This window comes from Salvia splendens, chromosome 22 (genome assembly GCF_004379255.2).
Source record: "Salvia splendens isolate huo1 chromosome 22, SspV2, whole genome shotgun sequence".
Taxonomy (NCBI): Eukaryota; Viridiplantae; Streptophyta; class Magnoliopsida; order Lamiales; family Lamiaceae; genus Salvia; species Salvia splendens.
The window spans coordinates 23,830,832-23,945,901 of record NC_056053.1 but is presented as its reverse complement, the minus strand read 5'-3'; the positions used below and the strand labels follow the sequence as shown (position 1 = coordinate 23,945,901).

Here is a 115,070-nt window from a genome sequence, read left to right as displayed (position 1 = left end):
ACAGTTGAGCATATCAACTATACAAGATTATTACATCTAGTGATTAAGCATCTGCACTAATTCTCCTAAAAATTTCAGACAAGATTGTCTATAAAAACTCACAAAGTGATCAAATCAAGAACTGCATCAATTATTCAAAACAATGAAACAAAACCTTAGCCAACTTCATTTATGTTGCCCTTTCTTCAGCAGCACACCAATCTTCCTCAGCATATTCCCATTTTTCTTCTTAGGAGACTCCCCATCTGTCTCTTCTGAGCCTACCTTCCCACCAACTGTGTCGTAGCCCAACGATCCCGTCCTCTCGACACACTTCCCGTTGGATAGCATGGAGGCCGCTGCCTCAGCCGCCTTCCTCCACTGCTCCGACTGCACCTTCAGCCTCCTCATCTCCCCCTCCATCTCCGCGTTCGCAGCATCCACCTCGTCTTTCGTCTTCTCCCTTTTCAAGATCTCGGATTTTAGAGCCTCGTTTTCTTCATTGATGCTTTGGAGGTGTGCCTCTTTTTCCATTATGCTCGTTTGCATCGCTTCTACCTCGGATTCTGACTTTTCCTTTCCCTTTTCAATCAGTTTCGCCTTCAGTACCTCAATCTCAACACGAGACTCGTTCAGCGCCTCCACCAGCTCGGATTCTCTCTGCAGCGACTCTGACTCTACGTGCTGCACTAGCTCGTACGCGTCTCTGATCTGCAACGTGCTCTGGAGGTACTGGTCTTGGTACCTCCTCTCTGCAGCCTCAAGCGCGCCCCTTAGCTTGTCTGTTTTGCATTTCAGACCATCAGAGGCGTGTTCGTCGCCATTTTCACTACTAGCAAGATCATCCTTGAGTTTGCTGACAAGATCCTCAAGCGCGTCTGCTTTGTTCCTCGCATCCTCCACCTCAGCCAGCAATGAGACGTTTGCGTTGGCATGCTCCATCCGCAGAGCTTCCTCAGTCGTCTTCACGACTTCCAGCAGCATTAGAGCCTTGCCAGCTTCCTCAATCGCCTGACATTCCGATTTTCTGCTATCGTTCAACTCTTTCTCGAGCTTCTCGACCAACTCAAGAGCCTCTGTGAGCTCGTCTCTCAGCCTCCGAATCTCCCTAGCTTGGGAGGCTTGGGACTCGGTCACCCGATCCAGCTGGAGCTTGAGCTTCTGCGTTTCGTTCAGGGCAGAAGCCAACACAGAAGAGTCCATCGAGTGCTGCTTCTGCACAGCCTCCAGTTCCGACTGCCAGACTTTGTCTCGGTCCTGAGACACCTTACGCAGCTCCTGCACCCGAGCCTCCTCAGAGTCCGAGAGCTCCTTTAGTTGGTTCTGTGTTTCCTCGAGCTTAGACGACATGGCTGCAAGCTGCTTCTTGGCTTCGTCCGCCTCCTGCAGAGCCTTTTTCTTCAATGACTCGGACGAGCTCAGCTGCTCCTTCACCTTCTTCAGCTCATCCTGCAGCTGAGCCTCCAAATCGGACACCCTGCTCGGTGCTCTCTTTTTCTACCACACGACAAAAATAAGTTCAAACATTACATCATTAGCATAGATAAACAAATGCATATTACTACTTGCATCTTCTGCTAATCAAACTAAACATGTCCGTTTTCGATGAAATTTGGATGCTCGAATCGAAAGGTATATGCACCTCCATTGCTGGGCTTCGTGGAGACTTCCCAACAACTTTAGGACTCATATCCTTGGGTGTCTGGCTCTTTGGTGATGAAAACGAATCCAGATCTGATCCGGGAGTTTTGAGCTTCCGGGCTGCACGAGGTGTGGCAGGAGAAGGCTTTTGAGGGACGTCGAGAGAGCCCGGTCTACACTCAAACAAAACCATAAAAAATGTCTCAAACATAAGAATCAACTTCATGAACCACAAGACAAACCACAGCTGATCAAAAAACAAGCAAAATGGGATTAAAAAATGCTACACACAAAAAAAAAACGTGTTCATACATACCTCGGTTTAGTGGTCTGCATAACGTACAATCTCAGCAGGTGAAGCTAGCTAAGGCTCGCTCGACCGACTCAAGGCTCTGCAAAGATAGGCACATGGTTAAGGATCATGACTGAGAAAATGCAACCATTAGTAGTCGATTTAGAGTCGAACGGGCAAACCAAACTACTAAAGAGATAAGCAATGCTATCCCTTCAAAGGGAAACCAGAGAAACAAACTCCACTCCCACCAACCATACCCAAAGTAAAAGGGGAAAAAGTGTGAAAAATGAAAATAGTAAAAAGCAAAGAAGTGACAGAGATGAGATATAACAAAGTAGCAACATCAAAGGCCAGTGTATCACTTTCCAAATATTTTCCTTTATTTTCACTCCAGAATTTGAACTGTTTAAGGATAAGAACTGATAACAAAGCAATCCATAATTGAGTAAAGTTGCTATAAACCTTCACATTGTGAGGCCGATGTAATTTGATGCTTATTTATTGAATTGCTTTATGCTAAAGAACAAGCAATTATTAGCACTACTATTATTTTTCTAGAGTTGAGATATATCTACAAGACCACAAGAATGCATAATATCATAAATCTTTTAAGTTTTTACACCTTCAGAGAGAGAGCTCAGAGATAGTTATTGATGCCTTCAATGAAGTAGTGAGTTAGTACCAAGCATTTACTCCCATGTTTAGGTCTGCAGAAGAAAAAATTTACATCCCAAAGAAATTTAAAAATGAAATGAAAATTCATGATCCACCACATACAAACACACAGCAAAGAGTTAAAAAAAACTCATCTTGAATCATAAACATTTGATTGAGTGCTTCAACACCTAACTTCACATTGCAAAACCAACAACAAATTCCCCTCCCATTACAAAAATATAATCAAATTAAAAGTACTCCACAAAAACAGAGAGAGATAGAGATAGATTTCTGGCAAAAAGAGTGATGAAAAATTGAACTTGAATCATAAACATTTGATTGAATGCTACAACACCTAACTTCACATTGTAAAATCAACAACAAATTCCCCTCCCATTCCAAAAAAACAACCAAATTAAAAGCATTCCACAAAAACAGAGAGAGATTTCTGGCAAAAAGATTGCTCTTTTTGAAGAGAAGAAGCTCTGTGCAACAGCATAAACAAGCAAAACTGTCGGCATTGTTGAATGCAAAGGCAGCAAACTCACTCACCACTTGGAAGCTTATCGAATTCCAAGAGAAATGGCGAGGAAGAAGAGAGAAAAACCGTACAGTGTGTGGAGAGATGAAACACGGTAATGACTAATGAGTGAAGAACTCAAGAGATAGAGAGAGAGAGATGGATTCGGACAATGTGTTCAATGGCTGGTGATGCTGTTCCCGAGTCTCTTGCTCTCTCTTTTGCTCTCCTCCTTGTCTATTTTTGGAAGTGAGAAAGGTGCTGTTTGGATTCCGATTTTTGGTTTTAATTAATTCATGTAGACTAATTTAGAATTTTTTGTGTGTGTGACGGAATATTTAATTACTCGTAATACCGTAAATAGTTATACTACCTTCAATTTGATAAAAATATAGATATTTGAGATAATACGAGTTTCAATACAAAATAAAAAAGTAATAAAATAAAAAATGATTATAATAATAGGAATGTATTTAAATGCAAATAAATATGGTACAAACGGCAAACTATGATCTGAACCATTAAAAAATGTCAACAAATGACAAAATAGTAGCAACATAAAATGTTAACAATTGATGTTGTGTTGATTTGTATTGACACTGTGTTGACATTTTCTGTTGCTACTATTTTGTTATCTGTTGATATTTTTTAATGGTCCAAGTCATAGTTTGGAGTTTGTACAATATATGAGTTTACATTTTATCACTACCCTATAATAATATTAGTATAAAATGAACTTAAAATATAGATATTTGAGATAATACAAATTTTAATAAAAAATAATTATAATATTATTAGTAAAAAATGAACTTGTCCAAAAAGAAGTTCAGAAATACTATAGACATTTATTTCCATGGTTTTTTTTGGTAATTACCAATGGTATACAAGCAATATATGTATACAGGGATGTATTCAGATTTAATAAGTTAAATAGTATTCAAAATTAAAACACTTATATTCCATTGGATCTTGTGATTTAATGGTCAGATTAATGTCAAGTGTCATCTAATAATGTTACTTAGCTAAGAATGTCATATTTTAGTCTAATAATGTAGTTTGGCTAATAATGTACTCCCTCATTCCCACAATAATTGACACTCTTTTCCATTTCAGTTCGTCTCATAATAATTGTCACACTTCATTTTTACCATAAATGGTAAGTATGTCTCATATCCCACTAACTCACTGCACTCACATTTTACTATAAAACCAATATAAAAAAATGGGTCCCACCTTCCACTAACTTTTCCAACCAACTTTTTTTTACATTTCGTAAAACCCGTGCCACCACCAAGAGTGACAATTATTGTGGGACGAAAGGAGTAACATTTTAGTCTAATAATATAACTTATAACAATCATCCAATCTAAGAATCCAAGGGCTAAGATTTGTTTTAATTTTGGACAAAATTTCAGTTATCGACTATAGTACGACCCTATGAATATATGTACAAATAAAATATTTGAGATATAATATTTAAGTTTTTATCTTTTGCAGTATAAATAAAAGGGCGAATGGCTAAATAAACTATGAAGTTCGGTCAAATTATAATCGATACCATCCACAATTTTTAAAATAGTTAATTAAATCATAATTTTAATATTTTTTTAATTATCTCATAGTCTTTAATTTAGGAATAATTATGTATACTTTTGGTAATCAGAAAATATCAAACGAACAAAATATCTATCTATTTAAATGACGTCATTTAATACATTTAGTCAACTATGTCTTTAATTTATATATATATATACATGTTACATTGATAGATTCAGGAACATAGCATGATGAAATTTTATAATATGTGACAACTGAGAAAAATATCAGATTTATGATATAATTGGTCATTTTTAAAAGTTGCGGGATAGACCAGAATTTGATCAAACTTCATAATTTTTTTGGTCATTTACCCAGATAAAATATTTGAGTGTTTTATCTTTTTGCAGTATAGTACCCCCTATGTCCCGACCTAATTAAGAATTTTCTATTTTGGCACAAGATTTTAGGTAGTGGTGCTTAGTTAATTAAATTGTTAATACTAGTAAGAATAACATAAGATTGAATATAAAGTAAGAGAAAAAAAACAAAGTAAAAGAGACGTAAAGTAAGACAAATAAAAGTATAAAGAATGAGAAGGGAGGAAAAAGTATGAGAGATGAGTGAGTAAATTATTACTAAAATAGGGAACGTCTTATTTAGGTTGCAACAGAGGGAGTAGTTTTTAGGGTTGTAGTCCCTAAATTAATATTACAAAAATAAAAGGTATTCAATAATATAAAAATAAAATAACCATACTAATATAAAAGAAAAGAAGTGAAAAAAATAATAATACTCCCTCCGTCTGCCATTAAATGTCTCATTTTTCATTTTTATCCGTCCGCTATTAAATGCCTCATTTCACTTTTATTCTATTTGGTAAGTGGACCCTACATTACACTAACTCATTTTATTATAAAACCAATATATAAAATTAGGACTCGCGTTCTACTAACTTTTCTACCAACTCTCCTACATAAAGTCACACAATTTCTTAAAATCCGTGCCGGTCAAATATGAGACATTTAATCACGGACGGAGGGAGTATAAAAATAAAATAAGTGGACCATACATTCCATTAACTCATTCCACCTACATTTTATAATAAAACCAATATATAAAAGTAGGACTCACGTTCTACTAACTTTTCTACCAACTTTCCTATATAAAGTCACACAATTTCTTAAAATCCGTGCCGGTCAAATATGAGACATTTAATCACGGACGGAGGGAGTATAAAAATAAAATAACCATGCTAATATAAAAGAAAAGAAGTGAAAAATAATAATAATATAAAAATAAAATAACCATACTAATATAAAAGAAAGAAGTGAAAAAAAAATAATCAACAAAAAAATTTGGACCATTTCTCGATTTATGCGTGTCATCCTTGCGCAGGGGCCATGCTAATCTTCTCTGTATCGTTCCAATTTTATCGGAGGTCCCCAAACCCAAAGGGACGTACCATCCTCATACTCTGCTGCATATAAACTGCATAATGTATGATTGTAGTTTCGATCTGGGATAGAAATACCACTCGACTGGGCCCAAATGTTCATCTTAGGCCTGATAACTTACGATGTAGGCCCAGGATGATAGTTTTGGGCTTTATGAGTTAAGTACGCCCATTATAGTGGTTTCCTCTTTAAACAACTTCCTTTTTTAACATATTTGAATGAATTATGTAAGTAAAAAACAAATCCCAAACACTACATTTTTACATTCAAAATTTCCAATTCATAACACATTTAAAATTTGTGATATCAAGATTAATTAATCTATGATGTCAAGGGTTTGAAGTTCGAGTCGGCTGTAGGAAAGTCTTCAAATTTAATATTGCGATCACAAAAAAGAGAACATTGTTGCATATTACTTAAATCTCTGCTTCTTCGTAACTCAAACCTTCATTGGACGCCACATGTCCTATGATCCCAGATTTTCTCATTTGCTGAGATCTCATCATCTCATGAAGATCAAGAAGTGTGGTTGATTATGTGTCACTATGATGGTAGTGTGTGTGTGGATCAAGAAAGCTTTTGTTTGTGAAATGGGGAGACTCATATACAACTATAAATGTATGTTGTAGTTTATGATCGGAGATGTGAGTGGTTTACTTCACCACAATGATGTCTTGTAATGGAACAAAAATTAATGGCCCAAATCTGTTGTTTTTTTTAATGCTTGGATCTCCTTCATAGTGAATTCTTTGTTATACAAATAATTGAAAATATATCGCGGTGATATAAAAAGAACATATAATCAAAATATATTTACTAATCAATTTTAATATTATTAGTTAACTAAATATAAAGCCAACCACAATTCAACAATCCGTTGTCGTCCAGCGGTTAGGATATCTGGCTTTCACCCAGGAGACCCGGGTTCGATTCCCGGCAACGGAACTTTTTTGCTTTTCCTCATTTTTCTGAGGAAAATTTTAATAATTGGGAGAAATAGAATTTTTTTGCTTTTCCTCATTTTTCTGAGGACAATTTTAATAATCGGGAGAAGTAGAATTTAAATTACCTAATTTAGAGCTGAAAAAGTTTCACAACTAATGCATGCAAAAAATTTTTTTTTTACAATATTCGGATAAAACAAATACTCCTATTTCTTTTGTTCTCTTAAAAAAGGAGCAAGTTAAGAATAACAAAAAGTCACATAATCTAACACAGAGATTGTTGAGACTTTGCCATAAAAGTATACAAAATGTGATCAAAGCTGGAATTCATAAAACCAAATGTGAGTTTATATACGGATGAATATGTACATATATAGAGCTTATGTTTCTAAACTCAACATTTAAACTCATCCTTATGGAAACTAAATCACTATAAAAGATTACCCCATCTTGGAACTGTGGTTAATGGCGAGGCCAAAGGTCTCGGGTTCGAATTCACGGTGACCATTGTTTATTTATTGTTTAAAAAGATTACTCCATTCTTTCACAAATACAAATCACATATTCTCTTATATGCTAAACCACACCACAAAAGATACAAACTATCATAAGAACAAAACCAGAAACCACAAATCAATCAAGATTTTTAAAAAAGTAAAAGACAACCATCTGCAAAAGATGATTACTGACAACTCATTAGTCATTACACAATCATTCAAGATCAAAACATGGCAGCTCAGATCAACTCCCACCAAGAACTAACAAGAGAAGAAGACACATTCTTGGATTTAGATTTAGATTTCTCAGCAATCTAAAAGATCAAATCATTGAACATTCATAGCATCAAATTCTCAACACTAAGCAATTACCACTAAGGAAAGCTTAATATGCACCAATATCCATCTAGCTTATGCATCAACTTCATCACTCAAGCACAAAAAAATCTACTAATCATGTTGATAGTGGCAACTTAGACAACACCCATTCTGGTGAATCGGAAAGCCACAATGCCTTCTGCGTCTCTTTATGCTTAAAGTCGGGCGCTTTGGGGTTTCGCTTGTTTGCCCTATTATCCCACCATTTACTAGGATTCTCCACCAAGTCATTCCAAGAATCCTCATCCTTACCACTACCCTTCCTCTCACCACCACCATACCCTGCTCCCGGCACGAACTTCGCCTTCACAACCGGAACATCAAATTCCAACTTCCCAATTCCCGGAAGCACCCACTTAGGAGCACTGTTGACCCACAGCACATCACCGGTCTCCTTGTGCTTAAAATCGGGATATTTCTCCTTAACCAGCCCCTTCGCCTTCTGATCCCGATAATCCCACCAAAGCAGGGAGTTCTTCACAAGATCCCTCCACAAATCCAAACCCCTATCCCCATCTCTCTTCTTCTCTAGTTTCACCTCACCAGATCCCGGCATTGCTTCCGCATTCAACTCCACCTTCACAGAATTCAACCCCCAATTCGCCTCACCTGAAAATCTCTCCACTTTGGCATCTTCCACCGCCTTCTCCCACTGCTGATCAAACTTCTCATCAACCACTCCCTCCACCACATTCTTCACAAAACCCCCTTTCGCAAACCCTTCCACAAAATTGAGATTTTCCCCCAAAATATGAAGCTTTCCCCAACCATCGCTCTTCGCAAAGCGCGGCAGCAGCGGCTCCGAGCTCAGCTGCCCCGACACGAGGACGCAGTCGTTCTGCCTCACGTGGCCGGCCACAACGTGGGCCAAATCGCCCTCAAACACAACGGGGATCAACAGAGGAACATTTCCACCGCCGATTTCTTGAGAAATGGCGGTTGAAGCATAATGCTTCCCGCCGGGGAAAGTGTCGAATTGAACAGGAGCCTTCACGTATCCGATCAATTTCACAAAATTAGCAACTTTTGCTTGATACGGAATCTCTAGCGGCTTGGGCCAGACGATCACGTCTCCCGTCGGTTTCGCGATTCTGTCGGAGAAAATTGGGGACGATTTTGGAGGTTTAGGGTTGAACGGTTTGGGGGTTCTTGAGGTGGCATAGGAATTCGATTGAAGGAGGGAAGAAATGGAGGAGAGGCGGATTCGGCCAGATAATTTTGCTCTGCAATGTAAATTCATGGCTCAAAAAGAATTGGTGGCTGATTGGAACTAGGGTTTATCAAGGCTTTAGAATGGGAATTTATACAAATTTTTATTATCTTAAGAAATCATGTACTCCTCCCAATATCGATTTGACATACTATTTCCCAATTTTTGAAACCGTGGAACATTTCATTTATCCTGATTTTGATTTCGTCTTTAAACAATAAATAAAAAGATTAATCATGGTTTTAATTCTATATTTTTATATTTATTTTTATTATCATATTTTAACGTGTCTATCAAGCATAACCTAAAATTGTACTAAATCCCAACAAACACACACTTAGGGCCAATTGGTAATACATATAGATGATCAATGCTCTGCAATGTTCTGCTGCATTTAGTGCAAACATTTGTGACTCTTAAATACTCTCTCCGTCCCGGACTACTCGCACATTTCCTTTTCGACACGGAGATTAAGGAATTAGTGTATAGCAAAGTCAACAATTGCGGCCGTAGGTGATAATTTTTACTAAAAATGGAAAGAGTGCAAATAACTTGGGACGCCCAGAAAGGAAATAAGTGCAAGTAGTGCGGGACGGAGAGAGTATATTGACTAAGACAAGAATAAGTCATTTACATGATCAAAATGATCACGAGTGACGTCTAAAGGGAACACTTAGAAGAAATAAACAAAGGAGAAAGACGATGAAGAAAATGGATACGAATTGTGTTACTGAGCCCTTATTGGCTAATTCTATTTTTGAAAGCATAAGGGTATCCACTATAGGGGCGGCGCATCGGCTGCCCCCTTCCCGCCGCCGCCCCGCCGAGCTATAGTGGAGCGAGAGGCCGCCCCGAGCCAGACGCCATTTTCGGGGCTGAACGCCCATCGACGAGTTTAGTGCGAGGACGTGCAGGTCCCGAACCTCCGGGGCGATAGGCGCGCCGGCCTATAGTGGGGCGGCGGTCAGCGCGCCAGCCGCCCCCTAGAATTTATATTTTTTTTTAATTTTCGACATTTTTTGAGAGAGGAGGGGAGAAGGAAGGAGGATTTTTTTTAATACACGTTTTTTGTTATTATTAATTTAATTGGTTATAAAATTTCGGGGCTATTGGAAGTGTTCGCCTATCGTGGCGGAAACATTTTTTTTGGGCGCGGACAAAAAAACTAGGACCGTGGACAAATAAGGGAGCGGGGCTATTGGGGAAGTCCGTCTTATAGTGGATATTTTAACATTATCGGTTACTTGTTAAAACATCATCTGTTAGTACATCTCTTGATGGCTATGATGAGCCAAACAGAAAAGATGGTCAATAAGGTAAAATCATAACCAATCGAAAGTTGCTATCTTATCAAATTTTGCGAAACTATAACTCTTATATTTTGGATACTAATAAAAGTAAATAATTCTCTATTATATTGAAAATTACACCTAAAAGAAGTACATCGTTTAGCTGGAAAAGATATATTGTGAGTACATTAACGATCTTCACATTTTGTACAATTCTAATCTTAGGCATACACAAAGAATGATAACGCTACTATAAGAAGAATATTTCATTTCTTGTACCAAATCGTAGTGATATGTCTATTACTAAAAAGAACTAACAAACAAAGAATTATAAATTGCCTAACTTGTACAGGTTGCCATTTGCCAAATCACATGTCACAATAATAGTACAACAACCATAATTTATGTATAATGGTGTGAAACTTTTGATAGTTGATTTTTTTTTTCATACTAAACTGCCTTAAAAGTTAAAACTAAATTTGAAGTCAAATTTTCGTCTTATTGCATTGACTAAAATTCTAATTTCATTTTCCCACTATTCAAATTTGAAAGTTCTCTCAATATCTTCACGAGCTCTCAACTCGTACAGAATCCTTCGACTTGCACGACCCGATTCCCACAATTTCTAAAGATATCTCAGTTACTTTTCGATTTCATTTATATTTATTGATTATTTGAATATCCATTCACTTGAGCATTAAAGAACCATCCTCAACAAGTGGCACAAATGTAACATCTTCGTACCACATTGACAATGGCTGCCATCGCATGAGAAGATAAAGCCGCTATAGTCGAAAAATGGAAAGCTCAGATAACAAATTGTACGAATGCAAAGCCTCTGTAACATTCGTACAAACTACAAACTATGAAACGAGGTGAAAAACTAAATAAAGAGCTTAAAATAAGGATATTTATTTTCAAATCAAAATTGACGAAAATTGAATTGATCACTATCCATATCTTATCTCAAATTTTGCCTCTAATTTATAAACATATATACTCATTAAATAATAATCCTCCATTAAAATTAGGTAAACATACCATATCCAAATAAAGAATGTGAGTCTCCTTGTTCTCATCTCTCACTAAAAGTTTTTTGCCAAAGAACCGAAAGTACCTCATAAATAAGCAACAAACATGCCACCCCACCCCATATATATATATAAATGCATATCAAAAAATTAAATCTGCAAATAAATTTACTAACAATATAGATTACCAAATACTACCAATATAAACAGCGAGCAAAGATGAAAGCTTTATCAATGGCAATACTGAGCCCGGGGCGGCCGGAGAACTTCCCGCCGCCCTCGCGGGGGAGAAGCAGATCGTCGCGCTCCGCCCCCATTCTTTACAGGGGCGGAGAAGTGGAGAGCGGCGGCGATCAAGAGCCGTGCTCTCCGAAGGTGACCTGCATTGGCCAGGTCCGGGCGAGGAAATCTCGCCGCCGGAGACGGCGGCGGCGGCGGTGGAGTTTTTTGGCGGGAGGGAGAAGGGTTTTGCGTAGATGGGTGGTGTTTTTGAGGAGCGGTTACTGCAAGAGAGTTGATGCGGTGGCGGAAGTGGAAGGTTCTGGAAAGTTCGAGAATGTTCTTGAGGTTGCGGCGGAATCAGGAATATTCGGAGAGGAAGGTTCGGGGAATCCGAGGAATCTTGATGATGCGAATGCGAATGTTGGATATTCGGAGGGAATCGCGGTGATGGTGACGGGGTGTGGTGGGGATTCTTCTTCTCCTTGTAGAGCTTTGTCGTTAGGGGAGATATTTTTGAGAGAGGATGTCGGTGGAGATGGGGTGGCGGCGGAATCTGGAATATTCCGGGGAGAAGATTCGGGGAATCTGCGTGGTAGTGTTCGAGAATCGTGGTGGAATCTTTGATGCGGAACCAGCGGGAATTAGAGAGATGTGTGATTTAGAATGATGCAAAATATGGAGTATGTATTTATTGTGAATTTTTTAAATTTGTTTGTTTTTTCTTTATTTGTGGTGGATGATATACAAAATAATTTGCATTTTGAGCCTAAAATGTATGCACATTATTTAGAGTTTTTAAAGTCTGATTTGGTTTGTTGATGTTAGTATGATGGAGTATACATCCTAAAACATGTTGGAGTATATATACAACAATAACATCATCGATGATGTTTGGTTTTGTTATTATTTGGATAATGGTTAACTATGTTTGTCAATCATAGCTTTCAACATTTTTGAAATTGTGAAAAAATTGGATTCAATCATTTTCTTTTAATAAACGATATTTAAGTGACAAGTATCCAATTTAGTGCATCCAAATGCATGAACAAAGACTCTTGACGATTGAGACTAGTTGAGACTGACCCTTTATTTTATTTTCAGATCATAAATTGAAAACAATGTAAGAATTTTAGTTCGGACTTTCATTTTATAATGTCACATAAATATGTCTATTCAAATTATTAAATCAATTATTTGTTTCTTGAAGTTTATATGTACATCGAATATCTCCACCTAAAGATGAATGGATGAAATGAAATGAAGTGGTAATGAAGCAATTAAGTATGCTATGGCGTCATAGGAAGCCAAAAAATTTGTGTAAATACAATTTCAAATGTTGATATAGGTTTATTATATAAATCCATAGTCAAATGCAATTATAAGTAGGTTGCACGATCAACAACAAAATTGCATCATCTCCATTGAATTGGTGACATTTCGACTACCAAATATAGTAAATAAGTGTGACTTTTCCATTTATAAACCAAATAAAATTTCACGAGAGAATATCTTTTTTGATTTTCAATAAATTTAAAACCCAACATGACTATATTTATTTTTAGAGAAATAAAATTTCTATTTTATTAGTAGACTATTTCGAATACTCTGCTACTATTTTTTTTCTCAAAAAAAACTCAAAATACATATGTCCAATATTAATAAACACCAATATTTAGTAACACATGTGACTTCCAAAATTCATGGGTTGATCATAGATATATATAGGAACTACAAAACATCAATATTGATAAACTAAACCTGCGGATTGCCACACACAGCCTTTGTTCATTCATTGTGTAATAATGCTAAAAAGTAAAATGAACTAAATCAAGAAAGATATAAAAAGAAATCATTGTAAATGATTCAAATGAGAGATAGAGCTTCTCAAGCAAGCCCACCTCTCAATTTTCTTCTCTAAAATTTTGTACTACAAATTATACACACAACCCTTCTCTTTTTTTTGTGTGTATAAATTTTTTTGTAAATATAATTTGAAAATATGGCCAATTATGATCTTGTACCGATTCAAGAAGAAGTAGGATTAGAAACTGAGGTTGAAATGAAATCCTACGGCGGAGGGAAAAAGCATGAAAGGAAGCCCTCCACCGGCGCCGCCGGCAAGAGCAGCATAGCTCTACCGTCCGCGGCGCCGGTGAGTAGGGTGCAAACGGATGAATGGGAATCCGGCATCTTCTCATGTCTTGGAAAGAATGATGAGTTCTACAGCAGTGATGTTGAAGTTTGTGAGTATTTCATTTTTGCATTTACCATCATGACACGAACCCCGACCTATTGGTTGAAGAAAAAAATATCTTAGCAGTTAAGTTGCCCTTTATCGTCCAATTCTACTCTCTCTATCTCTACCAGGTGTACTTGGGTGTTGCGCGCCTTGTGTGCTTCACGGGAGCAACGTCGAGAGGCTAGGATCAAAACCGGGGGCTGCGACCTTCACTACCAACTGCTTGCCCTACACCGCGCTCTGCTTACTCGGTAACTGCTTCTTCGGCTGGAATTGTTTTGCTCCATGCTTCGCCTATCCCAATCGCACGGCCATTCGCCATAGATTCAACTTAGAAGTATGTTATTTTCCACCCTCTTCTTCTTCAACTTCCCTTACACCACCTCTCTAATTCTCCATTTTTACACACAACAGGGCAACAGTGAGGCCACGGCCAAATCCATCGGCTGCTCGGAAAACATCAGGATGCATGAGACCCAGCGCGAGCACTGTGAGGCTGCCTGCGACTTAGCTACGCACATTTCATGCCATCCCTGCGCCCTTTGCCAGGAAGCTCGCGAGCTGCGTCGCAGGCTACCTCACCCGGGGTTCACAGCCAAACCTGTGATCGTGATGCTTCCACCTGGAGAGCAATCGATGGGCCGCTGAGCCTAGAGGGTTAGATCATGAATCTAGTGTATATACATATAAGTTTTGGATTAGACAGACCTCACGATTTTTGTATAAATAGTTCAACTTCATATTTAGACTTAAGTCTTAAACAAAAATGCAATTTAGTAATGACAAAACAGCTAGGAAATTCGAACGAGAGGCCTACACGGTGCAACAGTATCTCAGCAAAGTTCACAACATAAGGTGTTTGAAAGGTCTATTCTCCAGGAGCTGATACGCCTTGCTTGAGTCGTTCTTTCTTCATCTTCTTCTTGGAGACGGGCTTCTTTTTCTTTGGTGGCAAGGTCTTTTGGGCGTAAGTGTAGAGCACGTAATTTCCAACAAGGAATGACAAGAGCAGCCCTCCGATGACAAGTAATACGATCAAACCTGGGTTGAACCCTTGAGCTGCACCATCATGGGCTGCATTTTTCTGGCAGATGAAAAATATGAGATGGACAAATCAAGATAATGCAAAATATGAACAGATTAACTGGTTATATCACACGAACAACATGTCCACCTGTTTTGTTACGAAAGCATATCCCAATGCACTTGTGGAAACATAAGAATCGTTGAAAAAACACTTCCTCCGCAGTCTAAATGTGAACAAGTAATAATAATGTATGCAAGTAGAAAACTCTTAATGTGAAAACATAGAGAAATTCACAATGCGCAAGTTCTGCTTAAGAACATAAACAAGCATACAAAGGTAATTATTGAAATCGAATCCACTCTTCTCAAACAAATATAAATGGCTTAAATATCGGTCCAGATGTCTGCATAAAGAGATCATCAACTCAAGTAGAACAAGGATTTCCCCTTCATCTTCAAAAATGGAAATCCACAGTTATGATTAAATTATGATATACAAAATGTGAAGTTGCAACACATATAGAGTCAAAAGTCTCCATAAATATGTTAAATCAACAAAATTCAATTACATTATATTATCTCCCGATTCTCCCCAAGCAAGAGCTTTAAAAATTACATTCAATCTTTATTTGATTATCAATTATACAAAACCATGAACCAGCTTCAAGCTAATCACACAAAAAAAGGATTTTTATCAATATGTGTTTCTTAATGCACACATCAAATGTTTTTCTTTATCATTCAATTAAGCTCAAAAAAGCTTTTAGATATTCTATTCAAGTACAATTACTTATGTTTGTCAAAACAACCTAATGATCAATCTCAAAACTCAAATCAAGCATAAAAAAGTTATTAATTTAACCTATATCACAAGGCATAACAACATTATCCCCTATACCAAATTAATCAATAACAATTAGCTCAAAATAAAATATAATCAGTAACAATTATTTTTTGAATAATAACTTCAAAATTATAGCTCAAGAAAAAACATCAGGATTCACTTCAAAACCGCATGCAGAAACAAATAATCAAAATCTGAAAATCCAAAATCGCAAAAAATAATAATAAAAAAAAATCAACAAAATCCAAAAACTAACCCCATACAATTCCAGCTGATTACAATGAAAAACAGAAATTCCTTCAAAACAAAGTGCATGCAATAAAAAAATGCATCAACAGCCACCAGATCGGAGTCAGCCAGACTTCATAAAACCACATATCAATAGCGGAAAATGTTACTATAAAAACTAACTGCATTTGTTTAAAAAAAGATTGATTAAAATCACAGATCTGCCAAAATCGAGTTCAAATCGAAAAGAGGAAAAAATGATAATACCACGCGATCGAACGACGGAGGAACCTTGAAATCATCTGCTCCCATTGCCGTTTTATTTATTTAATTTTTTTCCAGATTTTCCTTAGGGATTATAAGAAAGGTAGGTGGAAAGACTGATGAAGTAACAAAGACAGAATTTCGAATTAGGTGCTTTACTTTTCTTTATTTATTAATTGACCCCAGCTCGAAAAGGGGAGCCAAAGAATCAAATAGGACAAATCAAGGCCCAATTAATAGCCTCGACATATATTTGTATCAACTAAAAATAATTGTCTACATAAAAATTAAATAAATGCATGAAAATATAAGCTACTCATTTGATAATTATTTTAATATAGTACTATTTGTTTGATGTGACATTGAAGGTTTTTGAGATCGGTCGAATAAGAAAAGCCCCATTAGAAGATTTGAGCATATTAATTTTAGGATAAAAAGATATTGGGCTTTTTATTTTTATGCAGCCCAATTAATTTATGGTCGAAAAGTCTACTGGGCTTTCTCTTAATGAGCTTACTCTAAGCCCTATTGCCCGAAATTCTAAATCTTGAACCCTAAACTCGGCACCATATTTGCGGATGCAAATACCCGATGGAGGTAATTATGGCACCCACATCGCGCGTCGGGTCAGGTGTGAGTATATAAAATTAGAATTTTTTTAGTATGTGTGTTTTAAGAGTAAGTTCATTGGGCTCACTCTTCTTGTTTCACTTTTTCCCTTGAGGACGGATCCATAAAAAAAAATTTCTGATAAAAGAAGAATATCACTTTTCTTTATGTTAATTATCATTTCTTAAAGTTGGGTATTTTTCAAGTTAGATGGGCAAAGGGTCTTTTACTATATGGCAAGTGTCAATTTTTATATATTCATATAGTGCATATGTGTACATGCATATGTCTATACAGTCACGGATATAAGAAATGAAACTAGTAAGGTTTGACACATTGAAGAAAGTCGTTGCTAGTATTCGAGGGCAAAGGCAACCCAACAACAGATTGCTGGCAGCGGTCAAAGAACAAAAGGGAACTCCAATACTAATTAAATGGTTGGGGTGGAGCTACCCCAGAACCAGGGGATCGCCGACATCTCAAGCTACGGAATTAAATGGAGTTTGTAGGCTCGAGGCCGACTCAACCTCACATGAATCTGTCATTATATCTACATGCATGAAAAGTTTATATTACCTTTCTGGTAAGGTGTAATTACTCAAAGGAATTAAGTAATTGTAGTCTCTATAGCATTGTAAGAGCATCCACAACCGTGCTCTTGCCAGCGGCACGGTTGTGGGCCCGGGCGGTACTATTCATGCCTGCTCTCTGGCAAGAGCACAACACCCACAATTGTGCTCTTCCGCAAGGACGAGCACAATTAATATAAAATTTAATTAAACAATAACATTTCCACAATATTAAAATCCATTTAAAAACCATAATAAATATTACAAATTACAAATAAAATTAAAAAATACATAATTAAAATACTAAAAATTAAAAATTACATAATTAAACTCCTTAAAATTAAAAATTACATAATTAAAATCATAAAAATTAAAAATTATATAATTAAACTCCTAATAAGACTACGCATCCGGCGGGATCAACCCCAATTGTTTTTGGAGACCTTTTATCATGGTCTCGTGTGTTTCAAGTTGCGTGGGGGGTCATAGATGACCTATCGGCCATATTGAGTTGGCTTAAGAGCATCCACAGCGAGTTGTTCGGGGGTGGAGGTGGCACATAGGGAGCGGGAGCGGCTTCGGGAGTCGAGCCGCGTCGACGGTTGGCCGCCGCCTTCTTCATTCCTTGGGGGCGGCGTTGGGAACCGCTCGGTCCGGCGTCGGGGCTACCCAAGTTAGCTCCGGCGAGTTGGCTAGCCACTTCTTCCGAGCCGGAGTCGGATAGGGCTACCGACCTTGATCGTTTGGAGGAGCCGCTAGAGGAGGATGTTATGCCTCCCTTATACTTCGGGTGCGTCCGCGTCTCCTGCCAAACGTTAAGATATTTGAACGACTTACCGTTCATGGATTGGTAGGTGCTCAGCGGGGCGGTGATGATGTCGACCTCGCTTCGGCCGCTCCCGGCATTCCGGGACTCCTGGATGAAATAGCCGTTGAACTTGCTAATTTCTTCGTTGGCTCGGCCGATGCAGTTGCGCACCATACTCTCGTTGCGCTCGATCGTTCCGGGCGGCCGGTTTGCATTGTACCGGCTAGAGACGCGCCACCAAAAGTGATCGCCGGATTGGTTCGTTCCAACCACCGCATCTTCGGAGATTTCCAAGTACGCCTTGAACAATCTTTCCATCTCCGCCGGTGAGTACGGTGTGCGGACACCGGCGCGAGATGGAGGAATCGGCATTTGGGAAGGGGCGCGAGGCCTAGGCTCTGGTGTCCACCCGTAGCGCCCTTCAGAGACACCTTGGTCGTCGATTGGGTATGGACGGTAGCCACCCGGAACGGCCGAATCTTGGGTTTGAGGAGGGGCCGAATATTCCGTTTCCGGACTAGGAAACGGTTGTGAACCGAACCATTCGGGGTTCCAACCGTGGGAGCCCGAAGGGTTATCGTCTTGGCCGGACATAGTGATGTTGTAGGGTATGAGAGAATGAAGATGAAAATGGATATGAGAGAATGGAGATGAGAATGGATATTGGAGAATGATGATGAGAGTTTTGTAGTTTGATGTGAATTTTTGGGGTGAAATTGGGGGTATTTATAGATGAAAGTGTGTATTTTTGGGGTAAAAAAATGAAAAAAAAATTAAAAAGGTGTAAAAAACGGTTATAAACGGATATATTTTTTTGGGGAAGTGAAATTTTTTTTTATCGGTTTTTTTAATAAAAAACCGATTTTTTTAAAAAAAATATAAAAATGTTTAAATGCAACGGTCGAGCCGTTGACGAATGAGAGCGCGCCACGTGTGCGTCCGCTGGCACGGACGTGCTCGATACATCGAGTAGGGCCGTGCCAGCGGTGCGAGCACAGCGGCGGCTGATGGCGTCCGTGCCAGCGGCGCGGACGGCGGTGGCGATGGACGCCACCGCTGCCCATGCTCTAACAAAGTCAAACTATTATTGTCTTAAATAGTGGATATTTGTTAACGTGTAAAACAATAAACTTCCGAAGAGAAAAGGAAAAGGAAATTTTTTTTGTTTGTTATGTTTGTTGATTATGACTTGTGAAAGAACCGAGTAACAAGTGGAGCATGTGAAATAGTTAGTCAAGTTAGAATTATGCATGTTCATGACCTTTATATATATACTACTCCATATCTCTTCATGGGACAAGATTCTTCATTTAATTTGTGTGCATGTGCAATCTTATTATTTTACATTATTCAACTTTCACATCATTTTGGTTAATATGGATTTATCCAACCACAATTTATAGAGATGGCTCAGATATAGCTAAGAAGGTTATAATTGGCGTCGGAAGTCAGAGATAGTACGACGATTGTCGATGAAAATGGATAATGGAAAAAGAACTGAAGTGAACCTCAATCCCGAATAATTGGGGGCGGAGTTGCCGCACAATGGGGATGACAACAACTCCATATACAAAATTTAATACATAGAATTTTATAATTCTCATGGGCTGATGATGGGATCGATTGACCCTCCAAGTACAACATGAAAGATGATTTGTAGTATTTCAATTTGTAGTAATTCTTTGGAGGGAGCTAGGTACTAGTACTTCTTAAGGTGGATTTTTCTTATTAGGCTATTAGCAAAAGCAATTGACACAAGTATAGAGAATACTAACTTTTTATAAGAGATAGACTGGTTGGTGAAAGAAATTATTGGGTTTTTTACATAAATATAGTACTCTTAATCATTGAGTTAATATTTCTTTACAGTGGTACTACTATGTAGCAATTTGGTAGGTTAGCAATTTGAGTTAATATTTCTTGATTTCAATACTTCAATAATTAGATGGGAAATTCGAACTTCATTTTCAAGCTATTGTTTACAGTGGGGTAGATTTCTGACATCCTAAATGATGTAGGTTCGACCTATTTTTTTTATTAGTCGTACCTAAAAGCTGACAACGTGGTGGATCAGGCCGGGCCGGGCTTGCAATCTTTTCCTCAAACCTGGGCACTCCGGATAATGGGCGGGTCGTTGAAATTTGTTATCGCCTAAATGTTGAAACATGATCGGGTCAGGCTGGGATTTACGCATTTGTTTTTATAAAAAAATTGTCATATAAGAAGATATCACGAATTTTAATGCAAAATTAGTAAAATACGAATAAGAAAAAGAAGAACGGGTTAAAATAGAAGATGGAACGTGAAAATGTGATTAAAGTGTGCGGGATAAAAAGTTAATACTATAAATTGATAACAAGTTTCTATTTTTAGTATCAGACAAATTTTTATTAATGGATGAAAATTTAGCAAACGAAAGGGTTGACGGATAAGATGCCTGCGGGTACCTACTTCGAAATTCACCAACATCCCCATTTGAACTCGATTCAATTGTGTATTGGATAATCGTACCCTATCTATCATGTTTTTCTCCAAAAATATATTGTATATAAAAATACCAATATTTTATTTGTAGAAAGAATTAACTGAAATTGTTAATTTAATTAAATTAACCCAATTTGATAAATTAGATTGGAATTAAATTAATCCATAAAAAAAGGGTTAAAATTAATAAAATTATTTAAATTGGGGTAAGATTCCGTCGATTAATTTCTTATTATTTCTTTAGGAAAAGACAAACTTTATCAATACCGTGTTTGGCTGGTTAAAGAAATAGAATTGTTGGAAATTTTTGTGTTTTCCAATATAACAAAATTGTCCTAGAAACATATTCATATTTTTGTAAACGAAACAAACATGAATTCCAATATGTGTACATTTTCATTAGACACAACATTTAAATATTGATAGCAATCGCCAGCCCGCAACTGGTGGCCTCGAATTCTCAGGATATTTAAAACATTATTTTTAATAACTTATAGGCTCTGATAATTTCACAGATAGTATTATAAATATTAAAATTTATAAATTGTCAAGTTATATAGATGAATGAGCTTGTAAGTTAGTAGTATAAATACTTGCTAAAGAGAGAAAATCGAGAAAGAGAATAATTGGAAATATAATGTTGTTTTTATAAATTAATTGCTGGTAGAATTTTATACGATGAAGTTGAAGAACTTAATATGACAAAGTTTGGCAACTGATAAGTGGGAATAATATATTCTCTCACTTACTATTAATTCATTCAATATATACCATATTAGATTAGACATAAAGCATGTGGAAAAAGGCTACATAAGAGCACCCGCGTCGCGTCTCGCTGCGGGCTCTATCTCGTCTCGAAGAGACGAGACCCCATCGAGACAGCGATGCGGGCTCCCGTCTCGTCCCCAGCCCGTCCCTTGTCTCGCCGCGGAGAGGAATCTCGCGCGCCAGCTCGCCACGCGCGTGGCCACGTGGCGAGCTCTGGTTCGTCCGTGACGCCCACTCGCCAGCCCGCGAGTGGGCGTCGTTTATATCCATTTTAAATGTTTTTTTGTTTGTTTTTTTTAAAAAAATCAGGAAAATTTCAAAAAATTAAAAAAAAATCCCAAAAATTATACTAGCCGTTTATAGCCATTTTTTTTCAAATTTTTAATTTTTTGTATTTTTTTAAAGCCTCCAATCACTTCTATAAATATTTAATGGAACACATTTAGGCAAATTTTGGCAATCGGTAGACGTACATGATCGCCATTAGACAACTCTTTTTTCTGTTTCTTTGAGTTTTGAGATTTTGAATTTAGAGAGAGTGAGCGGAAATTTTTTTTATTTTTTTTAGGATTTTAATTATGTGTTTTTTTTTTGTTTTTTTAGAATTTTAAGTTGTAATTTTATTTTATTTAATGAAGTGTGTTTTTATTTAATTGAATTTGTTGGAAATAAAAATAAAAAATGAAATTGAATGAATAGTTAAGGGATGAGATGATTAAGAGATAAAGGGATGCAAGTGTTGTCTCTTAGTTAAAAGATGATGTGAAAAGTACAGTGAAGCCCATGAATAGTGAAAAAATGAGACGGTTAAGAGACATGGATGTGGATGGCCTAGAAGACACCTTTCGAGTGAAGGCATGGCAAATCCATTGGTGCAATTGAAGAAAATAGAATATTTTTTCTAGACACATCAAAAACTAGTTGAAAATTCATATATATATGTATAGACTATAGTATCTCATTTATATATATGCCTTTATTCAACCAGTTATTGTGTATCGTTTGCGCTTTACCAAAACTCTACTCATACTCTTTTATTTTGCTTTTGACTTATTAGTTTCTTCGGAAAGCAACTTCCTACCTTTCTCCATTAAGAAATGCCCCACTTCCATACAATACTATTGATTATTTTGTCGTAATTTAACGTTACATATGAATGATTGTGTAATTTTTTATACGTATATATATTTATATAGTATATGTACATATATGATTATGTGTGTGTAAATTGTTAATTAAGCATAATAATGGAGGTTTTTAAAATTTGCAATGATGGTATCATATTATTGAGCATAGTTTCACACAAGGTATGTGAACATCATGCGATAAAATTAAAATTTAAAAAAATATAAGAATATAATCGAGAATGGTGTGACAAAAGGCTAATCTAAGATAATGACAAACACCATTTTCTTTGCACTTTTATAACTAATTGCGCACCTATTTTTCTTCCCTAGCATCATTATTTGAGCACCAATTTTCATAACGGATTGATTTGTTATCCAACTTCACACGCACATATAATTTTTAGTATGTTCATTAAACACTCCAAGTCAATAAAATGATGACTAGGGAGTAGAATATTTATGCACAAACAACTAAAAATATAAATACCAACGAAAATGCAACCAATATAATGTTACGTTTCGATATAACAAACGCTTTATTCAAAAGCATTATAAAAACAAGAAAATAGAATAAAACAAAAATATAGTTTTCCACCAAACAAAGGAATTATAAGAAATTAAGGATAATATAGATAATTTGTATGTATAGCTACAAAAGCAAATACTCTATTTAAAATCACTAGAGTTAAAGAGAATATAAGCATATAAACAATAAATATTTCAGAATAATCCACCAACCTCAACCACTAGATAAGAATGACAGGTACATTTTATTCCACTTGATGGTCAAATTAAGGAATAATTTAGGTAAATTTTATTTATACCAATAAATTTGATGATCCTAGTATGTAATGCCACATCCCTAATGAAAGAGAAATACTACTAAACATACACTCCTATATACGGTATTATATAAAATAGAACGAAAACGATTTAATCAAATTATAATGAAAAACAAAATAATCAATTCTTGTTCTTCAAGAACAACTACTTATAACTATAAAGTGACATTACTCGCAATAAATATTCACAAATAATGTGCCACGCATCAATCTAATTTATAAATAATTAAACCGAGAGAGAATTAATCAAAATCTCATAATTAAAAAGACCAAAAATCGAAGATTAAATTACATGAATTGCAGCAAAATTATATGCTACCAACAAGCCAATAAATTATTGGTGCTACTTTCTTTCTCTTTTGTAAATCACAAATCAATGAATATATTCAATTAGTGACAAAATTTTAAAAATAGGACTAAACTTTACTAGCTAGACCAAGTCTAGTCCTCCGGCGCCGCCATCTCCGCCGCCGATGAAGCTACATTCCGATGAGGTGGTGGAGATTGTGATCATCCCATTCAAATCCGACACACTATCTTGCAATGTCAACAACAATTGTGATGTAGTAAAGCTCATTGTTGGCCTAGTTCTACTAGCCACAATGGGGACCTCAACATCCCCTAGTAGCATCTGCACCACGCCCCTCGCACTCGGCCTGAACATCGGGTCCGGGTGCGAGCAGGCGAGCCCCACCCGCAGCACTCGCCCCATCGCCTCTTCGTCGTACTCCCTCCCGAGGCGCGGGTCGGCCGCGTCCATCAGCCGTCCATCCCGATGCAAGCTCCACACCCACTCCACTAAATTCCCGCCCCTCTCATAGAAAAATTCCTTCTCGATCGGCCTCCGCCCCGTCACCACCTCTAACACCACCGCGCCGTAGCTGAAAACGTCGGTTTTGTCGGTCGCCCGGCCGGTTATCAGGTACTCGGGCGCGAGATACCCCATTGTTCCGGCCGCGGTCGTGGCGTCTGGGGACTTGTCGTGCTCGATTTGCCTGGCTAGCCCGAAATCGCCTAACCTAGCATTGAAAGCATCGTCGAGCATAATGTTGCTACTCTTTACGTCGCGATGGATCACTTGATTCTCGCATTCTTGGTGCAAGTACGCGAGGGCCGACGCAACTCCGGTCAAAATTTTGCGACGGTTTATCCACGTCAGCACGAACGTGGACTCGAATAAGGCTTTATCCAAACTCCCGTTGGACATTAAGTCATAGACTAGTAAAATTTCACCCTTCTCGTGGCACCACCCTTGTAGCCTAACTAAGTTCCTATGCCTAAGAGTTCCGATTATCGATAACTCGGACAAGAACTCTGTCGTCCCCTGCCCGGTGTGGCTGCACCGCTTCACCGCGACAGCGCCGCCCGTCTCGGGCAAAATCCCCTTATAAACCGTGCCGAATGCGCCGTTACCGATAATCCGATCCGAATCAAAACCTTTTGTAGCTAATTTAAGATCCCTATAGCTGAATTCCTTAGGCATTTTAATCACATCCGAAGCAAAATATTCCCTTTTCTCCCCTTTCTTGAATTTCTTCTTATAGATCCATATGAACCCGATGGCGCAAAATCCCAGGACGAACGCCCCCGCCGTCGCGACCCCGGCCACCGCGCCGGGGCACATTGACCCGTGGCATTTGCCGCCTCCTCTCGCCGCCTCCCGCGCAGCTGTCACATTGTGCGCCTCGGGCGCTGGGGACGGCGGCGGCGGGGTGAAAGTTTCCGGCATCAACGGAAACTCTGGCGGCGCCAACGACGGCGGTGATTCCTCCGGCGACGGCGGCGGCGGCGAGTCGTGACTCGGCTCGTCGTCGTCGAACGAGGATTGGAAGCTCCACCACTCGATCGTGTGGGCCTCGGTGCTCCCCTGAGTCGACCCCGAGAATCCGACGTACACCGAGTCACCTGGGATCGACTCGGCGAGATCCAATTCGGCAGTCATCACGGCCACCGTCGGCTTCCGATTCGACAGCGAGACGTAGACGCTGATCGACCGAGTCGACCCGGTGTAATCCACCCACGAGTTGATCGAATCGCCGCTCCTCAACTCGACGCCGACTGATTCGAGATCGACCGACTGAGTCGACACGACCGAGCCGACATCCAACCCGACGTGGTTGCCGTTGATGTCCCCCAATCCGGCGTCCATCGCAGTGTCGAACTCGACCGCGACGGCGCCGGAGGGTTCGCCGGCGGCGGTGATGAAGCCGAGGAATTCGCCGGCGTCGCCGAGGGAGGCGCCGTCGGGGGAGACGACGAAGGCGAGGCCGGCACCGACGGAGGAGGGGTTGAGGTTGCGGACGGAGAAGGAGAAGAAGGTGGAGAAGCTGGCGGTGAGGTTGGAGGAGCGGCGACGGAAGGGGATGGGGTCGGAGTAGAGGAGGCGGCCGACGCCGGAGCTAGGGACGCCGAGGTCGCGGGTGAGGCGGACGGTGGCGTTGGTCCAGTGGGCCTCGCCGAGGAGCTTCACTTTGGAGAATGTGAGAGTACCGAAGTCGAATTCGATCGCTGCCGCCGCGGAGAGGAGGATGAGGATGACGGAAGCGAATTGGAATTCGATGGGAAGTGACGTCATGACTAGAAATTGGAAGGGTGCATTGTATTTTTGGGATTATTGATTTGAGATGAAGAGAGGAGAAGGATTAAATCTAGTTTGAGAGAGAGAGAAAGAGAGAGTGAGGATAGCAGAAGCTGACTGAAGGTGAAGGCCACGTGTCTAAATTTCTTACACTGTTTATGTGGAAAGATGGAGACAGCGCACCCAATTTTTTGTTTAATTTAATACTCCATCCGTCCCACATAATTTGACCAAGTTTTCCATTTTTGGCAGTCCCACATAATTTGACTCATTTCACTTTTACCATTTTTGGTAGTGGACCTCACATTCCACTAACTCATTCCTACTCACATTTAATTATAAAACTAATATATAAAAGTGGGACTCACATTCCACTAACTTCTTCAACTCACTTTTCATTACATTTCTTAAAACATGTGCCCGGTCAAAGTGTCCCAAATTATGTTGGACGGAGGGAGTAACATGTAAATGCTGTGTCAGATTATGCTAAACCAGGTTTGAATATTGGCTGATGCTAAAGGGTCATAATGTGGCCGGCCATAAAGAGTTAATTTAGTTCATTTACATGTATAAAAAAATTAGAATTACCGATATAAACTTATATGTGTGTGAATGGACTTGTGAGTTGATACTTATCTTTGAATTCCATTACGTAAAACACATTAATATCACTAATTACTGTATACGTTGAGCAACAATCAAGAAATGACAGTAGTAATAAGTTGAGCAAAAACTACGAAAGAGCAACACTAACATGTTGAGCAACATATAATGAATATGATATAAAAGTAAAATCAAGTAGTATTAAACCAAAAATTTAAAAAAAATCAATTTTTTTTGTTATTTAATTAATTTATGGCTGACCATAATGTGGTCGCATAACTTTATTCTTGAATATTTGGTGGGATTAAAATCTTGTGACCTGATTAGTAGATGGAATGAAATTTCATGTTTGATGTATTGAATGTGTAAAGATATTTGAATATATTAAAAATATAATTTAAAATAATAAAGTATTCCCTTCCGAAGAAGATGATAATTTTTTTTCCAGCACGATATTTATTTTATTTTGCATGAGGTGGAAAAATAGAGTAAGGGAGATGGTTATAGATTAATGTGTTTCTATTTTTACTATTCAGTCATCTTAGTTGGAACTTGGAAGAAATCAAAAAGGAAAGTGAGTATATTCAAAGTGATAAAGAGAGTACTTTTTATGTCCCATCTATTTTTTGTCCTACGTCCAGATGATACATTTCTTGATCAGTATGTAAATTCAGTAGTTAATAGTTAACATGCTTAATTGAAGAGTGAAAAAGTGAAGATATGTACTATTAAAAATAGAATAAGAGAAATGAATATTATTTTAATTGGAAAAAATGATTTAAGTGTATTAATTATTGAAGAAGAATTGTTTTGTTATTTTTTTTAAATAGAAATGTGTCATGGCTTACAAGGAGGGAGTAATGAAAAGGAAAAAAATTAGTTAAATATATTAATGACAATTTACTTTCTTCAAAGATAGAAATATGATATCTTCTATGACATTAGAAAATGAAAACTGAGATTTTTTGGGAGTAATGGTGCTTTAGCATAATTTTTTTATTCTTTTTTTTCTGCTAGAAATATGATATCTTCTATGAGACTAGAAAATGAAAACTGAGATATTTTTGAGACTAATAGAGTTTTAGCATAAATTTTTTATTCTCTTTTTTTGCTGATACTAGTTGTTTTACTCTTTCACTAGTTAATTTATGAAATTTGAAGAAAATAGATGAAAAATGTTAGTAGAATGTGAACCTCAGTATTATACTATTAAATATATAAATAAATATGAGTGAAATTTACTGATAAAATATAAAATTCATTTAATCAAATATACTTAAAGTGAAATAGTATTCCATTCGCCCAACTTAGTTGAGTTGTATTTCTTTTTGGGATGTCCCAACTGAGTTGAGTCATTTACTTTTTTAACAAAAAATAAAACATACAATCACTCTTACTTTATTTCACCATCTACTTTACTCTCTCTTTATCTTTCCTACTTTATTTCTCCTAAAAGATTTGTCTCAACTTAGTTGCGACGAAGGGAGTAGTATATAAATGGATATCACTAATAATAAAATGAGACATACAATAACAAACAAATGAAATATACTACTTCTATCTATTAAATAAAATATTACTTCATATTTTTCTTTTTTATCTTATTAAGATGTTATATTTTTTTTCTCTTATTTATAGTACTTTCTTTAATTAATAGTATAAAAATACTACTCCCTCCGTCCCAGTTTAGGAGTGCAATTTTGTTGAAGTGTGTAATAATTGAAGTGAGATAGTGGTTGTTGTGGTGTGTAATAATTTAAGTGGGGTAGCGGAAAGTGAGATCCTTTTGACTTTTTGTATGTGAAAGATGTTTCTTTTGTTTTATTTTTATGAAAATAATGATATTTGAGTGTAAATTTTATCAACAATGAGGTTAAATTTTATATCCAGATATAGTAAATTCTTAATGGGACTTTTAAACTGGGACGAACGGAAATGACAAAATATGACTCTTAAACTAGAACTGAAGAAGTAATATTTTTAAAAATCTCTATGGCTTCCACCAAGTGCAATATTTTTTTTTTCGAACGGGGGAAGTAAGATTTAGGATTCCATAATATATATATCGAAAAATAGAGAATTAAATTAAATGCTTTTATTTTATATAAAATGATGAAATGGGGGTGATAATTAATGAGGGAATTTTTCTACCGAATTTAGAGCATCTCCAATAACCGGCGTCACCACCGCGACGCCGATTTTTCGCCCACGCCGATTTGACGCCGAACCATTGGAACCGGCGTGGGCGAAATCGGCGTCGCCATGCCGATTCCCGCGCCGACGCCGGTTCCGACGCCGATCCTCACGGGCGCCATTGTGCGTCCCGGATCGGCGCCAAACCGGCGTCAAATTTTTAATTTTTTTTAATTCGAATTTTAAAAATTCGAATTTAAAAAAAAATTTAAAAATACTATTTATTTATGAAAATTATTTTTAATATTTAAAAACAATTTTTACAAATAAATTTATACAAGAAATTCGTAATAGCCCATATATATTTAATGGGCTTGCGAATTATGAAACCATTATAGGTTGTCTCTCTTTTATAGAGACATCCTTGAATGTTTTATGTTCCACATTCAATGTGGGACAAAAACCACTCTAGGTAGTCTCTCTTTTATAGAGACATCCTTGAACGTTTTATGTTTCACATTCGATGTGGGACAAAAATCATTCTAGGTTGTCTTTCTTTTATAGAGACATCCTTGAATGTTTTATGTTTCACATTCGATGTGGGTCATTCTAGGTTGTCTCTCTTTTATAGAGATATCCTTGAATGTTTTATGTTTCACATTCGATGTGGGACAAAAATCATTCTAGGTTGTCTCTCTTTTATAGAGACATCTTTGAATGTTTTATGTTGCACATTCGATGTGGGACAAAAATCATTCTAGGTTGTCTCTCTTTTATAGAGATATCCTTGAATGTTTTATGTTGCACATTCGATGTGGGAAAAAATCATTCTAGGTTGTCTCTCTTTTATAGAGATATCCTTGAATGTTTTATGTTGCACATTCGATGTGGGACAAAAATCATTCTCGGTTGTCTCTCTTTTATAGAGACATCCTTGAATGTTTTATGTTCCACATTCGATGTGGGACAAAAATCATTCTAGGTTGTATCTCTTTTATAGAGACATCCTTGAATGTTTTATGTTTCACATTCGATGTGGGACAAAAATCATTCTAGGTTGTCTCTCTTTTATAGAGACATCCTTGAATGTTTTATGTTTCCATATAGAAATATTGTACTTTTTTAATTGTACTTTTTAATTTTTGTACTTTTTTAAAATTTTTGTACATTTTTTTTAAATTAATGTACTTTCTAAATTTTAATAGTATTATTCGAATTTCCCGTATTTGTCTCGTAAATTAAATTCCGTATGTTGATACAAGTGTAAATTAAATTATATAATTGTTATTAGTGATGTGGATAGGTAGTGTGAAGGCTATGTGAGGGCTATTTGATGTCCAGTTGATGTGGCAAGCTGATGTGGCAGGAGAATTGTAGTGCTGATGATGTGGCAGTGTGAAGGCTATTTGATGGCTATTTGACGTCCGTGCTTATTGGAGATGCCGTTAAGAACATCAATAAAAGTGAAGTTTTTTTTGTCATTTTTACATTTTCAGACCTCGGTTTTTGCAAATGGGCAGCACTTTTTAACTTTTGCGATTTTGTCTGTAAACCACACAGATGTTGGGCCCCACTCAAAACTATACTTATTTTGCTGGTTACTTAATTTTATTTAAGTATTTTAATGCACTATTTATGACTACATATTATGATACTGTTTATTCACAATCTAATTAATTCAGTGTTTTGAACGTAGCTTTTGAGTGACCAATAAAAAGTACTCGTAAAATAGAAATAAGCTTTAACTTCAATACAGCCATTTTCCAATTTATTTCATTCTTTCAATTCTATATATGTGTACTACATAAGTAGTATACTTACTTAGCAATACTAAATGGCAACCACACAAATTTTAATTAGTAAATTAAGAATTAATTATTAACTAAAATATTAATTATAGTTAATGGAAATAATGAAGTGATTTATATACCTCAATTTTTGTTTTCTTTGTTTTAATTCCATTTGCCTCATTTAAAAAAATGAACTAAAGCTATACATTAATTATTAATTTATGATTTTAATAAGCATGCGGTGTATCACTGCAATAAAACTAATTAAAGTTGAAAATTTATAAGGATAAATTTATTTTTGTAAACAATTTATGGGGCAGTAATGTCGCTATAGCTTGGAAAACTTGTCTATACTACAAGTATGCCACCGTTAGTAATAGTCAACTTTCAAGATTTTGTGAATGAGGCTTTGTTTAATAATAATAATAATAATAATTAATAGGAACAAAAAATATTTAAGATCCTTAATTTAAGCTTTTCTAGAGTGTGAACATGGATTGAAAGAATCTTTTTTTAGTATATGCCATATATACGTGAGGTTAAACGAATAATGCAGAGGATTTAGTTTCAAATAAAATATTAGGTATATATATTTTACTAATCACCTTTTGTAACAAGCTTTATTTGCACTTTAACTAAAAGTGTTGTTTAAGAAAATTACAACACGGGACCAAAGTTCAAAACGTTCCTTTGATTCTTTAATTTATTTTGGGAATTAATTGAGAGCGATGTGAAGAAAATAAAAAGACAGGTTAACAACTAACAAAAGGGAGGAAACATTTATGACCAATTTAATATTCTTTGTTGGTTAAAATATGAAGTAATAAAGTTTAATTGATAGGCAATTATGGGAAAAGGCATAATTTTAGAATATATGAGTGTAGTCAAAGATTAAGAGTATCAACGATGTTGTTTTGGCTCGTTGCCATAGTCTATCTCGCGACGACTTTTTCTTTTTAATTTAAGTATATAAATAAGTATGTTCAATCTATACAAGACATTTCTAACATGCCAATTTGGTTGTAGTAGTATTATTTTAAAACAATTAATGATTTTTTTAAATTTTCCATTCTCTACGAATTTTGATGAATATAAGTGTACTTTTCGGCTAATGTGCTAAACAAGTTGTAATTAAACTTATAATACCCATTAATAACTGCAATTCAGTAAACAACAATTAATTGAAAATCACCAAAATGAAAAAAAGAGGACCATTTTCTGAACATCACATGTTTTTTTTTTCAAAAAACATTTTGTCACATTTTGTACACAATAAAGCACATACTTTTTTACTTTTTTAATGTAACATTTTCCTAAATACTTATATAAATAATGTGTGATTTGCATCTCCATTGTTGAGTAACAACCGATGCGTGATAGGTTTGTACTCAACATCCATACTATTTGCACAAGTCATAACCAAAGGCATAGCTAAAAAATCTCGTATATTTAATCAGACGTAGAATCTACAAGACTAGCCTAGTCGGATAATCCGACCGTCACGACTCTTGGTGGACGGTTGCTGCGACCGTTAGAGCCCAATCCTTCAAGTGCTTCTTCACCTTGTCCGAATCATTGCAAACCCTCGAAATCCTTAAACTTAGTATCAACGGAGAATCTGGCAATTTCACAAGCCATGACTCTTGACAAATATGGCATCATCAATCTGTCTTCTCTCTCTTCATCAAGAATCTCTAAATCATGAGCATCTTGAGATTTGATTCGTTGCAATCCAGGGATCAAGCTGATGACATGTCTGCTTAAGTTGTGTTTTTTTGAAAACAAACCCTAAATCCATGAACCCTTTCACTTCTTGAAGCTCGAGATCGATTGAGCTTCGAGATTTCTTCATTGATGTTCTTGTTGTTGGTGAACATGAGTGAGATTTACTAGTAGTAGTAGTAGTAGTAGTTTCTTCACTTTCTTGTCTCTTGTTCTCCACCTTTAAATATCATAAACAAAAGATGTATGAGAGAGGTGTTTACTACTGGCTTTTTCGACCGAGTAAAAATGCTCAAAGTCGGGAACTGGCGAGCAAGTTCAATAAAAACCGCAACAAACAAGAAAAAGAAAAACCAATAACTAAACGAAAGACCTAAACAGTGCCAGTCGACATAAACTAGTTGATTACCTCTGAGGACGCTACTGGAGGAGATGATGAAGAGATTTCTTGGTTTGACACTATGCCTGAAATTTGAGAGATGTTTTTTGTTGGTGATTTTGATGAAGTAACAATCTGGTGAAACCAAAGTAGATCCATGGCCTCAAATGGGCACACTCCACATTTCTCTGCAGTTCGAGTTGAGAAGATGAAGGTGAAGGTGAAGATGAAGACAAGATGTATATATGGTTTCCTAACTAAGGAGTGATGCAAGTGGGGAACTGTGTGTTTTGGTGAATCATGAGAATGTGGTAATGAGTGAGGGAGCCTTTCTTCCCCACATATTTCCAACACGTGGAATGACTATTTTGTTGATAAGAACAAAACATTCTATGGTGTGAAACACATAGGGTTGTGTGTGACATTTTGTGTATGTGTGATGTGTCCAATTTATTGATTGTGACATTCATCAAGACAGATAGATAGTATGGGATAGGGAGAGTTTCATGGTTGTGGTTTGTCAGAATTAATTCAGCATTCATGGTTGGAGACATTTCTGTTTCTCTACACCGTGATGGATACATGTATATTAATTATCATCAACCAATTGTTTGACATGTGAGCTTACTATTGGCTACATGAAAAATTTGTAGCAACTTGGCTGATAAACTTTAAAGAATAATCAAGATAGTAATTGAATATAGTGCAAATAACTAAAAAAATATCATGAAATTGATATAATTCTGGTTTGTCTCGTAACTTTGAAAATCAGTCAGAAAGACCGGAAAATTGAGAATAAATCCTAATTTCATGGTTTCACTTAGGGTGCGAGAGGTCCCGAGTTTAATTCTCGGAATGCCCTTATTTTTTGTTCTTTTTTCAATTTGCACTATTGGGCCCTCATTTTTTTCAAAAAATGTCCCAATTAATTGTATACAATTGGGCACTAAATTTTTAGGCTTCAATTTCTATGATCCATCGCTATTATTGGATTTTACAAAAGCTAAATCGCTAATCAACTCTCAGCTCCAACCTTGTCCATGGTTTCATTCAACTTATCGAACGTCCAATTTGTAAATAACTTAATATCTCATTTTTTGCAAAAGTCCGGTGTTGAAACTTGAAATCGATTTGTACTCTCTCTCTCCTATAATAGATTGCGTACTTGAGGAATGGCATGGAATTTTAGATGAAGAAAGAAAATAACATATTTATATTAATGTGAGAAATAGTTTTTTTAAAAAATAAAATGTGATATATTTTATATGACAAACTAAAAAGAAAAGTGTGATATCTATAATATGAGTATACATTAGAGCATCTCTAACCATTTTATATTAGACTCAAACCTATTTTAAATTAAATAGTAATTTTACTCGTATCATTTACATAAAATTTAAATTTAAAGAATATTCTCTGTCCACTAATTTTGTTGTCACATCAAATATAAATGATTGTTTTCCATATTACTGATTTTATTGTCATACATTTGATAAAAAATCATAAAAGTACTGCAAAAACATTGGAAAATACGTAAAAATTAGACACTTGTCATCATGTGTTTACCAAGTCACTTATGCAAGTTGTATGAATGTGGGGGAAAATGTTCGAATCAGACTACAAAATAGTATACTCGTAAAGATTAGTGTACATATTTCATGAAATAATCTTTCTTGGTTATAATGAGTACTAATAATAAAAGATGTGGCTATCTATCTATATAGGAAAAAGGGAATACAGTGGAATTTTTGTAGTCAGAAGTCCAACAACTCATTGTATAAGTCAGAATATGACTTCTTGGCCTGTGGAATTCATCATTGACTCCACCATACCACCATTACCTTCATCGCACGTTAGCACTAGTTCTTAGTGATAACAACGCAATCAATGGAAAAAAAAATCAAGACTTGGTCAATGTTAGTATAAGGGGGTGGTACTATACTATATTACTTCATCCGTTTTAAGTATTTCATTTGGACACAATATTTTTACAAAATTGTAATTATTGACTTAAATAAAAATAAAGTAAAATATAAAAGAAAATAAAATAGAAAAAATAATAAAGTAATAGGGATTAAATAGGTTGTTTTTCATAAGAAAAATATGTCAATAGGTCAAAGTGAATACTTATTGTTTTTAAGTCCCTTTAGAAGAGTGTATCTTGTGTGATAAAAAAAATTACGTAAAATTTCCTTCACCATGAGTCAAAGAAAGAGTTAGGGCATCAACAACAAACGCATCATCACTTCACAATATGAAGGGGCGAAGACACTGTTTTGAAGTTTGAACCCTCAACATCTGGGCGGAAGAACCGCACTCCCGATAAGATAATAAAATGAAAAAATGGGGAAAGGCATCTTCGCTAATTTTTCTTTTGTTCAAACTCTCATTACGGATGCTCTTACTATTCTTCTACATAAAAATCATTATTCTTATATTTAAAAGTTAGACTACTTATTTTCATTAAAATATACTATTGTTCTTAATAATAAAAGATATTGGTCTTGGTATATGTATATATACCAAGATCGTACCCCTTTTTGTTAGTGGCATAGTGGTACGATAGTGATATTATGCAGCCGATTTTGAAATAATCCCCTAGACAAATATATAAGACATCCAAGAAAGTTTATTATTGATAAATTGTTATCAAAATGAGAATAATATCTTTGGACGGTGACAACAAACAACAAATACTTCACATCTAATTTATTTGGGAAAATATACCCTTTTACAACAAACTCTCTCTCCTAAAATTTCTTTTAAAAATCTACATATTCCACCGTTGCACTAGGATCATTCTTTAATCTAAAACCGTCTCATCAACCAAGTTGCATTTCATCGTCCATCGCACTTGGTTTCAAGCAAGAGCATCTAGAAAAATGATAATGGACGTCTTGCTTTAAATCATTTTTAAACTAAAAACGTTTTACCAATCAAGTTGCATTTCATCGCTCATTTCACTAATTTCAAGCAAGCGCATCTAGAAAAACCATAATGGAGGTCTTTGTTTAGACCATGTACAAGGAATGACATCTCAAATAGGGAAACAAGGAGGAATAACAAATTCCAAAGTCAGTCAAGCAAAGGGAATGTGTATGTGTGTGATTCAAGAATACAGACCACATATTATCCACAAATGCATGACTTAGAAAACCTCTGCACTAACTACACAAACCTCTGCACTAGCTACACTCCAAATTGTCATAATCATGCTCAAATTTCCTTGCTATGCCTATTTCTGGGGCACGTTTCCACCAAAATCTACATACAAAGTCCATCTTTAGCTGGTTTCCTAAGAGTTTCCTCTTCCACATCTTCTTCCGTGACGAAGTTCTATAAATTGCACTACATGTTATTACACTACTTAGATGTATGTTAAATAGGGAGTGTTTTATCACGTTGCGTAAGACGAGAGATGGCTAAGGGTGGCCGATCACTGGAAGAAACGCCTACATGGGCTGTTGCGGTTGTCTGCTTTGTGCTGTTAGCAATTTCAATTGTGATAGAGCACATTTTTCACCTAATTGGGAAGGTTATATTATTTTTTTCTTAATAGTTCAGAAACCTTGATTTTGAGGGTTATGTAATGACACTTCTGTTATTCGCTCAGCTGCTGAAAAAGAGAAACAAGAATGCTTTATATGAAGCACTCGAGAAGGTTAAATCAGGTTGGTGAGAATTAATGGAAATATATGCTTTTTTTCATGGTTTATCTGATGAAATGTCTTTTTTCTTCCCTCAGAGCTCATGCTACTAGGTTTCATATCACTACTGCTAACGGTAGGGCAGGGCCAGATAGCGGAACTCTGTGTATCGAAATCCATTGCAAATTCTTGGCATCCATGCGACAAGAAGCAAGAAACGAGGAAGTATGGAGTGGGAAAGGGCGTTAGTTTGGGTGGCATCCAGGGAAGGCGGTTGGGTGCTTATTCTGACTATGATGCGACTCAGAGACGCGTTCTGGCTGGCGCGGGATATGACAAATGCTCGAAAAAAGTATGTAGTTTATGATATTTCCTTAAACTACAACATGCTATGAGAACATATTTAGGCTTACCTATCTTATGGTTCCGTCTCTTTCAGGGAAAGGTTCCATTCATTTCCTACGACGGAATTCATCAATTGCACATATTCATCTTTGTGCTGGCTATTTTTCATGTTGTTTGCAGTCTAATCACTTTGGCTTTAGGCAGAGCTAAGGTAGACATTGATCTTCTTTTACAGTTTAAGCCATTTGCTGTATAGTTATATGTCTACTTCATTCACATAGATGAGGAAATGGAAGGCATGGGAAACAGAAACAAGGACGTTTGAATATCAGTACTCACATGGTATCATCTACGTCTCTTGCACAACACGATTTCATTCAATTTTATTTCTATTTGAAACTACTGAACTGAGATGTAAGAATTTATGACATACCATGCAGATCCAGAGAGATTCAGATTTGCAAGAGAGACCTCTTTTGGGAGAAGACATTTGAGCTTTTGGAGTCGATCTACCATCCTTCTTTGGGTGGTGAGACAAAATATGAACGCTTTTTGTACACAAATCATCAATTCATAATTAACTATTTAGACTCTCAAAAGAGTAAATTAATGAGGAATGATTTCCCAACAAAGCACCAAGAAATAAGTACAGAGTAGCAGAAAACTTATCATCAGTTCTGTTTCCCAAAACCTTCAGGCATGTTTCTTCCGGCAGTTTGTCAGGTCAGTCGCGAAGGTGGACTACATGACTCTGCGCAACGGCTTCATTATTGTAAGTCCTCGAACATTCATTTTGACCAGTGAGACGATTTCTCAATCTCTCTCGGCATGAACAGGCACATCTGGCACCACGGAGTCAGACAAAATTCAATTTCCAGAACTACATCAAGAGGTCGCTTGAGGAAGATTTCAAAGTCGTCGTAGGTATCAGGTTCGTGAAACTACTGCCCTTCCGATCATTCACAGTTACCATAACACTAACAGCTCAACCTTATTTCTGCAGCCCTCCCATCTGGTTCTTCGCAGTTCTGTTCTTGCTATTCAACACCCACGGTAACTGAGCTAACACTTTTGAAACCATATATGTTCTCATCATAGTCTCAAGTTTCTAATATCTTCTCTGATAATAAACTCAGGCTGGCATGCCTATCTATGGCTACCATTTCTCCCCCTCATTGTAAGCCATTTCTACATCTCCCACATCCATAGTTTCTCCGGTTGATCAAAACTGAAACCTAGTCATCCCATCTCTACAGATTATCTTGCTGGTTGGAGCAAAACTACAGTTTATCATCACCAAAATGGGACTAAGGATTCAAGAAAGAGGGGAGGTTGTAAAAGGGACCCCACTAGTTCAACCAGGGGATGAACTCTTCTGGTTCAAACGCCCACGTCTCCTACTTTACCTCATTCATTTTGTTCTTTTTCAGGTATTTCAATGTCAATGCGCAACATATAGTTATCATATTTGTTGATCACAATTTCCACCCCAGCTGAGTTGCAGGATTTACCTAACATGTCCCTTCATTCTTTCTCTTTTAGAATGCGTTCCAGCTAGCTTTCTTTGCCTGGGCTTGGGTAAGTATCTGCACGTTAAGTTAATTAAGTTAATTATATGTAAAAGATGCCTTCTCCAACAAAAACTCATGCACCGCAGTATGAGTTTGGGGTGAGATCCTGCTTCCATCAGAAAACAGAAGATATTGTCATCAAAATAACAACAGGGTGAGTTGCAACGATTTCAAAAATCAGAACTTCTTCCTGTTAAAAATCTACTAACACTAGTCATAACTTCAATTGCAAAAGGGTACTGGTACAAATACTCTGCAGCTATGTTACTCTCCCACTCTACGCCCTAGTCACACAGGTTAGTTCTTGAGCTTGATCATGTAAGTCCAAGAGTAAATAGTTTGACAACAAGTGTTAACATGCTATGACAAACATACAGATGGGCTCAAACATGAAGCCAACGATCTTCAACGAAAGAATAGCTAAAGCACTGCATTCCTGGCACCAGAATGCAAAGAAGCAGTTAAAGAAGAATCATCACTCTGGTTCAGTGACACCAGTATCAAGCAGGCCAACTACTCCCCTCCACGGCTCGTCCCCTGTTCAACTGCTGCGTTATTACAGCAATGAGCTCCACAGCGACCCTTCTACTCCAAGAACACCCAATCACAGAATTGAAAACCCTGTTCATCTGCTGCCTTATTACAGCAATGAGCAGCTCAACAGCGACCCTGCCACTCTAAGAACACCCAATCACAGAATTGAAAACTGGCAGGATGAACAAGATGAAATCATATTGTCTCCCCATGGTAAAACAGCTCATGAACCGGTCGAAAAGGAGATGGAGATTAGACATCATGCAGACCCTATGACCTCACAGAACAACCTTGATCATAAAATCAATGTAAAGGATTTTTCATTTGATGGAAGATCAGCAGTTTGAATTGCTGCTTGCCTATTCTTTCTTGCCAATAGATTTGTGAGTTTTTCCTCTGTGTCCAATTGATTCAAATTCAAAGCCATGCTTTCATCAAATCTTTATAACTCAATCATCATATTATACATATATACTGATTATGTCCAGCAAAAAGGAAGCAAATCTCACTAATTATGTCTAGAAAAAACAGCAATATAAAGAAAATAACTCTTTGATTGAGCTCAATGAAGAAATCTCATACATTCACACCACAAGATTAAGCCAGCAAATATCTATTAAAACTGGCATAGTAAGAAACTAAATTACTAAAGTGAGCAGTACTATATAATAGTAAGACAATAATCAAAGTCATATATATCTATATGCAAGTTAAATTTTGAACAGATCATCAATCAATTAAAAGTTCAAACAGCATCACCACCGCGGAGGCGAAGAACAAGGTGCAGAGTCGACTCCTTCTGTATATTGTAATCCGCCAGTGTCTTCCCATCTTCAAGCTGCTTGCCGGCGAAGATCAGCCTCTGCTGATCCGGCGGAATCCCCTCCTTATCCTGAATTTTCTCCTTCACATTATCAATCGTATCATCGCTCTCCACCTCTAGAGTGATCGTCTTTCCCGTCAGTGTTTTGACGAAGATCTGCATACCTCCGCGAAGCCTCAGCACCAGGTGCAGAGTGGATTCCTTCTGAATGTTGTAATCAGCTAGGGTTTTGTCGTCATCGAGCTGCTTTCCGGCAAAGATCAACCGCTGCTGATCCGGCGGAACTCCTTCCTTGTCCTGAATTTTCTCCTTGACGCTGTCGATGGTATCGGAGCTCTCGACGTCGAGAGTGATCGTCTTCCCGGTTAGGGTTTTCACGAAGATCTGCATCTTCAATTTGGGGGAAATTGTGATTTGTGAGAGATTGCAAAAGTGCTTAGATGATCATAGACTCTGCAAACGGAGGAGTCTATTTATATGCCGCGGGAGATTGGAGATCGGCGCGTTCGAAAAGTTCGAATTTAAATCATTGAATTATAAATATATTCTCATTATTGGTTGTCCTATTATGGTTAATCATAAAGAGGATATATTTATAATTTAATGAATGTCTATTGAAGATAAATATTTGCAAATAAATGACAAATTGAAGTTTTATGGTCACAAACTCACAATTGCTTTATTTCGCAATTTACTTTTGCAATATGTGTGGAAATATTTGTTGCTGGATTTCAATATATAATAATTTGATAATCCATAACAATACTAGAATTAAAATTAGTTAATGACGCCACAAAAGGACTAACTTTGACTCTTTCATAGGTCAGTAGATTGAATGATTGACACTACAATATACATTGATTTTAATTGGTTCCACTTTTTCGTTCAACATGAATTGTTTATATTGGCAAAGAAAATTCTAAAACATAAGAAAAATAAACTACCCCGTTCGTCCATTAATACAAGAGCACATTTGACTGACACGAATTTTTAAAATGATGGAAAGTGGGTTGGAAATGCTAGTGAAAGGTGAATCCTATTTTTATATATTATTTTTATAATAAAATGTGAGTGAGATAAAGTTAATGAAATGTAATATTCATTACTTAAAAATAATAAAAATATAAATGAAAAGTTTATTGGTGGACAGAACTAGTAAATACCAATACAACTTTAGAGGAAGTTAGCCGTAAGTTTATTTTTGTTTCCTAAATTCTATAATTTATTTGGGCTTAAATTTTTATCAAATAGCTCATGTCTTCTTTAATTTTTGGTCGTTAGCATACAATTATATTATTGGAACTTTGTTATCTTCAATAATCATTTTGACTAATTCTTGAGCCCAACACCATGAATTCACCATGTTATGCATTTTTTTAACTTTTTTGTTCCATATAGGTGTAATAAGCACTTCATTTGGTCTTGAAATGTACTTAATGTATGTTTTGGACATGAGATATCTACATAGAAATTGCAGGAATAGGGAATGCAAAGATTGTTGATAGTCTAATGATGAATGGTACTTCTGTTGAATGTTGATCAATGATACTCAAAATTAATGGGGATGTTTTTTCAGATATTGTGAGAGAGAATAAAGTACAAAAAGTGGTGAAAGAGATAATTGAAATTTAAGTAAATTAGATGAATGGCTACAAAATAAAAGAAAATAAATTAAAGGGTTTGATTTGAAAAAGCAACATTCCAAAATGAATACAAGTCAACTAACTTGGAATGATGAAACTTAACTCTTGAGAGTACTATTTATTTTATATTTCATCCGTTCCATGTTAATCAAATTGTATTCTAAGTTAATTTATTTGTATTCTTTTTCGAGAAGTATATGATATTGACTCCTCCTTTTCTTAATACAATATTTTTTTTCTCATACTTTATTTATTTTATTTTGTTTTGTTTACTCTATTTTTTCTCTTATGATATTCTTTCTAGTACTATTTATTTAACATATTAAATAGTTATAGTATTTTTTAAAATTCATGTGCCCAACAAATTATTTTGAGATGAAGGAAGTATAAGAATTTAAGTTTTGAGCCAAAAGAACCCTAACTAATTATGTCTTCCAAAAAGAAGCAGTCTCATTCCTATGGTAATTATGTCAAGCAAATACCAATATAAAGAAAATAAGTCTTTGATTAATCTCAACGAATCAATCTCATATATTCATGCAACAATAGACATCATATTTCTATTTAAGACTTGCAAAGTAAGGAACTAGTAGTAGATCGATCGATCGATCGATTACTATAGTAGGAGTATATAGTAATTAACACATCGATGAAAGTCATATGAACACTTTCATTTTTCAACCAATCATCAATCAACACAAACATGTTCATGATCACTACCACGGAGGCGAAGCACGAGGTGCAGAGTCGACTCCTTTTGGATATTGTAATCCGCCAGTGTCTTCCCATCTTCGAGTTGTTTTCCCGCAAAGATCAACCTCTGTTGATCCGGCGGAATCCCTTCCTTGTCTTGAATTTTCTCCTTGATGTTTTCGATTGAATCATCGCTCTCGACATCAAGAGTGATGGTCTTTCCGGTTAGGGTTTTCACGAACATCTGCATCTTCTTCAATTATGCGGATGAGATCCGGGGGAAATTGTGATTTGTGATAGATTGCAAAATGTTGAGATGAATAGATTTTGCAAACATAGGAGTCTATTTATAGGCAGCCGAAGATGTGGCGTGTTTACTTGTGATTAAATGTTATTTTTTAATATTTTAAATTATGTTCATCATAAAATATTTTTCTCTAACATTACTACATTGTTTTATGCATTGAATTATACAAATATTCTCATTATTGTTGGTCTTCATTATGGTTAAAAATTAACGAGAATATATTTGTAATTTAATGAACAGCCTATTGTATTAGAAGATAAATATTTGCAAATAAATGACAAGTTCAAAAATTCATGGTAAAAGTTGCTTACTTTCACAATTTTAAAAAATGTTCCCTCTATTTTATATTCCCTCCATCCAAGGTCACATGAGGTATTAATTGATTCATTCTCCAGTTTAATTGATTTGTATCTTTTCCGAAATTAACTCATTTTCTTTTTGGGAAAACAATAATTACTTTTTAACAATTTTTCCTCTTATAAATCATAGTAGTTCTTTATTCAACTTAATAAACGTACATTTTCAAAATAAAGTATAAGAAAAAATAAAGTCAGTTATACCGAGAGAGAATGTTAGTTCAATAATTACATTAATCACATTGTTGTTTCAAAAGTAATCCATTTCCCTCATTGCGGGGAATAATTTGAACTGAGGAATAATTTTCAATTACATTTCCTGAAACAGTAACAAATTCAAGAAGATAGTTCGTTGTCATCAACTGCAGATTGCTTGCAGATTGGGCACAAGTTCTTCATTGACAGCCATTTCTTGATGCATCCCACATGAAAATCATGCCCACATTTTAAACTCCCAACTTCATCCATATCCATGTATTCCTCCTGCCACCACCACAGTTAATCACACTTGCAACTTTTGAATGAATGAATGAGAGAGAGAGAGAGACTCACCAGACAGATAACACACGTCCCGTTGTCTTGAGATTGGTTCGACGAGCGATAGATGGATTGAGTTAGACACTTTGACACCAAGCCATCAGACAAACCTGTGCTGACACTTCCAATCCTCTCTCCCAGTGCAAGCAGCTCCTGATCATATACCGATTTGTTCGTGTTTCAGTAATTGCGATTCAGAGTTACAAAAGCTGCAATTTAAGAAGAAGAAGAAGAAGATGGTGTATCAAAGTGACCTCATAGCTCATGTTGTCTGTGTCAAGCCTCATCTCCCTGTGCTGGTCGTAAGGAGCCCTCGAGCCATAATACGTAGAGTAGCTCGCCGTCATAATAGCCTGAAATTCATCCCCATGAGAGTATGGAACATATGGATATACACATTTAACCAGAATTGGTTTAAGGATAGAGCAAGTTGCAGCAAAATGTAGGTTTGAAAAGGAGAAACGAGTCTCCACGTAATTTGGATGTGAAGCAGTGGCCTAGATCCATACCTCATGTGCAGCTCGATCGGGTGCACTTGACTCCCCAACAACGGGTCTATATCCGTCACTTGTTCTACCATTCCTTTCACTATAATGAAACCCTGGGGTAGAAAAGGCCTGCGAATGTCTAGAAGGGAAACTGTCTGCTGCCATTGCCGGCCCTTCGCCAGAAACAGCAACTTGCCTTTGGTAAAAGTTGCCTGATGAAGAAGCCCAATATGTGTGGGCAGAACTTTGGTCGTAACTGCTTTGGACCTCTACGCGAGGTTGATTCAAATAACCATAACTATTTTGAGGGATAGGAGCATTATTGTTGTAACCACCGCTGTCCACCGAGCCATTAGCATGACTGTTTAGTGCATTGAGGGTGTTCGGACTGCGGCCGAAGGAACTTGAATCTGCAATATCAGCTCAAAGATTATCTTAGTATAATAATTTACATTTCTGATTTCAGCATATGATATTGTATAGATTCATGAAAAACTAACCTACACCACGTGGCCCCCCGTGGCCAGAAGGCGATACGAGACAATGATTCCAATCCGTTATGGAGACGTTTGAACTCTGCCTCGAATAATCCAGTGTAGTAGATCGGTTAGTGGGTCGGTTAGAGAAGGAATGATGCATAGAATTGCTAGGCATATGTGTTCGGGCCAGGTCAGGTTCCTGGTCAACTACAGTTCTACTTCTCACATTCCGATGTGTACCTTCACCACCAATAGAGAGGCCGTTAACTCTGTAGCCCGGATGATACTCCCGAGGCATATGATAAGGTCCTGTGTTCTGCTTTTCCTGCCATGGATCAGCAGGTAAGAGCAAATTTGATGAGCTTCCAGCATCGTAATATCTGCTAGTAGAACCCCTGTCATACAGCTGAGGGGTGCTTGGACTTTTCCGCTTGTGTGGTCCTCTGCTGCTGCCCATTGTTGCTGGATTAATGTTAAGAACAGAATTGAAAGGAAAACAATTGTAGAAATTCTTTATTCAATCGGCAGTGCCGCCCAAGCCCCAGGCTTTTCCTTGATACAATATATATCCTTTTCAAACATAATCTCCTAAACTATTAATAGGGAAATAATCATAATAACCGACTTTCCCCCCCAACAGGCGCATCATAACCGCCCCTTATTCTATTTACAAGATACACACTCCTATTTACAAAATACACACTATTTACAATATTTATACTAATTACACAGCCCACGAATGTAGACTCAATCCCGATCCTCACGCTTCTTCCTCCTTTGATACACTATCAAGGGCTTTCCCTGGTTGTCACCCTTTCGCTTCATATCAATTCCATCCCCCTTAGAATCGACCTTGTCCTCAAGGTCAAAATCTGGAAATTGCCCCATAAAATGTTGCAAGTCGATCCAAGTAGCCCCATCTTCACCCTCACCTTTCCATTTCACCAATAGTTGCTCAACTTCACGTTCCCCCATTGGAATCACCCGCAATGCCAAGATTTGTTCTGGCTCGAGCATTGGCAAGACCGGCAGTTCTATAGATTCCGGAAATTCAGTTGTAACTTCATGATTTCCCACCACCTTCTTTAGTTGAGAGATATGAAACACCGGATGTACCTTGCTGCCTTCCGGAAGGCGCAGCTTGTATGCTCTGCTCCCAACCCGAGCAAGAATTTCGAAAGGCCCATAACACTTAGCCGACAGCTTATGATCCTTACCATCCCGCAACGAGGCTCGCCGAAACGGTCGGACCTTCAGAAACACCTTATCACCAATCATAAACTCTACGTCTCGACGGTGCTTGTTGGCCTGAATGCTCATCTCCTGCTGTGCTTGCATTAGATTTCCCCGAAGTCGCTGCAAAACTTCATCTCGGCTGGCCAAAGTTTCAACCACTGCCGGCATTTTACACTCCCCGGGCAGAAAACGGCGAAGAGTTGGAGCCGGCCGACCATATACCACCTCGAAGGGAGTCATTCGCGCCGCGGTTTGGTATGAAGTATTGTACCAAAATTCTGCCCATGCCAACCATCTCACCCATTGCTTGGGCTGCTCGCTAGTGAAACAACGGAGGTATGTCTCCAACACCCGATTCGTCACCTCCGTTTGACCATCCGTTTCAGGATGGTAGGCTGTAGAGAACTTGAGGCGAGTACCGGACTGCGCGAATAATTCTTTCCAAAAAACACTTATGAACATGGAATCACGATCGCTAACAATGGAGTTGGGAATTCCATGCAAGCGGACCACTTCTTTCATGAAGATTTCCGCCACCGAGCGAGCAGTGATCGGAGGCTTTAATGGTAAGAAATGAGCATACTTAGATAACCTATCAACCACCACCAATATCACAGAAAATCCTTTCGACTTAGGCAAGCATGTGATGAAATCCATAGAAATATCTTCCCAAATTTGTTGCGGAATAGGCAACGGCTGTAGCAACCCGGCTGGCGACATTGCCTCGTATTTCATCTTTTGACAAATCAAACATTTAGCAACATATTCTTTAACAGTACGGAACATACCTTTCCAATAAACGTTGGTTGCGATCCGTCGATATGTTCGCAATACTCCTGCGTGTCCCCCAGACGGGGTATCATGGAACTCATGAAGAAGTTCGGGAATCCATCGCGATGCTGCCGGTAGCGTGATGCGATCGTGAAAGAATAATTTCGTTCCCACCAACCGAAAACCCGGTCTACTGTCCGGCTGCCGCTGAATTGATTCGATGATGGCCTTGAGATACTCGTCACTCCGTTGCTCGCTCTCGATCCCCTCGAAGCCCAGCCACTCCGCCTTACTTAATGCTGACAACTCGGCATCACCGTCCCGTCGTGATAGAGCGTCCGCCGCAGCATTAGAAATTCCAGTTTTATACTCAATATCAAAGTCATATCCCATCAACTTAGCAATCCAAACTTGCTGCGCGGGAGTAACAATCTTCTGATATAGCAAATGCTTCAAGCTCCGGTGATCGGTTCGCACCACAAACTTCCTTCCCAGTAGATAAGGTCGCCAATGCTGAACGGCTAAAGCGAGGCCCATCATTTCCCGTTCATACGCCGATTTTGTCAAGGTACGATCAGCCAAAGATTTGCTGAAATAGGCAATCGGTCGACGCTCCTGCATTAGTACCGCCCCTATGCCCGTTCCGGAAGCATCGCATTCGATAACAAAGGGGCGATCAAATTGGGGCAATGCCAACACCGGTGCCTCCGTAAGAGCCCTCTTTAAGCGACAGAAGCCCTCTTCCGCTTTAACAGTCCACTCAAAGCCTTTGGGAGCGTCTTTCTTTAATAACATCGTTAATGGCCTCGCAATTAAGCCATACTCCCTGACAAAACGGCGGTAGTACCCAGTCAAACCCAAGAATCCTCGTACCTCGCGTATACTCGAAGGTCTCGGCCACTCTAGCACAGCCTTAATTTTATCCGGATCCATTGCTACTCCATCCTTCGAAATTATGTGACCCAAGTATTCGACTTGCCGACAACCAAATGTACACTTCTTGTGATTTGCCAAAAACTGATTTTCTTGTAAAATCCAAAGCACAGTTTCCAAGTGCACTCGATGCTGCTCCCACGAACGGCTGTAGATGAGTATGTCGTCGAAGAAAACTAACACAAACTTACGCAAATAGGGCCTGAACATGTCATTCATAGTGGATTGGAAAGTCGCCGGTGCATTCGTGAGGCCGAAGGGCATGACCAAGAATTCATAGTGACCACTGTGAGTTCGGAATGCGGTTTTGGGTACGTCCTCGGATGCAACTCGGATTTGGTGATATCCGGATCGAAGATCAATTTTGGAGAAAACGACCGCCCCAGCCAGCTCGTCAAGCATCTCTTGAATCACCGGAATGGGGTATTTATCCGGTACCGTCACCTTATTTAATTCTCGATAATCGACACAAAATCGCCAACTCCCGTCTTTCTTTTTAACCAACAATACTGGGCTTGAGAAGGCGCTCGAACTCGGTCTTATAATCCCTGCCAATAACATGTCCTTCACCAATCGTTCAATCTCGTCCTTCTGGTGACGCCCATAACGATACGGTCGCACAGAAACTGGCCGAGTACCATCTTCCAAGGTAATGCGATGGTCTGTCACTCGCTCAGGTGGTAAGGATTTCGGATCCCCAAATACTTCGTGAAATTGTTGCAGCACTTCTTGTACCCCTTCTTGCTCGTGTATTTCAGCGTCCCCCTTTTCTTCTAGTACTATCGCCCATACTTGTGCATCGCGAGAGTTGATTAATGATTTTAGTCCGATAGGTCCCCGGCACAATTGAGGATCGCCCCGCAGCTTGATGCAGCGACCTTCCTTTTCGAACTTCATTATCATTTTGTCGTAGTAGTGCTTCACCTCTCCCAAGGTCGAAAGCCATGTCATACCCAAGATCATATCTACACCACCTAGCGGAAACACAAAACAATCTAATAGGAACTGACATCCCGCCAATGTTACCTCAATTTTCCGGCATGCCCCATCCGCTTCTTGGCGTAAACCGTTTCCCAAGAGAACGCCGAATCGCTCCTCTCGATCGGGCTGTAGTTGCAGCCGGTCCACGAGTGCCCTTGATATAAAATTGTGGCTTGCTCCGCTATCTATAAGAACTATGATAGTGTGTTCTCCCAACTTTGCATGCAGGCGCATAGTCCGAGCGGTATCAATGCCCGCCATTGAATATAATGGCAACTCAACGTCTCCTTCGCCAGACTCTTCATGCTCCTCGTTCATCTCCTCAAGTCCCGTTGGCTGATAAAATTCATACTGCTGCAGGTCTATCTTCTCTCCTTCGGTGATCATTACTCGCAACTGTTTGAGGCTACACTCATGCCCCGGAGAATAAGGTTTTCGACACCGGAAGCACAGCCCTTTAGCCTTTAATTCCGCCAATTCTTGCGAAGAGATCCTCGTAAAACGAGGTCGTTGTGGATGCTGCATCGCTTCACTGGCCCTTGACATAGAAGATTTCTCACCCGGACGTGAGTTACTACTAGTGAAATTCTGACTTGGCCTTCCTATCGAGTCAGTCCAAGCCATTGAACCGCTTCGACTCCAGCCGCTTCTCCTTGGCGTCGAATTATTCCAATTCAAACTTGTACGTCCTCCCCCCTGGATTGCCAAATTATCTTCTACATCACGTGCTAATTCCATTGCCGATTCCAGTTCAGTCGGCCTGAATAGGCGTAGGAATCCTCGTATTGGATCCTTAAGACCCTTCATGAAGTAGCCGAGATAATGAGCGTCGGTTAAGCCCGGTACTTGACTTGAGAGTTGAACAAACAAATTGACGTAATCCTCGACTCCCTTAATTTGTTTAATATCAGCCAATCTCTCAAATGCGTCCCCTTGGAAACGAGTATCGAACCGAGAAACCAATGCTTCCGAAAATTCCTTCCATGTGAGGGAGGGCTTACGAGAACGCAGCCAAGTCATCCAATACAAAGCCGGTCCCTCCATTGCCACCACCGCCGCTGCAACTCGGAATTCCGTCGCAGTTCCGGTTATCTCGAACTGTTGGTTGGCACGGGCTAGCCAACCGATGGGGTCCATTCCGTCGAACGACGGCAATTGCAAACCCCCTTTGTTCTTCCCCTGGTCGGGTTTCTCGCCCGTGTCGCTACCTTCCTCTGATTTGTTACCATCGTCGTTGTTGGACCCTCCTCCGCCGGAGTGAGATTCCGACTTAGTTTTGACGGCGACCGATAATTCGGTGAGGGTAGCAGTAATTATCTCCAGACTTTCTTTCATCGCTCTCTGATCTTCTCGAATCCCTTGCTGCTCTTTTTCCAACGCTTCCATCCTTTCCGTTTGCGATCTCGTCATTTTCAAGTGAGGACGGGATCCGGCAGGTCGGACCAATTGTTAAGAACAGAATTGAAAGGAAAACAATTGTAGAAATTCTTTATTCAATCGGCAGTGCCGCCCAAGCCCCAGGCTTTTCCTTGATACAATATATATCCTTTTCAAACATAATCTCCTAAACTATTAATAGGGAAATAATCATAATAACCGACTTTCCCCCCCAACAGGCGCATCATAACCGCCCCTTATTCTATTTACAAGATACACACTCCTATTTACAAAATACACACTATTTACAATATTTATACTAATTACACAGCCCACGAATGTAGACTCAATCCCGATCCTCACGCTTCTTCCTCCTTTGATACACTATCAAGGGCTTTCCCTGGTTGTCACCCTTTCGCTTCATATCAATTAACAAAACCACCGTGTGCTCCAGGGACAGTCTGCCCACTGAGGCTCGAAGAAGGTGGAGGGCGAGAATAATTATTCGGCACCATGTGGAAATTTCCACCAGCAGGCTGGAGCAGAAAAGGATCACGAGATGGACCAGGAGCCTGTTGTTGAAGGCCTGGAAATTCAGCAGGGGCAATCGATGATGAGTTTATTCGTGCCCAAGGAGCAGCAGGAGTCCACTGGGGAGGAAAGGTTCCGCCATTCATACTTATGTTCTGCCCAGGATGAGTTGGATGAACAAGAGAATTGCTATCAGAAGCAACGGCCCTTCCTACAATCGTCACAAGAAGTGAGCATAAGGCGATATATAAAATTAAAAAAGCTGTTGGAAACTATTATCGGGTATCATCAGTTTATTCTTGCTTATACAGAAACCTAACATCTCGTCACTAATTTTATGAGTTGTTTTTCACTTATAAAATCCATCATAGTATATGGCTTTGACTTCTCTACCCTTCATGTTCCTGCTGAAGGAAATACTATTTCATTGTAAAACAGAATGGGCAGCAATAATAAACAAAATCTCATCGTTGCCTATGGACCTCTAGATATGCAATGATTTTATTTTGCATACCCTGACTGTTGTAATTATAAGCAAGGATCTTGTGCAAACAGTTCCTATTATGAGGAAAATCAGTCACCAAAAGAAATTACCCTAGCCATTTCTGTTACAAAGGAAGTAATGAAAACGAGAAAATCCCATGCAAGTGAAATATTAGAATCTTTTACCCATAAGCAAGAAGGATTGCTCAGTGTGATCCCGCCCCTGATGACCCTCAGTATCGAGAATTTGGGGTGCGTTGAACATGTTTCTGTGCACCATAGCTTATGGACCTGTCGATGAATATACTTTTTTCAGTAGATGAAAACCTGCACAAGCACGCATTTTCATCATTAACAAGATCTTGTTCCCACTGACCAAAAAAAAGAGGTTAAGCAGAATAGAATAAAGTGCAGTTATATGGGCTAATAATTATACAGTAACAAGAAAGCTTTTGACCACTACCTAAAAGTGCTTGTATCTTAGGAAAAACTGGCATATATCAAACACATCACGTTGAGCACAGGAACTAAATAGGGTACAGAAAGGGAAGCATTTGAAAGTTATTAGCAAAGTACAATGAAAACATCCCAAACAGACCTCGGTAACAGTATCTGTTTCCATCCACACAAAAGAAAGTAAATTATGGGTACGTACATACAAATTGTGTTTGAGAAAGCTTTACAAACAAAACAGTAAAATGTAAAGAACGAAAAATGTAATTTTTCGGTTCATGATCCAAGATAGATTACATGAATGTCATCTAATCAAGGACCATGTGTAATAAGTTAATAAGAAACTAATTTCAAATTTTCAAAGAGATACTAAGGATATCTCGATACATGAGACTGCAAGATTTGTCTTTCACTATCAAGTCGTAGTGAGCTAAAGCAAAACAGGGATAATCAGCAGTTGTGCTACTGATGTATATGACCAGCTCTCTATCTAAGAACTAAAACAGTGATACTGATGTGCTACAGAATAAATCCCACGAACTGAACATGGTTAATAGGCATAGTCCTCAAACTTACCCTTGTTCAACCCACCTTATCTAATTTTCAGCCACCACATGAGTAAGATGATAAGATCATAACCAATAACTTCCAAATTGGCATAAGCATCAGTAGATCATACAGAAACATTACAAATATTATAGTCGGTACGCATCTGAAATTCAAGGAAACCATGCTGCTGTGAGATAAGCAGCAATATGGGGACGTCATTGAATAGCTAGTATCCAATCACTATAAGTCTTGACGTCAATGTAAGAGAAGATGACACTGATTCCTAACTCTTTCTCGACCAAGGATATGATCAGCACATCGAAAACTGCAAGCCAACTTAGTATGTACAACAATTCCAGCTACTCCTCATCACTAAAGGTAGGAGATTGCTATACATTCTAAATGCCGTAAAAGAGCTTTAGAACATCTAGCATTCCAGTGGGACATTTATGATATTTTGTGCCTTCAAGAAATGAAAATAATACTGGTTGTCATAAAAAAATTTAGCACTCAAAACGCCAACTAGTAATATTCAATGATTATTGGAAGTATACAATACAACTCAGTGGGTGAACAATGGAGCCTCACTCTCAAAACCAGGAAATACTGTCCCTACATTCGACTTTCGAGTGTTTCTTGCCCAACTCATAGGCTGATGCATTAAATACTGCCACTGCAGCAGGTAAATCTAATAATCTTTGGAGGGAACACCATAAATCAAAATGACATCTGTTCATCAATGATCCAAATGGACCATAAAAGTGCCTGCAATAGCATTCATAGTTCAGATTTCTATGTTAAAGAGGCTAAGCACTAAGCAGCTACCCACTAGTATGTGATATATGTGCCTAGGAAATATGTGCTATTTCTATTTTATCTCTTTTAACATGTTATGGATGATTTTGCCGCATAAAATGGAAAAAACTAATATCGTTCATTGTCCACATATGGACAAAACCTTGTCGGCACAGCATAAGTGTAGAGCAACTGATGCAAGATGAGAAAGTTAGTTATCAAAGAAATATGTGTGTGGGTGTATGACTCAGTAAAATAGAGATAGAGAGAGTGATGGAGAGTCATGTAACCTGTATATAGTTCTCTCTTCATAAGCCGTGCCCATTCATGTTAATTTTTACTTTTTAGAAAAGAAGATGAGCAAATTTTATATGGTGGGTCGTCGCCAGAAACAGGCAGAAGCAACAGGAGTGCCCTAAGTTTGAACTATTAGGCTTGATATACAGATTCTTACAAAATATCTTCGATTAACTTATGCAAACAGCAACCGCCCCTGCACTTTGAAAACATCTAAAACTATTTGCTATGGAGATTATCCAAAGTAGAAGGAGAAATCATTTTGAAGTTTTAAACAAATTAATCATCAAAAAAACATTTTCAAAATCAAGATACGATCTCAGAAGAAGACAGGAAATATCAATACGAATAGTCCATGCATTGAATTACTTATAATAATGTGATAACAAAAAGTAGTAGCAGTAGTAGATGTCAACAAAAAAGTAATACTAGTATAATTTCTCATACTCAGAAATATGATTCATATTAAATCAAATAAATATCTTTAAATTACTGCAGTTAATCTGTGCCATTCAACAAGAAATTTAACAAACAATAGTAGTATTACTGACACAATAATTTTAAACCAACAACCTCTATGTCCATTATACATTGGATGACATAAGTTTGCTCGGCGTCAAGTGTGTGGTAACCACCGCACAGTCTGAATATTTTGGTCATTATGACATTATATAATTAAGTTTGCACAATAACCACTTTGTTAACCCTTCCTAGTTCCTACTATACTTCCATTTTCCCAATTTCCAGCATAATGTTATAGATAAGCTACTGGGAGAGATATTTTCATTTACGCATAAGTTGAGAAATTTTTTATTCACTTCCGTATTAAACTAAAGCAATTTCTCAACCAAGACTCAATGCGTTTTGTGTAAAGATGAAACTATTTACTATGAGAAACCACATAAAAATGAAATGCCCTTTTAAGCCCAATTATCTGACCGAAGAAAATATACATTACCTAAGGATATAGATCACCGAACCTCGTTTTGAAAAACATACTCTGCCTAGAAGGAACTGAACTTAGTTAGAAACTAAACAGAGAGCAGCAGAATGAAAAACAGGCAATGTTTTTTCTCCAACAACTAGGATCTTTCCCTTTAAAATCAATCAAAATCCTCAAATATATTATAAACACAAAAAAGTAAAACAACGGCATCCTGATTCCAAATCACACAGAACAAAATCTAAAACCCAACTGTTCAAAAATTATGCACGATCCAAATAATCCATACCTTAACTCGATCAAATTTAACGACAGAGTTACTGCAATTATTACTGGAAAATTAGTGATCAAATTACCACCACCACAACAAAATCATAAGTATAAATGAACAAGTTGAGAAGCCAGAAAAATTAAAACAAAGCCAACTATGACTAAAAAAGGACTTAAATGCTAACACGCAAAGAAGGGAATCCCACCGAATTAAGACGGCGATCATCAGAACAACATCATGAATTAAAAAGGAAACGGAAAAAAAAGCTCGTGAGAGAATTTTTTCAGTTAACGAATGATCAAGCAACAGTTATACATTAAAACGAAGCAAAATAATAAAAAACGAAAAAAAAGAAAGTAAGGTGATGATTGAATTCGATTGCCGGAAAAGGGGAATAGAAAATAGAAACCTGTGTTGTTCGGTGATCGGACGCTTCCAATGAATGATCGGCGGCGGATTGCGTGTATGGTAAAGGAGAGAGATGAATGAGACGAATTGAAGAGAAACGGTGAAGAATTGTATAAAATATTCACGTTTCTCTGCGTTTACGCATTACCTGCAAAACTTGATATTGTAATTTTGTGGAAAGGATTTTGATTATATTTGCTGATTATCAATTTGTAACCAGTGCTATAATTATACCTTTTTGTAAAAGGAGAGGATTTTGGTGATATTTATTGATGATAACCAATATAATTGTACCCTTGTGTAAAGGGTGACAATATATACAATACAAATTGAAATATATAGGGTTTTCGATTTGTAAGATTGTATCTCCATATTTTAAATTATGAGATAATTAGTTATAGTTAATCTCATTCCATTAAAATAATTTCACAACTCAATCATAGATTATATCTTGATATTTTATTTAAGGAACCTAACATGACCATATTGTCTAGTAATAAGTTGTGCTTATACTACCTCCGTCCATTAATTATTTGAGTTGGTTTGCCTCGGCTCGGATTTTAGCAAATATAATGGATAGTTGGTTGAAAAAATTAGTGGCATATGAAGTCCATTACCAAAAAAAATAAAAATAAGAATACCAATTAATCGTTAATGAGCAAACAAAAAAAATAGTAGGATTATAATATCTTTGATGCATAATATACTATATGATTAAAAAATGAAAGGACGAGGCTGAGTTTAAAAATTAACGATCTAGTATTAAAATTCCCGTATTTTGAAAACACATGGTTATTTTTAACAGTGTTTCAGACTTTATATTTTAGAAAATAGAGATTTTTAAAACATGAATATCATTTTTAGTTCATTTAGTTTATTTATAAAAATTGGATTTTAAAGATACCGATATCATTTTTATATTTACTATATGTATATTTTTTTCATTTTAGATTTTATTTCTTTTAATCTCTCACTAAATGTCCCTCTTTAGGTTCTTAAAACTCATTCGTATATAAATTTGCCACACTCCCTACACCTGGTTTTGCCCCTGTTCACAAAGGTTTTATAACCCATCTTAGGCCATGAAAACATACCCAGAATGAGGTCGAGATGGACTCCAAAAAAACTGTAAAATAGATACGCATGTAAAGCATAACCAGACACTAAAGTATGATCGCGCGCCATCCAAGTCCATCTTGCATCATTCTCTTGTCAATTTAGCATGAGCTAGGCCAACTATATAGAAGACGCATGCCCAACTCATGCACCTCTTGCATAACATTGACAAAAATATCAAAATTATAGTAAAGATTATTTATAAAAATTCCAGAAATAACCAGAATTTTGACTAAACTTGATAATTTCTCCTCAACCTTGCCTAACAAAAATACATCCAACAGACATGAAATGGGCCAAATTTATCCATTGCTTTTGGGCTTTATTGGCCCAACCTACAAACTTGGGATAATAAATTTATTTCCCATGAAAAAAATGTAAGTACTTACTAAATAAATCAAATATTTTACGCTCATTGTATGTACCATATAATTAGTACTTGGAAAATATGTGAAATATTATGACCGGTTAAGATATTGGGCATCTAAATAGACACAAATTATCTATATTAAAATATTATTATTTTACAATCAAAATTAAACTACAAGAATATTTGGTCACCCGAATTTAAAACATTTCAAAAGGTAATATTATTATATGAACACCTCCGCAATGAAAGAGGGTTAATTAACTTAGTCGTTTACTCCATAAAATCATAAAATTTGATAAGTCTTGTAAATTCTCAATTAGCATTTTACTATTTTTATATATTTAATCTTATAGTTGAAAACGAAGGAAAAAACTTAAATACTAATAATATTTGGTATGACGAGTGAAAATATGGAGTATAAAATTCTACTTCCAGTTCGATATATTTTATTTTTCTAAAAGACGTTAAAATAGGGAACTATGTTGGCCAATATTCCTATATATTTATAACCTTTAAATTTTGTTTTCACTCAACAGTAAAAAACCAATTTAAATAGAAGTAAAATTTAAAACCGTTTGACATCATCATTTCCACACACTCAAAACCCTACGCTCACTGCACTCTTTCTGCCGCCTGCCGCGAGCTTCAATCTTCTCTCTGGTCATGGAGTCGCGGGAGCTGACGCCGGAGGAACTGGAGAAAAAGATGAAGAAAGAGGAGAAGGTGAGAGCATCACGTGTTTTCCGATTGATTGGGGAATTTGAGATGGAATTAGGAATGCTTGCATCTGCAATTAAATTGGTGGTTTTGATATGTCGATTTCTGAATTGCTTAAGTGCAGATGCTTTTGAAATATGAAACTAGTTCTTCTAGGCTGATAATTTCAAATATAATTTTCGAGCTCTGACCAATCCGATTGATTACAAATTTGAGATGGAATTAGGAATGCTTGTATTTGCAATTGAATTGCTGATTTCGATATGTCTATTTTTGAGCTGCTGAAGTGATTTGCGAGCTCTGATCATGGTTTTGTTTTGGTGCATGTTTTCCGATTGATTTCAAATTTGAGATGGAAACAGGAATGCTTGTATTTGAATGTTTTGGCTGTACCAGCCTTATCAGATTTCGTTGTCTATTCTTTCCTATACTCCATAACATCAGTTTAGAATATAGGTGCTTTTGTTTGCCTACTGCTCTCAGACTACCTGCTCCTTTTGTTTCTAGTTTAACTAACTGTTAATGTCAATTTACGTATTGTGAGTGTAGGCTAGAGAAAAGGAGTTAAAGAAACTTAAAGCTGCTCAAAAAGCAGCTGCGGCGAAGCTTCAGGTTCTAATTCACTTCATTCTGCCCCAAACCAGTATAATTATGTTACTTGACCAGATACGATTGTTAGATATATTCATGGTTTGAGTGTTTGGTTTCTGGAAAATTTAGGCACAACAACCTGCTGCTGCTTCCAAGTCAGAGATGAAGAAAAATGCAAAAAAAGAAGCACAGAAGGTAAATCCCCTGGAAGTTGATCCAGAGACACCTCTTGGTGAAAAGAAAAGGCTCGCTGCAGAAATGGCACAAAATTACAACCCCAACACCGTAGAAAAATCGTATGCTATCGGTTATTGATCTAGTGTTGTTACTATATGTGAGTCTTCCTTCTCATCATTGCTAAAATTTCTTACTAGGTGGTATGAATGGTGGGAAAAGTCAAACTTCTTTCAGGCAGACCCCAAAAGCTCCAAACCACCTTTTGTCATCGTAAGTTTCTGCACATCCTTATATCACCGGTTTTTAGCATGTTGGGTGGTAACATATTTTCAAAATTCAAATAAACTGTTCATGGTGGATAGTACTTCAACTGTTCTATTAATACACATTTAATCCTAATGCAGGTGCTCCCACCTCCTAACGTTACTGGGGCCCTTCACATTGGCCACGCCCTTACTACTGCAATTGAGGTTTTCAACTGGCAATTGATTAATTATCATTTTATTAATTTATTTGAAATGTTTGATTTCTAATCACATTTTCCTCTAGGACACTATTATTCGCTGGAAGAGGATGTCTGGTTACAATACGTTGTGGGTGCCGGGTATGGATCATGCTGGAATAGCTACTCAGGTTGTTCATTTGGATATATTTTAGCTTTTAATATGTCCGTGGCCTTCTTTGTCATAACAGTAAACTTGCTTAGCCAATCACCGATTTCAATGTCAGGTTGTTGTGGAAAAGAAAATTATGAGGGAACAGAAATTGACAAGGCATCAAGTTGGTCGTGAGAGATTTGTGGATGAAGTAAGCTTTTTAATATATTCTCATTTTATGCAGTTTTGGTAATTTGCAGCATCCTCTAACCACTTCTATATCATTTATGCTCTTTTACTTGTTAAATGTGGTAATAGGTCTGGAAATGGAAGAATGAGTATGGAGGCACAATTTTAAAGCAACTCCGGCGCTTGGGTGCATCTCTTGATTGGTCACGTGAGGTGATAATTTGGATCATCATTGTATATTTGATTAGGCAGAGATTTAAAGTGGAGCTAATATCAATCTTGTGCTTGTTCTGAATAGTGCTTTACCATGGATGAGAAGAGATCAAGGGCTGTGACTGAGGCTTTTGTAAGACTTCACAAGCAAGGTCTTATATATAGGTATACTCAGGCTTAAAGGCACTGCTTCAATTTTCTTGTGATATGAGCTAATTACTTTGCTTGTGTTATCAGGAAGCCTAATTTGAGGTGCTTTGTAAGCATCTATATCCTCATTTTGAGGTTTCAGTATTATTGTTTATAATGGATGACTCATTCTCAATCTTTTAAATCATGCACTTGCATTTGATGACTCTGCAATTAGTAATTAGTCAAATTTGCTGCATTTCATCCTTGAACTACTATATATTCATCAAGAGTTTTATATTGTTCTTTGGTGTTTCTATGTTGTTGTTCATTTTTCTGGTATATGGTGGTTTGTTGGTTCCTTTTTTAAGGTTTCTCATCTAATTCTCTTTTTAGGGATATTCGTCTGGTGAATTGGGACTGCGTCTTGAGAACAGCAATATCCGATATTGAGGTCATACAGAGTTCCTACACTTCATCATTTGTTATGTACAGACAAAATTGTGCTGTAATTTTACACAAGTTCTTTGGTACTCTTAGGTAGACTATATAGATATCAAAGAGAGAACACCACTGCGTGTTCCTGGGTATGAAACTCCTGTCGAGTTTGGGGTGCTAACATCATTTGCTTATCCTCTGGAAGGGGATTTGGGTGAGATCGTTGTTGCAACGACTCGAGTGGAAACAATGCTCGGTGATACTGCAATTGCTATACACCCAGATGATCCAAGATACAAGCATCTTCATGGGAAATTTGCTGTTCATCCTTTCAATGGAAGGAAGCTAAAAATAGTTTGTGATAGTGTGTTAGTTGATATGAAATTTGGGACTGGTGCTGTTAAGGTAAGCAGAACATTTGCTGCTCATAATACTTCTTTTCTAAGCACTATTTTTCAGTTCATAGTCAGCTAAGTACTTGAACATGATATTTTGCAGATAACTCCAGCCCATGATCCTAATGATTTTGACGTTGGCAAGCGACATGATCTCAATTTCATCAATATCTTCACAGATGATGGAAAAATAAATACCAACGGTGGTGAACAATTTGCAGGAATGCCACGTTTTAAGGCACGCGAGGCTGTGACCCAAGCTTTAAAAGAAAAGGTACTTTTACACTTTACTTTTATTAAGCATTACTTGTTGTAGTTGTCCTTATTGAAGTGCAGTTACCTACAAATTGTGATTTGGGCGAAAGGTGTTCACTATATCCATAATAAGCCAGTTTTAGGACCATTTACGAACTCTGTTACTGGCAAAGTTCTTGTAGTTCTTCTTTTAGGCATGAATATATTGACATTGTCTATTTCACGTATGTTGATTGTTGGCTCTATTTGCAATTAAGGGACTTTATAGAGGTGATAAAAATAATGAGATGCGCCTTGGCATTTGTTCAAGAAGCAATGATGTCGTGGAACCCCTCATAAAGCCCCAGTGGTATGTGAACTGCAAAGGCATGGCAGAAGATGGTCTGAATGCTGTCGTTGATGATAAAAATCCAAAGTTGGGAATCGTACCCAAACAATATGTTGCTGAATGGCAGAGGTATTTCTGAGTAATGATAATAGTCTTTGTAGCCTGAAGTTTTCTCACCTATCATTTACATTTGATATATTTCCTCCCTGCTTTGTGCTGCACTTTTGATTAATAACATTTGTCCAAAATTAGGTTCTAATGATATCCTGTATTCTACAGATGGCTTGAAAATATCCGTGATTGGTGTATTTCAAGGCAGCTTTGGTGGGGCCATCGTATCCCCGCATGGTATGTGGTGTTGGAAGATGATCAGTTCAAGGAGCTTGGTGCATACGATAATAGGTGGGTTGTCGGCAGGACCGAGGAAGAAGCTCAGGAGGAGGCTAGCAGATTGTTTGCTGGGAAGAAGTTCCAGCTTCTCCAAGATTCAGATGTCTTGGATACCTGGTTTTCTTCTGGTTTATTTCCATTATCTGTATTGGGGTGGCCAGATGACACTGAGGATCTCAAAGCTTTTTATCCAACAAGCGTGCTTGAAACCGGGCATGATATTCTTTTCTTCTGGGTGGCACGTATGGTGATGATGGGTATGAAGCTAGGGGGTGATGTGCCATTTACTAAGGTATGTAGCATTCTTATTTTCCTGCGTATGTGAATTTTAAAATTAATATTTTGCATACCTTGCTATGGTTGGTTGTTTGTGCCAGTTTAAACCTCTAGGAGGTGATGTACCATTTAAAAAGAATTTTACTAGTATTCCTGCTTCTGAGTTACTTTGCAATAAAATTATGTTGCAATCTGTGTTGTATACTTTATATGTGAAAGAGGTTGATCCCATTGCTAAAATGCAAATTATTCAAATTCTTTACCTGTATTTAGGTTTACTTGCACCCAATGGTGCGCGATGCGCATGGTCGCAAGATGTCAAAGTCGCTGGGAAATGTTATCGATCCCCTAGAAGTCATTCAAGGCGTAACCCTTGAAAATCTTCATAAAAGGCTAGAAGAAGGAAACTTGGATCCCAATGAACTTAAAACCGCAAAAGAGGGGCAAAAGAAAGATTTTCCTGATGGAATTAAAGAGTGCGGTGCTGATGCTCTGCGCTTTGCTCTTGTTTCTTATACGGCTCAGGTGAATACTTATCTTTTACTTTATCCGAACTTGCTTTTCTTTCTTCAAAGTCTTATCTTGATGTTCTGTTCTTTCAGTCGGACAAAATAAATCTAGACATTCAGAGAGTTGTTGGATATCGGGAGTGGTGCAATAAGCTGTGGAATGCAATTAGGTTTGCTATGACTAAACTTGGGGATGACTATACCCCTCCAATAGAGATTGATCCAGCTTCCATGCCTTTTAGCTGCAAATGGATACTGTCTGTATTGAACAAAGCTATTTCAAAAACAGTTGAATCGTTGGAATCTTATGAGTTTTCTGATGCCGCCACGGCTGTGTACTCGTGGTGGAAGTATCAGTTGTGCGATGTGTTTATTGAAGTAATTAAGCCATATTTTACTGGCAACGATCCTGCATTTGCATCAGCGAGAAGATCTGCACAGGATACCTTATGGCTTTGTCTAGATTATGGGTTACGATTACTTCATCCTTTCATGCCATTTGTCACAGAAGAACTGTGGCAGCGTCTTCCTTCTAAGATAGATTCTGTCAGGAAAGAGTCCATCGTGATTTCTGAATATCCATCTGTTGTTAAGGTAACATTCATACACTCTTCACCAGACTGTTGTTTTTTAGCACTTAGGATGTGCTAAATGCTTATTCTTGTCAATATTTATGAAATAGTAACACATTTCTCAATAGTGAAACCCTTGAAATGTCATCTCTTTTTTGCAGAGTTGGACTAATGATGATGTAGAGGCGGAGATGGATATGATCGAGTCTGTGGTTAAATCACTAAGGTCTCTTAAATCACAGTTGCCGCCAAATGAGAGGCTTCAACGGTAAGTTGGAATTTCTCTCTATGTAAAACATAAAAGAAGGCATAATGTGATTTACCACCATACATCTGGATGTACCGAAGTTTTTGTATAGTTTTCAACATACCGTTGTTTGAAATTTTGACGAAGAATGCACCTTGAAGTCGATTTCATTGAACTTCAATTTTCAGTTTTCCCTGCTGGGCTGCTCTATCTAATCAATATATTTAATTATGTATCCTTAACAACGGCATACTTTTTCAGGCGAGCAGCTATTGTTCGTTGCCGCACAAATGATGCATGTGAGATCATCAAGGGGCATGATCTGGAGATCGCTACGCTTGCCCAACTATCATCTCTGACTGTATGCAAATTATTCCGTCTGACCGCGTTATCTTTCTATTTCCTTTTACTTTACCTAAGCTTGGACTTTAAATTGTACTAATTTTAGGTGTTGAGTGAGAACGACGACGTTCCAGTCGGTTGCTTGGTGGACGTGGTCAATGAATCTCTTTCAGTCTTCCTCAAACAAGGAGCCATCAATGTCGAAGTTGAACTTGAAAAGCTGAAGAAGAAAATGGAGGAGACGCAAAAGTAAGAAGCTTCCCAAACCCATATGCTTTCTTCTTCTTTGATCAAGTTAAAACCGGAGCTAATGAACTTGGATCCCTTGCAGGCAATACGACACCTTGAAGAAGAAGACGAGTGCTTCTGGCTACCAAGAGAAGGTCCCTGTCCGTATCCGCGAGGATAATGAGGAGAAACTGGCAAAGTTGCTGCAAGAAATCCTGTCGCTCAAGGAAACGAGCGATCATCTGGAACGGGAATCCTAAGAGTATTTCGATCTTTAGGTTTTCAGCTCTTAGCAAAAATGTTGATGAACACAAGTTCTACCTTGCACTAGATCATCATCTTCTTTATTATGTCATGGTTGATTTTCACACTTTACTGTGCAACAATATTGCTGTGTTTTGGCCACATACTAGTTGGAAACAGGGCCTTTTTCAATATTGTATTTCTAAAGCAAATTTTGATTTTATTTTGTTTCATTTTAATTAGAATTCTTGTACATTATTATGTTGGGGCTTTTTTTTCCAGGAGATATAAAAAAAATAGGAAAAAAGTAATTGAAATAATATTCCTTCTCTTAAGATTGATAGTCACTCCTACTATGTTTTTACATATTGGTTGTCCATATCATCATTATTTAATTTCTAGTTTATCTAATTAGATGGATATTAATATCTTTTATTAATATTTTAATTTTGCATTAGAAAATAAGAAATTACGGGTCAAATTTTTTGTAACTTTTTTCATTTAAATACTTTTCTGAATATACTATACAATAAAGAGTGGTCTATTTATTTTTCTGAAGATACTATAATTAAAGAGTGACGAATGTTAATAGTATAAAAAATTGGATTAAATTTACGATTCTAGCTCAAGATTAAAGTAAACTAGATACAATATCAATATGTATAGAATAGTCTAAAGTGAAAAGGTGTAGTAAAATCATAAAGTTTTGATCAAATTTTAGATTATCTTAGTTGTTTGAATGATAAATCACATAATCTCTAAAAATATTTAATTCTTATAATAACTTTTTTTTAGGTAAATTTGATGATAAATTAATACACACATATTAATGAGACCTAGTTTTTTTTAAAAACATCATGATTCATCTCTAACATTTTGAAAGATGTGAGATAATTAAAATTTGATAAAAAAATTAACCCCAGTGAAAAACCATTGTTAGGCCATCCGCAATGGGCGGACGATGGCACGCCCGATGGCGCGCATCGTCCGCACCATTCATCGTCCGCCCTCACTGTGGGTGTGTGGCATAGGCCGCGGACGATAGTCGCGGCCTATGCTTCGGGCGCGACTTAAACGCGGACGATGACCATCGTCCGCTCCATTGCGGACGTCGCGGACGATGGCCATCGTCCGCGACATCGTCCGCCCCATTGTGAAGGCCGCGGACGATGGCACGCGGACGATGGCACTCGGTTTCGTTTTTTAATATAAATCTCGTTTCTCATTCAGTTGTGCATACGAACATATCGACTATCTCTCAACATATTCTCTCTCAACATCCAACGAAAATGAATCCCGACGAAGACACCAATAGTTCTAGTTCGTCTGATTCCGGTCCTTCGATTGACGAAGCATTAGATGCAGCCGTTGAAGAGGCCATGGCGGCATGCTATTCGCAAATGCAGCGCGAGAAGGCGGCGGCTGCAGCGGCGGCGGCGCGGTAGGATGTAGAGCGGGCATTTGGGGTGCTCCAATCACGGTGGGCAATTGTGAAAGGGCCGGCTCGTTTCTGGTATAAGGAAGTCATCGCCGATGTCATATATGCGTGCATAATCATGCACAACATGATAGTCGAGAGCGAAGGCGGAAGCATCACCGATTGGAATGACGACGACCGTGCATCTAGCTCTGCCGGCACATCGACCGAGACACCCGATAGAGGGTTACCGTTAGGTTTCGATGAAGTTTTATCTAGGCAGGCCTCAATGCGCAACCAACAGGAGCATGCACAGCTCATGAGCGACATGATTGAAGAAGTGTGGGCTCGTAACCGCCGTCGCTGAGTTTGCGTTTTTTATTATTTCGCATTGTAATGTATTAATTTTTATTAAATGAATGAAGTTTTTAAAATTCGTATTTTAAATGTATTTTAGTTTTTTTTTTAATTCGTATGTATTTTGTAAATATTACAAAATTGATGATGTGGCGCGCCATAGGGCGCGCCTTAGGGCGCCCCACTACAGGTGGAGAAGGAGGAGGATAAAAATGCTGACGTGGCGCGCCATAGGGCGCGCCTTAGGGCGCCCCACTGCTGATGGTCTTATTTCCTCTTCTCAGATGATTTCATTAATTCACAGATTTGGAGGAGATTTCCAAAAAAACCAATGATAAATTTAGGGAGGATTTAGCAAAAATAATCGAAAAGATTTGGAAGTGATATGAAGGAGATTTCCCAAAATAAATCAACAGAAACGAGCAACAATGTCAACTTGCCGCCGCGGTCGTATGGTCACTAGATGGAGTCGCATTCGCCGGACGACGGACCATTGATAGTTCTAGGCGGCGGTAGATCGCTAATAGTATCTTTTAACTTCGAAAAAATGTAAATTAATAATATTATATTTAAGGTGTTTTTATTATATGTAACTTCGAATACAGGAAGCTTTAGACAAGTGCGTGATGTTGCATCTTTAGATTTTATTAACGAATAAAACAACTTAAATATTTTCTCTTAAATCAATCACATAACACTTTGTCATGCATAGCACACAAATTTACCTAATAGTATAATTGTAAATGAGCCACCATACAAGCCAAATTTATATAAAACGGGTAGCTTTTCAGACTCTTAGTGACTTTAATCCAATATTATTTGTTATAAATTAAATTAATAACAAATGAGTTATAAATTTTTTGACCTTTCAAATTATAATCTATTAGTAAAAAAATACTTTGAATCAATTGATTTTGTATTGCTGCTGCCGGTTTGTGTGACAATGCACGATGGAAACTTATTTTCTCTAATTAATATGCAATCAATTATAGTAAACGAATTCTAAATGGATGTGTGCATTTAATATTTTCTTATGAATCACGTTTATACATATATGACTGTGGTTGTTACAGATTCAAATTCATTAATATATTACAATTTTAATGAAATTATAAATTTTAATTTAAATGGCATTCTTATAAATATCTTCAAAACTCCCATTTTATAGATTTGATTCCATACCTAATATTTACTTATTAATTCTAAAATTCTACATGGCAAATTATAGACCATTAAATCCTAAATACAATGGTATAAATAGAAATGGAAATTTACCTAATATAATTGCACATGCATGATACACCAAATATAAGAGATTTGATTTCATAACTAATAAATAGTACTTATTAAAAATTTAATTTAGAAATTGTACATGATAATAAAATAGTAAAATATAATCGAGTAACATAGAATTGAGCAATTAATCCTAAAATATTACTACCTTCGTCCACATTAAGTGTCTATTTCGATCCCTCCATAAGAGTCACATTTCACTTTTACGAGCACACGATGTCGCGTACGTAAAAACATAGAGAACATTTTACGAGCACGCGATGGAGTCGACGGCAGAGGGGCTCGTGAAGAAACTGAAGAAAGAAGAGAGGGTGAGAGCATCGAATATGAAACAACTAGTTCTGTATAGGCTTGAATTTCAATGTTTTTGGCTGTACGACTCTTATCTGATTTCGTTTTCCCTAAATTCCATGAGTATAGAGTCTCTATTTGCCTCCTGTATATTGTTCTAGTAGTTTAACTAATTATGAATCGCAATTGACGCGTAGCCTAGAGAGAAGGAGTTGAAGAAACTCAAAAAGCAGCATCGGCGATGCCTCCCTCAGGTGCGTGCTAATGCCCCAAACCAGTAGTATAACTATGTTACTTGATCACATGCTTTCGTGTTTGTTCAAATCCAGCAACAAAAAAAGATGAAGAAAATTGCTATAAAAGGACTGGAAGTTGACCCAGAGACACCTCTCGGGGAGAAGAAGAAGCTTGCTCCAGAGATGGCGCAAAATTACAATCCCAGCGATGTAGAAAAATCGTATGCTATCGATTATTGATCTACCGCTTTTACTAAATGTGAGACTCACCATTGCTAAAATTTCTTATTAGGTGGTATCAAATATGAATGGTGGGAGTCTAACTGCTTTCAGGCAGACGCCAAAAGTTTCTGCACCTCCTTATATCACGAACATATTTTCAAAATTCAAATTAATACTACTCTTCTATTAATACACATTTTAATCCTAATGCAGGTGCTCCCACCTCCTAACGTTACTGGGGACCTTCACCTTGGCCACGCTCTTACCGTGGCCATTGAGGTTTTCAAGTGGCAACTGATTAATTATCATGTTATTAATTTATTTGAAATATTTGATTTCTAATCACGTTTTTCCTCTAGGACACCATTATTCGGTGGAAGCAGATGTCTGCTTACAATACAGTATGGGTGCCGGGTATGGATCATGCTGGAATAGCTACTCAGGTTGTTCATTGGGATATATTTTACTAGCTTTTAATACATCCGTAGCCTACTTTGTCATTACTGTAAACTTGCTGAACCAATCACCAATTTCAATGCAGGTTGCTGTGGAAAAGAAAATTTGGAAGGATCAGAAATTGACAAGGCATGACCTTGGTCGTGAAAGGTTTTTAGATGAAGTAAGCTCTTTACTATATTCACATTTTATGCAGTTTTGGTAATTTGCAGCATCCTCTAACCAGTGCTTGCTCATTTATGCTCTTTTACTTGTTAAATGTGGTAATAGGTCTGGAAGTGGAAGAATGAGTATGGAGGCACAATTTTAAAGCAACTTCGGCGCATGGGTGCATCTCTTGATTGGTCATCGTGAGGTGATAATTTGAATCATCATTGCATATTTGATTAGGCAGAGATTTAAATTGGAGCTAATATCAGTCTTGTGGTTGTTCTGGATAGAGTTTTACCATGGATGTGAAGAGATCAAGAGCTGTTACAGAGGCTTTTGTAAGACTTCACAAGGAAGGTCTTATATATAGGTATAGTCATGCTTTAAGGCAATGTTTCAATTTTCTTGTGATCTGAGATAGTTACTTTCCCTGTGTTTCTTGGACGCCTTATTTGAGATACTATGTGAACATCTATATCCTCATTCTCAATCTGTTAAATCATGCACTTACATTTAATAACTCTGCAATGTGATGGATAAATGATTTTTGCTTAATTGACACTTTAATGGACAAGACAACCAGTAATTAGTCATATTTGTTGCATTTCATCCTCCCACTACTACCTATTCGTCAATAGTTTTATATTGTTCTTTGGTGTTACTGTGTTGTTGATCAATTGTCTGGTACATGGGGGTTTGTTGGTTCCCCCTTCTTAAAGTTTCTCATCCAATTTTCTTTTTAGGGATGAACGTCTTGTGAGCTGGGACTGTTCTATGCAAACAGCAATTTCCAATGTTGAGTTAAAAGACACAAATATCACAGAAAGAACACCATTGCAGGTTAAGGGGTATGAAGCTCCTGTCGAATTTGGGGTTCTTACATTGTTTGCTTATCCTCTTGAAGGGGATTTGGGTGAGATTGTAGTGGCAACGACTCCAGTGGAAACAATGCTCGGTGATACTGCAATCGCTGTACACCCAAAGGATCCAAGATACAAGCATCTTCATGGGAAATTCGCTGTTCATCCTTTCAATGGAAGGAAGCTAAAAATAGTTTGTGATAGTATGTTAGTTGATATGAAATTCGGGACCGGTGCAGTTAAGGTAAGCAGAACATTTGCTGCTCATAATACTTCTTTTCTATTTCTCAGTTCATATGCTGAGAAGTACTTGGACATGATATTTTGCAGATAACTCCAGCCCATGATCCTGATGATTATGAAGTTGGCAAGCGCCATGATCTCGACTGCATCACTCTCTTCACTGATGATGGGAAAATAAATAGCAATGGTGGTGAAGTATTTGAAGGAATGCCACGTTTTAAGGCACGTGTGACTGTGATCCAAGCTTTAAAAGAAAAGGTACTCTTACACTTCACTTTTATTAAGCATTACTTGATGTAGTTGCCCTGATTTTAAGTATGCTGATTGTTAGCTTTATTTGCAACATAGAGGTGATAAAAATAATGAGATGTGCCTTAAAATTTGTTCAAGAAGCAACGATGTAGTGGAATACCTTGTAAAGCCCCAGTGGTACGTGAACTGCAAAGGCATGGCAGAAGATGGTCTGAATGCTGTCATTGGTGATACAAATCCAAAGTTAGAGATCGAACCCAAACAATATGTTGCTGAATGGCAGAGGTATTTTTGAGAAATGATAATAGTCTTTGTTGCCTGAAGTTTTCTCACCTATCCTTTACATTTGATATATTTCCTCCCTGCTTTGTGCTACACTAAAACTTTTGATTAACTAACATTTATGCGAAATAAGGTTATAATGATATCCTGTATCCTACAGATGGCTCGAAAACATTCGTGATTGGTGCATTTCAAGGCAAATTTGGTGGGGCCATCGTATCCCCACGTGGTATGTTGTGTTGGAAGATGATCAGCTCAAGGAGCTTGATGCTTACGATAATAGGTGGGTAGTTGGCAGGACCGTGGAAGAAGCTCAGGAGGAGGCTAGCAGATTGTTTGCTGGCAAGAAGGTCCAGCTTCTCCAAGATCCAGATGTGTTAGACACCTGGTTTTCTTCTGGTTTATTTCCAGTATCTGTATTTGGGTGGCCAGATGATACTGAAGATCTCAAAGCTTTTTCTCCAACAAGCGTGCTTGAAACTGGTCATGATATACTATTCTTCTGGGTGGCACGTATGGTGATGATGTGTATGAAGCTAGGAGGTGATCTACCATTTACAAAGGTTTGTAGCATTCTTATTTTCCCGCACGTTTGAATTTTAAATTTTAAAATTATAATTCTGCATACCTTGCCAAGGCTGGTTGTTTTTGTGCCAGCCTAAACGTATTGTTTCAGCCTAGAAGGATTATGGTGCAATTATGTTCATTTCGTAATTATGAGTTTTGTTAAGTGATTAGCGTAGATACTGAAAGAGAAGAATTTATGTGTCGTAGTTGAATGTTCAGTTTTACTGGTACTTTTGCTTTTGAGTTACTAAACAATATAATTATGATGCAATCTGTGCTGTGCTGTGCTGTGCTGTGCTGTGGCATTTTAGTTTTATATGTAAAACAAGTTGACCTCATTGCTAAAATGCAAATTACTGAACATTCTTTACTTGTATTCAGGTTTACTTGCACCCAATGGTTCGTGACTCGCATCGATGCAAGATGTCCGAGGAGCTAGGAAATGGTATCGATCCCCTCGACATAATTAATGGTGCTACCCTAGAAGAACTTCATGAAAAGCTTGATAAAAGGCATAAAGAAGGAAGCTTGACACTCGAGGCAGTCGAAATTGCGAAAGAGCGGCAGAGTAAAGACTTCCCCAATGGCATTAAAGAGTTGAGTGGTGCAATAAGCTGTGGAATGCAATTAGGTTTGCTATGACTAAACTTGGAGATGACTATACCCCTCCAATAGAGATTGATCCAGCTTCCATGCCTTTTAGCTGCAAATGGATACTGTCTGCATTGAACAAAGCTATATCAAAAACAGTTGCGTCGTTGGAGTCCTATGAGTTTTCTGATGCTGCCACGGCTGTGTACTCATGGTGGAAGTATCAGTTGTGTGATGTGTTCATTGAAGTAATTAAGCCTATTTTGCTGGCAACGATCCTGCATTTGCATCAGCGAGAAGATTTGCACAGGATACCTTATGGCTGTGTCTAGATAATGGCTTAAGACTCCTTCATCCGTTTATGCCATTTATAACAGAAGAACTGTGGCAGCGCCTTCCGTATTCTGTGAGGAAAGAATCCATAAGCATCTCGGAATATCCATCCGTTATTAAGGTAACATCCATACACTTTTATTCAGAATTTTTTAAGAAATGCATCACTTCACTTTGGATATGGAAAATGCTTATTCTTGTCAGTCTTTATGAAATAACTCATTTCTCAATAGTATTCCCTTGAAATGTCATTATCCCGTTTCTGCAGAGTTGGACTAATGATGATGTGGAGTTGGAGATGGATATGATCGATTCTGTGGTTAAGTCACTAAGGTCTCTTAAATCACAGTTGCCACCAAAAGTGAGGTAAGTTGGAATTTGTCTCTAACTGTTTAAATTTACAAACAGAAGGTATAATACATTACTACCAAACAACATACCTTTTCAGGCCAGCAGCTACTGTTCGTTGCCTCACAAACGATGCATGCGATATCATCAAGGGACATGGTCTGGAAATCGCTACGCTTGCCAAACTATCATCTCTAACTGTATGCAATATTATTCTCTCTTACCACATTTTATCTACCTTTTACTTTACCTAAGTTTGGACTTCAAACTGTGCTAATTTAGGTGTTGAGTGAGAATGCCGACGTTCCAGTGGGTTACTTGGTGGACGTTGTCAATGAATCTCTCTCAGTCTTCCTCGAACAAGGAAGCATCAATGCCGAAGCTGAACTCGGAAAGCTGAAAGAGAAAATGAAGGAGACGCAAAAGTAAGAAGCCTCCCCAAACCCGTATGCTTTCTTCTTGTTTGATCTGTTTAAAACCTGAACCAATGAAATCGGCTCTCTTACAGGCAAATCGACTCCTTGACAAAGATGACGAGTGCTGCTGGCTACAAAGAGAAGGCTTCTCCCGATGTCTGCGTGAGGGACGAGGAGAAACTCGCATCGCTTCTGCGAGAAATCCCGTCGCTCAAGGAAGCAGCGAGCGAGCATAGCAATCCTAACTTTTATGTATGGCGTGTCAATTTTTGTCTATATACTCTAGTAGTAGTACTAATTTTTATTGTATGGAAAAATTTATGTAATTATCTTACATAAGTGCTAATTATCTTGTTCTCAAATAATTGGCAATCACTTTATATGAGGTTATCCCATTAGTTGACCATAGAATTTATTACATGACAACATTCTTAATACCATAGTGTAAAAAATGTTTTCCAAATCAAACCACTCATATCACATAACAACAACACTTAATTAGAAATCACAACAAATCCAAATCCAAGAAAGTAAAACAAAACACCATCTCTCTTCTTCCACTCATTATGTCAATGCTGCCACTACCAACACCAAACCAGCCATTGCACAATTGTACATCCATTTTCCAGCAGAAGTCTCCACCGGCGCCGCCTTCGCTGACGGCTTCTTCGGCGAAGGCGGAGGTGGCGGCCGCAGTGGCACGTAGAATCTCATCGGAAGCAGCACCTTATCCACCTGATACACCGCCGGCTGGCTGTCATCGAAAATCGAATTATCTTACATAAGTAGTAGTAGTATTTTATATAATTACTATATGAAGGAAATTTAATTGCTTGAATTTTTTTTCATAAAAACACCCGACACTTTGATACCGGAAACAAATAGAGGAAACTAAAGAAACACATACAGTATAAAGGATTTAATTACAGGACACATCATTGAACTGCTAACATGACACAGATCATTGCAAGGATTACTCTTCCGGGCTGGCGTTTCGCACCGTGAGAATCCACAGGACCACTGTATGCAGGGGAAGCCTTCGGAGCTGCCTTTTTTGGCGGAGGCGGTGAGGGAGGCGGTGGTGGCAGAGGTACGTAAAATCGCAGCGGAAGTAGCACTTTATCCACCTGATACACTGCCAGCTCGTTATCGTCGTATATCGTGCTTGACACCGTTGCATTCGTCTCTCCAGTTGTTATATTCACCTGATTTCCTATTGTTGTCACATTCATTGCCAGCAGTTGTGAGCTGCCCCCGGCTTCCGTGTTCAGAGGATTGCTCGCTGTCTGAAACCGCGACTGTGGGAGGTAGTAAGGCAGGACGTGGAACTGCGCCAGGTCGACTTGCTGGTCCTCCGTGAAGGAGTTCAGCATGCCTACTTTGAGGCCCGAGAAAGCAGTGTCTGGCGGTGCTAGGATTGTTAGCCCTTGGTTCGAGGTATTAAGCTGCGAGTTTAAGTTGTCTGCGACTTTCGTGCTCTGCAGCAGTTTGATGAACACGGTGAAGTGGCCGTCCTTCTCGAGGATGGCAGTCACGTTGGGTGGCCCGGGCGGGGCAGGGGCGGCTGCTGGGGACTGGGAAGTTGTTGGGACGCAGTTGATGAGGAAGAGGAGAACCGGGACTTGGACGATAAGCGTTTTCATCTTGTTTTCGAGGGTGAAGAACGCCTCGCGAGAAGCTCTACTTATAGCGGTTCGAGGAGATGGTGGTGTGGTGAGTTAGGTGGTGGAATTGGGTGTTTAAGGTGGGAAGATGAGTTTGATAGCAACTAGTAAAACTTTGCTTTGCACCCAAGATAAAACAATTGAGGCTGGTGATGGATTTTATTATTGATTCATGTTTGTGATATTTTACCTTCACCATGCACAACTATTGTTCTCCATATATTGCATTTATTTTGTCACATAAGCAAATTTGTTACTACATAACATTGTAAATGGAAGTAGGACATGTGGATTCAATTGCTAGGTTCCGACTTTGGAGTGTTCCTTGTCTTTTTGCCGAACTCACTTCCTTTTTTTGTCTAAGTTTCGAGAATAACCCCATTCATCGGTCCGAGATCTAAAGCTATGAATTAAAAGGTCTGAATGATCAACTCTTGCAATCAATTGTTAGAATCAATAGGTCTTCAGATTGTTTGTTCATTTGAAAAAATGGGTACTCTTCTTATTGGATGATCACTATACTTTCTGAAAATAGAAGTTCTTGATCAATAATATAGTCACATGTGAGAGTATCGTAAGTATTCTCTAATATCTAGACATACAAAGCATGCCTCACCATTGATACCATAATCAAATTGATCAATAAAGAAGTTGCTGGAACGTGAACGTAAATCAGGGTGATTTTTTAACATAATACTGAATAGAATATACAATAGGAGCGACATAAATAAGATAAAATAATTAAAATGAAAGAAAATACTCCTAAAACTAAGAGGCCATCCTCAAAAGGCCCACAATAATAAGCTGAACTAAACTTTATTTTTGGTGCCTCGAATAAGAAACTAATGAAGACTCAAAACTTGAATTAAATTTTATTTCTTAGATCCACTACTGACAAGACCCTAGATAAAGATAAACAACTATACATAAAGATTAATAAATTAAATAATTATACGATTAATCATGAATCTAACAAGAAAAACACGCGAATTATTTACTAAGTTTGAGATAATACTCCATCCGTATTCAAAAAATAGAAACATTTGGAACGACAAATTGATATAGTAAGAGAGATGAAAAGAAAAATGAGCAAAGTAAGATAGATGAAGAGAAAAAGTAGTGAAAATATAGTTAGTGGATTGTGGGGTCCATGTCCTAAAATAAAAATATTCTAAAGTTTCTATTTTTAAGGAACAACCCAAAATGAAAATAGTTGTTATTTTTAAAAAACGTAGGGAGTAGTATTTACTATGTTTGGGGTGAAGCCAAAGATTTTAGTTTTACTATGAAAATAGTACCGGTTTTGGTAACCGGTACAGATTCACTTTCCTTTCAGACTCCATAATCTAATAATTTCCTACTTGAAAACAAACAACTCCAAAGGAACTACATCTTCTTGATTTGTCCCGTGCATCCGTTTTGCTTCCCAACATTCTTTTCAAGTTCCAAGCTCAATTAAAGCTAAATACATAGTTTCAATTTATCTAAGGTGACCATCTTAGTTAAAAATGCCAGGCTTCCAAGTACCTTCTCAAGATGGATCGCAACTGTCGTGGACTAATTCACTTTCATTTTAGACTCCATACTCCGACATTAATCACCATTATCCCTTCCACCATGCAACTTCCCCAACCTTCTTACACAAATCTTGTTCTCAAATAGTTTTCAATAACTTCATATGAAAGGCTATCCCATTAGTTGACCATAGATTTTATTAGTCTCATTGATATGCCTCATGACAACATTCTCAATACCATAGTGTAAAAAATGTCTTCCAAATCAAACCACTCATATCACATAACAACAACACTTAATTAGAAATCACAATTCACAACAATCCAAATTCAAGAAAGTAAAACAAAACACCATCTCTTCTCTCTTCTTCCACTCATCATGTCAATGCTGCCACTACCAACACCAAACCAGCCATTGCATAATTGTACATCCATTTTCCAGCAGAAGACTCCACCGGCGCAACATACACCGGCGCCGCCTTCGCCGACGGCTTCTTCGGCGAAGGTGGCGGCGGAGGCGGAGGCGGCAGGGGCACGTAGAATCTCATCGGAAGCAGCACCTTGTCCACCTGATACACCGCCAGCTGGCTGTCGTCGAATATCACGTTCGACATGGTCGTGTTCGTCTCCCCGGTCGTGATGTTCACCGAGCTCCCGACCGCGGTCACGTTCATCGCCAGCAGGTCAGCGTTTCCACCGGCCTGCGTGCTAATCGGGTTGCTAACTGTCTCAAACTGCGAGGCCGATATGTGGGTGGGAAGGACGTGGAACCGCACTAGCTCCATCTTCTGCTCGTCGGTGAACGAGTTGAGCGTCCCGGTTTTGAGATTCGAGAATGCGATGTCGGTCGGGGCGAAGACCGTGAGGCCGTTGTTGGAGTCGACGAGCTGCGAGTCGAGGCTGGCGTCGACTTTAGTGCTCTGAAGCAGCTTGGCGAACACAGTGAATCTTCCATCCTTGTTGAGGATGGAGATCACGTTGGGCGGCCCTGCGCCAGCTGGCGCAGGGCTGGCCGCGGTCCCCTGCAGCAGGGGAGCTGCTGCAGGGGACGGTGCAGCAGTGAGGGTGCTGCAAAAGAGGAAGAGGAAGAGGAAGGCGAGGGACGAATTCGTCATGTTGGGTTGAGGTTTTTGAGGAAGGAGAAGGTTTGATGATGCTACACTCACGTGAGGGTTTGATTTATAGTGTGATGGAGTGAATGGCTTGTGTGGTGAGGTAGGTGACAGGAAAGGATTGCTTTGCATGGAAGAGAAAACGGACAAGGCTGGTGAGTTTTAATTTTTTGATATGTCTCTTCTTTATTGTTATTGGGGACCACTGGTGGAACTAGGCCGGTCGATGAGGGCCGGAAAGTTCCATTAGATTCGGCCTTTGTGTTGCTATTGGTCGGCCCTACTGTGCGGCAGTTTTACCCTGACTCTTCGTGGATTTGCTGTTTTTGGTGATTGGCTATGCAACTAACATTTTTTTGCTAAAAACAATGTACTTTGTACGAACCACTGTAGCTGAGACGTTTCTTTAGGTACATAGATTAAGTAATGAACGTTTAGCGAGTTAGTGGAGAATGAATAAAGTTGAGAGAAATTAAAGTAAGATTGATAAAATGTGTTGTTTTTTTGTTAGAAAAAAAAATAATTTAACTATAGTGGAACGGCTAAAAAGGGAATACGACTTAACTCTATTGGAAGAGAATATATATATATTTAGAATATTTGGAGGTGCTTATAATGGGTGATAGCTTATACTAATATATAAAAATAATGATTGGATTTTTTAGCCTTGTTTGATCATATAATTATGCAATTGTCAGTTATGTGTTGTCAACTTAATCCACCATCCAAATTATTATAACCTGCATTGATGATCATTTGTAGATGCTTGATATGTGTTTGGAGATGAAGCATGCGATATACTCTCTTCCTACAATCAATATTTGTCTCATTTTTCTATTTTAGCTATGTTTACACACATATTCTACTAACTCATCACACTCATATTTTATTATAAAATTATATAAAATTGAGATTCATAGTTCCATTCAATTTGGAATACCCGAGCTGCCAAAAAATAATACAGTACGTCTATTGGATGAAGTACCATTTTATATTTGGATGACCTTCAGTTGGCATAAATGGAGATGGGCAAATTTCATTGTTAGATGGAATCAATTAGCATAAATCAATGATGTTAATTCTCTCCTTAATTTAAAATTTCAGTCTCAATCTTGAAAAAGCCACTTAATTTTCCAATCTTTTCAATTGTCATTGCCTAATCATTATAATAATTGGATACAATCATCCACCACATTCCAATAATTTTTTGGTTGGTTAATTGGATTAATTGCAAGTTGATTACTAATTGATAGAGGGCTTAACTGGTAGATTAGATATTATCATCACGATAGTTGCAATTTCATTTGTGAGGGTAAATTAATTTCATTCTTTAAAATTATACTCCAATGGTGTTCGGTTGTCATGACTAATATCATGAAACTATCCATCTAAGATTAAGTTGTGGGATTATTTTAATTGGACGGGGGAGGCTATGACTAATTATCATGAGACTATCCATCTAGGATTAAGTTGAAGGGTTCAATCTTATGAACCAAATATGATACATATTTAATCATGAGATTTAATCTTGTCAACCGAACACCCCAAAAAACATTACGTTGTATGTAGACGAGACTACTACACCACTTTAAGAAATAAACACTACACGAAAGATTGAGCCAAAATCAGGCGCTAAGAAGAGTCTTGTGCTGTCTCGACTTTACTACTTGAACTAAGTAGGACCATTAGGATAATTGCATTATTGATAGATTAGATATATGTAATCATGGTAATGATAGATTAAATAAAGAGTAGTATGACAGTAATTATTGCCTTAAGCCATAATGGATTATCAAGATAACTCTGCTTAACCCTTTGAAAATTAATCACGAACTCAATATTGGTGATCCATTGCCTTCTTGTACATGTTTGTAAAGATTTGGTATTGCTCTCGTTAATTGATAGGGGTGGATGCAAAAATTTGTTTTGATATAAGCTACTACTACTATATTCCAAATTTAAGTAATACTACTACTTTTAAATATTTTAGCCGGTTCTAACTTGAGGTCAGATACTTGTATTTAAAAGATTATTATATAAATGATCATATGATCCTATTGACATCATAAATTAATAATCTCCAAAAGCTACAAAATTAATAGATGGAGAGTTAATTCCCTTTCGTCTATCTCCGTGTCTATTAGAAATGGGCCACTCACCCCTTAAAAGGGCTTATAAGGGGAGGGTTATCCATACTTTTATAGATGAGCTAGGATCATCACCAAGTCGATATGAGACAAGATTTAAGAGTTTTTAACACGCCCCCTCACGTATGGGCCGGAATGACACATCGGACTTTCATCACGTGGATAGGCAAGAGAAGAGATAAAGAGATAAAAAGCATCATCGACTTGGGCTCGCTCTGATACCATATTAGAAATGAGTCACTCACCCCTTAAAAGGCATTATAAGGGGGAGGGTTATCCATACTTTTATAGATGAGCTAAGATCATCACCAAGTTGATGTGGGACAAGATTTAAGAGTTTTTAACAATGTCAGCAAAATATTTTTTTTATAGCTTTCCTTTATGGATTTATCTTTCTACTAGCAAAAAAAACTTTTGCACAACGCATGAATACCACTCTTTAACTTTCTCCGTCACCTAAACTACACTATTTCATGGTTAGTTTCTGATAAAATAAAATAGCATCATTTTTTTTATTACTCTCTAGTTTTGATGATCTTAAAAAATAGTGCTATCTTTTTCAAATTTTAATTATTTAATTCTTTAGCTCAGGTTTGCGATTTGATCGTACGTTTATTATTTGTGTTTTGCCCACTTCAATACCATATTAAATACAATTATAAAAAGGAGTTAATTGAAATCATAAGGCTACTTTAAACTAAAAAGTTTTGAAAGAAAAATCATAAGGACTCAAATTTTGAATGCAGTAGGTTTTGAAAGGATGAAATTAATTAGATACCAATTTGTGTTTTGCTCACTTTGTGATTTGGACATTTGATTTCTTATTTTAATAAGGCCAATAGCCTATTTTTCATAATATAAACTTTAAAATAAAAGAGAGACATTAATTAAGAGAAATAATCAAAGAGAAGTTCATAGAAAAATTTCATATGTCCAAATAATCTTCCTACTTTTTCAAACAACCCATTTTCCCACTTTATTATGGCTCATGAGTCATGACTCATCTACCATCATCTTCTTCTGCGAGATATATGGCCTAGCTCGTCCTTTCATGAGATAGAAGACCCTTTTTTTATGTCATCTCTTTTCAAAATTAAAGGCATACAAGTTCCATGATTCGTTCTTTTCAAATCAGTCAAATAAAATCACATTTACTATAATTTATTAAAATATTAATTAAAATTACCTGAAAATTCTCTATTTTTCAATCGAGCAAAGATTAATTTAAATACTAGTATTTAATTGCTTAATTAGATGTAAAATTAATTGAAATCCTAATTAAATGAATCGAACTAATCTTAAAAATCATATTGACCCAAGCCAAATTGTTAATTCTGTTCATCTTCACTTATCTCAATATTAAAAATATACTAAGAAATTTTATTGGTTTGACTTTTAAGTGAAATGTAAATTTGACAATTGAAAGTAGGCTAAATTCAGCTGGAATTCTCAATAATTCATTAAACTATGTTACACTATTCTTGTGACATATTTAGTTCATAAAAAAAATTGACAATAGTTCATTGCCTCAGTTTTCACTACGCACTTTGATTTAAAGAAATTTTTTATGGTTTAACTATAAGAGTATCATGAAATTTCGATTAAAACAAAATTATTGGAGCGGTAATATTAAAGCAAAATAATTTGTAACTAAAAATTGGAGTAATTTAAAACACACAATGAGAGCAATGAAGTTAGTATATCTATCCGAAACAAAGCAAATTTAATGGAAATGGTAAGCTAGACAAGGATGTGGAGAAAGAAATCAAAGTTGTTCATTAATTAAAAGGGGCAACATAACCGGTTACATAAAATCACAAACCCTAACATGAAAGACAGAAAATTAAATACACACACCGAACACAATCATATTTTACATTCTTTGTTTAATAGTGGCACTAAGATTAAATTTAATCTTTACCGCGTTCTTCTCAGCATCATAGCTCAGCACTGCCTCCACCCCTCAACCGCCTCTACCGCCATTTGGTGTTTCCGACCATGCTTAAGATGAACCATCCTCAAGCTGTTGAGGGGGTGGAAGGGGTGCTCAGTTACGATGCTGAAAAGAACGTGGTGAAGATAAAATTTAACTAAGTTTAATGTTAGTGCTAGTATTCCATAAAAAAAATGTAAAATAGGATTGTGTTGGGGTGTGTGTGAGCTCTTTTTTTTTGCCTCAACCACAAGCTCTGGTATGTAAGTGGAAATAGAAGGGATGAGAGAGAGAGAGACCATGGATGTGGAAATGGAATGAATTCGAATTTGAGGTGATTTGGTAATGCAAGTGATGGTATTTATAAGCAAATGAAAAGCCCTCTGGCAAAGCTTTGTTCATTGCCTCAGTTGGCAATTGACTCCTTTTCTTCTCTTAAAATCAATATTTCTATATGTGTGAAATGTATATATCAGCTCCTAATAATTTTAGTCCGTTTACTTCTCCATTTTGTCCATTTTCCCATATGTATAATTTCTTGGTAAAAGTTTTGAATGAGTGAATTTTGGTTGCTTTTCTTGCTATGTTGATACAATCTTTTTCACCCCATGCCCATAATTTTATCATATTGTTACTGCAACTTTTTGGTCAAATTGAATAAAACCCCATTGCTTGAATTTGGATATTTCTATCTAATTTGTGGTTGTACTTTGTTAGTATATTTATATGCATGGTCTCGATAAAATAAGTGCATCAATATAACAAACTAAAATCAAGCCATACGCTCCCTCCGTCCACAAAAAATAGTCTCATTTATGAAAAAAAAATTGATAAAATAGTAGAGGGAAAGTGAAAAAGTACGAGAGAAAAGAAAAAGTAAGAGAGACGAGGAGAAAAAGTGAGTAAAATATAAAAAAAAGTTTTCATTTTTGAAATGAGACATTTTTTGTAGACACACAAAAATGGCAAAATGAAACTATTTTTTATGCATGGATGGAAAATATTTTTAGATTAATTAATTATGAAAGGACAGAATTCAGTTGAAAACAAATGAAAACAAGCCCCAATTGAAAACAAAATAGCAGCAACTTTTCCCGTCCCATTCGTCGTCGTCGCCATCAAATCCACCGGAGCCGTCAGCCACTTGCCAGCGCCGCCCTGACGCCGTTGATTACTGATTACTCATACCCGCCCTAACTTTTCTCACTCTCCCCATTTCCTCCGTCAATTTCTCTCTCCACCACTGTGCCCCAACACCAACCGCAACCTATCCCCCAAATCCACCGCCACCGATCAGATCGACAGCGATCCTGCCGTTTGGGCGGCCTTCTCCCAGAATTTCCGGCAGGTGCAGTCGGTGCTTTTGGTGTGCACTTCATGTTTCCAATTAAATTCCTAATTGCTCTCATTTATCATCCATCTTCGCTCTTTGTAATTATTTGAGAGATTGATTTTCCAAAATTTACTTTTGTCATAGGACTTGAACTTTTTGCAAGCTTAATTATTGACTCGTTTATGGAATTGGAAGTTTTAGGGTTTGGATTATTAATTGTGATGGATATGAGCTGGATTGGGGAATCAATCTTAATCATAATGCACTCTAGGTGTTTGGTGATATTCCCCAGTTGGGAATTAGTTGCGAAGAGTTAGATTCAAGATTTAGTTATCTCTCTTTTTTAATGTCAAGTACATATATAATCTGTCAACTACCTATGCAATTTATGTCAACTACACACATATGTATACAATCCATGTCAACTACATATACAATTCATGTCAACTACACATATAATGTCAACTACATATACAATTCATGTCAACTATACACATATAATGTCAACTATGTGTACAATCCATGTCAATTACATATATAATCCATGTCAACTACATACATATAATGTCAATTACATATATCTACATATATTATATGTAAAACGTTGTTGTTGACATAAATAATATAGGTCGTTGACATGAAAATATTTGTTGTTGACATTAATTATTTGTAAAATGTTGTTGTTGACATTAATTATTTGTAAAACGTTGTTGTTGACATAATAGTTGGCATAAATAATGTTTGTTGTTGACATCGTAGTTGACATAATGTCTCTGTAGTTGACATCGCGCGAAAATGACAATTATGCCCCCTAGTTGACATAATGTCTATGTAGTTTCATTGCGCGAAAATTGTGAATGAGTTGCTGAAAATGCATCTTAATTCTCAATTAGGCCCAAAAATATATATATATATATATATATATATATATATGTGTGTGTGTGTGTGTGTGTGTGTGTGTGTGTGTGTGAAGGTCCTTCGCAGCTTTTCAGTCCAATGTTCTTTTTAATCACAGTCTTTGGATCCTTGAATTGGATGGTTGTGATGATATGCATTATTTGACGAAAATTTTGCATTATTAGTCGGTGTGCATTATTCAACTGAAAATCTGCATTATTACACTATAATGGTGCATTATTAGTCGGTGTGCATTATTCAACTGAAAATCTGCAGTATTAAATGACATGTGGCATCAATCTAACCGTCGGATGATACAATCGTGGGGCTGAGATTAAAAAGAACAATAGAACTAAAGATACAAAAAGGAAATGAATACATATATATATATATATATATATATATATATAGGGGCGCACTATGGTTAATAAGTGAAATTCTGTCAAAAATCAAAGCAAATCTCAGCTCTTGGATCCTTAGATTGGATGATTGTGATAAGCTACATTATTAGACTAAGATGTTACATTATTAGACAGAAATGCTACATTATTTTACTAAAATAGTACTCCCTCCGTCCCGCACTACTCGCACTTATTTCCTTTTTGGGCGTCCCTAGTTACTTGCACTCTTTCCATTTTTAGTAAAAAATTTCACCTACAGCCGTCATTTTTGACTTTCCTATACACTCATTCCTTAATCTCCGAGCCGAAAAGGAAATGAGCGAGTAGCCCGGGACGGAGGGAGTACATTATTAGCCAAGTTACATTATTAGCCAAGTTACATTATTAGACTAATAATCTATATTATTAGATAACACGTGACATTAATCTAACGGTTACATCACAAGATTCAATAACTGAGATTAGCTTTGATTTTTACAGAATTTCATTTATTAATCTGATCACGTCCATATATATAATACGTATAAAATGTGTCTACATTAATTCTATCTCATTTTATGAAATTTGACCATTCAACAACCGTTCACATTTCTTTGGAGTAATAAACCATGGAAAATTTTATTCACGATTCACTAATAAATGCATAAGTTATTTTATGTAGTAATTATGAATTGCTCTTGTAAATTGAAACAAATTCTTTTTGATGTTCTATCATATATTCATTAATTTATTCATCACTTATGTCTCCAAAGCTGTAAAATTTTAATTTGTTATAGTATTGTTTAAATTGCTGGCATCCGAAATATCCTAGAGACCAGTCACCTCTTTAATTCTAGAGTAGTCCATGATCTTGTCGAAAATGCATAAATAATCCCTAACAAAATTTTATAGTCTTTTTGGACCCTAAAATTCACATTTTTGGTACCTATAGATCTTTTATACCCCTCTACATTTGAAAAATCCCCTAAATGCCATGGAGGGCATTTTTTGTCTTTGAAAATCACATTTTTGGTAACTCTTCATTCTTGCAATTTTTTTTGGATATATATAAAAGCACATTTTCGAGCTAAAAAAATTAGTTTTTTGGTACTAGTTGATTTTATATTTTTACAACATAAAACATTTTCTTTTGAATTATAATTCACTTAAATTTTTTCAATAATTACTTGAATAACGTATAGATTGAGCGTTATAATAAAAAAAAGTTACTTTAGTTTACTTTAATATTTTTATTAAAAATGTGTGCAAGAGTTCGTTTTAATTTACTGTAGATATAATTCACTTAAATTTTAATTATTATACTTTAAAAATATTTTCTCATTATACTATATTTTAATTAACTTAATTAAAATATTTATTTTTCACTTAAGTATAGTAACATTTAAATATTTAAGTAAATTTTAAGTAAAAAATTAACTATAGTGCACTATAATATTTTTTCTTCTCAAACTAAATATTTAATTAAATTTTTAAATGAATATAAATTACATGCAAAAAGAATTTTCTATAGTTCACTTTAATATTTTTATTAAAAAAAGTTACTATTAAATTTATTTTTTTCTTCATATAAACTGAGTTTTATAATGAGGAGTAATATTTAATTAAAAATAAATAAAGTATAATTAAACTATTTTAAGGTTGTATTTATTTTTAAACTCATAATGACAATAAACTATTTTAAGTAAATAAAAATAAAAAATATATAAAAAATAGTATTCTTTTAGTAGTAGTATTTAAGGAGTAACTAAAAATATAAAAATAGTATACAAGTATTTAAAGTATAAAATGTCCTCAAACATTAAAAATGTACATTTTTTGTGCCTAGGGTTACTTTAGTCTTATTATACCAAAAATGCTATAAAAAAATTTTAAGGACCATTGGTGCATTTTTTGACAAGATCAGATACTATTAGTGTAGTTCACTCTTGATTCTATCCGCGACTGAATATCGAGCCATATCTATCCAACCGAACAACATTCAAGACTCAATCTTTATATAATCGATAAACTAAAAAACTACCTGCTTCTTCAATGATAGAAACCAAACACAACCAAACCACCAATTTCTCGAAAAAGGTAGAAATAAAAGAGCAAGACACCACCAATCATTTTCTTAGGTATCTATAAAGGCAAAGGCAAAGGCAAAGGCAAAAGCAAATGCAAAACGACACAACCAGCAATAGAAAATGTTGAGTAACAGCAACAACTTGCTTATGCATCATTTATATATTTCAGATCACCAAATACATATTTATCCAAAGACTAAAATAGATGTACCAAATACATACTAGAAAATACAACTCTAATTATGCCCGGCACAGCAGCACGAGAAAACATCGTAAGGCGACCATATAAAGCACACATCCGAACGCAAAGGAGGGCATACCTTAAACGTCGTAAGATGGTCACATAGAGACATAATTTATTCAATTTCCAGAAAATAGGCATTAAGCATTAAGCTAAGCTTGATTAACGTTATATACATTCTGAAAATGATTCTTGATAGAAAGGAATGTTTATAGAATATCGATTTGCCTAGCAATGAGACAGCAATCTGATAAGTCTACAACAGCAGGGCAACGAGGGCATGACGAGGGTGTCACGAGAAAAGGAAGACGAAGCGAAACAAACAAACAAACAAGGGGCGAATACAGAAGATATATTTATGATCAAACAAAAACTTTACAGAACCAGCAGAGGCATCACCTATTTTTCGTTTCTTCTTTTAGTTATTCATCCGCTCCGTTGTTGACCTTGATCTCTAAAAGGCGCTCCACTGGCTGTCTGCATATCGGGCACCTGTTTGTTTGGAACCTAAGAACTTTCGCACACTCACTGCACATACACTGTCACGGCAAAAAATGCACGTTAGTTACAAAAAAGGATTAATCTTGATAGATTAGTCGGGACACGAATTTCTGAATATGCTAAAACAGAGAGAGTCAATGTACCATGTGGCGGCAAGGGAGGACAGTTGTGTCTCGAGGTTCAGAGAGGCATATAACACATTCCTTCCCAGGATCGTTCGCATCAACTTCACCCTCGACAGAATTTCCAATCCCGTATATCTCTTGTAACTCATACCTCATGCCGTTCACCCACAGTATCTGCTTCACAACTCTGACATGATATTCACCTTTATCCTTCTCAAATACCGCCTGAGTTATCTGGGAGTTTGAGGTCCCATTGTCAGAGTTTCCGTTTTGACCATCTGTCGATGCCTCTGCCTTGACTGCCAGTGGATAAATGTCCACGTCCCCGTCTTTCAACAATTCTCCCTCCTCAAACATTGAGAGGTCTATCCCGGTTCCAGAGGGTTGCTTAAATTTCTGGGCTAAACCTTGTTCAAAATCCACCTTGATTGGCGGATGCAAGCTTTCATTGGTTGGAGTCAAGCAACAGTCTTCACCCTCCTTCGCAAAGAAAACTATTGTGATGCTGCGTATACAAGAAGCAATCACAATTCAGATTCATCGATAAAACATCAAGCTAATCCTCCAAAAAAATTGTAGTATTGAGATATTCACCATCTCCACATTCTAAATGAATCAGATAAAAACTCCATTTAGGCACCAGATAAAACATCAAGCTAATCCTCAATGCTTATTTCCTAACATTCACAAGATCCCACTTTCCACAAGCTCTACCCCATTTTTGCACTATTACACAAACTCTTGAAAGTTGGCAAATTATTACAGTATATAATCTACACATATCTCTTGCAATTGGAAATACATGATCTATAACACAAATTGGGGTATAGTTAGCGATTCAACACCAAAGACACAAACTTTAGTCAAATTCAACACAAATCCATCACTCTATTAACCACTTAATTCAACTATCATCTAATAACCAGTTCGGTTCGCACTATTGCACCATGTTTATTCTCATCTCTTGTTCGATCGCTCTTTTTTATCAAAAACATAAGCCCGTCCGGTCACAGTATCTCATGATTATCCATCCCACCCCACCTCGGTGACTAATCTAATCCTAGACGAAGTCTATTTTCGCTTATCTCATATTGCATCTCAGTATTATCTTAAGTATCTAATGTAATAGTACCAAACAAGCACAAAATTACTCAAATCAAAATCTCATAAATTACTGCACAAAACCACAAAAACCAACTCATTCCAAACAATTCAACATGATTCATCAATCATCAAACAAAATCCACACAAGAAATTCACAACAAAAGACGAAAAAATCAAAAAACCGTTTCGATACCTTCCCGCCACCGTAGCGTCGTAGGTGAACGAAACAAGGTATTTCCCGGGATTCTCCTCATCTGGATCGATCCTCAGCGTCTCCTTCTTCAAATTCACATCGTTCCGGATCGTCACCGCCTTCTGGTGCTCCACGTACTGTGGCGGCGCCGCCGCCTGCATCATCGGCCCGTAGGGGTACCGCCCGTTCACCCAATTCGGGTGCAGGTTGCGGTGGTCGTACGGCGCCGGAAGCGGCATCGGCATCGCCGCCGCCCCCGGCGGCGGATAGTAGCCAGGATACTGATAATACGGCGGCGGCGGCGCGTTTGGATTGCTCGGATAGTGCGGCGGCGGGGGGAATGGCGTGGCCGCCGCGAAGACGTAGCGATTGGCGGTGATCTCCGCCTGCTGCGGCTGCGGCGGAGGAGGGTGGGAGCGGCGGGAGGAGGAGTTCCTTCGGCGGCCGTGGACGCCGCTGCTGCTGATGTTGCCCATGGTTTGGGTTTATCTCGAATTAGGGAAGAGAGAAACCCAATTTGGGGGAAATGTGGGATTGAATTGGGAAAGGGGGAAAGGTGATAGATACAAAGGGGGAATGTATGTATAGGTAGGTGGTGGGGGAAAAGAAAGAGTGGAAGTGGGAATCTAATGATGGGGATCACAATTGGGGTGGCGCCACCACCACCGCGCTTCGGGTTAGTTAGGGACGTCGATCGGGTCGATTTATTATATTTTTTGATCAATCCTTTACTTGACTGGGATCACTTAGGTGCGAGTTAAAAGAGTTGGTATTTAGTCAGTGCCGACTAAGGACGTCCACTATAAGGCGGACACGCCCAATAGCCCCGCCACAATTTTTGTCCATAGCCCCAATTTTGTTGTCTATAGCCTCAAAATTCTATTTCCGTCACTATAGTGGACACCTCCAATAGCCCCCAAATTTTATAATAAATTTCCATTTTTATAAAAAAAAAAATTGAAATTCGCCGCATGCGCCGCGGCAGTTTCCGCCACTATGGTCGCCGCGCCTATAGGCGCGGCTATGCCCCCGCCGCGTCCTCGCCCCGCACCAGGCGATCGCCCGTCCGCCCCCTATCGCCACGCCTGCCGCGTCCACTCCCGAGGCGGACAACCTTCCCACTATAGCCCGTCCGCCACCCGCCCGTGGACGCGGCTATAGCCGCATCCATGCCATAGTGGATACTCTAATAACATATATTGTGAGTTATGATGATATTTGTATTGATGGATGTTTGATCGATACTTTAATTTATTGGATTTCTAGTTAAACATGTTCGGATTGTGGAACATTCTGGTGTAAATTAGTCGAGATAAAATTCTATCGTGTGGGCTAACGAGGCACAATGTGGATCATAACTATCCTTGTATTTTATGTTAATCGGGGCAGTTTATTGTATTTTAAATCAATTGTGAATTTTTTTCTATGCAAATAAATCGAATTAGAATTTTATCGGTGCAAATCGTGCATCATAGTTATGCTTATAAGAAGTATTTAATTTAGAGATCTTGATTGAGACAGTTTATTGTATTTTTGATCAATCCTTTTTAGATTGCAGATCATTTAGATGTGAATTAAACTAGTTGAAATTTGTCCGAATTAATAAGTTATATTGTGGATCATGATTATTCTCGTACTATTATTAAGTATGTTAATCGTGACAGATTATTGGATTAATAGAGGAGAAATTTTTGTTATCTGATCCTAAATTGCAATACTTATAAAAGAATCGAGATTAATTAGGAATTATATTTCTGTATTTGTTATATTACAACTATAGAAAAGTTCACATGATTCTTTTGGGGAAAAATTCCACACAATTGACGGCCTTAAATATGATCTATTATTAATATCAATCTCATTTTGTTACCCTTGTCCTACAAGATAAAATTTTGGGATATAAGTGATCGGTTTCAAAATTGGTACTATAAATAACTAATAAAATTACTGAAAGTTGGATGGAAGTGACCATTAAAGATATTACTATTATTATTTATTTCACTTTATATAGTTTCGACAAAATCATTTATTACAACGATCGTCAGATTAATGACGAGTGTGTGTTAGAAAATTTACGCTGGATATTAAGTGTTATTTATTTTTATTCGTACACATTCGGAAATCTGATAGATTTATTATATTTAATAGACCACTCATATTATATTTTTGATAATATATTAAAGATTCTGATTTCTGGAGTATAATAATATAAATACTTAAAGAAAATTAATGTAAATTATTTTCGAATAATAAAAAAACGCGACCCTTCGTTAAATGATGAAAAGTTATATATTAGTAATATATTTATATGGAAAATATATTAAATATTAATTAGGTGTAAAACAACCAAATCACCAATGAAATCATCCAAATTTGAACCAATCCATTCATAAACTACCACTAACATAATTTTAATAACGACAAATGGATAAGCATAAATTCAATACTTGCAAAAAAAATAGCATCTTTCAAAAAAAAAGAGCACATTTTTAATACAGGTGGGAGTGACATTATCTTCCTAAAAAAACGTCCTAGAAAAATATTTATAAAGTCTATCACAACATTTTTGTACTACAATAATCTATAAGATGCAAAGCTTAAAATCAAAGCTAATATGGAATACCTTTAGATATTCTAAAATAAAAGCACCATATTTAGGGAGATAGTCATGAACTTAATACTTAATATACTTAACAAAAAAAACTTTTAATTAAATTATTAAGTGAACCAAGAAAACGAAACTCATATGATTGACAACTAAAGATAAAAAAAAACCCACAATAATGAATTTAATGGAGTTTTCCGGCCCTTGTAGCTAGCGGTGGGTTCGGTAGACCCTAGTTGTACCCTTTTTAGATGAAACAAGAAAAATTTAGCGAATATTTTGCAACAAGCATAAGTCACACACTAAATAACAAGAAAAAAATCTGAAATGAAACAGTGACATCTCTAAAAAAATTCACCTAAAGACTATTTTTGAAAAAGAGCCATAACTCAAAAGGTACATGGAGGCATACATATCCATCCAAACACCAAAGTAGAGAAGATAAGACGGCAACGAAAAACATGTTCTTAGTCTTTAAATCATCCTTTGATGTCATTCAAATTTTTTTAGGGATAAAGTGAGTCAGAGTGAAAAATTAGTGCAACAACTTCTAATCCACGAATAAAAACCTTTTCTTCCTAGTCCCAATTAGATTTGAATTTTTTGTAAGATCATTCTTTTGCAAATACCAAATCAAAATTCTTGATAACATAAAACACTATTTTCATATATTCCATAAATTAAATAGTAGGAGTATATAATAAGAAATGACGACCTAAATATTTTCAAGTGTGCAGTAATTAAATGGATAGTGGGGGGGACTTCCACTAGTAATGGCTATCCTTTAGCTAAATTCCACTAACTAACTTTAATCCTTCCCCAGTTGTGCTCATTTACTAATCTTCTTCAATTAATTGAGGAGAAAACGCTCTTTAATAGGAGCAACATTTTTTTGATAACAACTCCACTTTTTGCAAGTTTATGTACATATTCTACTATTTTTATTAGTAATTCTACCATATCATTGGATTTTTTTGTTGGTTCAAAATGTTTTGTTATTTGTTTGCGTCACACTCCATTGTTACAAAGTAATTTTCCCAAGTCTTTGTTCTAACCTTTCTACCTCTTTAAACTTTATTTAAAATCATTGATCCCATTAATTATTAAAGAAAATGAAGTGTTCCCCACTCACGAAAAGGGTTTTCATTTTCTTATATAAAATTATTTAATTTTATTTAAACCAATGAATTCTTTTTGGCTGATGTACTATTACAAAATTAAATACTGATATTTCATGTACAACATAAATAAACGGTGCACTATTACTCCAACTAATTTGCTGTACAAAATAAAAACTGTTAGTTTCCAAACATCATAACAATAAGGTATTGGCAAATGGAATATTAATCCAAATTTTTAACAAAGAAAAGTGGATCTTAGTTAACAAAACAATAAAACTAATTAAAATAATATATTATTGACATGGAGAGATGTATGTAACTTTATTTTAATCGAAAAATTAATAATTTGTAGAATAATTATAGTACTCCATCTTATCATTTATATTATCAAGTAAACATGAAACAATCTGTATTGCATTATCATTGAATAATACTAGTACTATACTGTATATTTGCAATTTGACTGCAACCATAAATCATGTGGAGAGCAGCTGTTGTTACAGAAGGCAGCTAATTAGATATGTGTCAAATCATTCAATAACTTTTCCATCAAATATATGTCAAGAATTAATATGAACAAATCAGTTTTTGCATTTTAATCCATGGCAATGGGAGCTTTAATTTACAATGGCAAGAACCTTGTGATGCTGGCGTGAATGTTGACACGTACGAATCGGCCCGATAATAATCGAGCCTTGTACTCGCACGAGAAGATCCAATAAAATTTGGACCGAACCCGATAGGCCCTAATCCTGCACATGGCTTGGCCGGGCCGAAAACACCCAGTTCAAATCAGGCCAGGCCATGATCTTTTCATAAACCACCAAAATTTGAGCCCGGCCCGATCCGACCCAACCCAACATTTAATTTGACAAGCTGAACTAAACTTAATTTGGGCTAAAACATAATATCACCACACGAATCTTTGCTTAATTCCTTCAAATTTAAACATCTTGAAATGCATACTCACAAGTTTATGTAATGAAATATGCAATCATTTTACCAACATAAATGCTTCTAATTAAAAATTTGTCACTAATCAACCACCATATCACTTTCCCTCATTCTTGAAATTCAAACCAACACCTTCAAAGAACCTTATTACACATTTCTCCAACAAATATACATAATGCATAGATACATAAATATATTGATCATAGAAAATGACAAATAAGTTCATGATATATTCACAAAATATATAAAATCAAGACATGAGAAAAAAGCATGCATGGCTCCACGCACGCCATCCCCGACGGCCTTCCCCCACAGAGGGACGCCGCGAATGGCATACAAGGAGCCAGGCACGCACTAAACAACATACCTCGGAAAAAAAAAGATCGCCCCACAACACACTTCTGCTAAAAGAAATGAACCAACTCAAATTTCAAAAAGCATCACACTTACTCCAACCCATTTATAGAGATTAATCAAGAAATGGCATCTCAGCCTCACCCATGAGAAAGAAATAGGGTTTGTAGATGAAAACTACACAATGTGTAAAATCAAAGACTGGTAATAGAAGCTTCACCTCACCTGAAAACGAAACATCATTTCTCTGTGTTTTTCTTCATTTCTTTAATACTCCCTTTTCCCTTTGTCAGAACATAGGGTTTGGAGAAGAATGAAGGTGATGACGCCAGGCATGAAGGGGGCCATATTCCTCTACACAATAAACCAAAAATAAAAAATTGGGCTTTTTATATTTTTTTATCTTTTTCTATTTGGAACTTGTTGAATGGGAGGGGATGCCCAGCTGCTATTTAAACTCACACAACACGTACTAGCTAGTTCATAATTGTGGGGTTTTAAAGGTGAGAGGAGATCAAATGTTGTTAGGGTTTTGTGGAGGAGTAATGGAATAACCCTAGGGTTATTAATGTTCATCAATGTTGGGAGTGATTAAGAGAGTACCAACCTTTGACCATGGTTAGTTGGGTCATAACCATTGGATGCTTGTGCTTCGTTAAGAGGATTGTTCGTTAACGTATGGATCGACAACCAACAATTTAACAATAATATTAAGGGTTAATTGGTTGTAAATCCATACACTATATTCAATGTTTTTATCGAATATTACGAAGTTGGTGACAAAATACATAGATTACGATCATTTTCAAGATTTTCCAAAGGTTAAATTTGCTCCAATCGAAGCAATCTGGTATCGAAATTTTAATATGTTGCATGACTTTAAGCATACGATTGCTAAACAAGTCACCGTGAAATAAGTCCGAAGAGAAGAATAAAAAAAGTGTTAATAGATTATCAACCTGGCTCAACCACTACAATAAACTCATCTTATAAGGACATAAAATTGAAGACTGCATTATTTGTGTTGGAAAATTCTGAAAAATGACTAAAATTTAGGGCACGCCGGACAAATTTGTAACTAAATCTTACTCCTAATATTTTGTTTTTCGGAAACACTTCCATTTGGGTCCCTTAATCAGTTGGAACACTAAGAATTGAGAAGTTTTTTGAAGGTTAGATGTATTTACAAACAAAAATTAGTGTTTTTAATTGAATTAGAAAATGTCCTTTTATTTAAGAGTAGCTATTATGACTCCTGAGTATCATGTCTTTAATTTTCAAGCAACTATTTTTTGCGATATATAATTTCACGTTAGCATCCGAATATATTTATACACATGTGAAAGATTCTATTAGAAAGCTAGATATAATTAGTGAGTTATTAGTTAGGGTTTAGGACCAATTAGCACCATCTATTACTAGTATGTATTTAAAGCAGCCGTCTAATTAGAATCTTGTATTTTGAGATGAAAGCTATACTTTTGGTAGATCAGAACTGAAAATTTGTAGGTATAGGAGCCATGTACATTTATAGTGGCAGCTGCATTGGCCCTCTAATTTATAGATAACTATCATTCTATAAATAAAATTTATAGGTAACTATCATATTTTATTTATTATCTTTTTCTTTCAAGAATTTAGTGATCGAATATTGAATATTTAAGACCGTGGGTGATATTAGAAATTTGAGATATTTGAAGTTTCACTTAATTTTTATGTGGTAATATAATTAATTGATGGATACTACTATTGCCAATAAAGATTGTGATATTTTAATGGTAGCCGCGTATTGGACGGAAATTGCAGAAAATTATGTGTTGAATATGAATGCATACAACTATAAATGTACCTTTGTTTTTTACTAGTATTTATTAATATTCATAGTGTTTGTTATCGCGTATTTTATTAATATTCATTTTTTTGGTCATCATTTATCACAAATATTAAGTGTAATATTCCCTCTATTTTATAAAAATAGCCCATATTGGATGATAAGAGTCTAATGCACAATTTGTAAAGTATGAGAGAAATAGAAGAAAAACGATTGAAGTATTGTTAATGGAGAATGAGTCTCCCGGGCGAAAAAAGATATTGAAAACAGAAATGTCTATTTTTATAGGATAAATCAAATGGCTAAAGTAGTGTATTTTTATGGGACGAAGGGACTAGTATATATGATACCTTGAGTTTATTGTAAAAATTGGTAATTTTTATTGTGAAAATTAAAAAGCATTGAATGTATAAATTATTAGATTCACTATGAAATTGAATACACAAACAATAAAAATATCGTATATTTAAGTTCTATATATGAATCGTCGCAAGCTCTTGTACTTTTTTGTTATGTCATCACCTCAATAATTAAGGGGATTTAATAGCAAGTCAATAAGTTTAAATTAATACAAATACAGTGTAGTCCTTTTCTTTGTATATGTTGTATTATTAATTTGCTAATGCAATGTATACAAAAGAAAAGGAAAGCTAAGTTTTGACCTATCAAATTAAAATAAATTATCTAGCTCTATTTTCAGAGCTAAAGTCTCTAAGAATTCAAATTTGTTAACCCTAAGTTTTCTAATACCTAAATTAAAACTCCTATCTTAATAACAAGTATTGGGCTTTTCAAATGGATGGTTTAGGACATGCCCGAATTTTACAGGCCTAAAAAGGCCCAACTTAATGCAAAAGTCGGGCCTTTTATAGCTAAATGTAGATGAGTTGCCAAATGTGATTACAATCTTAATTTAAAATGTTTCACCTCGATTTCATTTTATTTTTTTAACAACATATATTCAATATACAATCAACAATAATTAAAAAATATCATACAAACACAAGTGCTTCACAAAATTCACACCTTAATTTGAGGATAGCGCATTTACATTACAACAACATTATCACTTTGATACTCATGGCATCGAGGTGAAGAAAAAAAGGCCCGAAACTGAGCAAAAAGAAAAGAAAAGCGAAAGCGCCATTCGGGCCAAAACACGGCCCATTTGCCAACACAACACTAATAGACATTTAATTTACAATTGCTTCTCAAATCTTGGAGTATTATAATCTTTATTCAAACTCCCCAAAAAATGATTTTCAATAAGAACTCTTGAAAGATCCAAAAGCGGCTCCGGCCCGAAGAACGAACTGATGGTAGATTGCAGCGATGGCTGCTCCAACGAAGGGCCCGACCCAGAATATCCACTGCAAGAATTGATTGAAAATAATATATGATGAGTTTGTGTGTTAAATTAAACTATGTTTTAAAAGTTATTATTCAATTAATACAAAATTAATATGGTTAGATATACATACTTGATCATCCCAAGCTTTGTCTTTGCCGTAGATGACCGCGGCTCCAAAACTTCGGGCCGGGTTGATGCCAGTGCCCGTGATTGGGATGGTGGCTAAGTGAACCATGAACACCGCAAATCCAATTGGAAGTGGCGCCAAAACCTACAATCAAGATTCAAATAAGACCGTTATTTCATTAAAATGAATATAAATATTTTTTATTTCTATTAGTACATATTCCTTTCACCCTTTTTTCCCTTTATTTTTGATGAAATAGTATTAATTTGAGCATCACCAAAATACATGATTTCGTACTATCATTAAAAAAAATATACTAGTTCACAATTGGGGAGCCCATGTTAATATGATATGGTCAACATTTTCTCTTTAGATTTGTCACACATTATTATATTATTTGATTTTAACTTTATAGTAAAATGAATAGAAAATATTAATGAAGTTGTAACAATTCTCACCGGAACATGCGAGTCTCTAGCATTCCTCTTGGGATCGGTGGCGGCGAAGACGGTGTAGACGAGGACAAAGGTGCCGATGATCTCGGCCGCGACTCCTGTGCCGGTGCTGTAGCCGTCTGCCAGCTCATTCGCGCCGCCTCCGTATCTCACGTAGTATGCCTTCTGGAACGCCTTCACAAGCCCGCACCCGCACACCGCGCCTAGGCACTGCGCCACCATGTACAGCACGGCCCGAACCAACGACACCTTTCGGGCCAGAAAAAGCCCGAATGTCACCGCAGGATTAATGTGACCGCCTACATGTATACATTCATCCTCGTTAAGTCGCCCAAAAATAGTTCGAATTGGAACTTTAAAATACATACTATACTAAATACAGTATAATTTATTTCTTTAAAAAACAAGATTATTTCTTTAAAGAAGTAGATACAACTTCATCCCTTTATAGTAGTCGCCCAATTTTTGGCACGAGTTTTAAAAAATATGAGTAGAAAAAATTAGCAGATTTAGTCTCACTTTTATATATTCCCTCCATTCATTTTAAGTGACACGATCACTAAAATAAAAATATCACTCTCCGATCAACTTTATTCTCTTTTAAATTATACTATCTCACAAAACAATACTGTATAAAATTTTGTATCGAAAAAAATGTTCCATCTTAAGTGGACAAATGTATTATTAATTTTATAATAAAATGTGAATGAAAATGAAATAAGACTGTCGGGGTGCTCGGGCCCCCCTGAATTCGAAATATCCATTAGTTCGTCTAGAGAGGGAGAGAGCAACTTACCGGAAATGCCAGCGGTGCAGTAGACGAGGACGAAGATCATGCCGCCGAAGGCCCATGCGATGCCAAGGATGCCGACGCCGCCGCACTGGTCGGCGGCGCTCTGGCTCTTGTAGCCGATGACGGTGAGGACGGTGACGTAGAGGAACAAGAGCGTTGCCACGAATTCAGCGATGATGGCTCTGTAGAAAGACCACTTGCCGAGCTCCTCCGCGTCGATCAGCGGCGCCGGCGGAGGATCTTGGTAGTCCTTGCCGCCGCTGTGCTCAGCTCCGACCTCAATATCTTTACCCATTTTTTAAAAAAAAAATTCTCTTTTTCAAGAATGAATTATTGCTATATTGTTTTGAGTGTTTTGATGATTTGTGAGTTGGAATTGGAGTGGTATTTATATGTGAAATTGGATGATTGGATTTTATTTATTTATTCATTTATATGAGTTTTATTTATTTATGTGAGTTTTGTTATGTTTTGTTTGACCCTACACCAGTGGCGGATCCAGGATCCGGAAATGGAGGGGGCGGAATATATAGTATTAGCTTGGTTTAGTGCGGACATGGCTATTTTTTTTATTATTCGGGGCGACGCCGGAGGCAAACGGAGGGGACGGACATGGTAAATTTACATCCCGATAAGGGAAAAATAGTCGCACGGAGGGGGCGACCGCCCCCTCTTGCCCCCCCCTAGATCCGCCACTGCCCTACACCAACCGCCCTAATTGTGGGATATTAATTTTTAATAATTGTGTGGTGGCAATGTGTTCTTGTTATTAATTTGCTTTACTTGGTAAATTCCTATGTATTTTTTTTCATTAAACAGTATTCAATCGCTCTTACACACATGCTACGTAAGAGAAAATGATAAACGAAACAAATTAGCTAAATATCGAAACTTATATTGAATAATAAATTTCCTAGCTCGGATTTGAATTTCATCAGAATTCGGATTCTCAAATTCGATTTTTCAGATAATTCAGTCCGATTCACATTTATTTTTCATATAAATTCAAATTCTCGAACAATTCATTTGAGGTTAAACAAAACTCATGTTCAATTCACGATATTGTAATTGATGATCTTGTGTAGTTATAAATTATAATACTCATTTAGTCCTTTCAAAATAAAAGGATGCGTTAATAATCAATTGAAGACTTGCTTGCAAAATGTATAGGAGTAGTACGTTATTCTTATTTATATATACGAAAAATGTGATTAAGAATTTGTTTTAAAAATATTTTAATTTATATGTATACATTCAGCAAAAGTTAGAGGAAAAATCAATATAAATTTCATGTAATTAATCATGGACGACTTTAAAATTAAAAAGAAATAAAATGACAAACCGACCATGCATCATTTAATTATAAAATTGCCACCTCACTTCCGGCGCCGCCAACGCATCCTATCTTAACCCATCACCAACCAATAATTTGTGTTAACTTAACTAATTAAAAAATTAATTGTAATATTAATTATGCATAATGACTTATTTAAAATTAGTAAATTACTAATCACATCATGTGCACATTCATTAACTTTTGTAAATTTTAAAAATTTTAAATTTCTTGGGTATCAAATAGTCCCGCGTCACTGTCAATGAGATGGCGGTCTACAAACTTTTGTTATTAGACCATCCACAATAGGCGCCCAGCGACCGCCCAGTCGAGCGCCGGCGCTGGGCGGTTCGCTGGGCGGTCTATTGCAGCCGCCCAGCGGCTGAGTGGAGAGAGAAACCGCGCAGCGCTGGGCGGTGGCGTGGCGCTCGGCGGTCGGCTGGGCGGTCCGTTCGGCGCTATTGCAGCTCCCGGATCGCTCAGCGCACCGCCCAGCGCGAAATTTAAATTTTTTTTTCCGAAACACTATATATACGCGCTTTGCTCGGCATTTTCATTCGCACCACTTGTTTTAACGAGTACTCTCTCTATCTTAATTTCTGTTCAAGATCAACAACGCAAAATGAGTAACGCTGGTGGTAGTAGTGGTGGTAACGGAGGGGATGCTGAGGAGTACGAACGTCGTATGGCCGAGGCGTTGGACGCCTATACGACCAACGCGATAAACCAATGGATGGAAAGTGCCTTGCAGCCGGCGATACCTCGACCTCCCCACGTGGTCCACCTCCGCAGTGTGATTGATCGGGATCACGTAGCTGCACATCAGCGCCTATACGAAGACTACTTCGCACAGGAGCCTCGGTTCACCGCCAACCTTTTCAGGCGTCGTTTTAGGATAACCAGGGACCTGTTTATGCGTATTTTCAGGCCGCCCCCAACGTACGGAGTGGGGTACCTAACGATGAAGCCGGCCTCTTACAAGCACATGCCGACATGCGCCAAACGGCGGCTCATATTCGACTCCAAAAGGATTTAATTGAAGAGTTATGGGCACGGAGGATTGACCGCCGTTAGTTTTTTTTAATTATGTAATTTTTTTTAATTAATGTACTTTTTAAATTTTATTAATATTAGTGAATTTTCTCGTTTTTGTGTCGTAAATTAAATTTCGCATATTGTGTGATTGTTAATTATTTCATTTTGTATATATTTGTTAATAGTGATGTGGATATTATGTGGCTGGGCTATGGCTAGGCTATTGCTGGGCTATTTGCTTGTTTTGATGATGTGGCAGGAGGATTTTTAGTGCTGCTGATGTGGCAGTTGCTGGGCTATTGCTGGGCTATTCCTATTGTGGATGGTCTTACTAATTGTAAATTTATTTAATTTATTTTTGTATTGGATTAGGTTAGTTGGTCGGTAATATATTGCATATTAAATTATCACAAATTACTTCCTTTCTTATCTTGTCGTTGCTCGTCTCTTTTGAGTTAAAGAATGCATCAATTATTTGTGTATCGGTTGATAATACAACTCAATAATAATGGATGGATAGTATAAGACTTATTATTAATTCAGTAATTAATTTTTTAAGTTGTGATTAATTTAATCTCTCAAATATTTGATAGTATAGTTAATTCATGTGACGATGAATGGCAATGGCAGTAGAGAGTGTTGCACTTGTCGAGATTTCTAAGCACCGTTCGTATTTGGGTCATACTCCATTAGGCTTATTTACACTTTCTCCAAATAATTTCTTCAGTATTAATCCATAATTAGTACTCCCTCCGTTTTTTATAGTTGGGTCATTTTTCCATTTCGAGAAGTTTCTTTATAGTTGAGTCATTTCCATATATAATAATTATTTTCTCTTTCTTACTTTTTTCTCTCTACTTTATTTACTTTCTACTTTATTATCTCCATCTTTTTCTCTCTCTTACTTATTTTATCTATTTATTCAACACACTCAACATCTCTTTCTTAAACTCCGTGCCGAAAAGTTTCGCCTCAACTATGGTGAAATGGAGGGAGTATCTATCACCATCACTGCCTAAGAAGCGGCTATTCACATTAGGTATTTTTTTTACAATTTAGAAATTTTCAATAAAAGCTAAAACGATGGAATAAATGTAAGTAGAAAGTAAGGTGACATTAGATGGAGTCTTGCACAATGTCATACTATTAGTTACAATTACTTCAACTGATTAAATTTCCATTTGCAGTGGAAAGGCAGATAATAAAGGTAAGTAGATCTTAATCCCATACATATTTACATAAATACCCTTAAACAAAAAAAATTGTGAAAACTCCAAGTTAGCTTCTTCAATGGTCTATTGAAAATTTGTAGTGAGAAGAAGTCATCTGGAAATATCACAATTTTGGGAGTAGCCAAGCTGCTGTTCCCTCTCCCAGCTCAGTTTCGAAGCTACTCTTTCGTGTCGAGGCACGTATTCCTACAGATCAGCAAGACATCTATGATCAATGTGAATCTTGAAACAAGATCATTAGTGATTAGTAGCAGTAGTAGTAGTAATTTCTTACCTCTAGCTTCTTGACAAGCTCTTTGGGTGTTGGTGCAGACACGATGATGTGGCGAGCGTTGGGGCTGATGAAGCCTTCCTCGACTGCTGTGTCGATGAACGTGAGCAACGAGTTGTAGTATCCGTTTACGTTCAGCAAACCTACCTGCAAAATGAAAGCCTCCCTTAGTTTCTTTATAATTGGCCATTTTGTTTTCGAGTTTGGAATGAAGATGAAGTGTAGTACCGGCTTATCGTGGATCCCGAGCTGAGCCCATGTTATGACTTCCAGCAGTTCCTCTAGAGTTCCATAACCACCTATTTACACACATCGTCAAGATCATGTGATGTTCAATAATTGGATCATTACAAGACCAAGTTGCTAAACTAAGGTAGTTTAGTTAGTCACTCATTCAAGAATTGGATCATTAAAGCACATCCTAATCTTGAATCAGTTAGGAAGGCATGTTCCGTATACGTTTCCCAAAAGGCGATAGAATGTAGCAAAGTTCGATTGCCATAAAAAAAACTCGAGGCATGGAAACAAAAGAACTTATCGAGCTCCATATGTTACTAAACTAAGGTAGTTTCTCTTAGAAAATTGTCCAAGAATTGGTATTCATTGCTATCATGTTTCATCACCATACTCTTTAAATGGGCTTGTGCTTCCTTAGATGTTTCCCGAAAGGCGATAGAATGTGGCAAAGTTCGATTGCAATGAAAGACGAGGAAACGGAAGAACTAAGAAGCCATTAGACCAATCAAAGAATCATTAGTTGCTGTAAACAAAGACAATGGATTGATTGTGATTTGTGACAAACCTGGTAAGGCAATAAAAGCATCTGAGTGCTTAGCCATTTCTGCTTTCCTTTGATGCATATCTGCAACTGCCTTCACTTTCCCTACTGTTTGTCCAGTTAACTGCCAAAAAAGTACAGTAAACACATAAAGCATGCCAATGTGTGTGTGTGTGTGTGTACTATTGCATAAAATTGGACTAAAGTCAAAAAAATCAGCAACTATAGATCAGTCTAGAGAGACACACACCTATTTCAAGAATCTCAATCAGTGGGGAAAGGGCCAAGGCAGAAAAATACAACACAAGACAGCAAATTAGGATAAGCATAAATGGAAAACTCAGAGAGGGAATTTGGGAGTCCAAAAATGTTTGCAAACACCATCACAAAGGCAAGAAACATGTGGCCCTAAACTCATTCAAGAAAACCAAACACAAATCCAACAAGAAGCTGAAATCAGTTTCAAGGATTCTTCAAAACATTAGACACTAAACCTCTTGAGGCATGAGGGTCTTGGGAATCACTCTGCAAAATAGAAACAAGACAAAATCAGTTTTACTAAACTCAACACTTGTTTTTTTTTTTGAGGTGATTAGTGAAGGAGGAGTAAAGGAAGCTTCTCCTTCCTTACCCGGTGACGTGGCGGCCGCCTTCGTGGACGGCTTGAGAAACCAGCCCCATTAGGCCTATGCTGCCTCCTCCATACACCAAATCAATGCTCCTTGAAACCTTCAAAATCCACATCAAACATGTTAAGAATTTTCTGATTTCAAGAAACAGAGCAAAATGAGAAATAGAGCAAAAAATTTAACCATCAAAATCGATCCAAAATCACAAACTTGGTAAGGGGAAACAGAGGAATAAGACAAATTATTGCAGAAGAAGATAAATCAAATCCACATTAAACATGTTAGCAATTCTGATTTCAAGAAACAGAGCAAAATGCAGAGGCATAACATTAAAAAAAAACAGAGCACAAACACATTTGCATGGAAATGGCAAATCAAATCATCAAAATTGACCCAAAATCACAAAATTGCTGATGGGAAACAACAGAGGAGTAAGGCAAATTATTGCAGAAAAAGATTAATCAAATCCACATATTATGATTTCAAGAAACTGAGCGAAATGCAGAGTCACAACACAATACAAACAAAAACAGAGCACAAACACATTTGCAAATGGACATTAAAATCGACCTCAAATCAGAAAATTGGTTACGAGAAGCAGAGGAGTAAGGCAAATTACTGCAGAAGAGGATAAATCAGAGACAGGATTTGATGGTTGAAGAAGCATGCATCAAAATATGAAGCGAAAAGCGACAACTTTGGGAAGAGAATAAATCCCAAAAATGGGGAAAAGACGCACGAAAACATTGCCGAGTTCAATGGCGGCGTCTTGGTAGCTTGCTTTGTTGCCTTGACTGCTCCCACAGAAAACACAAATCGTCTTAAACTTTGATGTTTTCACTTCACTCTTTTCTCTCTCCATTTCTCTCTGTGTGTGTTTTGGTGTGTTTGTCTTTTATCTGTAAATGTGAAATGTGACTCACAACTTAGAATAAAAGCAACAAACTTGATGATAATGGCGTTCCATTCCCTTCTCCCACATTGTATTCATTCTAGGTTCGGTAATAAGAGTCTTACTTTTTTTTATAATAAATTAGAGTGAAATGAGTGAAACAGAATATGCGACATATTTACAATTTATAGTTAAAAAAAGTGTAGCGAGACTTATATTGACCGACATACCAAAATGAAAAAAATGAGATTTTTGTTGACGAGTGGAAATTATAAATTTGAAATAACACTTTTAGATAGTCAGAATTAATAATTAGGCATTAATTTCATTTGCTTAATATATAGCTAAGTTCGATCAATTTCTCTTCAACATTATCTTGCTACTTACGGTCACTACCTGCTATAGTCTACCGTCACATAATGTTTCAAACTCATGGTATAAATCAGTCAATTCGTACCTTGCATGTCGTACAAGTTTCGTATGCATGGTAATCAATTGACTGAATTCATATAATGCAAGTTTAGTAAGCATGTTATAGACTTGATTAATTCATTTCATGCTTACCGAACTTGCACAAACAATAGTAATGCTAGTTGCACGCAAGTTTGGTAAACATAATAATCCATTCATATCATGTTTAACAAATTTGTGCAAATGCATGCCCACAAATTTGATAATCATAATATATATTTATCCATTCATATCATGTTTACCAAATTTGATATGTACAATATGCATTCGATTCAATCATACAGACCATGGAGCTTATCTGCTTATGGTCTATTGTTCAAACTCCATACATAACTATTTCTTGTTTCATTAACATCATAAAATAATCTAATATACTAGTAATACTTATGGTCCCACCTATACGGACTTTGTACAAAGATTCCATATTCGATAATTCCAAATTTCCAATTATTTAGGATTTATATACATTAAAATTATTATTTTTTCAAGTCAAAAGAAATATGGAGACATCAAGATTGACAAATCAAGTGGGTTGGATCATTATAGGTTAATCACAACCCAACTCAATAAAGCATAATCCAAACTCAACCTACTAAGAAAACTCTCAAAGAACGATAACCTAATCTCTCTTAAAATTAAAAAAAATTCGAACATGACCACACACAATACAAACCCGTTAATAACACGATACGATTTGGGTTGACACGACACATAATGACACAAACCTAATACTTAGACAATTATATTATAATAAGATTTTAAACCGAAGTTGTGCACAAATATACATTCATTGTGATGCAAATTTAGAGGCTAACAAGTTTTATACTTGAAAACAAAATACAAAAAACTATTAACACGTGGAAGGCCAGAGTTGGTGGATAGTGAATAAATTATCTTAGGACCAACATCAAACTAATCTTCAAATAGCACCATCAATTTCTAATTTTGGATCCCAAACTATCCTATTTCTTCTTACTATACTAGGAAATGAATAATCTCATCCTCACTTTTTCACCCAACTTTTATTTCTCACCATCTATCATCATCATCATTGATCATTCTGTGTGTTTTGTTGTTAGGTTAGGTTTGGTTTGGTTTTATTTAAAGTAAAAGATAAAGTCATATTGAAATTAGAGTGTTTGGGTATGAATGAGATTGGTCACAGCTTGATGACTACTTCTTACAATAGGATAGAGTGAACGGACTCTTTGGAATTATGGAACATTTTACCCTATATATACATATGAAATTAAATGCGTTTACTATTTTTGTAGTAGTATGAAAAGATTACTAGGAATATATAGTGTATATTTATAAATCATGGGGTAGTAGCTATATACATAGATATGAGGGCTATTTTTAATTTCTAAAATTTGTAATTTTTCATTTTCGTAATGAATGGATGAATTTTTCATGTTATAATTGTTCATCATTTTCAATTTTACAACTAAAATAGTTAATAGTAGTGAATAATGCAATATAATGTGTGTTTCCTAGGGAGAGGCATGGAATAGGGGCTAGGATTGTGGGAGTTGTAGTCTGACGCAGAAAATGAGGGAAATAATGACGTGACAGAAAGTTGTGGCGTGGCGTGGCATGGCGCGTGAGTTGTGGATGCCCTAATGTAAACATGGTTGCTTAGTTTGTTCATGTATTTAAAAACTTCATGTAACCAAGCATCTTCCTTTTCCTTTATTGAAGATGATTGATTTCCACTTTGGTGGTAGAATGTCTAGTAACCAAGGAAGAGTATTATTAAAGCAGTTATGATGGGATCATTGTTGATTCTTTTGACTACAACATTGCTCTTAATGGTAGTCACAATATAGGAGTATATATAAGTTTCTACTATCATTAATACTCCAATTATTTATCTCTAATTATTCTTCTCTCTCACATCGCCTACTGTCCATGCCGCAATTGCTTCCAACAACGACAATATCAAAGACATCCACAACTGTTAATTGTGGTTTGGGTCTCTAGCGTCAAAATCGTGGCTCTACCACTAATTTCACGACATCTCCAAACTAAAGGATAAGTTTCAAACAACAATCACTAGACACACAATAAGAAGGACAAGTTTCAAACAACAATCACTAGACACACAATAAAAAAAACACATCTAGCTAAGCAAACTAAAAGGAAGAAAAGATAGTAACGAAAAAGGCCACAACTCATCCCACCATGAGATGGTCCTTTCTCAACCCTAGACTATTATTCAAGTAACCCATATTTTTACTATTCATCTTATTTTTTAAATCGACTAAACTAAAATCAAATACAATCTTCTCAAAAATTTTAACCCATTGGGTCCAAACTTGATTAACCAAGTCTCATAAAAATATCACCACCACAAAGGGCTGCCCAAATTCTGAACCAAGAACCATCCAAACAGATTGAAACTCTATGCAGTTTCACACAGTCTCATGTGTAATTAATCAGATTTAGAAAGAAACCAAATTATATTTTGTTCATATCCTAAAAGAAAATTTCGTACGTTGTATCGTTATATATATAAAGCACAATGGTGCATAAAAAAGAACTCAATAAATGTACACGTGGAGTGGAGTTAGTTAGACGGTTACACCGTGTTGTTAGCTCATATGTACAGCTATATAAGCTGTGTCATTCTATTGTATTATGCGATGAAAGATGAATTAATGGAATTCCCTTCTTCCTTATCTCTCTCGTCTTCTCTCAATGGCTCATTGTGTATAGGTGAGATTCCGGTCGCCGTTCCTATCCCCGGTGACCCCAATTCTGCACCACACAATTTAGTTGGTACAATGATCAATTGTCGAACTAAAACTAGGCTATCAATTTTCCAACTAAATTACACAGTAACTTGTTAGGATATTATTTGCCGATTGCCATGCAAAATCGTAACAATTTCTTGTAAAGTATCTAAATTAAGTCATTGAAATAAAGCATGTGCGCACGTGGCTAGTTGATTGACTTCAGTCTTCAGCCTCCAATGGAGACTATATAGTCTATCTCAACTTATTTAAAAAAGGGACAAAAACCACATAAGTCTTTTAAGTGTGACCAACATTTTGGTATGAAAAAATATCTAATTAAGTATGAATTGATTTTTTGCCACATACTACTACTAAAGAGATTATCTAGGTAAACTATATAGAAATAAAGCTCGTATTTGATTATTTATTTTCACTGTGGTAGTAAATACAAAAACGAGAACCGAAATTAACTAGATAATGCTTTATTTAAATTAATTAGGCTGAATGGGAATGATATATAGTTTACGATTTTTTTATTTCAAGATCTCTGCATCAACCAACGGTTTCAATGACTAATCTATTTGCTGATTTGTATTTTGTAGTCCGAGAGGGAATTTCTTATGCTACTACTATTTATTAGTACTACTATTTTCAATAATTGTTAGAGAAATGTCTTATTATAGTTGCCCATTATATAATTGCGTGATTAAGTAGGTTGATAATCTTCATTGACCATTAACTAAAGTTATTAATTAGCCACGTGTGAACACTAGTTTCTTTTGTGGTTTTTTGGTAGGTAGATAGTGAGTTTACACTGGCGAAAAAAAATATTGTTCACCTCCTTGATAGAAATTCATGGGTTCCATCCTAAAACCAATTGGTTTTAAGATGGAATCCATGGATTTCTATCATGGTATCAGAGCAGGTTACGAATTAAGGCTGAAACCGAAAAAAATGACTGACACAGCAGTATAACTGGGCTGAAAATTTGGGCCAGTGGTCTAACCGATCGAAAAAAAAAGGGATTGGGCCGATTGTCCAATCGATCATTAAAAAGTTCAACCTCTCCAAGATTCACCTTGAAGGGTTTGAGGGAGGGTGTTGGCAATTGAAACATAAAAATAAATATAATAATATCCTACATCGATGTACACAAAGAGCTTAATCCACTATATAAGTCTCATGGGCCTTTCCTCCTATCACCAATTGATTTTAAGATGAAACTCATGAGTTTCTATCGCTCCTGCTTTTGGTGGGAACTTGCTTTTGGTGGGAACTTAAGAAGCAATTTCTCACTAACTAATAAAGTTATCAAATTTAAGATTCAAGAAATTACAAAGGAAAAGAAATGGAAATTATTATGAAAATATAGTCAAGTCTATGAAGAAAATAAGTGGAAACTCTTCACTCGTTTGGGTCAAAGCAGCCCATATATGTTGGCCACTCATTAATTTTTAATATCTATGAGGCGAAGTTGCCATGAAAAGTTGGTGGTATTATATGCTACTACTACTATATCCATTTCACATAATTCATGATTATAAATTCCATGGTTTACACGTATTGATAATGTAATTAACTCATATTTGATGCTAATATCATAAATTTAAAGAGCAAATTGCAGAAATCAAACTATAGTCCGTCTCCACAACGTTACAAATCAGCAAGAATTAAAAATCACAAAATTTGTATCTATTCACAATCATCTCACCACAAGAATTTTGGATGAAATTACAGCTGATATGGCAAATCAGACGTAAGTGGATGTCACCGAGATGAGTTAAACAATATTGTTCATATAATAAACGATGTTGTTTGGTTGAAAAATATTCCTATGTTACGCAAGTGGCATGATTTTTTTCCGTTGTGGGATAGGTTTGAAGAAATTCAAACCTCATGATTTTTCCAAAACAGACCACAATTTGACAAAACTTTATTATATTTCTAGAAATTTGCCATAAATTTAACTTACATACAAAATGAAATGTCATTACGTTGTGGTTCTGGATGTTGTAGCGGGAGGAGTGATTATATAAATAATATTTGCTTTACTTTAATTTAATGACTAATCAAACAATGTCGTCTCATTTGCTCAACATCTTTGATCATGTCATACCAATTTCGATTTCGACTTTATCCGATAAGAAAATATAAAACTCTAAGATATGTCATGCATTTGAAATTTGAAGAGTATGAAATATATCTATAATTAAGCCAGACTTCGTGATTTCGGCACTGATTATTTCTTCATAATATAGAGTGTGCATACATAAACTTTGAGGCATAAGAGTGTCCACAATGGGACCGCCGCGCCTAAAGCCCGGGCGGGGGCGGTCCCGGGGCGGTCTATAGTGGAGGTGTTGTCCGCCCTCGGGGCGGACGAGGAGTGTGGGGGCGGTAGGGGGCGGACGGGCATGCGGCGACGGGGTCGAGGACGCGGCGGATAGGCGGGGCGCCTATAGTGGAGCGGTGCCCGGAGCGGCTATAGGCGGCAATTTTTTTTTTTAATTCAATTTAATTCACCTATAAATACACCTCATTTCATTCATTATTTTCACACCATTCCAACTCTTCATCACTAAAAATTTCTCTCACTAGATTAAATTTTCGTTGTATAATTTTTCTTGTACTTTAATACGACGAAAATTTAGTTGTATTATTTTAATTATTCGTTGTATAATTTTACCCTTTTGCAATACAACGATTATTCGGCCCCAATTACCTCGTTTTCTAATTATTTACATTGCGATGATTTTAATTATACTTGATTGAAACTAAAAACATTTTAAAATGAAAATTGATTATAAAATTTTGGGCTACTGGAAGTGTCCACCATAGTGGCGGAAACAAAATTTTGTGGCTATGAACAAAAAAACTGGAGCTATAGACAAAAACTGGGGCGGGGCTATTGGGGTGTCCCTTATAGTGGACACCCTAACAAATAAGTGGACTTCATTACATACACATCATTAATAATTGTGACTTCAAAATTCAAATATATGGCTGCCTTTTGTTCTATTAATAGTGGAAATAATATGGCTGTGCAAAATTTAATATAAACCTGTTACATAAATACTAGTATACCAATATATATTTGGAGATGTGTTTGTCACTACATTCTATTTCGTTGTGAGAGTGACATTTTTTAGGGACGGGTGGCCATTATTTATTTAATGATAACGGTGACATTTTCCTCAATTTGTGGCCATTATTTATTTAATGATAACGGTGACATTTTCCTCAATTTCTTGCTGTTAATATGCATTTTAATAAAATCAAATTGGAAATATATATAATTATAAATTGAGGACCGTCAATCAATATTTGGTGTGTATTTTGACACCCCATTGTTTTAATGTACTACTAGAAGAGGAACATTAACTCGAACTTGATTTTGCAACGACCTTATTAGAACAGGACCGCAGTTGCACAATAAAGACGAGTTGTGAAGATAAATTTATTTAATATTTGTCCCGATTCATCACACTTTTTATGCGACTCTCATAGTTGATTATGTGAAGATTCAAGCACATCAAAATGTTTTACATATGTTTTTTACTGGTACAAAAAGTTCAAATTTTAATAAATCATACAAATATTTCAATTTAATACATTCCATTATTTATATTTAAACATATTTTTTGTCAATTGTGGAGTACAAAACCCTCCAATCATTGTTTAACATTGTTTATTTTGTACAACATGAAGTAAAGAGTTAACGATCAATTTCATCTTATAAAAAAAGAGTTAACGATCCAAACACCTATAATGAAATACATTAAATTAAAATACGAATACAACTTTTTGTATATTGTGAAACTATCCCATATGCCTATATGCCTAGGCGTTCTCTAATTACATTCTTTTACGTTTTACCTAATTTTATTTTCCTTGATCTTAAAAAGGTACACGTGATTTGCACGTGAGTGACAACTAATAGATTGCTTTGTGTATGAATTCTAGATTATGATTCACATTATTTTATCATCCTATATAGTAGTATGAATCACTATTAATCACGTACTTACCATAATTATAATATTTGAATAATATTATAATAGGGGAGTGTTATATTGTTAACTCAATATTTAATTGCTAATTATAATTAAATAATAATCTTTAGATATTCAAATCAAGTACCTAGATCATCAGCCATGAAATGTCAATATGATCAATAAAAAACGTCAATTAGGGTATTAAGGTCAATTTACAACAAATTAGTTGTAACTAACTTTTGAAAAATATCACAAAACTTTAAAACGCATATAACTTTCTCGATTTAAATTATTTTTTCGCACAACATATATCAAATTAAAGATAATTTCTTAAGGATTCTAACGAGATCTCAATTGCATATATTCCGATGTCAAAATTTGAATAATATTTTGAAAATTTTCAATTTATTCGTACAACAAAAAATGTCAACATAGTAATAAAATATGTCAGTATAATACAGGTAGAATGTCATTTTTAAATCAATCTGTTGACATAAGCAATTCGTTGACATTCTCAAATCATTGTGTTGATATTTTCAAAATACTATATTGACATTTTCATCCAAAACCCTAATTTGATAGTTTTTTTTATCTTTTTTTATTTAATTAATAAAGATGAAAATTATACGTGGCAAATTTTAGATCACTAGATCTCTAAAATCATTATGATCTTAAATTAGTTGTATTTAACAACTAAATAGTGAGTTAGCAATTGGTCACTCCCTTATTCCCTTATTATAGTAATATATCATTTTTATAGAGGAGTAGCTATTTAATATAATTACTATACTGACTGGAGATCTACTTTGAAGATTGGATCCAATTTCCAACCCAACAATCATATGGTTGGCATGTAGCTGGGGTCAAACGAATTTAATTTTAAAAATATTTGATCTATTTTATTATATAAACTATAAACTACATTTTTTTTAACGAAAGACGTAAGTTACACAATAATTCTATCAAATCTCGTCGGAATTAATAAATTTCATGTGATTTCATTAATTTATTCAGGTTCATGTAGGCTTCGAATATCGACGTTAATACAAATAAATCAAATGCCGATGTGATTTTCCTACCTAACAGAAGTAGTAGTAATATTTAAAAAAAATCACTTTACAAAATAAATTTTGAATACGAAGTTATGAGTTACGTTTTCCCTCAATGGAAAAATTGGTATAAATATTTCAGATGCTCATGAAAGGAACCCCCACATATATCTAAGTAATCGTAGTACAAAACTTTAAACTAGTACATTTAATAATTAATGAGCTGATATTAATACTGTATATTATTAGAAAGTGCAATTTTTTAGGTGGTATATATGTTATTAGAAATAAAAGAGGTCACTAACATCACTAAAATCACAAAATTATGAATACTAGAAATATAATATACATATTAATAGAATGATTTAATGGTAATTAAATATATTTTATTCCCAAATTATTTTCCTTAAGAAATAATAATAAAGATTAAAGTATACTACTAATATACAAAAATTATTTTCCCCCCACTCTTTTAAAACTAATTTATACTAGGAATATATACAAATTCTTATTACTATAATATTATCATCACTAAAAATGGCTAACGGCAAGAGAGAGAAGATTGCAACAACCCCCATTTTCAAACTATTTTCAACTTCTCAAAAGTGTTAAATAATGGAAAGACCGGAATGCCCTTGGGTGGCATTTTGGAAAAAAAATGAGAGTGAGAAGGGCATGAAAGACTATAAATAGTGAAAAGGGACTTCAAATGATATTATACACATACATAGAGGCATCTGGTGCATTTTTTTAAACATGAGTATCTTCAGTGTTCGATCAGCTATGCATAGGGGTTAATTTTGTAGTTCACTCTTTAATATATTATATTATTAGAAATTAAAATGACCACTAAAATCATGAAATATTAATATATGCCAATTAGACCATGTTTGGTTGTCAGGATTATGTTTGGGAAAGTAATCTGATTCCTTAAATTTTAAATTCATGTGTTTGTTTCGGTTTTTAATCAAACTGGAAAAATAATCAGAATCCCGAGAACAAGGAAAATTAGTACAACTTTCTAGGATTCTGAATCCTAACTTTTCTTAGGTATTCTTTTCCCAGTATTAGGATTCTTACATATTTAATGCAATATATTATAGTTTTATTATTACTATTATTAGTATTTTATTATTATTAAATACAATCTATTAAGAGTAATTTAAAATTATAAATCATACTTAATTTTGTTATAATGAATAATTATAATTAAAATTATCATAATTATAAATATATTACTATAATGTTTATATATACATTTTTATTATCATAATAATAATTAATAATTTAATAAATAACTAAAATATAATTATATAATATAATGTATATAATAATAAACAATAATTATTATTTTATAAATTAATAATCAATAAATAAAGTTGTAGTGAAGTTTCAAATTATAAAATTTATTCATTTATAATATCCGTAAATAATATAATCATAATTATAATTATCATATTTATGATTATACTCATTTATGGTTATAATACTCCATGGAACTATAATTACAATCATATTATTATATATTATGATGGATAATCCATATTTAAACAAATAATAAATATAATTATTATAATTTTTAATTAATAATTTATTAAAAAATTTATATTATTGTTTTTTTATATAAGTAGGAGAATATATTTGGTTTTTTGTTTAAATGTATAAAATTTAAAATCTTGATATTTTCCAAACACATGAAAGTAATGTTATTAAGAATCATATTTCCAGGATTCATTTTTCTTGCCAACTTTGCTTTTCCGTCAACCAAACATGGTCTTAACGTCAACCAAACATGGCCTTAAGGTACTCATCATTTTTTAAAATTTAAATAATAAATCACAACTAAAGTTTCAAAAATATGCAATTATTAATTATATCCATCCAAATTGGAGGAATTTGAAACTGACTTGGCACACTAAATAGCCTACGTGGCATGATACAAATACGACACCGTTTAACTTAAAAGACATGTAATGATGTGCCCCAAATGTGGCCGGCCAAACCAAGTTGCCTAATTTAAGTTACTACTATTATCTAATCGAATACCAAGTAAAATTTTCTGTTCCTAACTCTTATGTTATTATACTACTCCATAATATAAAAATAAATGAATGAGTGATGGTTGTGCGAATTTTTGATGGTAGTAAATGCAGGTAAAAGAAAATATAGATCACGACACAAGGAATTACGTGGTTCGATTTACTGAGGTAAATCTACATCCACGGGAAGAAAGGAGGGCAAGATTGTATTGCTTGATCTGGTTTACAGCTTACAAATACAGACTTGCTATATGATATTTGATGTCTAGAGAGCTCTCTCCTGGTCTATCTGATCTAAGTTCTATTTATACATTGAACTAAGATCGTGGCTTGCATCACCACTAACTAAGTCGTGACTTGCATCACCACTAACTAGGTAGTGGATGTCGTGGAGGTCATGAGATCCTGCATGGGTCCACTATCTCTTTGTTTGGTCCGCTATCCTGCCTGAGATCCTGCATGAGTTGACACCACTAAATAGATCGTGTAGTGGAGGTCGTGGAGGTTCTGCATGAGTCCACTATCTCCCAGTTCGGTCGAATACTGAGACCGAACTGCTGAACTATTACCGAGCAGCTTTTGCCGATCTGAGAGTAGAGCTTGATTGGTCGGCTTTTACCGAGCTGTAGGCTGGAGCCGAACTCTTTGGTAATGCCGAACTGATACTCTTCCTTGGGCTTTGGGCTGATGGGCCGTCACTGCTATTGGGCTTGTTTAGTACGTACCCCATCACTACCCCCCCCGAAAAGCGAAGTGAATCACTTCGGCGAAGCGAGTCACTTCGGCATTCTGGATAAAGGTACGGGGGAGGCTGACGTCAGGGGACGTGCCTTGCGCGTGACTGCATTAAATGCGACAGTAAAATCCGGCCGTTGAATCCTGAAAAGGTGGGATTCGAAACGGTGCGATGATTTTGAAATCTTCTCCGAATCTGATAAATACGTCATTTCTTCATCAGTTGAACACTTTTGCTATTGCTTCTTCTGCATTCTCTCTCTTTTGCGTAAAAATTTCCTTCCGCTTTCAAGAATTTCTTCAGAATTTCTTCAGACTTTCAAAGAGTAAGAACCATGTCTTCTTCTTCTTCTTCTGAGTCAGGCAGCGGTAGGAAAGGGGGTAAGGGGTCTTCTAGCCGGAAAGAATCCGGGGAGAAGACCGTAGAGTATTTTCACAGCATCTTGAGTAAGGATACTGTGATATCCCTACACGAAAAATATTTTTTTCCTGGGGGGAAAGTTGCGATTCCCGACGACCTTCATAGGGCTGACTCGCCGCCGGAGGGTTACGCCACCGTTTATGAAGCCGGCTTGGAATGCGGGCTTCGTTTCCCTCTTCCCCCTGCCTTTGTAGAGCTGCTTGATTTTTTTCAACTCCCTTTAGGTCAGGTGACTCCGAACTCTTGGAGGCACTTATCGGCCTTTGCTGCCGAACTGCGTAGGCTAGATAAGGATCTGTCTCTGAGGGCAATCCTTAATTTCTTCCAGTTTAAGAGAAAAGGATCTTGGTTTTACTTGATCCCTTTACAGCCTTTTAGGGCCTTCTGCAAAACCAAGTGGCCAAAGTGGCAACATCGCTTCTTTTTTTATAATAGGACAGCGGCTCCGGGCTTTCCCTGGAGAGGGCCGAAGTCCGTGATTCCTCATCCTCGGTTAGAACCGTTGGACGAGCTCGAGGGCGAGCTCAATAAGATTCCTATGATTAGGAAGCAGTACCTGGAGTCTGAGCTCGTCAAGGGCGACTTCGTGTTCGACTCCTCGTCTTCGGACGAAGAGACCGAGGGTGAGGAATTCTTTTTTGTGCCTTACTGCTTTTGTGGCGAAAACTAACCTTGCTTTCTTGCTTTTTGGCAGTGAACTTGCTAAATAAGATTAGCCGCAAATCCTCCGAGCTTAAGGAGCCGGAGAAACAGAAGGCTACCAGCTCGGCGCCTGATGCCGAGAAGAATCCGAAGAGGCAAAAGACCTCTTCTTCGGATCCAAAAAAGCCGGAGTCGACTTCGGCAAATAGGAAGGGGAAGACCCAGAAGCCCCCAAGAGCGCCGGAGAGAGACATCGTCTTGGCGCCCCCTTCGGAGCATGTCTGTGAGCCTTTTGCATGGCCAACGGACTTTGCCGAGGTAACTTCTCTTCTTGATTCTTTGGCTTTGCTTCTTTCCTATGTTTTTTTGGTGGCCCCTCTGTTGACTCTTTCCTTTTTCCATTTTCAGAGGAATAGCATGCTCAGCAAGCTCGTCGCAGTCGAACTCTCTAAAGCGTCCAGCGACTATGCTGAGATGCAGAGGAAGTTGGCGGCTGCTCGTCACCAGGCCGAACAGGCTAAGGCAGACTTTGAGAAGGCCAGAGCTGCTAGGATCTCGGCCCAGGATGAAGCCCAGTTTGCCAAAAACCAGCTCATCATCCAGCAAGAGCAGACGAAACGGAGGGATGCTGCCGCCGTGGTTGCCCAAGGGGAGGTTCTCCGTGCTTTCGCGGAGAAACTCTTTCTGAGCAATCAATTTTCGACCTTTGTCGGTGATCTGCTGAAACTGATGACCGATAATGCCGAGCAGGGGCCCGAAGTCGTCCTGCCGCTGTACGGCCGAGAGATAGCAGCTCGTCTCCAGAGTCTGCCGCTCCTTGAGGAGCTTGCTTCGTCCTCGGTCCTGCTTTCTGCTGACCGAGTTCGTAGTTGCCGAGCTGACCGGGACGAGAATATGGAGGCTATCTTTGCCTCCTTAGGGCCAGTTTCACCCGCTCCAATTTTCCACGGAGAGGGTGAGACCGAGCAGCTTGATCAGCAGACCGGAGACAGGCAGGCCGAGCAAGAGGTGCTGCTGATCGGTGATGGGGGCACCGAGCAGGCTGGGGGAAGCAGGGAGGCCGAGGCTGAAGCTGAGGCAGACAAGGAGAAGGAAGCTGAACCTCACCGAGGAGCCGGAGACGAAGCTGGCGGAGTATGATTTCGTCTCCCTTCTCTTAGTTTAGTTTCTTCCTTCTTGTAAAATGGCCTTGAAGCCCTCGTGTAAAAAAAATTTTTCTTATGAATGAAAAAA

The 115,070-nt window shown here is 36.7% G+C and overlaps 14 protein-coding genes, 1 long non-coding RNA gene, 1 other non-coding gene and 2 pseudogenes across 26 annotated transcripts in view; 5 read left to right on the top strand and 13 right to left on the bottom strand.

Annotated features, from left to right (window-relative positions):
- The window catches only part of LOC121785840 (interactor of constitutive active ROPs 2, chloroplastic-like), a 3,338-nt gene extending 6 nt beyond the window's left edge, over positions 1-3,332 (bottom strand). Inside the window, exons 1-5 of one of the 7 annotated variants that reach the window (XM_042184304.1) lie at positions 3,121-3,332; positions 2,538-2,622; positions 1,937-2,012; positions 1,622-1,793; positions 1-1,476 (exon numbers count right to left, since the gene is read on the bottom strand). The exon at positions 1-1,476 is cut by the window's left edge and continues 6 nt beyond it. In XM_042184304.1, coding sequence (XP_042040238.1) covers positions 166-1,476; positions 1,622-1,793; positions 1,937-1,956 — 1,503 coding nt within the window. In that variant the 5' untranslated portion in view covers positions 1,957-2,012; positions 2,538-2,622; positions 3,121-3,332 and the 3' untranslated portion in view covers positions 1-165. Of the gene's footprint in view, positions 1,477-1,621; positions 1,794-1,936; positions 2,013-2,094; positions 2,457-2,537; positions 2,623-3,120 lie in introns of those variants that run through there. The other 6 variants (XM_042184302.1, XM_042184305.1, XM_042184306.1 and 3 more) reach the window with 6 other exon arrangements.
- Positions 3,333-5,980: 2,648 nt separating this feature from the next.
- LOC121788208 lies at positions 5,981-6,089 on the bottom strand (annotated as a pseudogene).
- An 869-nt stretch (positions 6,090-6,958) lies between these two features.
- On the top strand, positions 6,959-7,030 carry TRNAE-UUC. The gene has a single exon. It is a non-coding gene; the product is annotated as a tRNA-Glu (tRNA).
- A 642-nt stretch (positions 7,031-7,672) lies between these two features.
- LOC121787847 (protein OSB2, chloroplastic-like) lies at positions 7,673-9,291 on the bottom strand. The gene has a single exon (XM_042186687.1). The coding sequence runs from the start codon at positions 9,142-9,144 to the stop codon at positions 7,981-7,983; it is 1,164 nt and encodes a 387-aa protein (XP_042042621.1). The 5' UTR covers positions 9,145-9,291; the 3' UTR covers positions 7,673-7,980.
- Positions 9,292-13,577: 4,286 nt separating this feature from the next.
- On the top strand, positions 13,578-14,547 carry LOC121787799 (cell number regulator 8-like). The gene is made up of 3 exons (XM_042186639.1): positions 13,578-13,899; positions 14,024-14,232; positions 14,310-14,547. The coding sequence occupies exons 1-3, from the start codon at positions 13,656-13,658 to the stop codon at positions 14,541-14,543; spliced, it is 687 nt and encodes a 228-aa protein (XP_042042573.1). The 5' UTR covers positions 13,578-13,655; the 3' UTR covers positions 14,544-14,547.
- A 63-nt stretch (positions 14,548-14,610) lies between these two features.
- LOC121787800 (DNA-binding protein S1FA-like) lies at positions 14,611-16,408 on the bottom strand. Its single transcript, XM_042186640.1, has 2 exons — positions 16,261-16,408; positions 14,611-14,979 (listed from the first exon to the last, which is right to left on the bottom strand). Exons 1-2 carry the CDS (start codon positions 16,303-16,305, stop codon positions 14,764-14,766), a joined length of 261 nt encoding a protein of 86 aa, XP_042042574.1. The 5' UTR covers positions 16,306-16,408; the 3' UTR covers positions 14,611-14,763.
- Positions 16,409-23,706: 7,298 nt separating this feature from the next.
- LOC121787550 (L-type lectin-domain containing receptor kinase VIII.1-like) lies at positions 23,707-26,158 on the bottom strand. Its single transcript, XM_042186322.1, has one exon. It carries the CDS (start codon positions 26,037-26,039, stop codon positions 23,895-23,897), a length of 2,145 nt encoding a protein of 714 aa, XP_042042256.1. The 5' UTR covers positions 26,040-26,158; the 3' UTR covers positions 23,707-23,894.
- A 5,624-nt stretch (positions 26,159-31,782) lies between these two features.
- On the bottom strand, positions 31,783-32,957 carry LOC121786486. The gene is made up of 2 exons (XR_006047201.1): positions 32,700-32,957; positions 31,783-32,510 (listed from the first exon to the last, which is right to left on the bottom strand). It is a non-coding gene; the product is annotated as an uncharacterized LOC121786486 (long non-coding RNA).
- A 2,861-nt stretch (positions 32,958-35,818) lies between these two features.
- Positions 35,819-39,205, top strand: LOC121786042 (MLO-like protein 6). Its single transcript, XM_042184555.1, has 15 exons — positions 35,819-36,204; positions 36,283-36,340; positions 36,415-36,668; positions 36,756-36,872; positions 36,943-37,003; positions 37,102-37,190; positions 37,359-37,433; positions 37,498-37,592; positions 37,665-37,714; positions 37,798-37,838; positions 37,918-38,091; positions 38,204-38,239; positions 38,319-38,386; positions 38,468-38,528; positions 38,610-39,205. The coding sequence occupies exons 1-15, from the start codon at positions 36,088-36,090 to the stop codon at positions 39,111-39,113; spliced, it is 1,800 nt and encodes a 599-aa protein (XP_042040489.1). The 5' UTR covers positions 35,819-36,087; the 3' UTR covers positions 39,114-39,205.
- Positions 39,206-39,394: 189 nt separating this feature from the next.
- Positions 39,395-42,175, bottom strand: LOC121786044 (polyubiquitin-like). The gene is made up of 4 exons (XM_042184559.1): positions 41,953-42,175; positions 41,441-41,445; positions 39,754-39,979; positions 39,395-39,705 (listed from the first exon to the last, which is right to left on the bottom strand). The coding sequence occupies exons 1-4, from the start codon at positions 42,173-42,175 to the stop codon at positions 39,512-39,514; spliced, it is 648 nt and encodes a 215-aa protein (XP_042040493.1). The 3' UTR covers positions 39,395-39,511.
- Positions 42,176-42,789: 614 nt separating this feature from the next.
- Positions 42,790-44,557, bottom strand: LOC121786043 (E3 ubiquitin-protein ligase MBR1). Its single transcript, XM_042184558.1, has 5 exons — positions 44,114-44,557; positions 43,635-44,023; positions 43,380-43,478; positions 43,141-43,278; positions 42,790-43,071 (listed from the first exon to the last, which is right to left on the bottom strand). Exons 1-5 carry the CDS (start codon positions 44,547-44,549, stop codon positions 42,925-42,927), a joined length of 1,209 nt encoding a protein of 402 aa, XP_042040492.1. The 5' UTR covers positions 44,550-44,557; the 3' UTR covers positions 42,790-42,924.
- Positions 44,558-56,199: 11,642 nt separating this feature from the next.
- LOC121786041 (valine--tRNA ligase, mitochondrial 1-like) lies at positions 56,200-62,680 on the top strand. The gene is made up of 20 exons (XM_042184554.1): positions 56,200-56,329; positions 56,873-56,935; positions 57,044-57,210; positions 57,289-57,361; positions 57,496-57,561; positions 57,641-57,724; positions 57,821-57,898; positions 58,006-58,089; positions 58,175-58,254; positions 58,615-58,672; positions 58,759-59,061; positions 59,155-59,325; positions 59,564-59,763; positions 59,914-60,316; positions 60,574-60,825; positions 60,903-61,403; positions 61,543-61,649; positions 61,890-61,989; positions 62,077-62,219; positions 62,302-62,680. The coding sequence occupies exons 1-20, from the start codon at positions 56,270-56,272 to the stop codon at positions 62,456-62,458; spliced, it is 3,150 nt and encodes a 1,049-aa protein (XP_042040488.1). The 5' UTR covers positions 56,200-56,269; the 3' UTR covers positions 62,459-62,680.
- A 3,088-nt stretch (positions 62,681-65,768) lies between these two features.
- Positions 65,769-71,173, top strand: LOC121786957 (annotated as a pseudogene).
- A 36-nt stretch (positions 71,174-71,209) lies between these two features.
- On the bottom strand, positions 71,210-72,427 carry LOC121787346 (fasciclin-like arabinogalactan protein 12). 3 transcript variants are annotated; one of them, XM_042186054.1, is made up of 2 exons: positions 71,663-72,427; positions 71,210-71,509 (listed from the first exon to the last, which is right to left on the bottom strand). In XM_042186054.1, the coding sequence occupies exon 1, from the start codon at positions 72,396-72,398 to the stop codon at positions 71,691-71,693; it is 708 nt and encodes a 235-aa protein (XP_042041988.1). In that variant the 5' UTR covers positions 72,399-72,427; the 3' UTR covers positions 71,210-71,509; positions 71,663-71,690. The 3 variants fall into 3 exon arrangements, with proteins under 3 accessions (XP_042041988.1, XP_042041989.1, XP_042041990.1); XM_042186055.1 differs by having other exon boundaries at positions 71,683-72,427; XM_042186056.1 differs by having other exon boundaries at positions 71,756-72,427.
- A 1,686-nt stretch (positions 72,428-74,113) lies between these two features.
- Positions 74,114-75,098, bottom strand: LOC121786288 (fasciclin-like arabinogalactan protein 12). Its single transcript, XM_042184892.1, has one exon. The coding sequence runs from the start codon at positions 75,046-75,048 to the stop codon at positions 74,311-74,313; it is 738 nt and encodes a 245-aa protein (XP_042040826.1). The 5' UTR covers positions 75,049-75,098; the 3' UTR covers positions 74,114-74,310.
- Positions 75,099-84,177: 9,079 nt separating this feature from the next.
- On the bottom strand, positions 84,178-86,705 carry LOC121785962 (probable E3 ubiquitin-protein ligase LOG2). The gene is made up of 3 exons (XM_042184455.1): positions 85,987-86,705; positions 84,708-85,194; positions 84,178-84,602 (listed from the first exon to the last, which is right to left on the bottom strand). The coding sequence occupies exons 1-3, from the start codon at positions 86,460-86,462 to the stop codon at positions 84,486-84,488; spliced, it is 1,080 nt and encodes a 359-aa protein (XP_042040389.1). The 5' UTR covers positions 86,463-86,705; the 3' UTR covers positions 84,178-84,485.
- Positions 86,706-93,871: 7,166 nt separating this feature from the next.
- Positions 93,872-95,918, bottom strand: LOC121785953 (aquaporin PIP2-5-like). The gene is made up of 4 exons (XM_042184447.1): positions 95,581-95,918; positions 94,788-95,083; positions 94,333-94,473; positions 93,872-94,221 (listed from the first exon to the last, which is right to left on the bottom strand). The coding sequence occupies exons 1-4, from the start codon at positions 95,870-95,872 to the stop codon at positions 94,114-94,116; spliced, it is 837 nt and encodes a 278-aa protein (XP_042040381.1). The 5' UTR covers positions 95,873-95,918; the 3' UTR covers positions 93,872-94,113.
- A 3,120-nt stretch (positions 95,919-99,038) lies between these two features.
- LOC121785714 (cytokinin riboside 5'-monophosphate phosphoribohydrolase LOG1-like) lies at positions 99,039-101,853 on the bottom strand. Of its 3 annotated transcripts, none has more exons than XM_042184126.1 (7): positions 101,595-101,853; positions 100,858-100,955; positions 100,721-100,751; positions 100,251-100,350; positions 99,677-99,747; positions 99,452-99,595; positions 99,039-99,363 (listed from the first exon to the last, which is right to left on the bottom strand). In XM_042184126.1, the coding sequence occupies exons 1-7, from the start codon at positions 101,715-101,717 to the stop codon at positions 99,268-99,270; spliced, it is 663 nt and encodes a 220-aa protein (XP_042040060.1). In that variant the 5' UTR covers positions 101,718-101,853; the 3' UTR covers positions 99,039-99,267. The 3 variants fall into 3 exon arrangements, with proteins under 3 accessions (XP_042040060.1, XP_042040061.1, XP_042040062.1); XM_042184127.1 differs by lacking the exon at positions 101,595-101,853 and adding an exon at positions 101,475-101,581; XM_042184128.1 differs by lacking the exon at positions 101,595-101,853 and adding an exon at positions 101,426-101,469.
- Between the last annotated feature and the right edge of the window lie 13,217 nt (positions 101,854-115,070).

Bases quoted from the DNA above. Each gene is read 5' to 3' on its own strand.
- LOC121787847 (XM_042186687.1), bottom strand. From the start codon at position 9,144: ATGAATTTACATTGCAGAGCAAAATTATCTGGCCGAATCCGCCTCTCC.
- LOC121787799 (XM_042186639.1), top strand. From the start codon at position 13,656: ATGGCCAATTATGATCTTGTACCGATTCAAGAAGAAGTAGGATTAGAA. The intron at 13,900-14,023 runs GTGAGTATTTCA...TATCTCTACCAG, and splicing joins CAGCAGTGATGTTGAAGTTT to GTGTACTTGGGTGTTGCGCG. The intron at 14,233-14,309 runs GTATGTTATTTT...TACACACAACAG, and splicing joins GCCATAGATTCAACTTAGAA to GGCAACAGTGAGGCCACGGC.
- LOC121787800 (XM_042186640.1), bottom strand. From the start codon at position 16,305: ATGGGAGCAGATGATTTCAAGGTTCCTCCGTCGTTCGATCGCGTG. The intron at 14,980-16,260 runs GTATTATCATTT...TTCATCTGCCAG, and splicing joins CTCCGTCGTTCGATCGCGTG to AAAAATGCAGCCCATGATGG.
- LOC121787550 (XM_042186322.1), bottom strand. From the start codon at position 26,039: ATGACGTCACTTCCCATCGAATTCCAATTCGCTTCCGTCATCCTCATC.
- LOC121786042 (XM_042184555.1), top strand. From the start codon at position 36,088: ATGGCTAAGGGTGGCCGATCACTGGAAGAAACGCCTACATGGGCTGTT. The intron at 37,191-37,358 runs GTGAGACAAAAT...CAAAACCTTCAG, and splicing joins CTACCATCCTTCTTTGGGTG to GCATGTTTCTTCCGGCAGTT. The intron at 37,839-37,917 runs GTAAGCCATTTC...CCATCTCTACAG, and splicing joins TACCATTTCTCCCCCTCATT to ATTATCTTGCTGGTTGGAGC.
- LOC121786044 (XM_042184559.1), bottom strand. From the start codon at position 42,175: ATGCAGATGTTCGTGAAAACCCTAACCGGAAAGACCATCACTCTTGAT. The intron at 39,706-39,753 runs GTATGCAGATCT...CGATCACTCTAG, and splicing joins GGTGCTGAGGCTTCGCGGAG to AGGTGGAGAGCGATGATACG.
- LOC121786043 (XM_042184558.1), bottom strand. From the start codon at position 44,549: ATGGGCAGCAGCAGAGGACCACACAAGCGGAAAAGTCCAAGCACCCCT. The intron at 43,479-43,634 runs GTATGGATCTAG...GATGAATTTCAG, and splicing joins CCGATCGAGCTGCACATGAG to GCTATTATGACGGCGAGCTA. The intron at 43,279-43,379 runs GTCACTTTGATA...GTATATGATCAG, and splicing joins CAGACAACATGAGCTATGAG to GAGCTGCTTGCACTGGGAGA.
- LOC121786041 (XM_042184554.1), top strand. From the start codon at position 56,270: ATGGAGTCGCGGGAGCTGACGCCGGAGGAACTGGAGAAAAAGATGAAG. The intron at 58,673-58,758 runs GTCATACAGAGT...TGGTACTCTTAG, and splicing joins CAGCAATATCCGATATTGAG to GTAGACTATATAGATATCAA. The intron at 60,317-60,573 runs GTATGTAGCATT...ACCTGTATTTAG, and splicing joins GTGATGTGCCATTTACTAAG to GTTTACTTGCACCCAATGGT.
- LOC121787346 (XM_042186054.1), bottom strand. From the start codon at position 72,398: ATGAAAACGCTTATCGTCCAAGTCCCGGTTCTCCTCTTCCTCATCAAC.
- LOC121786288 (XM_042184892.1), bottom strand. From the start codon at position 75,048: ATGACGAATTCGTCCCTCGCCTTCCTCTTCCTCTTCCTCTTTTGCAGC.
- LOC121785962 (XM_042184455.1), bottom strand. From the start codon at position 86,462: ATGGGCAACATCAGCAGCAGCGGCGTCCACGGCCGCCGAAGGAACTCC. The intron at 85,195-85,986 runs GTATCGAAACGG...TTGTATACGCAG, and splicing joins GACGCTACGGTGGCGGGAAG to CATCACAATAGTTTTCTTTG. The intron at 84,603-84,707 runs GTACATTGACTC...TTGCCGTGACAG, and splicing joins TCCTCCCTTGCCGCCACATG to TGTATGTGCAGTGAGTGTGC.
- LOC121785953 (XM_042184447.1), bottom strand. From the start codon at position 95,872: ATGGGTAAAGATATTGAGGTCGGAGCTGAGCACAGCGGCGGCAAGGAC. The intron at 94,474-94,787 runs GTGAGAATTGTT...TCTTGATTGTAG, and splicing joins CTAGAGACTCGCATGTTCCG to GTTTTGGCGCCACTTCCAAT. The intron at 94,222-94,332 runs GTATGTATATCT...CAATTCTTGCAG, and splicing joins ACAAAGCTTGGGATGATCAA to TGGATATTCTGGGTCGGGCC.
- LOC121785714 (XM_042184126.1), bottom strand. From the start codon at position 101,717: ATGGAGAGAGAAAAGAGTGAAGTGAAAACATCAAAGTTTAAGACGATT. The intron at 99,596-99,676 runs GTACTACACTTC...TTCATTTTGCAG, and splicing joins TCGGGATCCACGATAAGCCG to GTAGGTTTGCTGAACGTAAA. The intron at 99,364-99,451 runs GTAAGAAATTAC...GCTGATCTGTAG, and splicing joins AGCTTGTCAAGAAGCTAGAG to GAATACGTGCCTCGACACGA.